The 124531-nt window shown below is 37.8% G+C and overlaps 4 protein-coding genes and 1 long non-coding RNA gene across 9 annotated transcripts; 2 read left to right on the top strand and 3 right to left on the bottom strand.

Annotated features, from left to right (window-relative positions):
* Positions 1 to 6240: 6240 nt before the first annotated feature.
* On the bottom strand, positions 6241 to 29047 carry MAT2B (methionine adenosyltransferase 2 non-catalytic beta subunit). Of its 3 annotated transcripts, XM_045901728.3 has the most exons (8): positions 26302 to 26460; positions 17878 to 18072; positions 15213 to 15327; positions 14868 to 15020; positions 11436 to 11629; positions 10349 to 10462; positions 9811 to 9982; positions 6241 to 6736 (listed from the first exon to the last, which is right to left on the bottom strand). In XM_045901728.3, the coding sequence occupies exons 1-7, from the start codon at positions 26362 to 26364 to the stop codon at positions 9812 to 9814; spliced, it is 1005 nt and encodes a 334-aa protein (XP_045757684.1). In that variant the 5' UTR covers positions 26365 to 26460; the 3' UTR covers positions 6241 to 6736; position 9811. The 3 variants fall into 3 exon arrangements, with proteins under 3 accessions (XP_045757684.1, XP_045757699.1, XP_045757681.1); XM_045901743.3 differs by lacking the exons at positions 6241 to 6736; positions 26302 to 26460 and adding an exon at positions 28745 to 29047 and having other exon boundaries at positions 8888 to 9982; XM_045901725.3 differs by lacking the exon at positions 6241 to 6736 and having other exon boundaries at positions 8888 to 9982; positions 26302 to 26458.
* On the top strand, positions 26611 to 32471 carry LOC123862113 (uncharacterized). The gene is made up of 3 exons (XR_010413227.1): positions 26611 to 27915; positions 28254 to 28382; positions 31071 to 32471. It is a non-coding gene; the product is annotated as an uncharacterized LOC123862113 (long non-coding RNA).
* Positions 32472 to 44219: 11748 nt separating this feature from the next.
* Positions 44220 to 80343, bottom strand: HMMR (hyaluronan mediated motility receptor). 3 transcript variants are annotated; one of them, XM_045901758.3, is made up of 18 exons: positions 80137 to 80343; positions 76957 to 77055; positions 76414 to 76493; positions 73059 to 73106; positions 70819 to 71007; positions 69545 to 69631; positions 69354 to 69454; positions 67646 to 67720; positions 67335 to 67513; positions 66761 to 66909; positions 62600 to 62814; positions 60424 to 60540; positions 53240 to 53386; positions 52803 to 52955; positions 52616 to 52715; positions 51767 to 51943; positions 45788 to 45950; positions 44220 to 45068 (listed from the first exon to the last, which is right to left on the bottom strand). In XM_045901758.3, exons 1-18 carry the CDS (start codon positions 80180 to 80182, stop codon positions 45049 to 45051), a joined length of 2145 nt encoding a protein of 714 aa, XP_045757714.1. In that variant the 5' UTR covers positions 80183 to 80343; the 3' UTR covers positions 44220 to 45048. The 3 variants fall into 3 exon arrangements, with proteins under 3 accessions (XP_045757714.1, XP_064452659.1, XP_064452660.1); XM_064596589.1 differs by having other exon boundaries at positions 73059 to 73103; positions 80137 to 80287; XM_064596590.1 differs by lacking the exon at positions 53240 to 53386.
* A 208-nt stretch (positions 80344 to 80551) lies between these two features.
* NUDCD2 (NudC domain containing 2) lies at positions 80552 to 91565 on the top strand. Its single transcript, XM_045901764.3, has 4 exons — positions 80552 to 81035; positions 83321 to 83369; positions 83596 to 83747; positions 86088 to 91565. Exons 1-4 carry the CDS (start codon positions 80847 to 80849, stop codon positions 86169 to 86171), a joined length of 474 nt encoding a protein of 157 aa, XP_045757720.1. The 5' UTR covers positions 80552 to 80846; the 3' UTR covers positions 86172 to 91565.
* Positions 91566 to 95214: 3649 nt separating this feature from the next.
* On the bottom strand, positions 95215 to 102556 carry CCNG1 (cyclin G1). Its single transcript, XM_045901771.1, has 7 exons — positions 102309 to 102556; positions 100929 to 101192; positions 98882 to 99135; positions 98179 to 98257; positions 98001 to 98099; positions 97368 to 97562; positions 95215 to 96480 (listed from the first exon to the last, which is right to left on the bottom strand). The coding sequence occupies exons 2-6, from the start codon at positions 101190 to 101192 to the stop codon at positions 97371 to 97373; spliced, it is 888 nt and encodes a 295-aa protein (XP_045757727.1). The 5' UTR covers positions 102309 to 102556; the 3' UTR covers positions 95215 to 96480; positions 97368 to 97370.
* Between the last annotated feature and the right edge of the window lie 21975 nt (positions 102557 to 124531).

The raw sequence follows: 124531 nt of genomic DNA on the forward strand, positions 1-124531 counted from the left end.
TGGAGAGGAGGAGTCCAAAAGTTTGACAAAGATTTTCTTTTTTCTTTTTAAAGATTTTATTTATTTATTTATTTGAGAGAGCGAGAATGAGAGAGAGAGAGCACACGAGAGGGGGGAGGGTCAGAGGGAGAAGCAGACTCCCCGCTGAGCAGGGAGCCCGATGTGGGACTCGATCCCGGGACTCCAGGATCATGACCTGAGCCGAAGGCAGTCGCCTAACCAACTGAGCCACCCAGGCGCCCCACGACAGAGATTTTCAACTGCACAGGGGGTCAGGGCCTCCAATACCCACATTGTCCCAGGGTCAACTGTATTATTTCCTATTGCTGCTGTAACATATTACCATCAACTTGGTGTCTTAAACAACAATTTATTATCTTGCAGTTCAGGACATCATTAATCTGAAATGTGTTTCCCTGGACCAAAACCAAGGTGTTGGCAGGGTCTTCCCTCCAGAAGCTCTAGGAGAGAATGTTTCCTTGCTCCTTCTAGCTTGTGAAGGCTGCTGCATTCCTTGGCTTGTGATCTCTTCCTTGCATCACTCCAACCTCTTGCTTCCATTATCACATGTCCTACGTCTCTGCTTACCTGCCTCCCTCTTAAAAGGACCTCTGTGATAATACTGGACTCACTAGGACAATTCAGGATAACTTCATCTTGTGATTCTTAATTTAATTACATATGCAAAGTCTCTTTGTCATATAAAGTAACATTCATAGGTTCTGGAGATTGGCACATGGACATCTTGGGGTCGGGGGCACTACTCAGCCTACCACAATCAAAATATGAGGTACAGTAACCATAAAGTAGAATGGACAAGAAGATGGGGAAGAGATAGCAATGCAACAGTGAAGGATGTAAGTTTAAAGATGGAGGGGCTCAGTGCTAAGCAATATGGATGGAAATAGACCCACAATAAGGCATGCCACCATAAAATTTTACAATACCAAAGACAAAAAGAAGATTCAACAAGCTTCCAGAGAGGGGGAAAGAAACATAACAAAAAACAAAAGATCACAATGGCTCTGAACTTCTCGATACCAGCACTGGAAGCACAAACACAACGGAATGTGGTCTTCAAAAACTGGGGGAAAAATTATTCGCCTGTTAAAATTTTGTACCTAGGCACTCATTTTTATCTCTTACGGATTTTTTCTCAGGAAGCTACTGAAGCTGAGAAAAATGAAATACAGGAAAACAGGAGACCCAACACAGAAAGAATAGGGGAAATTACAGGACAACAGTGAAGGGAGATCAGAAAATACAAAGCAATGAGTCCAGATTGGAGCAATATGACTAAAGAGAGTAAGCTGAGGGCTATTCCCACCAAGATGCTTCTGCAATTGTACCATCTTTTTTTAAAACATGAGAATGCCAGATGAGACTGAGCAAAATGTTATCCATTCCTACTCTGTCCTTCATGCTGTGATGCCTGCAATAGGTGGGTATCCTCATCTTACTCCCCCCAAAAATGTCTGAGAGCCAGAGGTGGGCCATGATAAGCTTAGAAGCAGTCCCCCTTACCACATTCCTACTGGCCACCCAGTCCCTGACTCATAGTATTATTCTATAGTAGGACAAATTTTCCTTTTCCTTACACTTTTATCCACTGAATTCCCAGGAGCTCTGTACATATTCAGGAAAGGTGATGCCAGAGGCATTCTGTTCATCATCTCCTGGGAGCTGTCACTCGGCTGTGGCAATATGACCCTTTTTTTCCTTGTCTAGCTGTATGCTTATTATCCATTTTTCAAAGCGAAATAATATATAGCTAGAGATATATACACAAATTGCAAATAAGCATAAAAATAATCAAGATAGTGACAAATACAAAGGTCAGGATACTACCTCAGAAGGATGGTAAGATGACTACTATTAAAAACAAACAGAAAGTAAGTACTGGCAAAAAGGAAGAGAAATTGGAAATCTTGTGCAGTTGGTGGGAATGTAAAATGATGCAGCCAATATGGAAAACAACATGGCAGCTCCTCAAAAAATTAAAAAATAGGGGCGCCTGGTGGCTCAGTCAGTTAAGCGTCTGCCTTCAGCTCAGGTCATGATCCCAGAGTCCTGGGATTGAGCCCCATGTCGGGCTCCCTGCTCAGTGGGGAGCCTGCTTCTCCCTCTCCCCTCTGCTCATGCTCTCTCGCTCTCTCTCACTCTCTCTCAAATAAAAAAAATCTTTAAAAAAAAAATTGAAAAATAGGATTACCATATGATCCAGCAATTCCACTTCTCAGTATGTACTCAAAAGAACTGAAAGCACAGTCTCAAAGAGATACTTGACAACCATGTTCACTGCAGCATTATTCACAATAGCCAAGAGATGGAAGCATCAATGGATGAACAAAATTTGGCACATACAAGGGAATAATAAAAATATTTTAAAAACTTTAAAAATGAAAAATTCTGACATGTTACAACATGGATGAACGTTGAGGACATTATGCCAAGTGAAATAAGTTGGTCACAAAAAGACAAATACTGCATGGCTCCACTTATATTAAGTACCTAGAATAGTGGTTGCCAAGGGCCAGTGGGCGGGGGGTGGGGGTGGGGAGGATGGAAATAGGAAGGTGTTTAATGGACATAGTTTCAGTTTTACAAGATGGAGAGTTCTGGAAATCTACTGGTGAATATAATTAACACTAATGAACTATACACTTCAGAATTTGGTTAAAATGGCAAATTTTACATTATGGGTATTTTACCACAATTAAAAAATTTTGGTGGGGGTGGCACCTGGGTGGCGCAGTGAGCTAAGTGTCCAACTCTTGGTTTAAGCTCAGGTCATGATCTCAGGGTCGCAAGATCGAATGCCACATCCAGCTCTGCAATTAGCGTCGAGTCTGCTTGAGACGCTCTCCCTCTCCCTCTGCCCCTCCTGCTCACAAACTCTCTCTCAAATAAATAAATCTTTAAAAAAATTTTTTTAAAGTGAGGATAATGGTTGACTCTGGAGGGACAAGTGGCACTATAGCGGTTAATTTTATGATAATTTGGCTACGGCACAGGGAACCAAGATATTTCGTCAAACACTATTCTAGGTGTTTCTGTGAAGGTGTTTTAGATAAGATTCACATTTGAATCAGGGACATTAAGTAAAGCAGATTGCCCTCCATAATGTGTGTGGGCCTCAGTTCAATCAACTGACCGGCAGACTGCCTTCACACTTTATTTGCAACATCAGCTCTTCCTGGTTCTACAGCAGATTGCGTTCGGAACTCAAACTGGAAGACTGGCTCTCCTAGGTCTCTAGTCTGTGAGTCCAACCAGCAAGTTTTCAATTTGCCCGTGTTTACAATCACATGAGCCAATTCCTTATAATAAATTTCTTTCAACATATATACACACCCTATTGGTTCTGTTTCTCTGGAGAACCCTAATACAGGTAGACTAGGGGAAAGGCATACAGTAGTCTCCCTTATCCATGTGGGGTATGTTCCAAGACCTCCCAGTGGGTGCCTGAAACAGCAGTGAGTACTGAACCCTAGGCATACTATTTCTCCTATACATACCTATAATAAAGTTTAATTTATAAATAGGCAATGTAAGAGATTAACAATAGCACAACTATAATAATATACTATAAAATAAGTTATGTGAATGTGCTCTCTCAAAATATCTTATTGTATTGTACTCACCCTTCTTCTTATGACGATATGAGATAAGAAAATGCCTATGTGATGAGAAGTGAGGTAAATGATGTAGGCATTGTGATGTAGCATTAGGCTACTACTGTCCTTCTGACAATACGTCAGAAGCAGAAGGGGGATCGTCTGCTTCCGGACTGCAGTTGACCGCAGGTAACTGAAACCACAGAAAGCGAAACCACGGATAAGGGGAGACTACTGTATAGAGAGCTTCTAAGGTACCCATAATGTTCTATTTCTTAACCTGGGTTGTTGTACATGGTGTTTATCATTGCTCTTTAAACTGTATATACATCTTATGTACTTTTGTTATGTATGACTTATCGCAATTAAAAACATTTTTTTTTTACTTCCAAGATTGAGATGAAACCAATTTTCTCACTAGAGTTCACATCTAGATTTCTTAACCCTTCCAGATTTTAAATAAGTAACCTGGGCCTGCTAAGCTCATCTGTAGCCGGAGACAGTTGTTAACTTGGTTTAGCTGACTTAAGTGGATCATGGTGATGGATCTGCAATGAATCACTAAGAGAACTTAGGAATGTTTGGGGGTTGACATTATTAAAGAGGATTATCCCTCATGCTGCTGAGGGACACATAATCAAACCAGGCAGACAATGGCACTGTTTCCTATGGTGTTACCTCACACAGCATGTATTTTTTCTATCATCCATCCTTTTCCTATAGTTTCAGGGTTAATTCTAATGATAGAAGAACATTTCTGAAGGCCAGAACCCTCATAATTCTTTCAATTCAACTATCCAACAACCTAATAGGTACTAAGCACATAAAGCCTGGGGGTGAGAAAAAAAAATTATTCCCAGCCTTCCAACATGCCTGAGTGTTTGACTTACCCTGGATAACTTCTGGCATCTCACATTAAAACATTTTGAAACCGGGGAGCCTTCCTGCCTCAGTCAAAAGAGCATGTGACTCTTTATCTTGGGGATCATGAGTTCAAGCCCCATGTTGGATATAGACATTACTTACATAAACTTAAAAAAAAACTTTCTGAAACTTCTATAACAAGTTCACATTTCAAAGGCAACTTTTAAGTTCCGTAACAAAGTGGGGAAAAATTGAAATTGTTCAATGTTGTATGTTTGTCAAAAATCAGAATGAAGATGGGGTCCACAGAAAACAAACAATTGCGGGAATGAGCTAAGCAATTTCATGGCCATCTTTTGATGTTAAATCAATTGTTAAAACAAAAACAAAAACAAAAAAGCCCTACAACAATATTTAAAAAAAGGGTGGGGGGAGACCCCCAGCTGACTCAGTTGGTAGAGCATTCAAGTCTTGGTCTGAGGGTTGTTGAGTTCAAGCCCCACGTGGGGTGTAGAGCCTACTTAAAAAAAATAAAAATTTAAAAATAAATTAATTAAATCAATGCAAATACAGGAATTTTAACATCCAATTTCCAGAGATACAATTAGGTACATATAAATTCAAGTATTTTGCCATTTTCGTGGCAAAATACAGAACTTCAGAAGCAAGGCAGTTAGGCTAAAGAGGTTACAAGAATAATTTATCCTCTTTAAAATCTTTTTTTTTTTAAAGATTTTATTTATTTGCCAGAGAGAGAGAGAGCACAAGTAGGGAGAGGGAGAAGCAGGCTCCCCGCTGAGCAAGGAGCCCAATGCAGAACTCAACCCCAGGACCCTGGGATCATGACCTGAACCGAAGGCAGACAGGTATCCCCTCTTTAAAATCTTTTAAGGGCTCCTGGGTGGTGGCTCAGTCAGTTAAGCGTCTGAATCTTGATTTCAGCTGGGGTCATGATCTCAGGGTTGTGGGACTCAGTGCAGTCAACTTACCCCTCTCCCTCTGTTCCTCCCCACTTGCCCCTCTCCCTCCGTCCCTCCCCACTTACCCCTCCTCCTCTGTTCCTCCCCACTTGCACTCTCTAATAAATAAAAATCTTTTGAAATTTATTTCCAAAATATTAAACGTATGCTCACTGTAGCAAAGTCAGAAAATATAAAAAAAAATCACGAAGAAAAAAACCCATTTGTAATCCTGCTTATGGAGGAAAACTCCCATTGTCTTATGTCAGAAAGTGCAGCTAGCCATAGAAGGTTTAAGCACAGGCTCCTCCACACACCTCCCCAAGCCCTTCCCCAAGGCACTTGGTAAGTCCACTGCTACTTTTTGCTAATCATCTCTGCTCTATGCATTTCCACAATAGACCTGTGAAATAGTATTACTCCCACTTAACCCTACAAAGAAACTGAAACTCAAAGGAAAAATAACTTGCCAGAAGCAAGTGGTGGAACCACATCCGAATCCAGATTTGACGGTTTCTTAATCGCTATACGTAATACTGCCCTCAAATCAGAAAATTCTCTCTGGATTAATCTACACAGTTGAATTAAAATCTGCTGCCTTATTTACTAATGATAGGATTTGGCTTGCAAAGAGATAGAATTTAGACTCCAACAGTAATTTCTCCCAAAGGTTTTATTGGACAGTTGAATATTTCCTATTTCCTTCTGAAAGTGGCTGAAATGATTACTACTTTGTATTAAAACCCCAAATAAGCAAATACCTTTAACTACATAAGACAGCGGTTTAAACATATAACAAAAATAGTCGGAGAAATATTTAATATACATTCTATACTTCATACATTCAGGTCTACAGATCAAGCCCTTTCCCATTTTGGTAATGATTTTTTCCTAAATTCATTCTTACACCACAGACTGATACATCCAGGACCTGTGAGATTATAGGTATAATCTGTGGATATACAGTAGAAGAGAAAGTCTCGCAAACTTGAATGTTTTATACATTGGGCTCATTAAAAGCATGCTCTAAAATTCCACACAACCTGAAGTATATCATTAAGAAACTAATAAATAAATTGGGGTTCGTTCACTGATACAATGGAATATATACTGCATGAAAGAATACCTAGTGTCTTCTCTTTGGTGCTCTGCAAGTAGGTATGTGGTAGCTTCTGTGGCTGTTGGTGCAGTACACCGCATGGGCTGGTGGCCTCTACTAGGTACAGTGACTGACACGGTCACTGTCATCAGGGCCATGGCGCAGGGGTCAGGGATGCTCAACTGGTTCATGGAGGTCTGTGATGAGGGTAGCAGGAAAACTCTGATCAGAATGGTTCTTACAGATGACTTGAGCCAATTAGTAAGCATATTAAGAATAAGCTAGATTTCGGGCGCCTGGGTGGCTCAGTTGGTTGGGCGACTGCCTTCGGCTCAGGTCATGATCCTGGAGTCCCGGGATCGAGTCCCGCATCGGGCTCCCTGCTTGGCGGGGAGTCTGCTTCTGCCTCTGACCCTCTCCCCTCTCATGTGCTCGCTCTCTCTCATTCTCTCTGTCTCAAGTAAATAAAAATAAAGAAAATCTTAAGAATAAGCTAGATTTCTCACCGACAGAGAATGGAGCTACACAAAAAAGAATGGAGCAATACTGGCATTGTTAAGTGTCAATGTGAATGTTTCTTTTAAAGAGAGAGGTCAGTAAAGTCAAGATCACGAACGAGAAAACAACACTGAGTAACTGCTGCAGGTTGAAGCTGAAGTAAAATGGTAAGAAATGCCATGAGTAATCCTGGACTGGATAGACTTAATAAAGGACGTTACTGGCACAACTTATGTGAACGGGGTTTATGGATTGGAGATTGTATGAATGTTAATTTCTTGATTCTGATGGTTATTATGGGGTCATGTGGAAGAGCATCCTGATTTTTAGAAATTACACACTGAGGCTTATATAGTAGGTGAGTGATTAGGAATCAGGTCTGCAACCTACTCTTAAATAGCTCACGAAAAAAAACCATATTTTGTGTGTGTATATAAAGAGAAAGAGAAAATGATAGGATAAATGTAGCTAAATGTTGATAACTGGGAAATATGGAAGGGGGAATACAGACATTCTTGTGCTATTATGACAACTTTTCTGTTAAGACTGAAATTTCAGGGGCTCCCAGCTGGCTCAGTTGGTGGAGCATGCAACTCTTGATCTCGGGGTTGTGAGTTCAAGCCCCATGTTGGATGTAGAGATTACTTAAAAATAAAATCTTAAAAAAAAAAAGATAGAAATTTCAAAGTGAATAGCAAAAAAATATATATAGAGAGAGAGAGACATTCATTATAACTAATATAGAATAAATTCTAAGGTATATTAAATTTTTTAAAAGTACAGAAAAATGTATATTATACTATTTGTATAAAGAAGGGATGGTGACATACATGTATGTCCACCCACATATGTAATGAGTGTATTCTTACTATACAGAGTGCCTGCAGAAACATACTAGGATCTGATCTACATTGTTTCTTCCACAGATGGAAAACCAGTAGCTAGAGAAGAATGAGAAAGGTTTTTTACTCTGAAACTTCAATTTTGTACTATGTGCAATGAAGTAACTTAAAAAAAAAAGAAAAAGCTTTAATCCAGTGGTTGCCAAATGGAAATGCCAGGCTGGCTACTTTGGAAGCATCCAGGGAAAATTTAAAACTAGATTAGCAGGTCTCAATTCCAGAAGTTCTATTTCACTGAGTCCAGGTTAGGGGTCAAGGTACCACTAAAATTTCCCTAATTATAAAATATAACATGGTTTGGGAATTGGTGCTTTAAACAAATCATCGAAATTTAGAGATTCTCTCTAAACCTAAAACTGTAAGTAAATTAGGAACTTAAGAAACAAATACTTTTTGGGGCGCCTGGGTGGCTCAGTTGGTTAAGCGACTGCCTTTGGCTCAGGTCGTGATCCTGGAGTCCAGGGATCGAGTCCCACATCAGGCTCCCTGCTCAGCAGGGAGTCTGCTTCTCCTTCTGACCCTCCTCCCTCTCATGCTCTCTGTCTCTCATTCTCTCTCTCGCAAATAAATAAAATCTTAAAAAAAAAAAAAAAAGAAAGAAAGAAACAAATACTTTTTGTCCAATGGAGGATAAAATCATTACCTAGGGAAAGGATACCCCAGAAGTGGTATCAGAAAATCTAAAACCAGGGTTCACACTGACCCCTGAATAGAAGCCAAGTCATACACTTCATTCCACCATGCTGATTCCTTATTAAGGATCAAAAATATCCTTGAGGCTAAGGTCACCTCAATGTTACTCTGAATAGATAATACATTCAAATACTCTGCATTCTTCAGAAGGAACATTCAATGTAAATATGTAGCAAGATTACATAGTTATTTTTAGTTTAAAAACACTCAGTTGGCACGGGTAGATACAGTATCTATAACATTCTAAGTCTCAAGTGGAGTTCACCAGGGTTCATTTTTATTATTTATATCTCGATAGATATTAACTATATATAGGCATCAGATGTTACATAAGAATATAATTTTTAAAAATTAAAGCAACAAAATACCAGTCAGTTTAGATGTTTGGTCCTTACATTTAAAAAGTAAATAAAAGAAAACTAAGCATTACCATGCCAGCAGTACATATTTATTATTATTTTTGAATGGCCAAAAGACTTATAAGGCCCATCATTATTAGTATAACCACAGATATGAAATATCACTTAGTGACATGGAGTGAAAAGGACAGTTTTACACATATTAAAAAAACACATGTACACATACACACATACTCTCTCTGTCAAGTGCTCACCATACACTGCTACAAAAGCAGGAGGCATCAAGCTACAGGAGTTCCAATATACATAACATGTTGAAATATCTCAAGCTTAAAAACTGCACATAAGTTGCAAAAATAAAGTTTCTTTCTTCAAACATTTTGATCAGAGCTCAAGCAATGCAAATAATGAACACCAATGATTTTCATACTACTTAACTCACTTTAAAACATAAAAAAGTCAACAGTTGCAAAAAGTCCTGAAAATGTAGAGGTTATAGGAATGAATAATGCATTTCATCCAAGAAAAAGTCTACAGTAGATCTGTCTCATCCTGGCTCGTAAATATTTAAGAATCATAATTCACTATACTCAAACAAAGTTAAGCCAGAACAAAATGATAAAAAGAAAAATCATTACTTCAAATGAGGCATTATTGCCCTTAGTTTCTTTAGACAATTTCACTAGTGCAAGAGCATCATTTACCTGAAAGATCATGAGTCACAATTAAAGAGCACTCATACAAAACTATTTCCTTTTTTCTTTAAAAAGTGCCACATACTATACTTTTCAATAAAAAAAAAAACCAAACTGCACATACACTAATGAAAGACCGTTTGTCTCCATCTCTTGTCAATGAGGAAAGGCCAGAGTGATTCTTTGATTCCAATTCGAAATGGTGTTCTCTGGCCAATGCCCAAGGTCTCTAATTTGGTGCAGTCAAGCTGAGCATTTCTTGGACGTTGTGCTCCTAAGACAGGACTGTCAGTTATCTTTAAAGAAAAATAAAAGCAAAAAATTTAAAAATAAATGAAAAGCCTATGTTGCAGTTTTATAATCTCTATTTCACTTTGCCGTTCACTGAAAATCTGATTTGATCACTGGAAAAATACACAAATAAATTATCAAGACAGTACTTTTCCTATAAACTTCACCAATACTCATGGGCTTCCTTATAAATGATAATTTAGAGATAAGTAACAATATAAACCACCAACATACAAAGTTCACTTTAATTAGTACCAAAAAATGAAGTTATCCAATATTTTCAAAGCAACAAGAAAGTTTTATCAGTAATACATACTATAGTGACAGATCTGGGCTTTCAACAAGTGAGGTTTTAAACACCATGTACTTACAGGTCTTAAGTGACTGCTTGGAAGGTTGAAGGCATCTGCAATTGCACATGCCATTTCATACTTAGTCATCTGTTCATTGCCAGACCAGTGAAAGGTTCCCTTAATTGATGGATCCTAATAAAGACATAAAAATTCAAAATAGTTTTAACTTTTTGAGTTGAGTGGAGTAATAAACAAAAAAAAGCTAATTTAAAAGTCCAGGAATTAAAATGCATTCCTCCCTTCTGGAATGCTCCCCAAGAGATATCTAAAATCAAATTCCTATAAATATACCCAGCTAAACCTAAGAAGCAATTTCTAGAATTGAGGCTTAAGAATTATTTTTTTTTAATAAAAATATAAGTGGCTCCAAGTTTTTAGTGGGTATCCTAAGAACGAGTACAGATTTTTACGGAAACACAGGCCAATTTAATGAGTATTTTTAATTATACTAATAAAACCAAAATGTAATAGAACCATTTTGCAGTATGAGCTAATCAGGCATGACATCCTTAAATAGTTCCATAGTACATATTTAAAACATAAATTTTTATGTGTTAAAAACTATGGACAACCTATTGTTAACATTCTAAAATAAATCAGTCTCTCATCTTTCTATTAATATTCTAGTTAGTCGCAACCTTTTCAAATGTCTGATATTAACTCCTATTTCAATATCTAAAAAAAAAAAATTACAAATCACTCTTAAAACGGCTGAAATTAAAAATTCCTATGGAGAGTCTTCGTTGGCACTACATAAATCTTAAACAGAATAATTTCTTAAAGACGTTATTCTGTCATCCAAAGAAAAAATACAAGATTTTAGTCATCTTGCAATAGAAGAATGACAGACAGCGTCCACAGTATGTGAGAAAAAAATTCAAACACAAGAGCATAATATTTTTGCTATTCATAAATATAGCCTACTATCTGCAAACTACTTTTGTTTGGTCACCTTGTAGTTTTAAAAAAGCTTTAAACCCTGTATTTATTTATTTATATTATTATAAAGATATATGTTATTACATATAACAATAAAGAAAGCAAAAACACTTTGACTTTCACTTGTGGGGGGAAGTTAGGAACTCTTCCTTCCAAAGATTCTCACCAGCATTCTCTTCTCTGCTAACTGGCGACACACAGTGGCTACATCTTTGACATGTGTGGGGAACCTCTGCTGCCAGTGGTCCATGTTAGCTGACTTGTTACTGAACTGCACTTTATCAAACATCACAGTCACAGCACTTTCTTCAAGCTTTTCAACTTCTCCATACAGAACAGGAATTCTCAAAACAGCAGCTCCTAGGAATTAATAAAAACGGGTAATTTTTTAAAGCTGACTGGTTCTGAAGTCTTGATATGAAATGAAAGTATGTGGATTTAAATAATACTGTCATAGTGGGGCGCCTGGGTGGCTCAGTCGGTTAAGCATCTGCCTGAGGCTCAGGTCATGATCCCAGCATGCTGGGATTGAACCACACCATGTCAGGGTCCCTGCTTAGCAGGGAACCTGCTTCTCCCTCTCCTTCTGCTGCTCCCCATGCCTGTGCTCATGTGTGCGCGCGCTCTCCCTCTCAAATAAATAAAATCTTAAAAAAAAAAAATACTGTTGTAGAAAACTTGCAGTATACCAAAATGACATAGTTCACCTATAATAATGCCAATTTAACAACTATCATACTGAATATTTTTAAAGGTCTCTTGTCATTTGGGGTATTTTTATATATTATTTTCAACAACCATAATAATGAAGAAATTAAACTGATCATGACAACTAAATGCAATGAGAGATCCTTGATTGAATCCTAGATTAAAAAGTAAGATGCAGTGAAGGACATTATTGAGACAAGTGGGAAAATTCCTACATAGATTATATAGTGTAACATCACATTAATGTTAAATTTCCTGAGTGTGCACTGATATGAGGAATTCTTAATCTCAGGAAACAAACTGAGGGTTGCTGGAGTGGTGGGGGGTGGGAGGATGGGGTGGCTGGGTGATAGACACTGGGGAAGGTATGTGCTATGGTGAGCACTGTGAATTGTGTAAGACTGTTGAATCACAGACCTGTACCTCTGAAACAATACATTACATGTTAAAAAAAAAAAAAAGAAGATAGCAGGAAGGGAAAAATGAAGGGGGCAGGAATTGAAGGGGGAGACAAACCATGAGAGACTATGGACTCTGAGAAACAGAGGGTTCTAGAGAGGAGGGGGTGGGGGGATGGGTTAGCCTGGTGATGGGTATTAAAGAGGGCACGTTCTGCATGGAGCACTGGGTATTATATGCAAACAATGAACCATGGAACACTACACCAAAAACTAATGATGTAATGTATGATGATTAACGTAACATAAGAAAAAAATTTCCTGAGTGTGATAACTACACTGTAATTATGTAGAGAACATTCTTGTTAGAAGATAAATTGCATAGGGGCACCTGGGTGGCTCAGTCTGCTGAGTCTCTGACCCTTGGTTTCGGTTCAGTCATGATCTCAGACTGTGTGATCAAGCCCCGCATAGGGCTCTGCTCAGTGCAAGTATGCTTAAGATTCTCTCCCTTTGTTACTCCCCCCACCCCAAAATAAATAAATAAATAAATAAATCTTTATCTTTTTTTTTTTTAAACAACATGGTGAAATATTTTGGGGTGAATTTCAACTAATTCTCAACAAGTTCGGTGAAAAAAAACACACACACAGCACATGACACATTAACAAGTGGTGAATAAAGTTAGGTGAGTGTTTCACCACATAATTCAAGAAACCATTGATTAAGGAATTATGAATTTTCAGATTTTATGTTGGTCCCTACTGAACAGTTACAACAGACTTTGGATAATTAACACTTTAACTGAAAATTAACAACTTTTTAATTAACATATTGGAAAAACATGTATAGATAGGTATTCAAGGATGATTCCTGCAGAATAATCTATAATACCAAAAAAACCCACCAAAAAACAAAAAACACCTGGAATCTAAATGCCTGTAAGTATGGTGTCTATACTAGAGGATGCTTCTTAAAGACTGTATAGTGTAAGGCAGTGCAAGGAATCATTAAATCAAATACTATGCAGCCACTGATAGGAAAAAGATAACCCAGAGATGACTCAATATGCACTGAAATACAAATATGGGGGGGTACCAGGTTATAAAACGAAATCCACCATTTTTACAAATTCAAAAAAAGTGCTTTCCTACCTAACCATATCTGGTGCTTCTCGGAGGCAGCATTATAAAAGAACTTCCACCCTTTACAATTTTGATTTCTTTTTAATTTTTTTCAATAAGGGTATACATTTTATATTAGCACATATACTTATGTGTATGTATACACAAACACAGGGAAAAGAAGAGCCATACAAATAGAAATTTAAAAACCGGGGCACCTAAGTGGCTCAGCCGGTTGTCTGACTCTTGATTTCGGCTCAGGTCATGATCTCAGAGTTGTGAGATCAAGCCCCGCGTTGGGCTCCACAATGGTTATGAGGCCTGCTTGAGATTCTCTCTCTTATTCCATCTGCCCCTCCCCCACAACCTCTCCCTCTCTCATCTTAAAAAAAAAAAAAAAATTCAAAAACCATACAAAAAATAACAAATACCTCAATCTAGAAGAAATGATACGGACCTGTTTTTCCAAAGTATATTACAAATATTTATACTATAAGATTTTTTTCCTTTATACAGTAACATTTTTTTTTTTTAAATGTAAGTTCTACACCCAATATGAGGATTGAACTCACGACCCCAAGATCATCAAGAGTTACGTGGTCTACTGACTGAGCCAGCCAGGTACCCTTATATAATGACATGCATGTATATACTGATACTGGAAAAAGTCTGGAAGGATTCATAAATTCTTAATGATTTCTAAAATTCTTTTTTTTTTTTAAAGATTTTATTTATTTGAGAGAGAGAGAGACAGCGAGAGAGGGAACACAAGCAGGGAGAGGGAGAGAGGGAGAAGCAGGCTTCCCACGGAGCAGGGAACCCCATGCGGGGCTCGATCCCAGGACGCTGGGATCATGACCTGAGCCAAAGGCAGACGCTTAACGACTGAGCCACCCAGGTGCCCTTGATTTCTAAAATTCTTATTTTTCAGGGCGCCTGGGTGGCTCAGTCGTTAAGCGTCTGCCTTTGGCTCAGGTCATGATCCCAGGGTCCTAGGATCGAGCCCCACATCAGGCTCCCTGCTCCGTGGGAAGCCTGTTTTTCCCTCCCCCACTCCCCCTGCTTGTGTTCCCTCTGTCTCTGTGTCTCTCTCTGTCAAATAAATAAAATCTAAAAATAAAAAAATAAAATAAAATTCTTATTTTTCTTTTTTATTAACTATATTCTCTAATTTTTCTCCAATGATTTATGCTCCTTGACTAATTGCTTCAAAATTTTATATATAGTTTTCATATGTAGCGTATCATATATATACCTAGATCTATACATCTCCATATATATATATATCATTTATATATCATACATCATCTCCATATATATATATCAAAACAATCAAAACTATCAGGGGCTAAAGAAATTGTGTCTTACCTAAATTGTTCTCTAGGACAGCCTTTTCTCCTTCTAATTTTGTTTTGCCATACAGATTTAGGGGACTTGGTACGTCTTCCTCTCTATAAGGTGGATTTGTTCCATCAAATACATAATCTGAGCTAATGTAGATTAGAAATGCTCCAATTAAAGCTAAAAAAGACAGACATAAAAGAAAGAAAAGAATCTATTAAATTATTACAGAACATCACTCTGTACTGGCATTTATAATAGCTTATTCATCATATATAAACAAATCTCTTATAAGTGATCTAGAAAACTTTAATCTTTATAAACTCAGCAATTATTTAATATTTTACAAAGATTTTATAAAGTCATCATTACCTGCTTCCTTTGCTAAATTCCGAGAAGCATCCACATTAAGTTGAGAAGCAGCATCTGGCTGATTTTCAACAACATCTGGCCTTCTCTCTGCTGCACAATGTACTATGACATGGGGCTGGAAGTTAAACATTGATGTATTTTTAACGCAAAAGGAGTAAAATAGGGGAGCTACAGCCTTCCAACAGTAACTCAATTCATAAAAAAGGTTTGTTAAATTGACATTCCTTCAACTAAAGAATCGTAATTTTTTTTAGAATCGCTGTAATAGTTTTGTCATGCTTCCCTTTTTCAAGTTTCAAACTTCCTTAAAATAAATGTAGGCCCTGAAAAGGAAAGAGCAATTTAGTAATCCCTAGGCAAAACCAGACAAACTCAGTGTCAACAAGTATTATTTCTCAATCAAAATAAGCTTTATTCTCTAATTTAGATGGGAGAAAAGAGCTAACATTTATGTAATTAATATGACCTAAATACTTAATTAATGTATGTTAAAAGAATACCAGTTTCAAATTAAATTCATAAATTCAAATCTCTTAGACCAATCATTTAAAGAATGTCAACTATCCATAAAAACTATATTCCCAGTTGAGCATTTAGTATGTCGCCTGTACACTAAGCACTGTGCTAGGAGCAAGGATTTCATCATCTACTGGAAAAGAAGAACATGTAAAGAGACTGTTTCAGTATTATGTGACAGACATCAAGATGGAGGAAAGGAGGAACCTGGCTGGCTCAGTCAGTAGAGCATGCGATTCTTGATCTTGGGGTAGTGAGTTCAAGCCTCATGTTGGGCCTAAAGCTTACTTAAAAAAAAAAAAATTAAATTAAAGACAGGAATGCTCAGGATCCTTTGTAAAGAAGGGGCATCTACTTCCCAGAGAAGATGAACCAAGGTGAAGATTTGGTAAAACCACTGACAGGCAGGGCTAATGTACAAACATACCAAACTATCTCCTTCCTTAACAACTACTGAAGAAGCATAATCTTAGAGTTGTTTTAAAACTTGAATGTGCCTCATCTGGAGTGCATCTTAAAACGTCCTGGGCCCCACATAGACTTACTGAATTAAAATCTCTGGGAGTGAGACCTAAAGAACAAGTTCCCCAAGTGATTCTGATGCAGGTGTCCCTTGGACATTATTGAAAAGAACTTTAACTCTCAATTTGATCAGAGGTAGAACAGAACCTAAATTTTTCAGTAACTTTTCTGCACCAATGGTCAACAAGTTATTTAACCTGAGCGTTTGTCATCTCTAAAATGGAAACGATAATATCTACTTTGCAGTGTTGTAAGGTTTACAGATAATATTAAAAAGGCATTTGCATATAAAGTTGTACTTAACAAGAGAACCTCACAAACAAAAGCTTTTTATAAAATTTCCAAGTTTTGTCAACCTATATTTCAACCCAATCTTTTTAAGGACTGCATATACTTTCCCATGCTTACAGGAAAAAAAAAAGTGCACTATAAAGTTGATTGTAGAACATGAGTTTGAATTACAAGAGTCTACTTATATGCTGATTTAAAAAAAATAAATGCAGTACTGTAAATGTATTTTTACAGTAACATTTTCTTCTCCCTAGCTTACTTTATTGTAAGAATACAATATATAAAGTCAAAAAGAGAAAGACATGTATCATATGACCTCACTGATATGAGGAATTCTTAATCGCAGGAAAAAAACTGAGGGTTGCTGGAGTGGGGGGTGGGGTGGGAGGGATGGGGTGACTGGGTGATAGACACTGGGGAGGGTATGTGCTCTGGTAAGCGCTGTGAATTGTGCAAGACTGTTGTATCTCAGATCTGTACCTCTGAAACAAATAATGCAATATATGTTAAGAAAAAAAAAGAAGAAGGTAGCAGGAGGTGAAGAATGAAGCAGGGGAAATCGGAGGGGTAGACGAACCATGAGAGATGATGGACTCTGAAAAACAAACTGAGGGTTCTAGAGGGGAGGAGGGTGGGAGGATGGGTTAGCCTGGTAATGGGTATTGAGGAGGGCACATTCTGCGTGGAGCACTGGGTGTTATGCACAAACAATGAACCATGGAACACTATATCTAAAACTAATGATGTAATGTATGGGGATTAACATAAGAATAAAAAAAAAAAAAGAATACAGTATATAGGAGCAGCTGGGTGGCTCAGTCGTTAAGCATCTGCCTTCGGCGTAGGTCATGATCCCAGGGTCCTGGGATCGAGCCCCGCATCGGGCTCCCTGCTCAGCGGGAAGCCTGCTTCTCCCTCTCCCACTCCCCCTGCTTGTGTTCCCTCTCTCACTGTGTCTCTCTCTGTCAAATAAATAAATAAAATCTTTAAAAAAAACAAAAAAGAATACAGTATATAACACGTACACAAAATATGTGTTTATCAACTATGTATGTTATTGCTAAGGCTTCCAGTCAATAGTAGGCTATCAGCAGTTAAGTTCTGGGGAAGTAAAAAGTTATACATAGACGTTCAAATGTGCAGGGGTTGCACTAAACCCTGCACTGTTCAAGGGTCAACTGTGTACTCTTGCTGCTTTTAATAGGTTAGAGCTTAAGTACAGTAACTCCCTTGAGAGCAAGAACATTTTCTAAATCATCCAGACAATTCTTAATACAGTTTATAGACAATTCTTAATATAGTTTATATATGTGTTAAAATAAACAGACAACCATACCTGAAAATCATGAATGATGTGATGAACCGCTTCAGAATCCAAAAGATTAACCTGTTCAAATTTTGGTCTTGCTCTTCTAAAACCACAGCCAAAGGCATGCCAATTATTCTGCTTAAATTCTTTATACACAGCTCTGCCAAGAAGCCCAGTGGCACCAGTAATCAGAACCCGCCTACTGGGGACGTTAACTTCCTCCTAAAAGGTAAAGTGGGAGAAAAAAGGATTACTTATTTTGAAAATATTCTCTCTACAAAATTAGTCACCATCATTGTTTACTAAGTACTTCGAGTCTAAGTAGTTTGCTTCATGTCCCATATCTATTAGACAATTCTTAAGTTAGAACAAAGATCAAGCTGCACCAATAATTGTATCAGTTAAGAAAAGATTTTATTGGGGTGCCTGGGTGGCTCAGATGGTTAAGCAACTGCCTTCGGCTCAGGTCATGATCCCAGGGTCCTGGGATCGAGCCCCACATCGGGTTCCTTGCTCAGCAGGGAGTCTGCTTCTCCCTCTCCCTCTGCCTGCTGCTCTCCCTGCTTGTGCTCTCTTTCAAATAAATAAAAATAAAATCTTAAAAAAATTAAAAAAAAGAAAAGTTTTTTATTAATCCTATCCATTAAGAAGAACCTAAGAACCTAAGATGATACTATAAGGATATACCTAGTCAAATAGATTTAGATTTCCTATTTTTTTAAATAAATATTTAATTTTAAGTAAACTCTACACCTAACATGGAGCTCGAATTTACAACCCCGAGATCAAGAGTCACATGCTCCACTGACTGAGCTAGCCAGGTGCCTTGATTCCCTGTTAATAATAGAAAATCTTATTTTAATGATCAGTGATCTCCAAATGAATAAAGAGCAATTTTAATTACATTCCCCAGTTTATAAACATGCACAATTAATTTGAAGCTTACTAATTTTTTTTTTAAAGATTTTATTTATTTGACAGAGAGAGAGAGGGAACACAAGCAGGGAGAATGGGAGAGGGAGAAGCAGGCTTCCCGCCGAGGAGGAAGCCCGATGTGGGGCTCAATCCCAGGACCCTGGGATCACGACCTGAGCTGAAGGCAGACGCTTAACGACTGAGCCACCCAGGCGCCCCGAAGCTTACTAATTTTTTGTGCCCCAATTAACCATCTGGCTGTAATCCACCAATAATTTCACAAATTGACAATTTTGGTCTTCAGTTTGTAATCCCAAGTTTTCTTTCAACTCTCATTGATATATCATATTCTGGTAAGTCTGAGTTACAGAATTCTCATTTCACAGGAATTTATGTGGAGGAAAAATAAATGTGGTCCTTATAGTAATAATATTCCAGGTTGACTGGTAAATGTTCCTGAGTTAACTCTAAATTTACCTTAACAGACCAGTTAAAACTAACATGGTGGGGGGGTACCCTACACAGAAGATAAGGGAAAAAAAGAAAAAAGAAACTAAAATATTTTAAACTAATCTGTGTTCTTATATGAAAAAGAAAAAATTCCTTACACAGTGAAATTAAAAGGAACTACTATTTAGGAAAACAAAGTTCTTTCTAAAGCAGTTTAAAAACTTCCCTTCTTCCCAAGATGGGTAACACCAAATTTCCCAAACTCTTGAATAAAATCAACATTTACTATTTTAAAAACCACCAATAAAAAGTTTTATTACGGGACGCCTGGGTGGCTCAGTCGGTTAAGCGTCTGCCTTCGACTCAGGTCATGATCCCAGGGTCCTGGGATCGAGTCCCGCATCGAGTCCTGCTTCTCCCTCTGCCTCTGTCTCTCTCTCTGTCTCTCATGAATAAATAAATAAAATCTTAAAAAAAAAAAAAAGTTTTATTAAGGCCACTTGGCTGGCTGAGTCGGTACAGCCTGCGACTCTTGATCTCAGTCATGATCAAGCCCAAGTTGGGTGTGGAGCCTACTTAAAAAAAAAAAATTTAGGGCGCCTGGGTGGCTCAGTTGGTTAAGCGACTGCCTTCAGCTCAGGTCATGATCCCAGGGTCCTGGGATCGAGTCCCGCATCGGGCTCCCTGCTCTGCAGGGAGCCTGCTTCTCCCTCTCCCACTCCCCCTGCTTGTGTCCCCTCTCTCGCTGTGTCTCTCTCTGTCAAATAAATAAATAAAAAAAATCTTTAAAAAAAAAAAAAAAATTTATTAGGGGCGCCTGGTGGCTCAGTCCTTAAGCGTCTGCCTTTGGCTCAGGTCATGATCCCAGGGTCGTGGGATTGAGCCCCGCATCGGGCTCCCCACTCCTCGGGAAGCCTGTTCTCCCTCTCCCACTCTCCCTGCTTGTGTTCCCTCTCTCGCTGTGTCTCTGTCAAAAAAATAAATAAAATCTTTAAAAAAAATTTTTATTACATTTTTTCAATTTGGGGTCTTTTTATTTCAAGTGCTGTTGTCACCTATTCTGAGCTGTCAAAAATTTTAAACAAGGGCACCTGGGTGGCTCAGTTGGTTAAGCGACTGCCTTCGGCTCAGGTCATGATCCTGGAGTCTCAGGATCGAGTCCCGCATCGGGCTTCCTGCTCAGCAGGGAGTCTGCTTCTCCTTCTGACCCTCCCCCCTCTCATGTGCTCTCTCTTTCTCATTCTCTCTCTCAAATAAATAAATAAAACCTTTAAAAAAAAAAAACTTTAAACAAGCAGGACGTCTGGGTGGCTCAGTTCGTTAAGCATCTGCCTTCAGCTCAGGTCACAATCCCAGGGTCCTGGGATTGAGTCCCACATCAGACTCCCGGCTCAGAGGGGAGTCTGCTTCTCCCTCTCCCTCTGCCTCTTCCCCAGCTCATGCTCTCTCTTGCTCCCTCTCTCTCAAATAAATAAAATCTTAAAAAAAATAAAAAGCTTTCAACAAGCATACAATAACTAAGATCTTTCTTTGTTAGTCATTAGTTCAACGGAATAATTTAACAGTATGCAATTTTTTTTTTTTTAAAGAAGGCCACCACAGGGCACCTGGGTGGCACAGTCAGTTAGACCTCCAGCTCTTGGTTTCAGCTCAGGTCCTGATCTCAGAGTCGTGAGACTGAGCCCAGTGTTGGGTTCCACACACTGGGCTCCACACTCAGCAGGGAGTCCGCTTGATATTCTCTCTCCTGCTCCCTCTGCCCTTCCAGCTTGCATGCACATGCACGCTCATACTCTTTCTCTGAAATTAATAAATCTTAAAAAAAAAAAGCCCCCCAAGTTAGGTATTCTTACCATAGTAAAAATCTGAAATGAAAGGGCTGATAGAAACAGTATAAAAGGGGGCATCTGGGTGGCTCAGTCGGTTAGGCATCCAACTCTTGGTTTCTGATCAGGTCATGATCTCAGGGTGGTGCAATCAAGCCCCAGGTTGGGTTCCCCATGGGGTCAGATTGTCCCTCTCCCTCCCCGATTGCACACATGCTCTCTCACACTTTCTCTCAAATAAAAGCTTAAAAAAACCATATAATGGTTAACTCTTAAAGATATTTTTTCCTTAGTTCAACCAATTCCAAACATTTTAAAAGTTTAAGTAAAAATCGTCTAGGCTCTCTGTTGTAAAACTTGGCTCTAAGCCAACTGATCTATGAAAACAAGGATTTCAGCCAGCAAAATATTTTCTTTGAATTTTGGCAAGAAAACCGCTCTACAAAGACTAATTTGTAAAGAAGATAAAACATGCCAAGCCTAGTAGACACAATCAGAAAACAATTTATACAGGATAAATACCATTAAGATCCCTAGGAAAATTATTATAAAAGAGCTATGATTTGGTTTCTTCTGAGTTTCTTTTTATTACATTAAAGAAGCAAAGGAATAGCAGCTTTTTTTTTTTTTAAAGATCTTATTTATTTATTTGACAGAGAAAGACACAGCGAGAGAGGGAACACAAGCAGGGGGGAGTGGGAGAGGGAGAAGCAGGCTCCCCGCCGAGCAGGGAGCCCGATGCGGGACTCAATCCAGGGACTCCAGGATCATGACCTGAGCCGAAGGCAGTTGCTTAACCAACTGAGCCATCCAGGCGCCCAAGAAGCAAAGGAATATATAACAGTTCTTAGTTGGTGGTTCTTAGGCTTCACTATTTATAAGAAGAGTGACTTTCAGATTCAGTACATCTGGGATAAGTCCTGATAATTTGCATTTCTAACAAGTTTCCAGGAATGTGCTGAAGATGATGATTTGGGAAATGCCCTTTGAGAAGTATAATCTTGAACTCCAGGAAAAATCCAAGGTTTTCCTAAAGAAAAATTTATCTTATTCAAAGAAGCCAAAAAATTGTCATCTACCATTCTAGAAGCAACATCTTTCCTTCCCTCTTCTCCCATTAAAAAAGGAAAAAAGAGGGGCGCCTGGGTGGCTCAGTCGTTAAGCATCTGCCTTCGGCTCAGGTCATCATCCCAGGGTCCTGGGATCGAGTCCCGCATCGGGCTCCCTGCTCCGCAAAAAGCCTGCTTCTCCCTCTCCCGCTCCCCCTGCTTGTGTTCCTGCTCTCACTATCTCTCTCTGTCAAATAAATAAATAAAATCTTAAAAAAAAAAAAAAAAAGGAAAAAAGAAAAGTGAAAGAACAAGTATATGTATTCCACAAAGGTTACTGAACAGTGGATTCAGATCTCTGAGTACTTCACTGATTCTGTGAAGCACACTTTTTCCTCATTTTAACATCCCTGTTAAATGAATTAAATAGAGATGCATCTTATTACTGTGTAATAGTCTGGCATTGTCTTTTGCTTTTTAGTGCATCTTAAAATCAGAGCTCAGGTGATCTTATAATCAAGTACATCTTAGACTTGATGAAATACAGTATTAAATTACAAGGACAGCAAGGGTCTTAGGGAATTTAATCCACTTAACTTTAAAAAAAAGGACGAGGTTGCATGGAAAAAATACAACCTTATGTCCTTATAGCCTGGAGTAATTTTTAAGATCCCTAGAAGAGGAAACAGTCCATGGTACCCAGTGGTCAGATGTCAATGCTTAAGAATTTTCTTTATTAAATGAGCAGAGATCTGAAGTGCAAGCATTTCCTAAAACGGAAATGATACTGCACAATCTTATATTAGAAAACTATCGAGTGTTATGTAAGCCTTATTCATACCTTCTGATCATTAAGAATAGCCTTGTTAGGGTGCCTGGGTGGCTCAGTCGTTAAGCGTCTGCCTTCAGCTCAGGTCATGATCCCAGGGTCCTGGGATCGAGTCCCACATAGGGCTCCCTGCCTGCTCAGCGGGAAGCCTGCTTCTCCCTCTCCCACTCCCCATGCTTGTGTTCCTGCTCTCGCTATCTCTCTCTCTCTGTCAAATAAATAAAATCTTTAAAAAAAAAAAAAAGAATAGCCTTGTTAGACATGCAGGGCAAATACTGTTTCCAAACCGAGGAATCTGAAGCCCAGAGATGTTAAAGGCTTTACCTACAGGAAATGGAAAAGGTTGGGCCCAGAACTTGTTTCTAGCATCTGTGGTCCAGCCAAATACATATTGAGTTTTGTCTTAATCCTTTGACCTTCTATTTGATTTCATGATTAAATTTTAACTATTCTGCCACAAAATGTGGTATTGAGAAGTTACTGAAATCTCTATTGATCAAATTCCTCATTAGTAAAATGAGGTATGTGGACAAGATGACTAAGGCTCTTCCAACTTTACAGTTCTACAATTCTAACATTTTTCATATTATCCTTAACACAGAGGGGACTGAAAAAAAGTGAAAGGAACTTCATTTACTTAATTTTTCCTCTTTTCACTGAGTTCTCTCTAGAGACTGAATGAGCACCTTCTGTCACCACTATAAGAGCCAAGACTTTTGTCATTTGGACTGCAAGTTTATTGGTGGTTAGCAAATAAAATATACCTCACTCTGAAATTAAAAGATGCCAAACAAAAATATCTATTTTTGACTTTCTATATATAAACAAATCCACCTGAAGCTTTTAAAAAGCACATTGTTTTGATTTTTTTATTTTTAAAAGGAAAAATATTCCTCTAAAAAATTACTTTGGACTGTTACTCCATAAAATATTTTAGTCCTGCAAAACTCAGGAATATCCATGCACTTCAAGGAACTCAGAATGAAGAAGCTGTAGTTTTTTTTTTTTTTAAGATTTTATTTATTTATTTATTTGAGAGAGAGAGAGAGAGAAACAGCATGATGAGAGGGGATAGGGTCAGAGGGAGAAGCAGGCTGCCCGCTGAGCCGGGAGCCCAATGCGGGACTCGATTCCAGGACTCCGGGATCATGACCTGAGCCGAAGGCAGTCGCTTAACCAGCTGAGCCACCCAGGCACCCGAAGCTGTAGTTAACCCAAACCACAATAAAGAGTTGAAAATACTGTCTGCCTGAAAAGTCTTTTCTTTCTTTTTTTTTAAGACTTTATTTTTTGACAGAGAGAGTGAGAGAGCACCAGCAGGGGGAAGAGTAGAGGGAGAGGGAGAAGCAGACTCCCCACTGAGCAGGGAGCCCGATGTGGGACTCGATCCCAGGACTCTGGGATCATGACCTGAGCCGAAGGCAGTCGCTTAACCAACTGAGCCACCCAGGCGCCCTGAAAAGTCTACTTTCTTAATTTTTATTATATGTATAGTATCAAGTATCACTTTAAGATACTCTGAACGTATTTGCCTCTAACTATATAAACTCTTAGAAGTACGGAACTACAAGTGACCAGATTTATATACACCAAAAGAATTCTTGAAAAATTAAATACATATAAATAAATGTAGAGGTACCACTTTTATTATGCTACCTAATCAAATGACACTAAACTATAGGTAATGGGATAAATGGCTCTTTCAAAATAGTCAAACACTACTCTGGGACAGTGATTTCTACTTTAGCACACTTGCATTAACTTCTACTCAGAATGTCCTAGAAAAAGAATGAGACATCACTAACATCTAAATAGAGATCTTCTTAAATTTTAATGGTAAACACAATACTTTGCTATTTTTAAAACCTCTTAAATTTGGCAGTTTCCTATTCATTTCTTTAATTGATCCTCAAACAACATTCCCTTGGAGGCAGATCTCTGAGTAGACATTACTGGACTCTAAGAAACTCAAGATCCCGTGACTACCTACGTGACACTGTCACTCTATTTCTACCCTACAAGACAGTCTTAACAGGTACCACTACAGTCGCCTTCTCCAATGTAAGCTGTTAGGCATTCCTCATCTTCACAAGTGAATTTTAATTCTACACATTCTGAGAGAGCAGCAAATATGTGTCAAGATTTAGGTGGGGACCCCTGGCCGGTTCAGTCTGTACAGCAAGCAACCCTTGATCTCAGGGCTATGAGTTTGAGCCCCATGTTGGGTGTAGAAATTATTTTAAAATTAAAAAAAAAAAGATACAGGGTTATCGTTTTTAGTGAAGGAAATCTTTTCATTAGTTTACTGAACTCCTACTGTGAAAAAAGATTAAGCTTTACACACACATATGCATATATATGTAAACAACATGTAACATTATGCATTCAGTACTTTTGGGAGCACATAGGAACAATACAGAAGTTTAAATAGTCCATCTAGCCTAACTTTACCCCCCCAAACCCCAAGGTGATTAGAAATACTAAATACACTATCTCTTGGAAGCATAAAAATTCTGCAATATCAAAAACAGCCATCCCCCATATCTTCTCTTATTTCCATAAGACATACCCGTCTAGGCATTAACATTTTTCTTTTCCCCATTGCTAGATATATTCTGTGGATTGCTGGGAAGCCTGGAATGAAATACAAGAAAGAATGGAGGAGAGGGATGCCTGGGATAGCTCTCCCACAGTAACAATCTTCCTTTATGTAACCTCAATAGTGGTTCAAAGCCTAAGAAAGTGAAAGAGATTGGTATCTGAATCTCGGCTCCAAGCTTACTGAATGAACTTGGGCGAAGGACTCATCCTGTAAACCTCAATTTTCTCATCTGTAAAATGGAGCAAAAACAGTATCTTATAGTTATGACGATTAAATAATGCATGTAAATAATGCATGTAAAGTGGATAACATAGTGCCTTGCACTAAGAGTTCAATAAGTTGTCATCTCCAAATCTGCTTTTAAAAAAAAAAAAAAAAAACTTTCCCCTTCTTTCTCAAATAAGAACTGGTAAAATCGAGGGATCCGAACAAAGAATGAAAAAGAAATTCAGAGAGATAAAACAAAACCGAAAGAGCTCTGAAAAGCCCCTCTTCGTTCCTGGGAAGGGAGACAGAAAACACCAGAATAAAACCAGACCTACTCGTTTCCTGCCGCAGGACTGGAAGAGCAAACACTGACGGGTGTGCACAAAAGTAAACAAACTCGGTGGCGCCGCCCTCTCCTCCCAGGGCTGGAAAGGAGGTGCTGGGGCGACTCAGAGCCGGGGGCTCGGATTCCTGCAGGAGGCGCAGAGTAAATCACTCGAGCCCCCGCGACCTAGCTCGTCCCCCTCTGCATTCCCGGTTGCCTCTACGAGACCCCCGGGCCGACTCCCTCACCTCCACCAGCCGACAGCTCCCGGGAACAAAGTGGATGGAAAGCTCATTCTCCCGCCCCACCATGCCCGCCGTCTCCGCGCCGCCGCCGCAGCGACCGCCACTTCCTCCAGCCCAGGATCGCCACGGGCCGCAGCTCCGTCGCCCTCGGCCCGCCTCCCTAGGTCCGGGCCGGCCCCCGCTGTCCGCTTCCGGCTTCCGCCGCCAAGGCCTCGCCCGTTGATTGGCCACGCTCAGCCGTAGCCCCCAGAAAGGGGGCGGGCGCGTTCAGTACGCTCCCAGCCCACTCGCCAACTCTTAAAGGGATACACAAAACAAAGGCCTTGGCCTTACGCAGAGAATACAAGTTTTGTTTGGGGAGGAGTTGTTTATTTTATGTACTTTTTTCTCTCTTTGTCTTTGTTCTAGACTAGGGAAGGATTGAATTGGATCGCCTAAAGTTTCAGGTCACCAGACTGTGCAGTGCGTAAGAATCAACTGGGCATGTAATACGTAAAGTAGGAGAAAACATTTTAAAGCCAGGGGGTGGGTTTGGGGAAGACGAGGAGGAGGGAGGAGAGTGGACATCTATCTCTGCAGCATTCGGAGTGTTGGTTTTTTTTCCCCCCCCCAGAGATTTAGAAAGACAAAGAATAAAAATACAAGTGTTGGCATCTGAGTCATTAACACCTCAACAACCCATTTGTCTTTCTGGGATGCTAAAAAGTGGTACGTGTGAAATTCTCCAAATAAGTCAAACTATTTTTAACTAGTTAAAAATAAAAGGGGGGGGGGCGCTAGGGGGAGTAATTATCCTGGTGCATCTTCAAAACACTGATTCTCGGACTGTACCCATAAATACAGAACGAGAATCTATGGGTAGTAGAGCCAGGGACTTTACATTTTAGCGGAATGAACAGGAATCCACACCCCATCCAACCCCGTTTGAGAAGCAGTCCCATCAGGAGCTGCCCCGTCGGGCTCCGCGAGCTTGGCCTCCTCAACCACAGCAAATTAAGTAAGAAACCAAGCGGAGAGAGTAATACGACACTCCACCACTTGCATGGCTTCTTAAAAGTAGTGAATCAAACAACAGCCCTGAGTGCTGAGAAAGACCTCGCAAGCAACTGGTTTCCCTCCCAGCTCAAAACTGCAAATCCCCGTCAGTCGGGACGCCTGTGAAATTTACTCAGGAAGAAAGCCGCTCGCCGTGGACCGTGTAGGCTTCGCCAGCATTGCACCCAACAGTCCCGAGTGTTCTTACTAGACACGCCGGATACAAGGCTTAAAAGTCGCCCACAGACATGACCGCTGCTTGGATTTTTCTTAAAAGGCCTTATTTTTATAATCCCTTTTGGTTTATTTCAGAAGTAAAGACTAAGGAGCCTTTTGAAAAAGTTCTTCTTTGTCTGAGCCCTGTGAATTTCCTTTCTACCCAACCCCCCAACAAGAACTCATTTCTTTATTCGAGTAAACAATCTTTCTTTGGAACGGTGGGGGAAGAGATCCTGAAGCCCCTCACTGTCCTATTTTCATTTGTACCCAAAGTGTTACTCTTAATCAGTTTAGCATTATTCAGAGAGTCCTTGAGAGGACTGCCCCAGCATTAAACATTCGTAATCTGCAAACAAAGAAAAGGTGAGTGTGGGTGGGTGGGGAGGAGAGGCAAATTCAAGATCCTCCTAATCCTTCTCTTGAAAAACTGGGATTTTTGTTGTTGTTAATTTCTAGAAGCAACGTGTGATGCAATCTGATCGTTCTGGTAAGAAAAAAAAAATTAAGTGTACAGTGCGAAGATTTAAGGACATGCATATGCAATTACTGTTTTTTCAATCTCCGAGCAGCCTTGTCCAGAGTTAGGAACAAGAGTTTTCTTGCCTACCTTTGAAAATTTGGTTTGATACCTCCCAGGTAAAACCTGAGTACAGTTCTAGAGGTATATGTTCATGTATATTTTTTATTCATTCTCTTTAAAGATGAAAGTTTCTCTGCGAACAAAAATGCCGTCGTTGTACAGACAATATCCAAGTTCCTGTGGTGGCTAAGTCTATAAATTCTAAGGGAGCAGCCTGGAGCTAAAGTTATGTTAGCAGATTCAGTTCATGGTAAGACAAAGAAAGGCTGGAGCACATAACTATAGATAAAAACCTTACTTATATAGAACCTTCACCTACACATCATTGCATTTAGTCTGATAAATGAAACTGCTGTTCTGTTTTGCGTTTTATTTTTGTCAATTAATGAGACTTAGCTGAGATTCAGAACCTGGTTTCTGGGGTCAGTAATTTAAGTTGGTATATTCTTCCATGTCCCAAAGTTACATGTTTTAAAGAAATGAATGACACCCGCTTCTTTTTTCTTTTTCTTTTTTTAACACACCCTTGTGGTTTTTACAAGATATTCACTAGGATGCTTTTTAAAGAAACTAACTCCAGAATGCTTCATTTCTTGAATAGCTAGCTCTTACCTGTTCCATGTCCTCCGGCATTTCAGGCATGATTCCAAAATTATCTCAGGAAAAGAGATTTGGGATGAGTCTCAGCCTCTGCCTCTTCTGCCTGGGTCTTTGTTCTGCCTGAAGAGAGCGCAGGCACGCAAAAACGTGAGCCTCAGCTTCACTCGACCTTTTAAATTAGCATTTTGATTCCAATCCCAGAATCTCATGCAGTTTTCCACATTGCAGTAAACTGGCAGCTGATTCCCCCTGGCACTGTTGAAAATACCCAATGAGAAGTTTCATGTTTAATTGCATGTCAAGTTAGGGTCCATTAGCAAAATCATTAGGAGAACCAATTAAAAATGAAGAAGAAACAAAGAAACAAAAAAACTTCTGTGAAGACTTGTTGCAATTTTCTCTTGCAGAAGAAAAGCAAGAGCTTACAGTTGGAAAGCACACAGATCATGCAATTGATTCGTGTTGTGAAATATTTTATTCAGTTATGCCTTATTGCAACAGAACCTGAAGTTTTTCCAGTGCTTTTCTGCCCAGTGCCTTCTAATTAACTATTTCAAAGGACAGTAAAAGGCACTGGTGGTAACAGCACCCAACAATTAAAATGCAACAGGTCATTTCTTTCTTTTTTTTTTTTTTAAGATTATTCATTTGAGAGAGAGAGAGCATGAGCAGGGAGAGAGGCAGAGGGAGAGGGAGAAGCAGGCTCCCCGCCGAGCCAGGAGCCCAATGTGGGGCTCGATGTGGGGCTTGATCCCAGGACCCCAGGATCATGACCTGAGCCGAAGGCAGACGCTTAACCATCTGAGCCACCCAGGCGCCCCTGCAACACGTCATTTCTATTAACACTATGCTACCTTCGGACTGAGATGATGGTAGGTGGAGTAGCTCTAAGTTTGGCCAAGCATTAAGGATTTCTAGATAAATGATTCACAAACTTGCCTGTAGCACAGAACCTATGAAACAAAATCATTCTGTAGGAGTGAAGTCCAGTAATCTTATTTTTAACAATTTCAAGGACAATGAATATACTCAGTTACATTTTAAACCACTCTTCTGGACTATGGCTTTGTAACAATTTAAGAACAACAACATGCCATTTAGATAGAGCGAAGAAAAAAACACTTAACTCTTCGTATTCTAGACAGTTCAAGCACACAGCGCACAGTAAATTCTAGAGACATGCAGAAGGTCTATAAGTCATGGAGAACTATGCAATTTTAAAAAATTGATACATTTTATCAAAATAAAAAACTTATCAACAGACAATATTAAAAAAATAAATAAGCAAATCACAAACGGGGGGGGGGATCTTTATACATATATCTGAAAAGGACTTCTAGTCAGAATATTTAAAGAACCCCTACTGAAACTGCTTAAAATCATAAAGTTGAGGGGCACCTGGCTGGCTCAGTTGTTGGAGCATGTGACTTGATTTCCGGTGGTGAGTTCAAGCCCCATGTTGGGTATAGAGATTATTTAAATAAATAAATAACTTTTTTAAAAAGTGCATAATGGGTGCCTGGGTGGCTCAGTTGGTGAAGTGACCCACTCTTGGTTTCTGCTCAGGGCCTAATCTCATGGTCTCAGTGCTCAGCAGGGCATATGCTTGAGGTTCTCTCCCTCTCCCTCTGCCCCGCCACCCTCTCTCATGCTCTGTCTCTCTCTCAAATAAATAAATCTTTAAAAAAATTAAAATAAAAAAACTTAAAGCATAAAGTTGAGCAAAAATCAAATGGCTGCACTAATGCTTTCCTGAAACTTGATTTTAAACTGAGTTGAGTATCATTTTTCCTCTCTTCCACAAACCTCCCTCCTCCCTTCTGCAAATCTCCCCTCTTCTGTTCTTAGCCTTTTGTTTCAGGAACCCAGTACCACCCTGAAAACTACTACATAGGCTGGCAGCACATACACAGTTCTTGTTGAAACTGGCTAGATCCTCTTTTTCCCTATGAAGCCTTCAGCCCTTTTTTCTAGGGGGGCTTGCAGTTTTGAAGGCCATAGCCTGCTGCAGCTTCCTTTGCCCGACCAAGCAATAAAGCTATTGTTCCTCTATTCCAAACTCTGTCTTTGTGTTATATTTTGGCTCCAAAGCATAGAGGTCGGTTATCGACAACACAACTCAATAATTTTTAAAAATCATTTTAAAAGTGGATACATTATCAACAGATAACTTCACAAAGACAAAGAATGGCCAATAATTATGTAAAAAGATGCTCAACATCTGGGAAATGCCAATTAAAATCATATTGAAACACTGTCATCAGCCAGACCCCAAGACTTGACCTTTACTGCTCACCTACTCATACCCACCGACCTTTGTCCCACATTTTTCCTTAAGCTCTTCTTTCCAGCTTAACTCAACTGAGGCAAAAGACCTGAGGAGCAGCATAGCATCCACCCGGTGATGGAAACTGAAACTACCCTTCAAGCAATAACAATTGACTGGGCAGAGTTCCCCTGAGTACCACCCAGAGCAGTTTGAGCTCAAACCCTGGCTCACACCTGCACAGATGGACCACGGAGTGACCTGTGGAATGACCGACAGTTACCTTTCCCTCATTATAATACTCTATTATTATATAATATTATATAAAATCTCCACCCAAGGAGGGGGGAACACAAGCCTCATTTACTTAATATATAATGTATGTACAGGCATGTTCCCTTTAGGTGCATGTGTGACCTTACGCCTGCCTCTACGTGCGATGATCAGGCTCCCTCCTAAATATTCATCCTAACCCTAAATAAAAGGAACCCCATTCACCCTTGTTTGGGGACTCACGGCTTTGGAAGTTATTCCCTGTGATCTCCTTATTTGCTGCAAATAAGTTTACTTTGTGCAACAACTCCGCCTGGTGTAGTTCCTATCTGTGACTTACCAAAGAGGGAACTTGTGTTAGTTCAGTTACAATACTATTACATACCTAACAGAATGGCCAAAATTAAAAAGACTGATAACATCATATGCTAACAAGCATTTTTGGCAACTAGATTGCTCATTCATTGCCAGTGGGAGTATAAAATGACACAACCACTGTAGAAAACTGTTGGGCAATTTATTATAAAGTTGAACCCTAAATCAGTAATTCCATTTCTGTATGATTACCCAGGGGAAATGAACGCGTATGTACGTAAAGACTTGCACAAGAATATTCATCGCAGCTTAATTCAAAATAACCTAAAACTGGAAATAAACCAAATATCCATTAATAGATGAATGGATAGACTGATAGATTGTGGTATATTCATAGTATTGGAATATTACTTAGCTATACAAAGAAATGAACTATATGAATGAAACTCAAAATCATTATGCTGAGTTAAGGAAACTAAACACAAAAGAGTATGATTCCATTTATGTGAAATTCTGAAACAATCGAAACTATGGTAAAAGACACTAGCTTGGGGGAGGGGGAAGGATTGACTGTGAAGGCCATAAATGAACTCTCTGAGGTAATGGAAATATTTTATATCTTATTTATTTTTTTAGTTCTATATCTTCATAGGATATGGGTAACAAGGGTATATATGCTTATCAAACTGTAAGACTTAATATTTGGGGGTGGCTGACTGGCTCAGTCGGTACAGCATGCAACTCTTGATCTCAGGGTCATGAGTTCAAGCTCACGTTTGGTGTATAGGTTACTTAAAAAAATAATAAAAATTTAGGTGTGCCTGGGTGGCTCAGTTGGTTAAGCGTCTGCCTTTGGCTCAGGTCCTGATCCCAGGGTCCTGGGATTGAGCCCCACATCAGGCTCCCTGCTCAGCGGGAAGCCTGCTTCTTCCTCTCCTGCTCACCCTGTTTGTGCTCTCTCTCTCTCTCTGTCAAATAAATAAATAAAAATCCTTTTAAAAAAATAAATAAAAATTTAAAAAAAATTTAAAAAATAAGTTGCAATTGAATTTTTTAAAAAAAGAATTAACATCTGTTCATTTCACTGTCTATATTACTACATGTAATTTATAACTCAATTTTAAAATAATAACACAGGGGTGCCTGGGTGGCTCAATCATTAAGCATCTACCTTCATCTCAGGTCATGATCCTTGGGTCCTGGATCCCTGCTCAGCAGGGAGCCTGCTTCTCCCTCTCCTGCTGCTCCCCCTGCTTGTGTTCTCTCACTCTCTGTCAAGTAAATAAATAAAAATCTTTAAAAAAATAAAACAATAACACAGTCATATTTTGGATCATTTGGGTCACAACCTTAGACTCAGTCAATAATTCCCAGGATATAAGTTTGAGGTAGGGTTAACCATTGCGTTGGTACTGTTTGCTAGGATGCAATGGGAAGTTACTCAGATCAGAGGGCTGAAAGCTATTAGCAGAAGGGAGGAGGGGGAGTAGGGCCCAAAGCAGGGAATGTCTTTTGTTTTGCCAGACCAGTACTTCCTGCCAAGGAGACACCTGGCTAGGTATTTTCCTGATAGCCCCTTGCATTAGCCATTCTGAACTAATTTGGAGCTGAGGGCTTACACAGAAGCCCCTTGAGCTGTCCTGAAGTTAGCTCATTATAATGCTAAGATCTCCTCCAATGGGTGGGGTTTTCTGCCATTTTTGAACATAACAATGTATGCTGTAGCATGTTGATGTGCTAGGCATGTGTAATTGAACCAAAGTGCCTAATAGAATATATATATATGTTCCTTAATATACATACAAACTCCCTGCCCCCTAATACAGTGAATAAAAGCTTCCTTTACTAACTGCATGGAGAGAGAGTACTTTGAGAGCTATCCCTGTCTCCTAAAAGTAATGAAAAGTTCTTTGCTTTCAACACTTCCTTGGGTTTTGTTCAATTTAGTGGACCCCAAGAGGTGAACCCCTTGAGTTCAGTTAAAGTATAAATGATGAACTAAATGGACAGTATTTAAAATTTTAAAACTCATTAGGACCTAAGAAATCAAAATCTTTTTCCTTGATAGGGTATGCACACATTTTTCAAGTTTAAGAAATAGATCTCTAAGTTATAATGATACCCCAAGGGCAAGAACAAAGGTTTTTGTTTTTTCTTTTTTACAACCTCCTCTCCCCTCCTCACTCCTATCCATTTTTTTTTTTTTAAGATTTTTATTTATTTTTTGAGAGAGAGAGAGAGACAGCAAGAGAAGGAACACAAGCAGGGGGAGTGGGAGAGGGAGAAGCAGGCTTCCCGCTGAGCAGGGAGACCGATGTGGGACTCGATCCCAGGACCCTGGGATCATGACCTGAGCTGAAGGCAGACGCTTAACGACTGAGCCACCCAGGCGCCCCACTCCTATCCATTTTTAAAATTGCCTTTGATTCCGATTTCTGTGACTCCTATCCTCACATGAATGGCTCTGTCCCAAACTCTCTCTCAAGCTATGATTTCCCATTTCCAGATGCCTAAAAGACATCTTTACCTGTATGTTCCTCTGGTATATCAAACTCACAGGTCCAAGAAACTAAAAGTAAATTTAATATTAATTCATCATCTTGTCCCCCCGAAATTTTTAAGCATGTTGATGTGTTAGGCATGTGTTTGTGAGATACTTTTATACTAATTTGTGAGATACTTTTACTAATTAACTCATAGACTCAAATATACATATGGGAATTTATTAGGGGGTAAAGATAAATTAAAAATGAATCATTAAAAATAATAAACTGGATTCCTACTTCACTTATACTAAAATAAGTTGTCGACAGATTTAAAATGTTAAGATGTGGGGGAAAAGCACTAGGCGAAAATGTGTACAATAATCTTGGGGTGAGATAGCCTTTAATGAGCATATCATGAAATTCAGAAACCAAAAGTGAAAATAACAACCTAGACTATATAGATTTTTGTAAATATCTGCATACCAACAATAGCAATAATAATAGTGATAATTAACCAAGTCAAAAGACAAACTGTGAGAAAATATATATGATGCATGAGAAATCCAGAGCTAATTGCCATGCTATATAAGGAGATTTGAAAATCAATCAGGGAAAAAAACCCCTTAACATTCAGCCTTTTAAAGTGTAGAATTCAATGGTTTTCAGTATATTCAGAGTTGTGCAACCATCACCACTATCCAAGGGACACTGCCAAATTCTTTGAGGTGGCCACTGGAATTGGCAGGTTAGTGGGGGAGGGGTATAGATGTTAAACTGAAGGCTGAGAGAAAGGACTGGAAAATAAGGATGTAGAACTCAGTATTGTAGAAAACTCTTCCAAACACTGTTATTGTGAAGAGGTAAAGGTGTGGAAGGGTGGAGGGTGCTATATAAGATCCAAGGAGGACTGTGAGTTTTGTTTCGCCTTGTTTCTTTTCAGTTTTGGAAGGTCTACTACTAGAGCACATTTGTATGACAGTGGGGATGATCCATTAAACTAATAGGAGGTATTATGAGTTGAACTGTGACCCCCAAAATGACACAATGAAGTCCTAATCCCCAGCACCTCAGAACGTGACCTTGTTTAGAAATAGGGCTGTTGTCCAATTCACATTTACAGACACAGAAATGTAGAATTCTACTGAAAGAAGGGACACTGCAAGTCTCGTGGCCCAGCCTGCCATCAGTGGAGTGGAGAAGGATAACCCTCCCCCTGGAATCACTGTCTTTCAAACAATAATACAATTATTACGAGGAGTAAAAGCAAGAGAATATGAGGACATGTGTATTCAGGTTAGTAAATTTCATAGAGGGAAGATGAGGAAGTCCTGTCTGACTGCTTCAATTTTCAGTTAAGTATGTGGTAATGCCATCAGCTGAGGGTGATGAGGAAGGAGGGATACATGAGTCAGAACTTTGAGGAGAGGACTGAACTAAAATATGTAACTTTTTAGCTAATGTAGGAGAATTTTAAACACTTTTTATTATAAAAATTTTCAAACTTACAGAAAGATTAAAGAGCTTAATGAACATCCTTATACTTTCTACCCAAATTCAACAATTGTTGGTATTTTACTATAATTGCTTTCTCTCTCTATATTTTATATTTTTAAAGATTTATTTATTTATTTTAGAAAGAAGGAGCACACTAGCAGGGAGAGGGGCAGAGGGAGAGGAAGAGAACCTCAAGCAGACTCCCGCTGAGCACGTGGAGCCTGACACGGGGCTTGGGGCTCGATCTCACCACCCAAAGACCATGACCTGAGCTTCAATCCAGAGTTGGCAGCTTAACCGACTGAGCCACCCAGGCACCCCTCTACATATATTTTAAATTAAATTTGTTTTTCTGAAATATTTCAAAATAAGTTGTAGACATCATGACATTTTACTTCTTTTAATGTCATGACATTTTACTTTTAAAAATATCAGCATTCATTTTCTAAGAATAAGGTCATTCTCTCATATGACAGCAATACTATTGTCACACTTAGGAAGATTCACAATTCCATAATATCATCTACATTTAAATTTCTCTAATTGTACCAAGAATATATTTTACAGCTTTTTAAAAAAAAATCAATATGTCATCAAGGTTCCCACATTTTGTTTACTCTTTTCATCTCCTTTGTTAAAGGAGCGGTTTTAAATTCACAGGAGGAGAGCCTGGGTGCCTCAGTCATTAAGCATCTACCTTTGGCTCAGGTCATGGTCCCAGGGTCCTGGGATCGAGCCCCACATCAGTCTCCCTACTCAGCGGGAAGCCTGCTTCTCCCTCTCCCACTCCCCCTGCTTATGTTCCCTCTCTCACTGTGTCTCTCTCTGTCAAATAAATAAAATCTTAAAAAAAAAAATAAATTCACAGCAATATGGATCCTCATATTGCCCTCCTGTCATGCCCCGCCCCTCACACTTGCAAAACCTCCTTAGCAACAACCCCACAAGAGTGATACGTTTGTTACAGTGATGAACTTACATTGACACATTGTAATCAACAAAAGTCCACAGTTTACATTAGTAAACTCTTGGTGTTGTACATTCTGTGGGCTTGGACAAATGTATAATGACATATATCTATCTTTGTAGTGTCATACAGAGCATTTTCACTGTCCTAAAAATCCTCTGTGCTCCGCCTGTTCATCCCTTTCCGTCCCCTGCCAGCTCCTGGCAACCATTGATCTTTTGTCTCCGAGGTTTTGCCTTTTCCAGAATGTCATACAGTTAGAATCACACAGTATACAGCCTTTTCAGATCGACTCTTTTCACTTAGTAATATGCATTTATTTCCCTCATGCATTTTCATGGCTTAATAGCTCATTCTTTTTGGCACTGATTAATATTCCATTGTCTGGATGTACCACAATTTATACATTCACCTACTCAAGGACATATTGGCTGTTTCCAAGTTTTGGCAATTATGAATAAAGCTGCCATAAACATTTGTGTGCAGGTTTTTATGTTAACATTCATATTTTTTCCCCTATCACATTAGCTTTTTGAAGGGACAATACCAGCTCCAGCTCTCTGGAAAAGAGAGCATTCCAAGAAAGAGCAAGTTCTATTAGCATAAGATGAAACTAGATAAGTGCCCATTGGATTTGGTAAGATAAAATTCACTGGAGAAATTGGCAGATTTGCAGAGGACTGGTGACAGAAATCAGACTACAGTGGGTTAAGAATAGAAAGACAAGGGAGAAAGAGCTATACTATGTACCTTTTTCAGAGGTGGCTTTATTTACTTTTTAAGATTTTGTTTATTTGAGAGAGAGAGAGAGAGAGCCCACCAGTGGGGGGAGGGGCTGAGGGGCAGAGGGATAAGATTCCCCACTGAGGAGGGAGTCCCACTTGGGGCTCCATCCCAGGACCCTGAGATCATGACCTGAGCCGAAGTCAGACACTTAACTGACTGAGCCAGGCACCCCTCAGAGGTGGCTTTAAATATCTCTAGCTGGGGCTTGTCAATAAATACTGTTTTTCACAAATTTTACACTTATTTCTCTTCCTTTGGTCATTTCTCTCAATGTAAGTTTTAAAATACAGTGTAGTGAGATAAGATTTTGAAATATTAATCTTTGTATTTTTTAATTTCTTATAGCACCCTCTTAATTTTCTCCTACTTACTTTGCAGCATCTACAGAGCCAGGAGGAGAATTAAGATAGTTCAAATGAAAACACAGAAAACCAGCAAATATTTGCCCTGCTGTTGTTATTCTCTCGAATCTAAAGCTAATGAGGATTATGAAGTGGATGGGGGTGACAGAGGATCAGTCCTTTCTCCCCGATTCAGGAAGAAGAGATACAACATTATCATGACTGAGATGGGAAGAGAGGGTATTAGAGCCACCCTCTCTATAGTAATGGTCTCCAAAAAATCAGTTGACAAAATTTGACTGGTGATTAAGGCTCAGGTGACTCCTAATTTGAAGGAATGTTAGACTTGGGGTCTCAAAGAAAACTTTTGTAAGGAGAGTGAATGTCTCCATATCTTTGGGCTCTGGGTCCTTCTATTTTACTTTGCCACTACTTTTGGGGCCCCCACCCTATTTCCAGGAGATAGTCCCATAGAAGTCATGAATAGCAACAAGAATAGAGGATCTGGAGTGAGGGTTTCCAGGGATGGTGAGGAAGGAGGCAGGGCATCCCAAACTGTGCACAATGCTCTCTTGTCAGTAGTGTGAACATGGACAAGTATTCAAGGTTAAGGGCTAACGTGGATATACAGGGCCTGAGTTGAACTAGACAGGGCCCTCAGTTCCCAAGCCCAGGCTTCCTATCACTTGGGTTTTTACCTGTTAGCCTCAGCATACACAGGCCAGGTCCTGCATGTTCCCTGGAAGCAGCATGCCAAAGACCTCGAAGCAAAAGCTTGAAGCGTAAATAAAAAGTCCAAAGTTCAGCTCTTTCTTTCTAAAGAGACCTCATCCACACCTTCAGTACACACTAGCCTGGCACTCCCTCAGAAATGTAGTCCGTTCATTTCACAGCTGATTTCTGAAAGGTCTGAACTTTCTCCCCTAGATAGCCTCCTCCTTTGGGGAGAACTGGGACTGATGATGATGATGATAATGACGACTTCTGGCAACACTATGGAAAACTAACATCACTGGCCACTCACTCATGTAGTCCTTGATGTAATCCATTGCTGCTCATTTATTATCCTCTGTACCTCCATCCTCATATTATTAAAGCTGTGCTACTTTTTCTTCAGCATAATTAAGTCAGTTTGTAACTTTATGTAAGGGTAAGTGTGACTGTCTTTCTTGCTAGACTGAAAGCTCTGTGAAGATAAGAGCCATCTTCATACATTTTTTTTGCCTCTAGCATAGTAGTTATTTGAGAAATCTTGGTAGTTTTAAACGACTCTCACTGGCAGATCTCACCGATCCATAAGGATCAGAGTTACCATCCATATATACACCGTCCCCAGATGTGTATCTATTGTTCAGAGCCTTCTCCCGAGGACCTATATATGCAAGGCTCGACCTGACATCTCCAATCTCCACTCCACCTCAAACTCAGTATGTCCCAAACTGAATGTGTCTACTTCCCTTGGCAAATGGGCTCTTTCACCCAAGTTCTTTATCTCAGGGAATAGCAAGGTCATTCATCCATTGTTTAAGCCAGAAAGCCTTCAACTCTCCCTTAGGCTATGGGCCATCTTCTCTTTTTCCCTGGATTATTATCTTTTTTTTTTTTCTTCTAAAGCAACTAGACAGTGTCTAACAGACTAGGTACTAGTAAATATTATTGGATAAATGATCTGACTTCTGGTTTATTTCCATAGAATTAATTTTTCACTCAGCAGTCAATGTGACATTCAGAAACATCTGATGCTGATCCATTGCCCTTTAATGGCTCACTATTGTCACAGGTTAAAGATCACATTTTGTATTAATGCAATTTGCTCATTATTATTCACACAATCAGATCTACTTATTCTTGCAGTTCAACTTCTTGCCACTTTTCTCCTGGTGATACTAAATGTTGTTTATTAAATGGGGCAAACTCTCTTACCTTCCCATTTGATAATACATTTCCACTGAATCCTCATCCCTGATCCTCATCTGACTCACTCCTACCCATTTCTTCAGGTCCTAGCTTAGTACTCACCTCCTCACCTGACCTGAAAGGGGTTGGAAACTCCTGCTAGATCACAAAGTACTTTGCAAACCAAGATCTTAGTTAACTACTTAGCTAATCAAGGACCTGCATCGCCTTTTGCTTTCAAACAATTTTGTAGGAGAACTTCTTACCTGGGGGCTCAGTCAGTTAAGTGTCCAACTCTTGATTTCGGCTCATGTCATGATCTCGGGGTCGTGAGATTGAACCCTGAGTGGGCCTCCATGCTCGGTGGGGAGTCTGCTTGAGATTTTCTCCCTCTGCCCCTACCCCTGTGCTCTCTCTCAAATAAAATCTTTAAAAAAAAAAAAGAAAATATTATCTGCAATAGGAGGAAAATTGAGATCACCTCAATTACTTAAGGCCTAGATCAGAAGCCTAGTTTAGGAGCTGAGTATCTGTAAATCTTCATTAGGCCTTAACTATAAACACTTTCCAATATATGGCCTTTCAAGACTAGAAGCTTCTCAGATGCTACTCTGAGGTAGTGTTAGCAAAACGCTGGGAATACATTTTAAAACTGTTCCAAATATCTACTATGGTATTTTATTTAATGAGATAAAGATATTTTTATCATACTTGAAGGATTATAATGCTGGGGCTGGACGGGGTTAGGAGAGGACAAAAAATAAAGTTTGGGAGTCAACCTTCTCAGTCTGAAGCCATCACACACGTGGTACCAAAGATTCCTCCTAACAATCTGTTCCATTTTCTTCATAATCTCAAAAAGGAAGAAATCATTAGCTTCAAATTGTTTATATTTTTAGAAAATGCAATTTTAACAGGGGCATATAAGGATTTTCTTCCATTAATGACCCCCAAATTTTTTGAAACCCTCCTCACAAAACTCAGAATTTTTTAAAAAAGTACAAGAATGCAACCTAATTTCTTTTAAAACAAATATTAACAAAAAGTAATACACACAAAAATAAACAAGTCTTCATAAATAAAGCCATTTTAAACTGGTAATCCAAAGAATAATCTCAACATTAAAACTTTAGTTTGGGAATAAACTATTTGTCTTAAGAGCTTTATTGAGGCATAAGTGACACATAAAAAACTATATATTAAAGATATACAATTTGATGTTTTGACATATATACATATACACACACCCATAAAACCATCACCATAATTAAGGCAGTAAATATATTCATCACAAAAATAATACCTCTTATTCCTAATATTGGTAGTTTTTCCTAATCAGTCTAGAGGTTTATCAATTTTATTGATCTCAATAAACTTTCATTGACTTTTCTCTATTATTTTTCTGTTTTCTAGTTTTTTGATTTCTGCTCTGATCTTTAGTATTCCTTTTCCTCTATTTAGTTTGGGTTTAAGTTGCTCTTCTGTTTCTCATTCCTAAGTTAAAAGCTGAGGGCATTGATTTGAGACCTTTCTTCTTTTGAAATATAGGCACTCAGTGAGATAATTTTGCTCTAAATCTGTTTTAGAAGCATTCCATACGTTTTGATACGTTGTGTCTTCATTTTGATTCTCTTTGAAATAGTTTCTAATTTCCCTTTTGATTTTTTTCATTGACTCATGGCTTATTTAGAAGTGCATTATTTAATCTCCCAACTATCTATGGGTTTTCCAGAGATCTGTTATTTCTAAATTAATTCCATTGTGGAAGAGAATATAGCAGGTATGATTTGAATCCATTTACATTGAGAACTGGTTTTGTGGCCCAGGATATAGTCAATATTGGTAAATTTTGTGTTTACATAAAAAGAATGTATATTCGGGGCGCCTGGGTGGCTCAGTTGGTTGAGCGACTGCTTTCGGCTCAGGTCATGATCCTGGAGTCCCTGGATCGAGTCCCGCATCGGGCTCCCTGCTCTGCAGGGAGTCTGCTTCTCCCTCTGACCCTCCCCCCTCTCATGTGCTCTCTCTCTCTCATTCTCTCTGTCTCAAATAAATAAATAAAATCTTTAAAAAAAAAAAAAAAAAAAAAAAAAAAAAAAAAAAAAAAAAAAAAAAAAAGAATGTATATTCTACTGTTGTTGGGTAGTTTTTAAATAAATGTCAATCTAATCAAGTCGGTTCAGAGTATTGTCCAAATCTTCAATATCCTTTCAGATTTCCTATATATTTGTTCTACCACTTATTGAGAGAGGCTATTTTTTTCCAACACAGGGCTTTGAACTCATGACCCTGAGATCAAGACCGGAGCTGAGATCAAGAGTCAGACACTTAACCAAATGAGCCACCCAGGTGCCCCAGAGGGAGGCTATTGATATCTCTAACTATAATGACAGATTTTTCTATTTCTCCCTGAAAATCTCTCGGTTTTTGATTTATGTATTTTGAAACTATTAGTGGGTGCTTTGTTTAGATTTTGTCCTCCTAATGATCTGACTCATTTATCATTATGACATGAACGTCTTTATATTCCTGGTTATATTCTTTGCTCTGAAATCTGTTTTATTTGTTGTTAATATAGACACTCTAGTTTTTTGTTTTCAATTGGTTTACATTATCCTGACTTTTTTTTTTTTTTTTAATTTGTGGTAAGGCCATTTAACAGATTTACTCTTTTAATAAATTTTGAGTGCAAGATATAGTGTTTTTAACTATAGGCATGGTATTGTAGAGCAGATCTTGAGAACTTACTCATTTTGCATGACTGGATTAAATAGTCTCCATTTCCCCCTCCACTCAACCTCTGGCAGCTGCCATTCTACTCTCTGCTTCAATGATTTTAACAATTTTAGATAACTCATGTAAGTAGAATCACATGTAGTATTTATCTTTCTGTGATTGACTTATTTTACTTAGCTAATATCCTCAGGGTTCACCCAGGTTGTTGCATATGGCAGGATTTCCTTCTTTTTTTAAGGCCAAATAATATTCCACTGTATTTTCTTTATTCATTCATCTGTCATTGGACATTTAAGCTGTTTCCACATCTTGGCTATTGTGAATAATGCTGCAATAAATATGGAAATGCAAGTATCTCTTTGTGATTTTCATTTCAATTCTTTTGGATAAATACTCAGGAGTGGGATTCCTGAATCATCTGGTAAATCTATTTTAAATTTTTTGAGGAACCTCTATACTATTTTCCCTAGTGGCTGCACTATTTTACATTCTCACCAACAATGTACAAGGGTTCCAATTCTTCTATACCCTTGCCAACACTTTTCTCTTTTATTTTGATAATGCCATCCTAACAGGTGTGAAGTGATATATCTGTGTGATTTTGATGTGCAATTCCCTGAGGACTAGTCCCTCTGAGCATCATTTCCTATACCTGTTTGACATTTGTATGTCTTCTTTGGGGAAGTATCTATTCAAATTCTTTGCCCATTTTACATCAGGTTATTATTATTATTATTATTTTTTGCTACTGAGCTGTAGTTCCTTATACTTCTTGGAAACTAACCCCTATGATATATAGTTTGCAATTATTTTCTTGAATTCTTTTCACTCTGTTGTTAGTTTGTTATGCAGAAAAAAAACAAAGTCTCACTCGTCCAGTTTTGCTTTTGTTGACTTTTGGGATCATAACCAAGAAATCATTACCAAGACCAATGTCATGAAGCTTTCCTATTATATTTTCTTCTAGTTGTTTTATAGTTTAAGGTCTTTGAGATGATTTTTTTTTGTACGGTTCACTGTTTTGCATTTAGATATCCAGTTTTCCAAACGCTATTTATTGAAGACACTATCTGATGCTGACTTATATTTTTGGCACTCTCAACTAGTTTCTTGTTTGCTCACAAAGGAATTTGTCTCTGTATTACCGCTGACTTGGTCGGTATGTTTATGGGGTGGGGGAGGAGGGTCCAAGGCTTCTATTCTGCCATCTTGCTGATGTCATGTCTCAGCATGGTATATCTTTTTTTTTTTTTTTTTAAGATTTTATTTATTTATTTGACAGAGAGAGAGACAGCGAGAGCAGGAACACAAGCAGGGGGAGTGGGAGAGGGAGAAGCAGGCTTCCCGCCGAGCAGGGAGCCCGATGTGGGGACTCGATCCCAGGACCCTGGGATCATGACCTGAGCCGAAGGCAGACGCTTAACGACTGAGCCACCCAGGCGCCCTCAGCATGGTATATCTTAAAAGATATATGGGGCACCTGGGTGGCTCGTCGGTTAAGCATCTGCCTTCAGCTCAGGTCATGATCCCAGGGTCCTGGGATCGAGCCCCATGTTGGTCTCCCTGCTCAGCAGGGTGTCTGCTTCTCCCTCTCCCTCTGCCTCTGCTCTCTCTCTTGCTTACTCTCTCAAATAAATAAATAAAATCTTAAAAACAAAACAAAACACTGTATTACTTTTCACCTATTTTTGTCTTTATATCTGAAGTGCATTTTTTTCTAATTTCTACATTTCTTCTGAACTTGTGGCTTATAATAGCATACCAACCTTATAAATCAGTTATTTTAGATGAAGAATCACCACTTTCTAAATAATATACTACCATGTGTGATTCTGGGGACAGGTAGGGAGGGGAGAGCAGAGACAAGAAATACACCTTAAATAGAACCATTAATGTAATTTCATATAATACAAGTTGAATAACGGGGTAAATGATTTAATGTGTGGTTTTATTTCATATTACACAAATATTAATCAAGCAGCCAGCAGTCAGATGTCAAGCACTCTAAGACAAATTCTCTTGAAGATAGTTTCTCAGATTTTTAGTCTATCTAAGACTTGACTGCACAGTTTGTAAAAAAATGCAGATTTTCAGGCTAAACTCCAGATTTTAATTTAGTAGGATTGAGACGGAGTCTAGGAATCTGCAAATTACTGACCAACTCAGTGACCCTGACAGGAGACAAAGAGATCACTATGGAGTTAGGCATACCCTTATTTCTTATTTGAACTGGATAAATGGATGATGGGTACAACAGAATGAACATTATTAGACAATCCAGGTAGAGGCAAGAACAAGCCAAGGTGTTTTAGCCTAGCTTAAGAGTTTCAGATTAGAAAAGGCCTCTGGTATCAAACTAAAAAACCTATAGATTAGAATCTTGAAACTGTCTAAGGTTTCAGAGTAGGGGAATAATAATCTGAAAAATTTTTAAAGGAATGTTGATTGGATGGGATGAGTTGTAAGTTGGAAAGCCAGTGAGAAGGTGTATAATGAGGTGATAAAGGTAAGCATCAAGGAGAAGGTACAGATAACAGAAAATAAAATGTCAGAAGTCATACTGGTAAAAAATATTGAACTTCCCTTCACATACCTAAGAATAGAAAGTTAATATTAAATACATTAAAAATATTCATTACAAACATAATAATAATAGCAACAATAGCAACAATAATAATAAAAATAGGAGGAATGAAATAATCTTTAACAGGTCTTTCAGATGTTTACTTGCATCATTCTTGAAACTCCATAGGAGCTCAACAGCAGTTTGTATTGCCTGGAAGAAATTTAAAAAGAGGTATTAGTCTTCTAAACTAATCCATCAGTCATTATAAACTAAAAACAGGCATTTCCTATCTTCTATAAGGCAGGAGAAGCAATGTCTGCATTCTGTAGCATAATTATATATATATATATATATATATATATATATATATATATATAAATTTTTTTTAAGTTTTATTTATTTAAGTAATCTCTATACCCAATGTGGGGCTCAAACTCATTACCCCGAGATCAAGAGTAGCATGCTCCTCCAACTGAGCCAGACAGGTGTCCCACATAATTATATTTCTTCATTCACTATTTCAATCAATTTTGATTTATTGTCAAAGATAAAAAGATTCATAGTCAAAAAAGAAAACTTTACTTGTCCACAACTACAAATTTGACATTTAGGTTAAACATTTAAAGGTATGAGAAAGGGGACAATTCTGGGGGTAGGGTGGGGTTTGGGTGGGCAGGTAGGAGCAAAAATGTCAGACAAGGCTTCAAGGAAGATGGGACCTGAACTGGGCTTAAAGGTGGGATCTAGACATGTGGAAAATAGAGAGTACGGAAGGAGGAAAAGGCATTTTACACAAAAATCTTAGTATGGATTTTGTATATCAGAAATTGTCAACAAATTCTCACAGTTTGTAAAAATGGATAACTTGCAACATGCTGTGAAACCAAATCCAAAGGAAGATGTCACTTATGCATTTATTCCTTTCTTACCTTCTTTCAACGGCGTTTTGAGAGCAAAATTTTCTTTGCTTTCATGAAGAAAAGCCTTTGAAGGATCAAAGTGTTTGATACCAAGAACTTTATTCAATTCCTCCTGTAGTTTTGTCTCACTTTGTTTTCTTTTAGCAAGCTGAGAGCGGAGTTTTGACACCTCCTATGTAAGAAAAATATAGACAATAAACAAGAATTAAAGTTCATGTTGGTGAACTGTGTTATCCATGTTACTGACAAATTCCAAAGTTGCTCATCTACCAAACCAAAAGGCAAAAATCACTACTAGATACAGGATTTAAGACTACAAATTAAAAATGACTCTGAAGGGCTGTGACAGAGGAGATAATGAGACATTTAAATCTTCTTGCCACTCTACAGTGGCAAACATACAAAGCTGTTGCTGATAAAAGTTCATCTCCAAATGAAATGCAGAGGCCAACCTCTGGCATGACAGCCTCAGAAGCTCCACTAACCTGCTTCCCAGGGAAATTAAAAATTATAAAAAACGCAACCATTTAAAGCCTGTAAAAATGGTCCTAAGGCAAAATGGCCAATGAAGAAATCTCTATTCAAGCAAATCTAGAAAAATACAGTAAAAAAAGTTAAGGGTCTGTGGTATTTGAACCAACCCTGCTCCTTAGTGAGGTAAAAACCCTACACCAGACAGCTGCAGTGAAGAATATGGGGCCCTCTCTTCCTCCAGCACCCACTCGGAGGCTTTTCCTGCCAGAAGCTGGACATCAGCATTTCTCTTCTCACCCCCAGCTACCTGTTGCTGAGGCCATGTCCCAAGTAAATGTGGCTGAGAGGTGAAAGGTCCTTTCTTCCGTAGAACAAAGGGCTCTACCTTAGGAGCTGTGTGCTGAAAATGCTGAGACCCTGATCACCTTTGCCCTGGCTCATAAAGTGATGATTCCATGCCAGGGAGAGAACCTCAGGCTGTTCCCCTTTTCCCTCTCCCCCAAGTCCACCAAGCACTCAGTTCCTAGGCCAGATGTGTCGCTCAGAGAAAAGCTGGTCATCTTCTCCAACTTCAGCTCCAAAATCCTGTCTCAGAGATTTTATCTGGAGGGGAGAAGTGGGCTCTAAAACACATAGCTCCTAATTTCTTGCCAGAGGGGCTGATTTCACTTGGAACAGAACTGAGAGAAGTTCAAGCTGGAAGAACAGTAGAGCTGGTGGTGTAAGGGAACTGGGAGGTGATTCAAAATATAGGCTAAATGGTAGGTTTAAAACTGGTGAATAAGACAGCTGGGAGGAGCCCTTCTGGAGTCAGAACATAATCATTGACCTCAGACACAATTTCAATGGAAGAGCCAGAATTTACTTGGGTTAGTTTGTAGAGCAATTATACTCCAAGGCACTGCTGAAAATAACAGAGCAATAAGCAACTAGTTATCTAGCAACTAGCAGTTTAACAAGTGATCAGGGAAACAGAGGAAGACAGCCTTACCAAAATCAGTGTCATGCCAGGGTGACTGTGGGCATATTCTAAACTGAAGCTCCCTGAGTAGCAACATCAGAGGCACAACACTACTGGGAGTGGAGAGAAGGAAGAGAATTCACTAGCACAATCCAGCCAATTACTAAACAAATGGACAAGAAAATAACAACGGACCTGGAAGGAGAGGGCTATAACCAGAAGTGCTATAATATGTAATCTAAAATATCCACTATCTGACAAAAATGTACAAAGACACAGGAAAGCATAACCTATACATTGGAAAAAAGCAGGGAACAAAAACTGCCTGCAAGAGTAACCAGATATTGGACTTATCCAAAAAAGATTTTAAAGTAGCCATTATAAATATATTCATAGGGTGGCGCCTGGGTGGCTCAGTCGTTAAGTGTCTGCCTTCGGCTCAGGTCATGATCACAGGGTCCTGGGATCGAGCCCCACATCGGACTCCCTGCTCCGCGGGAAGCCTGCTTCTCCCTCTGCTGCTCCCCCTGCCTGTGTTCCGTCTCTCCCTGCCTCTCTCTCTGTCAAATAAATAAATAAAATCTTTTTTTTTTAAAGATTTTATTTATTTATTTGAGAGAGAGAGAATGAGAGACAGAGAGCATGAGAGGGAGGAGGGTCAGAGGGAGAAGCAGACTCCCTGCTGAGCAGGGAGCCCGATGCGGGACTCGATCCTGGGACTCCAGGATCATGACCTGAGCCGAAGGCAGTCGCTTAACCAACTGAGCCACCCAGGCGCCCAATAAATAAAATCTTTAAAAAAAATATATATATATATATTCATAGAACCAAAGGAACCCCCCGCAAAAAAGGTGAGAATACTCAAATTACTAGAATCAGAAATGAAAGAAGGGATATGATGACTGACCTTACCAAAATTATAAGGATTATAAAAAAAGTACTATGAACAGTTATATATCCATAAATCAGATAACATAAATGAAATGGACAAATTCCTAGAAAGACACAAACTACTGAAACTGTCTCAAAAAGAAAGTCAATATGAATAGACTCCTAAGACATGAAAAGATTGAATAGTCATCAAAATCTACCCACAAAGAAAAGCTGAGGTCCGGATGGCTTCCCTACTGAATTCTATTGTACATTCAGTGAAGAATTAAACCAATTATTCATAAACTATTTCAAAAAGTAAAAAAGACAAAATCTTTCCCAACTAATTTTATGAGGTCAGCATTACCTGGATACCAAAACCAGACAAAGAGAGTAAATAAAACCTATAGACCAGTATCTGTTGGGATATGGATGAAAAAAATCCTTAGCAAAAATTAGCAAAGTGAATCCAGCAACTTTATAAAAAGGGAATTATACACCATGACCAAGTGAAATTTATCAGAAATCCAAGGTTAATATCCAATAATCAATTATTTAAAAAATCATATCAATAGAAAGTCATGTGATTATGTTATAGACACAGAGAAGGCATTTAACAAAATTTAACACACTTTCATGATAAAGACCCTAAAAAAACTAGTAATAGAAGGAAATTTTCTCAATTTGATAAAGAGTATCTATGACAGACCCACAGCTAATAGCATACTTAATGGTGAAAGTGTGAATGCTTTCCCCCAAATCAGGACCAAAACAAGGATGTTCACTCATATCACTTCTATTCAACATTGTCTGGAGGTTCTATCCAGGGAACTTAGGCAAGAAAAAGTAATCAAATGCATTGTTAGAAGAGAAGTAAAACTATCTCTATTTACAAATGATCTTCTATATAGAAAATCCTAAGGAAGCCACTAAAAAACTATTACAACAAATAAATGAGTTCAGCAAGATTGGAGAATACTAAACCAGTATACAAAAATCAATTTTATTTCTATACACTTGCAATGAACTACCCAAAAATGAAATTAAGAAAACAACTTCACATACAACAACATTACAAAGGATAAAATACTTAGGAATAAATTTAACAAAAGAAGGGCAAAAGTTACATTTTGAAATGGCCAAAACATTATTGAAAGAAATTAAAGATCTAAGTAATTGGAAAAACATCTCATGTTCTTGGATTAGAAGATGTAACACAGTTAAGGGGCACCTGGGTGGCTCAGGCGTTAAGCGTCTGCCTTCGGCTCAGGTCATGATCCCAGGGTCCTGGGATAGAGCCGCGCATTGGGCTCCCTGCTCGGCGGGAAGCCTGCTTCTCCCTCTCCCACGCCCCCTGCTTGTGTTCCCCCTCTCGCTGTGTCTCTCTCTGTCAAATAAATAAATAAAATCTATATATAAAAAAAAAAAGATAGCAATACCCCAAGCCTATCTACACACTCAGCGTAATTCCCATATGAATTTTATTTTTTTATTTTATTTTATTTTTTAAAGATTTTATTTATTTATTTGACAGAGAGAGACACAGCAAGAGAGGGAACACAAGCAGGGGGAGTGGGAGAGGGAGAAGCAGGCTTCCCGCTGAGCAGGGAGCCTGACGCGGGGCTCAATCCCAGGACCCCGGGATCATGACCTAAGCTGAAGGCAGACACTTAACCGACTGAGCCACCCAGGCGCCCCTCCCTTATGAATTTTATATGAGTTCTTTGTAAAAGTTGAATAGCTGGTTTGGGAATTCATACGGAATTGCAAGGAACCCAGAATAGTCCAAACAAATTTGAAAAAGGAGAAAGTAGGATGATTCATGCTTCATGGTTTTAAAACTTACTACAAATCAACAGTAATCAAGACAGTGTAGAAGTACAAGGATAGATCAGTGGAATACATTTGAGAGTCTAGAAATGAACCATAAATAAACGGTCAACTGATTTTCAACAAGGGTGTCAAGACCACTCACTGGGGAAAGAATAGTCTTTTTAACAAATGGCATGAGAACAACTAGATATCCACATGCTAAAGAATACAGTTGGGCCCTTACTTCACACTGTATATAAAACTCTCAAATGGATCAATGACCTAAATATAAAAGTTAAAACTATAAAACTCTTAGAAGAAAACAGGGATAAATCTTCATGACCTAGGATTTGGCAAAGGACTGTTAAATGTCAAAGAACAAGAAACAAAGGAAAAAATAGATATGTTGGACTTTGTCAAAATTTTGTGCTTCAATGAACATCATTAAGAAAGTAAAATGACAATGTACAGAATGGGAGAAAATATTTTCAAGTAATACATCTGATAAGGAACATAAACATATAAAGAACTCTCATAATTTATTAAAAAAACAAACAAACAGTAATCCAATTAAAAATGGGCAAAGGATATAAATAGACAGTTCTTCCAGGAAAGACATACAAATTGCTGATAAGCACAAGAAAAGATGGTCAACATCATTAGTCATCAGGGAAATGCAAGTCAAAACCACAATTAGGTACCTTTTCACATCCACTAGTATGGTCAGAATGAAGAAATCAGGTAATAAGAAATGTTGGCGAGGATGTGGAAAAACTGGAACTCTCATATATTGCAGGTGGAATATAGAAAGATACAGCTGCTTTGGAAAAGAGTTCCTCAAATGATTAAACGTAAAGTTACCAAGCTACCAAGCAATTTCACTTGTAAGTATAACCCAAGAGAAACCAAAACATATGTCCACACAAAAACTTGTACATGAATGCTTATGGGAGCATTATTCATAATAGCCCAAAGGTGGAAACAAGTCAAATGTCTATCAACTGACAAATGGATAAATAAAATGTGACATATCCACAGAATGAAATATTATTAGGTCATAAAGAGAAATGAAGTACTCATACGTTCTACGACATGGATGAACTTTGAAAACACTGTTAAGCAAAAGAAGCTAGTCACAAGACCACATATTATTCGAGTGCACAAATAGGAAATATCCAGAATAGGGATATTTATAGAAACAGAAAGTAAATTAGTGGTGGGAAGGGTGAATGAGGAGATAGGGAGATGACAGTTAAAAGGTAAGGGGTTTCATTTTGAGGTGATACAAATGTTCTAAAATTGACTATGGAGATGGTTGCATATCTGTGAGTGTACTAAAAACCAGAGTTGAATACTCTAAATGGGTGAATTGTATGGTATGTGAATTATATCTTAATAGAGGTGTTAAAAAAAAACTTAAATGCTTAGCTATCTTTCTCTTAAGTAATCTCTACACCCAATATGGGCTCGAACTCATGACCCTGAGATCAAGAGTCACACGTTCTACCAACTGAGCCAGCCAGGTGCCCCAAATGCTTAAACTATTTTTGAATACAGCTTATCTTTATCATATTTATTTATACCAAGGACTTTGCTATTTTGCAAATAGAAATGGATGTGTAAAGCTTTATGAACTCTTCCAATTACTCTAGTGATTTTCAATATACTAATGAGGTAGTTGGAAAACCTGAGAACATTAATAGCCATCTGGTCAACACTCTAAAATAAACCCATAATTCTCAGATGGATGTTCCTGTATAAACTTAGTTTTTTCCAATACCAAAGTCCTTCCTTAAACTCAAATTTTATAGTTAGAATAACAAATGCCCCACCCTAATACCTTCAGTAGAACTAAGTGTTATTTTACAAACCGATTTGAGTTGGCTATTTTCATCTTTCAGTTTCACAACATGCTTGATTTTTTGCTTTAGATTTTGATGACCCAGTAATTTAGCATACGAATCTCTTAGTTTATTTAGTTGTTCCTGAGCTGCACCATGTTCATTCAACAAAGCCTGTTTCTCTGCTTCAAATGCATCCAGTTGTAGCTGAAAAAGATTTTTTTTATAGACTTAGAAATGTTAAATTTACTTGTCTCATATAAACTACAAAGGAAACTCAAGTACCAAAAAAAAAAAAAAAATGATGGACAAAAACAGATCATGCTGACATATCCTCAGGGCTCTCCATAAATTTCTGTGAGACTCTTTAAAAAAACTTTGGTGTATTTCATTTTTAAGATCACTAAAACAGAGGGAAAGAATCAGGGAAAGAAGGCCAGCTAGCCAGTCTAATCTGTGTATCAGCCGGATCACCATATCATAACCAATACTGTCCTCCCACTTTTTTAAGTGCTGAGATTAGCATTTATCCTTTTTTATTTTAAGATCAGTATATTAATTTGAGAAACACAAAAAGATCATAACAAAATTAAGGATCACAAATTTACATAAATTATCGAAAATTTCTATCAGGAGAGCCTTCTAAGCTATCAAGTCTCTTATTAGAAGGTAATTTTTAGCCTATAAAGACTACACAAAAAAATGTATGCATAATAATTAAAAAAAATTATAAGTCTCCTTTAATAAGGAGTTAAATTGGCACTGTAAATATACAGCAAAATGATCTTTCAGAAAAATCAAGTCACTGGGGTGACTATGACAGGGAAAAAAGGGAATGCCTAAAACAAACACAAGTGAGTATAGACCCAACTGACAAACCTGAAAAGGTTTCGTTTTATTATATAGTTCTTCATAAAGGAGACGCCACTTATTCGTTTCCTCAGTTAACTCTGCCACTATGTTTTCTTTTCCAGCTTTTCTGTAAGGGGAAATGAAATTTAAAAATACAGTGTATTAGAAAAAATTACTGAGTTTATATGGCAGTCAGGTTCTAAACCTAGATTACCTTGCTTCTTCCTCTTCCAGTTGTTTCTTGAACTCTTCACCTTGTTGCTTGAGTTGGTTCTGCAAGTCAGTTATTGTTTTAAGAGAAGAGACTGTGATTTCTTTAATTTCTGCTTCTTTAAGTGCTGACTTGGTCTGCAGATCTAGAAGCATCCTTGAGTTTGAGAGAAAAGAGTCCACTAAACATTTTATAGCCATTTTAGTAACTTTTCCCTCCTTTTTTACTTAAAAAAACAAAAACAAACGAAACAACTCAAGGAACTCTCCAAAAACCGTACTTTTTTAACTGTGTAAACTCTTAATTTGCAATTGAAGATCACCCAAAGCAAGTCATGAAATTACAATTCCTTGCATCATTTAGTAGCTGGCTGTCAACATTAAATTATCTTAATGGTTCTAACGCTACAAGTGTGGGCAGGTTTTAGTTCTCCCACATACCTTACATATTCTTGATTTGAGGTCTCAGTTGCCAATATCTGATAATGAATGTCCTCTGCACTTTTCTTGGCCTCGGCCACTTTTTCCTGAAGTGATGAGTTCTCCAGCTTAAGATCTTCTATCTCACTAGCTGTTAATGCTTTATAACTTATTAAAAGGAAAATAAAAAGTTGAAGGATTTTTCTAACTACTGTATGCATGATAAATATATAGCTCATTAGTTTATATTTTATACGGTTTAAGGTAACACAAACAAAACCTTATAAACCATGCATTTACACAGGTAAGAATTCAGTATTCTGAGGTCAGTACTAATGAACTTATATGGCATATGCTGTCCATTTAAAGAAAAAACAAATCGAGTGCCTACTATGTGTATGAAGTATACCAAACATGAAAATTACTCCAAAACAAATAAATATATGATCCCTGCACCTATTGTCACAAAGTTTATGGTCTTGTGGGGAAGACAGGGAAATGCCTCTCCAGGTCTTCACAAAAAAATGTGAAAATATATGTATAATAAGATTTGTGTTCTGAAGAAAACTAGAGGGGTGCCTGTGTGGCTTAGTTGGTTAAACATCTGCCTTCGGCTCAGGTCAGGATCTGAGTTCTGGGATGGAGCCCTGCAAAGGGCTCCCTGCCCAGCAGGGAGTCTGCTTTGCCCTCTCCTTCACACCTCCCCCACACTTGTGCGCGCCCGCGCACTCTCTCTCTCATAAATAAGTAAATAAATCTTAAAAAAAAAGAAAAGAAAAGAAAAAGAAAACTAAAGAGCAGAAAGCTGACAAATAGGGGAACGTACTGTTTTTGACGATTCAGAAAAGGCCTTTCTGAGGAATTTATAGTTAGGCTGAGATGTGATAGGTAAAGAAAAATTAGCTAGGATTCAGGTGAAAGTGGTTCAGAGGGAAAAGATGCATATGTACTCTGAGGCAGGCAGAACACAGTGCTAAGAGATGAGACTGGAATGTAATGAAGCAGGGATGCAGGAGCAGATGCTAGAAGCACGAGGCCAGTCATCACTGTGGAGTACATCAGCCCAGGTGAGTGGTAAAGGACGGTTAGACAAGGACTTGGCAATGGAAAGATGTGAAATCTCTTTTGAAGGCAGAATTGCAAATTTCATGAAATAGGTTGGACGTTGGGAGAAAGGGAGAGAAAATGATTAAAGATGACTCTCAGGGTTATGGAATGAGAAGCTGGGAAGAGGGAGATGTCACTGACTGAAATAAAAAGGAATGGGGCGCCTGGGTGGCTCAGTTGGTTAAGCGACTGCCTTCGGCTCAGGTCATGATCCTGGAGTCCCGGGATCGAGTGCCGCATCGGGCTCCCTGCTCGGCAGGGAGTCTGCTTCTCCCTCTGACCCTCCCCCATCTCATGTGCTCTCTCTCTCTCTCTCTCTCTGTCATTCTCTCTCTCAAATAAATAAATAAATAAAATCTTAAAAAAAAAAAGAAATAAAAAGGAATGAGGGAAAGGTAGAAAGAGACAAAGAAAATCAAGAGTTGTTTTGGACAGGTTAATGTTACGTGGTAGGGAGATACCTACTTTGAGATGTCAAGTAGGCAGCTGGATATATGGGTATAAAGCTGAAAGAAAAGATCAGGTTTGAAGAAATAAATTTTAATGCTATTAGCATACTGATGGTGAGTGAAGTCATAGAATGGCTAAAAACTTCCCAAGGCACAATTTTTCAAAGTAGCAGGAAAGGAAATCCCTTCACAGGGTTGAAAACAGTACTAAAATATAATTTTTATTTATGCTTGAACATATATAAATAGAAATATATGTACACATATACATTATAGGTACACATATACATTATATGCAGTAGATTATCCATATGGAAAAACAAAAATAAATTTGTTCCCTATATCACTGCACAGAGAAATCTGGATGGAAAAAAGAAACTTAAAAATAAAAGGTAAATACCTTTATGTTCTTGGGATAGAAAGAAGTTCTTAAACTACACGCAACCATGTTCATATAAAAATCTATAAATTCAAACATTAAAATCAGGACGCCAGGGTGGCTCAGTTGGTTAAGTGTCCCAACTCTTGATTATGTTTTGGGTCATGATCTCAGGGTTGTGGGATCGAGCCCCGCATGGGCTCAGTGGGGAGTCTGCTTCTCTCCCTCTCCCTCTGCCTCTCCCCGCCCCACTTGTGTGTACTCTCTTTCTCAAATAAATAAATCTTAAAAAAAATATTAAAATCAAGAATTTCCATTCATCAGAAGAAACCACAAAGAAAATGAAAAGATAAGCCACACTTTGGTAGAAGATATTTACAACCCATATTGCTGATAAAAACTTTACAATCAGGAAAAGATAGTAATTCTATAGAGAAATGAGTAAAAGTCATATATAAGCTTTTTATAGAAAAGGGGAGGTGGATTATCCCTAGGAAAAAGTCATTTTACACTAAGTTCGCTGGTAAAATTTAAGAAATCTAACAAGCTTTGGAGACGAAGTAGATCAATGGCTGCCCGTACAACACTAGTGAAAGTGTAGATTCTCCCTGCCACTTTGTAAAGCAATTTGGCATTAAATTTTAAAGTTGAACATTCACATTTGTAGGACTTCAGAGTAATTCTTATACATGTATACTAGGAGACTACAAGAATATTCCTAAGAATACTATTAATAATAGCAAAAGGTTCTACGAAACTTTTAAAGAGTTACTATCTATTCTTCTCAAACTATTCCAAAAAACATAAGAGGAAGGAAAACTTGCAAATTCATTCTGTGAGGCCAGTATCACCCGAGTACCAAAACCAGATAAAGACACCACACAAAAAAGAAAACTACAGACCATTATCTCTCATAAATATAGGTGCAAAAATCCTCAACAAAATATTAGCAAACTGAATCCAACAATACATTAAAAAAAAATCAAACACCACGATCAAGTGGGATTTATTCCTGGGATGCAAGGGTGGTTCCACAGTCACAAAACAATCAACATCACATCAGTAAGAGAAAGGATGAAAACCATATGATCATTTCAATTGGAGCAGAAAAATCATTTGACAAAGTACAACATCCATTCATGATAAAAACCCTCTGCAAAGTAGGTCTAGAGGGAACATACCTCAACATAATAAAGGCCTGATATGAAAAACCTACAGCCAACATCATACACAATAGTGAAAAATGGAAAGCTTTTCCCCTAAGGTCAGGAACAAGACAAGGATGTCCACTCCACCACTTTTATTCAACATAGTACTGGAAATCCTAGCCACAGCAGTTAGACAACAAAAAGAAATAAAAGGTATACAAATTGGTAAGGAAGTGAAACTCTATTTAGAAATGACTTGACATTATGTGTAGAAAACCCTAAAGACTCCACCAAAAAACTACTAGAACTGATAAATGAATTCAGTAAAGTAACAGGATACAAAACCAATGTACAGAAATGTGTTGTATTCCTATACACTAATAATGAAGCAGCAGAAAGAGAAATTAATAAAATACCATTTATAATTGTGCCAAAAACATTATCTGGGAATAAACTTAGCCAAAGAAGTCAAAGGCCTATACTCTGAAAACTATAAAACATTGATAGAAAAAATTCAAGACAACACAAAGAAATGGGAAGACATTCTATGCTCATAAGTTGAAAGAACAAATATTGTTAAAATGTCTATACTGCCCAAAGCAATCTACAGATGTAATGCCATGCTTATCGAAATACCAATAGCACTTTTCACAGAAGTAGAACAAACAATCCCAAAATGTGTATGGAACCACAAAGACCTTGAATAGCCAAAACAATCTTGAAAAAGAAAAACAAAACTTGAGGTACCACAATTTCAGATTTCAAGTTATATTACAAAGCGGTAGTAATTAAAACAGCATGGTGCAGGCATAAAAACAGACACATAGATCAATAAAACAACAGAAAATCGGGAAATAAACCCACAATTATACGGTCAATTAATCTTGGACATAGGAGGAAGGAATATACAATGGGAGAAAGACAATTTCTTCAACAAATGGTGTTGGGAAAACTGGAGAGCTACATGCAAAAGAATGAAAGCGGACCACTTTCTTTCACTATACACAAAAATAGACTCAAAATGCATTAAAAACCTTGATGTGAGACCTGAAACCATAAAAATCCTTGAAGAGAGCATAGGCATTAATCTGACACTGGTTGTAGTAATATTTTTCTAGATATTCTCCTGAGGCAAGGGAAATAAAAGCAAAAATAGACTATGCGGACTACATCAGAATACAAGGTTTTGGCACAGTGAAGGAAACAATCAACAAAACTAAAAGGTGGGAGAAGGTATTTGCAAATGACATCAGATGATGGGTAGTATCTAAAATATATAAAGAACAGATACAACTCAATGTCTAAAAAACATATAGTCCAATTTAAAAATGAGCAGAAGACATGAACAGACATTTCTCCAAAGAGATCCAGATGGCCAACAGACACATGAAAAGATGCTCAATATCACTCATCATCAGGGAAACACAAATCAAAACTACAAAAAGATGTCACCTCATACTTATCAGAATGGCTAAAATCAAAAACACAAGAAATAACAAGTGTTTATGAGGATGTTGAGAAAAAGGCACCCTCTTGCACTACTGGTGGGAACGCAAACTGGTGCAGCCACCGTGGAAAACGGTATGGAGGTTCCCCAAAAAATTAAAAATAGAACTACCCTATGACCCAGTAATCACACTACTGGGTATTTTCCCCCTAAATATAAAAGCACTAATTCAAAGGGATACATGCACCCCTAGGTTTATAGCAGTATTATCAACAATAGCCAAACTATGAAAGCAGCCCAAGTGTCCACTGATAGATGAATGGATACAGAAGATGTGGTAGATATATACAATGGAATATTATTCAGCCATAAAAAAAGAAATGAAATCTTGCTATTTGCAAAAGCATGGATAGAGCCAGAGAATACAATGCTAAGTACACTAAGTCAGAAAAAGAAAAATACCGTATGATTTCACTCATGTGGAATTTAAGAAACAAACAAGCAAAAATAAATAAATAAATAAAAAAGAGAGACAGAGAGAGAGATAAACCAAGAAATAGACTCTTAACCACAGAGAATAAACTGATCGTTACCAGAGGGGAGGTGGGTGGGGTGGTGGGGGGGATAGGGGATGGGGATTAAAGAGTATACTTATCATGATGAAAAAAAAAATAAATAAATAAATAAAAAACAAAAGAAATGAAAAGCCACCCAAAAGCCCAAAGTGAGAATGGGTAAATTGTGGTAATATTAATAAAATCAAATATTCTACAGCAATTACTATGAACAAACTATAACCTCAGTCAACAATGTGATTCAATTCTTGAAACATACGTAATGCAGAATATAAAGACAAGTCTCAGGAAATGTCATACAGCATAATGACATTTTTTGGCAAGGTTCAGGAAAAAGGTAAAATTACATAATATATTTGTATGGCTACACATGCTATAAAATTATACACAGGAAAAAAGTGAGGAAATTATTAATGTAGGCTTTAAATGGTGTTATCTATTGGTGGAAAGCAGGCAGATGGGACAGTAGAGGAACTCCTATATAATACCAAGTTGTTGAAATCTTTTGGCTTACTGGTTTGGTTGTCTTACTGGCTCATGCATGTTGATTTTATCTTTATGTTTTATAATTTATGTGTTGTATACCTTTTGTATTTATTAAATATATTAAAATAGATATAAGACAAAGAGACCTCATCCCCAAATGCTCTAAATATAATAAAAATGTTTATATCAATATGCTCTTGGTGTGAGATGCACACAGATTTCTTTAATTATCCCCTGCAATTTGTAGTTCCCCCAAAATAAGTAAGCTCTTTTTTCAAAGGGAAAATAATAAGTAGATGGAATAGGAAGTGAGGAAATGGATACAGTAATTATAGAGAAGCTTCTATCAAGACAAGCTACAAAGATGAGTAGAATTTTGGATGAGGGAGGGTGTTGGGATTGAGAGGTGTTCTGGATAGCTGCAGAAGGAAGTGGGGGGGTCAAAGGAGTTAATAAAATTTATATATTTTAAAGATTTTATTTATTTGAGAGAGAGAGAGAGCATGCATGAGTGGGTGGGGTGGGGGAGGGGAGGAAGGGACAGAAAAGGAAGGAGAGGAAGAGAGAAAGAATCCCAAGCAGACTCCACCTTGAGCGTGGAGCCTGAAGCGGGGTTTGATCTCATGACCCTGAGATCATGACGTGAGCTGAAACCAAGAGTCAGATGCTTAACTGACTGAGCCACTCAGACACCCCTAAAATTTAAGTATTTTGTATTCATATTTTTAAGATTTATTTATTTATTTGAGAGAGTATGCCAGCAGGGGTAGGGGCAGAGGGAGAGAGAGAGAGACAGCAAGAGAAGCAGACTTCCTGCTGAATGCAGGGCTTGATCTCATGACTCTGAGATCATGACCTGAGCCGAAATCAAGAGTTAGACACTTAAATGACTGAGCCACCCAAGTGCCCCTAAAATTTATGTATTCTATTATTTATTTATTTAAAGATTTTATTTATTTATTTATTTGACAGAGAGAGAGACACAGCGAGAGAGGGAACACAAGCAGGGGGAGTGGGAGAGGGAGAAGCAGGCTCCCCGCAGAGCAGGGAGCCTGATGCGGGACTCAAGCCCAGGACCCTGGGATCATGACCTGAGCTGAAGGCAGTCGCTTAACCAACTGAGCCACCCAGGCGCCCAAAATTTATGTATTTTAAAGATAAATGCATTAACATGTTTTAATATTGATTGAAACAAATCCACCTGAAAGGTTGAAAAGGACAAATGGAATAATGTCATTGAAGGCTAAAAGACTGGAACACTTCTCCTGTAACAGGTGGGAATATAGGATGACCAAAATGCAGGTGTGTTTACAGGTTTGGTAACGAGGAGATAAAAGCTTTAGAGTTCTTCATGAGGAAAAAGATGGTGTCAGGAGAGTAAGACAGAAGTGCCAAAGGTTTGGGAGCACATGAAATTTGAAGGGGATGGCAGTAAAGGAAATTTGTATACATAGTAAGATTACCAGGGAACCCTAAATGCCTATTTATGGTTGGTCATTATGGAAGTTAGAGTAATACCAACCACTCTATTTGTGTGATTATTTTTTCAGACTTCACTAAACACTCCTCCCCACTCATATTATATTTCAGAGTGCAGGCTCCCAGTAAAAATACCTTTCAAATTGAGCAGTAACATCTCCAAGGTTTTGCACTGTACTATCATACTTCTCCTGTAAAAGCAGGGTGGCCTGACTGTGAGCAGCATTAGTTTTTTCCAGTTCAGCTTCTTTCCTAAGGAACAATTAAAAGATAAAACACTAATTACAAATCATTATTCTAAGAAAGGGATTAGTATTTACCTTTTGACACTGTGGATCATGTGTCCAATGTCTGCATCTTTGTGTACGCTACTAGATAGCTTAGATTTAACTTTATGATCTGCTTCTAATAGCATGTTTCTTTATGCACTAACTTCTCTTCTGGCTTCATCTTATCTTTCCTGCCCTTATTTTACTATTTTTTATCCTAATTTACTCATTTTAAAATTTTTCTTTCAATATTATATGTACTTACGTAGGTAAAACTTTTTTTTTGGAAGAAGATAGGGTAAAAAGACTTTAAAACAATCTTAACTGCAGCAAACAAAACTAAAGAATGTGAAAAATTAGCAGTTAAAAAGCACTCGGATTGAATAAAGTCTCTGCATTTAAACATTTAAGAAACACTAAGTGTCTTTACACTTGGTATTTCTTTGAAAAAAGAGTTTATAGGACTATGTAGACTTATTTTATTTCAGTAATCCACATAATAAATTGTTACTATTCAAAGATTCAATAACTTATTTGGTACATTATTATTCACCTATAGGCTAAGTCAGACAGAGAAAATAAACAACTCATCAAATTCCTTCTATAATGAGTATGGGATTTAAAAAATCTACATGCCAACAGCTGAAAGCAATCACATATAGTAAAGGATTTATGACAAAAATATTCTCTTCCCTGCCCCATAAAAAAATCACTTTCAATTTTCTTAGTTTTTCTCTTATGCCTAAAATTTCCAGGCTGGATGGAACCTTAGAGATCATGTCATTAAAACCCCTTTATTTTGTATCTAATAAAATAGAAAATTAAAGAAATTAGAATTGTCTTGCTTAGAATCACAGAGCTGGTTAGAAGACCCAGCAATAAAATCCTTATCTCCTGAACTCTGTACCCAATTCCTTGAGTTAGAATAAATGATTGTCTCAACCTTCTTTCCTCCCTGAAACTGACATCATCTACTCAGTTTCTTAAAGTGCTCTTCCCTGAGACTGGCTCCAGTATAGAACAATTCCCCCTAATAACACTTTGGTAATGCTCCCCTCCAAAGCAGGCATAAAACCTTTGTGTCCTTTTTATCACTGATCACCACAAGAAAATAGAAAAAGGATTTTAGTAAAAATATCCAAAAGGAGACAGATACATAGTTGTGAGATACATTACAATTCTGTAGACTCATGTATAGTTCTTGGTTCTTTGTTAGAAATATTTTTAGTAAGGAAATCCCAAGGATTCAAATAACATAATTATTTTTAGTTACAACTTGAACTCAAGAATCAACCTGGATATTTTAAATAAATATAGTGGAGAAGGATGCATAATGTAATAAAAATAATATGGAATTAGAATTAAAAAAAAGTCCAAGGGGCACCTGGCTGGCTCAGTCAGTGGAGTATGTGACTCTCAAACTTGAGGTTGTGAGTTCAAGCCCCACAGTGGGCGTGGAGCCTACTTTAAAAGAAGAAAAAAGAAAAGTTTGAGATCTCTTAAATTTCTTATTTTTGAATATTTCCCAGGTTTGGTTATTTTTTTCTCATTTTGCCTTTTTGATTGCTACTTCTGATTACTTGTGCTCCCTCAGAAAAGGTAATTAAAGGTACGACTTATGCTATGTAATCTAATGTACACATGGGCAAAAAAATGGAAATGTTTCTTAATAAAGGGTGGGATTCTCACCTTTTTTTTTTCTTCTTCTAAATCTGTTACTGCTATAATGCTGACATCCAATAATTTTAGATAACATATGAGCAGTAAGGGAACCCCAAATTTTGGTCATTTGTTTATTAACATCCTTTTAAACTTCTGGCCTTAAGAAAAAGAAAGAAGCTATGCTTCTAACTTTGGCTGTCATACTTATTTGCATACACATTCTATGCGTATATTTTACCTCTCTATTCCTCACTTGTAAAATAATTCCAACCTCACTTACTCACATGATTGACCTGAGAATCCTGAGAGAATGTACTGGAAAATACCTTTTAACATCTGAAGTCATATTAAACACGAGGTCTAATATTATTAATACAAACCCTCTCAGCTTCTCTTCTAGGAGTTTTAGTTCTTCAGCTCGAGATTTTGTTTCCTCTTCCAACTGCCTAACTAGCCTTTCAGCTTGTTCCTCCTTTTGCTGTAATTTATCTAGCTCATCCAGTACTTGCTTTAATTCTTCCTCAAAGAGATTCCTCTCTTTCATCATTTCCTCTTGAAAAGAACATAGCTTCTGTTGAAGACTGGAGGACAATTCCTACATCCAAACAGAAAACCACTGAAATAGTATGAAATGGCATCATGAGGCTTTTACTTAAGCACAAAAAAGAAGTACAGGTAATAAAGTATGAATACTAAATTCATGAGCTTCAAAGAAACTTGAAAAATATAGATATCCACCTGCATGTTGTCATGGATTATATCCTGCACCGTGTTAACACTGTGCTAAATGTTATTTCAGTCTTTTTTCTATGCATTGCACACCCACAACACATTCCTTGTAAAACTAAAATTATAATTTACAACTGACTTTCAGCATATATTTTTCTCAGATGATACTATATAAAAAGTATACTATGGGGTGCCTGGGTGGCTCAGTCATTAAGCATCTGCCCTTGGCTCAGGTCATAGTCCCAGGGTCCTGGGATCAAGCCCCACATCGGGCTCCCTGCTCGGCGGGAAGCCTGCTTCTCCATCTCCCACTCCCCCTGCTTGTGTTCCCTCTCTCGCTGTGTCTCTATCTGTCAAATAAATAAATCAAGTCTTAAAAAAAAGTATACTATGATTTTGATAGTATATAAATGTATTTTAAAGTTATATAATATACAAATAAATCACCACTGTGAAAAAATTCTAACATTAAAATAAAGTGAAGAAGACACAAATGGAGAGATAGTCTGTCCTCATGGATTGGAAAAATTAATATTGTTAAAATATCCATACAACCATAGCAATCTATAGATTCTATGCAATCCCTATCAAAATGGGAATTTTCATAGAAATAGAAAAATGCTAAAATTCGTATGGAAACACAAAAGACCCTGAATAACCAAAGTGATCTTGACAAAGAAGAACAAAGTTGGAGGCCTCATGCTTCCTGATTTCAAACTATCTTACAAATCTATAGCACTCAAAACAGTACTGGCATAAAAAGAGACATGTCGAGGGGTGCCTGGGTAGCTCAGTTGGTTAAGCATCTGCCTTCAGCTCAGGTCATGATCCCAGGTTACTGGGATGAAGCCCCACGTAGGGCTCTCTGCTCAGCAGGGAGCCTGCTTCTTCCTCTCCCTCCGCCTGCCTCTCTCTCTCTCTCTTTGTCAAATAAATAAAATCTTTAAAAAAAAATGGACAATCGATCAATAGAATAGAATAGAGCCCAGAAACAAACCCACACATTTAGTCAATTAATTTATGATAAAAGAGCTAAAAATATACAATGCGGAAAGAATAGTTTCTTCAATGAATGGTATTGGGAAACTGGAAAACCACAAGCAAAAGAAGGAAGGTGGACCTACTATCTTATACCATAAACAAAAATTAACTCAAAATAGATTAAAGACTTGAATGTAAGACCTGAAACCATAAAACTCATAGACGAAAACAGAGTAAGCAACTTGACATTGATCTTGGTGATGATCTTTTGGATAGTACACCAAAAGCGAAGGCAACAAAAGCAAAAATAAACAAGTGGGACTGTATCAAACTAAAAAGCTTCTGTACAGGAAAGGAAACCACCAGAAATTGAAAATGTAACCTACTAAATGGGAGAAAATATTTGCAAATAATTATCTGATAAGGGGTCAATATCCAAAATATATAAAGAACACTTACAGTTCAAAAGCAAAAAAACCCCAAACAATCTGATTAAAAACTGGGCAGCAGATGTGAATAGACATTTCTCCAAAGACATACAGATAGCCAACAGGTACATGAAAAGATGCTCAACATCACTCATCATCAGGGAAATGCAAATCAAAACCACAATGAGATTCACCTCACATCTGTCAGAATGGTTATTATCAAAAGGAAAATAAACAGGGGTGCCTGGCTGGCTCAGTTGGTAGAGAATGTGACTCTTGATCTTGGGGTCATGAGCTCAAACCCCATGTTGGGCATAGAGATTCCAAAAAAAAAAAAAAAGGACAAGAAATAGCAAGTGTTGGCAAGGATGTGGAGAAAAGGGAACCACTGTGAACTGTTGGTGGGAGTATCAATTGGTATAGCCACTATGGAAAACAGTATGAATGTTTCTCAGAAAATTAAATATAGAACTGCCATACAATCTAGCAATTCCACTTCTAAGTATCTGAAGAAAATGAAAATACGAACTTGAAAATATATATGCACCCAATGTACATATCTGCATTATTCACAATAGCTAAGATACGGAAAAAACTTAAATATGTACTGATGGATGAATGGATAAAGAAAATGTGGTATATACACAACTGAATATTATTTAGCCATAAAAAAGAAGGAAATCTTGCTATATGTGATGCTATGGATGGACTTTGAGGATATTGTAATAAATAAGTCAAAGAAAAATACTATATGATCTTATATGTGGAATCTAAAAACAAATAAAAAACCCAGCTACAGAGAACAGATTGGTGGTTGCCAGAGGTGGGCGTGGACAAAATGGGTGAAGTCAAAAGGTATAAACTTCCAGTTATAAAATACTTCAGTTATGGGGATGTAATGTACAGTGGGGTGACTATAGTTAACAATACTGTATTGCATATTTGAAAGTTGCTAAGAGAATAGATCTTAAATGTTCTCCTCAGAAGGAAAAAAATTCTTTAGCTTATCTATGGTGATAGATGCTAACTAGACTTATTGTGGTGATAATTTTGCAATACACACAGGTATTGTGTTGAATACCGGAAACTTATATACTGTTGTATGTCAATTTATACCTCAACCGAAAACAAAAAGAAAAACCTGGTATAGATGTGCCCAGAGCACTTAATGAATGAAAACAGGGCCCTTTGCCTTTAAAAAGAATGTTCACTGTAAATAAGCATTCTCTCCATCTTTACACTCCTAACAATGCATTTAGGAGACACATCTCTTAGATACTAAGATACAAAAAAACATTTGGAGGTCTGCCAACAATAAATGCAGTTGCGGGACTGGATGGCAAAAAAAATAACAAAAAACAAAAAGAACCCAAGTAAAGTGAAAATTGCCTCTGATTATACCCCACCCCAATCTTAGTTTTCTCACTATAGAGATAACCACTAGTTTGGTATATATGCCTTCTGGTCTTTTTCTATACACTTATGTACTTAAAACACACACACACACACACACACATACATAAATAATATAAGCTACATATGTAAAGGTCATTTAAAAAAATCCTAAAAATAGTTTTTGAGATCTTTAAGTCAGTATATATAAATCTACTTAATTCCTTCAGTGTTGCAGGTTGCCCAACAATATAGTATTTCCTATCTGTGCATTTGAGTACCTATTTGCTCCACTCTCATTAACATGTTATATATTATCAAATGTTTTAATTTGTACTAATCTTGTAAGGGAAAAACAATTATCTCAATTTCTTTATTACTAAGGTAGAGCATCTTTTGATCTTTATAGATTATCTGAATTTCTACTTCTGAGAATGATGAATGATGAATTTTTTTTTAGTGAACTGTTTTTCTCACCAATATGTACATTATTCTTTATGTAATCCAGATTTTTAAAAACTGTCACTTTTGTTTCACATGCATTTAGACACTATTTTATAACATAACTGTAAATGCCCAAGTAGTAATCTAACACAAGAATGTGCAAGAAAAAAATATATATTTTTAAGATTTTATTTTTATTTTAAGATTTTATTTTTAACTAATCTCTATACCCAACGTAGGGCTGGAACTCACAACCCTGAGATCAAGAGTCATATGCTCTACCGACTAAGCCAACCAGGCATCCTACAAGAAAATATTTTTAAACAGTTTTCTTATTTTGGTTCATCAGTTGCTTATAATTTTTTCACATTATCAATCACCCTGTCATGAACATCTCTGCAGATAAATCTGTAGCATAGACAGGACTATTTACGCAGGATAAGATGCTAAAAATAGAATTGTCAGAGTGAAGGACATATACAATTGAAAGGTTTTCTGATATACATGGAAATGAATGACATACAATAAGCACAAGTTGTTTTCTTTTTTTATATTGTAGTAAACTACCTTCTCTTGTTGCAGAAGTGAATCAGTCTGTAATTCTTTTTGTTGTAGCTTTTCATGTTCCTGTTTTTCAAGAGTAAGTTTCTCCTTTAAGTTTTGCATTTCAGAATTTAGAGTTTCATCCTGTACTCTATCCCTGTTGACAAGATCTTCTATAAAAGTGAAAAATGCTGAAATTAGATACTAACTTTGAGAAACTGGATTTCCATATTTTTTGTTATTAGCATGTTACACAGATCAAGTATTTCGAAAGAAATAAAGCCAAAACATAACTCTGAGGTTCGTATCATTTTATATATATAATATAGTATATATTCTATTGTACATAATAAAACCTCGAACCGTGGTTCTGTATCTTCTCATTTTAAATGGCCACCCAATGGGGAAGTCAAGAACTGCACCACTATATATATTTCAATGAAGACAAGCAATATATTGAAATAAACAGAGAACAAACATTATAAAAGATAAAAATTCCCATATAGAGAACAGGATTTTTATGTTGTTTACATAATTATTAAAAAATGTTTTCATATAGCAGTACTTTCCTTAAATATTGTACATATTATCTAAATACCTTTTTCTTTTTCGAGCAGCTGACACTTAGCATTCAGGTCTTCTACTTGTTTAGAAAGTAAAACAACATTTTCCTCAAGAGACTGCTTAAGGCTTACAACTTCATGATTCTTTTCTTTCAAATTTTCTTCTAACTGGGCAATATCTAGCTTGTATTTTTCCACTTGATCTGATGCACAACTGCATTAAAACAAATTATTTTGAAGAGCACATAATTTAGGCACAGAGAAAATTAAATGAAAAAGAATGAAATGATGTATTCATCACTATTCAACAAAATAAGGTCCAATTAGAAACTACTATTCATATTACCTAATTTCTTCGATGTATTCTAAGAGTTTTTCTGTTTCGGATTTTTCATCAATCTTTTCCTTCTCTATCGAAACACTGAAAAAAATGGCATATATGAATATGTACAATAGTCACACATAATGCTTAATCTGTACCAAATAATGCCGTATCAGATAGGCTGTCTCTAGAGTCCAAATTCTTCTTTTTTTTAGTGTGTGTGTGTGTTTTGAAGATTTTATTTTTAAATAATCTCTACACCCAATGTGGGGCTCAAACTTACAACCTTGAGATCAAGAGTCGCATGCTCTACCGTAGCATCCAAATTCTTAACCATCATTTTATGTGACCTCTCAAATTGACAATTTAAAATATACAAATAGGAAACTGAAGTTTTGTTTTTTTTTTAAGTTTTCCAAATAAATTCTGATAAAAGGGTTATGATGATAAGAATTATCACCTATAAAATCCTGAGTGTTAGAAATGATCTTTCTTGTAGCTTTCCTGGCTTCCCTACCCACCGCACATACAAAATAGCATTTTGTTGCTATAAAGCTTTGTTTTAGGTTGCCTTTCTTCTAATTACTCATGTGTTTACCTCCTCCAAATAATTCAAACAATGAGCAAAAAACTTAAATAGACGCCTTATAAAAGGATTTATATGAATGGTCAGTGAGCACAGAAAGAGAAGCTTGACCCTTATACTAACAAAATGACAAATGAGACACTACTTCCTACCTACTAGAAGGGCCAAAATCAAATAGACTGACAATATCAAACCTTGGAGAGGAAGTGGAACAACTGGAACTATCATACGCTGCTAAGTGCAACTGTAAAATGCGACAACCACTTTTGAGTTTTTAACACATTATACATATACTACACTACCCTATGATCCAGGAATTCTAATCCTAGATGTTAATTCAAGAGAAATAAAAACTTATGTCCAGAAAAAGACATGCAGAGCAGTCTTATTCACAACAGTCAGAAACTGAAAACCCAAATGATGATCAACAGAGAAATAGTAAACAAATGGAGCTAAATTCAAGTAGTGGAATACTACTCAGAAATAGAGGAACAAATTATAATACAACAGCTTAGATGAATCTCAAAACATTATGTTAAACAAAAGAAGACATACATGCACATACTGTGATAACCATCCCCCCAAAAGGCTGAACTAATTATGATGATGGAAGTTAGAAAGTGGCTTCAGGGGTTGGGGGACATCACAATGGGGAAGGGCAGGGGAGCAGGAAGGGGCAGGAAGGAATTTTCTGGAAGGATGGCAATGTTCTCTATCTTGTTTGGGTGGTGATTACAGAGGTGATTACAATTGTCAAAAGTTATCAAACTGAATACTTACGCTCAGTATATTTTTTTGTAGGTAAGTTACAGCTCAGTAATAAAAAGAAGGCTAGGATTTGCATTAATCACAGCTTCCTATACCAATATTCCTCTATTTTGGTCTACCATCTCCATAAGATGGTGCTACTACAAAGATTATGAAGCCTTTCCTCATCATTTATACAGAAGATGGACAAAATTAAAACAGTCATACATCTTTTCAGCATAAAATGTTTGGGAATCATCAGGGCTCCATTGAAGAAGAGAAATAGGGCAAGCAGGGATCAATGACATAAGCGAAGGAAGGTTCAGTCTCAGTAGACAAGAGCAAGGTGAGAGGTAAATCAAGAATTAGTTACACTTAATTTCTTTTTTAGTCACTCACAGTTTCCCCTCAAGTTGTGCTATTTTCCCCTGAGACTCCTCAAGATTCTTCTGAGTGACCTGCAGCTTCACCTCCATGCCATCTTGTTTAGCCATCATACTCTACACAACAGAAATATCTGTTTTAGGGAATGAGAGATTGTTCAGACCGCCAGATCCAGACACAGCAAACTCACCAAAGATATCACTCACCCTCATCTTTGTTTCTCTTTTGTTTCTAAGTTTCATTAACTCGAGGCTTAGAATTCTCATAGTCTTCTGGTTACTATCTTCAGAAAACTAAGTACAAGAAACATAAAAAATTTAGAAATATTTTCTACTAGGTCCTACATAAAAAATCACAGAAATATTGATTATTCTTTTACTGGAACTATTATTTACTTACATTATACTCTGGTAGAGAAAATAGGCTTTGACCACACCAGAATTACTGATTTTATGCTATTACTATTCTTGTTCCTCTTCTTGATTAATATGACTTTCTGGTTTATTTATTTAATTTTTGGGGAAGGTTTTATTTTTAAGTAATCTCCACCCAATGTGGGGCTTGAACTCACAACCCCGAGATCTGGAGTTGCATGCTCTACAGATTGAGCCAGCCAGGTGCCCTTTTCTGGTTTATTTTTCAGAGCAGCTTGGGTGGTCACCTACCTCTGCATGCTGAAGAGTCCACTGCAAGCCTCTATAACAAGCTTCTTGGGGAGGATTCTGTCAAGTGTGCTTGCTTAGCAAAATGCATCTGAATTGCCTGATCTCTTTGGAAATATGTAGGCTACAGGGTCCATCCCAGGGCTACCAAATCAGAATCTCCCTCAGTGGGACCCAGGAATCTGCTCCCTGCCCCAAGCTTGATTCTTATGCACCCTCGCTCCCTTTGTAATCAAAGAGCTCAGCACATTACAGGCCCTGAATAAGTGACTGTTATCGAACTGAACAGTGATTTACAGCCTCCTCCTACTTCAGACAAAAGCAGATGACCATGTTATGTCCTTTAAGATCTATTAGTATATTAATATTAATAAACAAAATTTATCTATTAAACATATTTAGTCCACAAATTTATTCATTTACCACTTCATTTCCAAAATGATTTGAGATGGAAGCCTGCTGTTATGCTATTATTTATTTCAGAGAAAGATCTTTAAAGTGACCTCTCTAGGTGTAAATTTTGCAGGTTTTATTAGTGGCCTTATTTATTGGGGGTAACTCTGAAGAAGGGTGACAAAATATCAGACATTAAAACAAAAGCAACTTGTTTGTTTATCCCCTCTTATACCATAATAAAAAAGGTACCATAATAAAAAAGATAATAATTCTTTTTGGAAGCAGCTTAACATTTAAGGTACATTTGGTGAAGGGGAAAGACTAAACTAGAGCCTAAAATTCCCAAACAACTATATAGGAAAAAAAAAAACAACATGTTTTTAATTTATTCAATTGTAAGTATTATTATCAGGTTCAAATACCTTTGATTTTAGTAGCTCATTAGTCCTGGTTAACTCAATAAGCTGTTTTTCTAGTGAAGCATTACTTGCAGAGAGAGATGTTTTCTCCCTGACTGTAGCATTTAGCTTGGCCTCCATTTTCTCCAACTCAGCTTCCAGATCCTGGATCTGCTTGTCCTGAGCACCACGTTCCTGCAGAAGAACACGAATCTGGACAGAAACAAGGTGATAAATGAATGAATCACCAATACAGTGCCAATGAAACTATATGCTATTGATAATGAAACATTAAAGTTCTAGAAAAACCTCTGTGACATGATGCTCTTAGATATTCCGATTTTACTAGCTGTTTCAACAGTCATATTTATGATAGGTCTTAAAAATCTGTTAGAGGATTGTCAGATCTTCTGATTTCACTACATAGGCCAGAAATCTGAATTTGTTTTGCATGAAATTCTACTTTTACATGTTGATAATTAATTCAAATTAAACAAACTACAAATACTGTGGGGTTTAAATAAAATAGAGCTGTATTTGTCTAAAATCTCTATTCCAAAAGATTAAGAAATTGACACAAATTACCAGTTCTAATCTTGGCACTGCCACTCACTCACCAGCTATCTCTCTGAGACTCAGCTGTCACATCTCTAAGTATCAACCCCTATATTGTAGGCATGTGTCCTCAATAAAATGATGGCCAATATAACTAAATACTAAAAGAATCAGAGCAACCAGGGCAGAGATGTGCAAAGTTAACTTGACATATTCTTGGTCCTAAGCCAACATTTAACTATAATCAATGAAATTTGTAATATGTCAAAAGAATATATGCACTAAACAGAGTTGGTGAGCAATGGAAACATACAAAAAAAAGACTGCCAGAAAAGCAAAGCTGGCAGTGACTATCTTACCCCTGCTTAGGGAAGTAAGTGGGGTTTTTTTTAAGATTTTATTTTATATATAGAGAGCGAGAGAGCGGGGGGAAGGGCAGAAAGAGAGAATCCCAAGCAGACTCCACACCGAGCGCAGAGCCCAACCTGGGGCTCAATCCCATGACCCCTAGATCACGACCTGAGCCAAAATCAAGAGTCGGATGCTCCCCTGTAAGTGGGTTCTTCAGGTCACCTCTGCTCGGTAGAGACTTCTGCCATGGTAGAAATGTACTGTCTAGTACGGGAACCACTCACTGCAGTGCCTACTGCACATTTAAAAATGTGACTAGTGTGATAAAAAAATTGAGTTCTTATTTTACTTAATTTAAGAAGTCTCAAGTGGTGAGTGGCTACCATTGGACAGGACAGTTCCAGGTTCACCCTCCAGCTCCATTTTATCCTTGAATAAGACATATATATACCTACAGTGCTGAGGATGTGTCAGGTTAGCACAACTTTTTCATAGTTCAACTAACCTGCTAGGATTTCATGCTCATTAAGAAATTCTGTAGCTAGTCACTGTCTTAACATATAGATTAGCATACAGGAAGAGTGTGCGCTGAGTAAATATAAATATCTGACCCATGCATAATTGTGATAAATCAATGCAGTAATTTTTAGTTATCAATTTTTCATTGAAGTGGGTTATCTTGAATCTGTCCCTTCGTATGCTAACAAACTTGATTTTTTTTTTTTAAGATTTTATTTATTTATTTGACAGAGAGAGGAACAGCGAGAGAGGGAACACAAGCAGAGGGAGTGGGAGAGGGAGAAGCAGGCTTCCCACGGAGCAGGGAGCCCGATGCGGGGCTCGATCCCAGGACCCTGGGATCATGATCTGAGCTGAAGGCAGACGCTTAACGACTGAGCCACCCAGGCGCCCCAACAAACTTGACGTTGCCAGCATACCACATGGACAACCAGGCCCTGAAACATGGTATCTAAGGAAGCTAAGGAACAACAGTTAACTGGCAGGCACTGGTCCTGATGGTAGGCCTTGCCCATCTGCTACAGAACTCGCCAAACTGCACAACAGAATCCCTGTCTCTTAACTCTAAGTAACTCTTTCCATTTTATTTTATTATTTTTAAAGATTTTATTTATTTATTTGTCAGAGAGAGAGATAGTGCACAAGCAGGGGGAGCAGCAGGCAGGGGGAGAAGCAGGCGCCCCGCCGAGCAAGGAGCCCAATGCAGGATTCGATCCCAGGACCCTGGGATCATGACATGAGCGGAATGCAGATGATTATCCAACTGAACCACCAGGCATCCCAACTCTTTCCATTTTATAGCACATTTGTTTTTCAATTAAGTTGAAAGCATTGCTTACCTCTTTTTCTAATATCTTCAAATCTTTATCATTCTTTTGAGATTCCTTCTATTTAAAAGTCAAAGAAGAGATAAGCAAATTTAAGTGCCACAAATATCACAGATTGGATTTTCAGTTATAAAAAAAAGATTAAACACTTTAATTTCTCTTTCTTTTTTTTTTTAAGTAAACTCTACCCCCCAGTGTGCAGCTTGAACTCACAAGCCCAAGATCAAGATTCACAGGCTCTACTGACTGGATCGGCCAGGCACCCCTTTCTTTTTTTTCCTTAAAGATAATTGGCTTCATTAAACAATTCATGAATCAGGCAGCATCCTATCTAGCAAGTAGAGGGGAGCTCCTCATCAAACAGTTAATTTCTATTTTAAACATTTCACTGAGCATATTAAACATTTTGTAGGAGACTTGTCTGGTAAAAGAAGGAAAAGGTTCTTTAAATCTTAAAATATTTCAGGTTTAAGTTTTCACCCTAATAGATTATTAGGATTTTCCTAATAAGTCCAGGGAAAAGAACAGGTGGAGCTTCATGAATAAAGCTGCTGAATGCCTTCTTTCTAATGTAAACATCAATACATTTTGAATATTTAATTATGCTATCCCAGAAAGAAAAGAATCTTACAAAGAGTAATAAACTTAAACCTTGATACCCAAAGAGGAAAAAAAAACTACACATGCAAAGACATAAAAATTAAAATGGGGTAAGCTGATACTTTTTTTTTTTTTAAGATTTTATTTATTCATTTCAGAGAGAGAGTGCACAAGAGGGGGGAAGTCAGAGGGAGAAGCAGACTCTCGCTGAGCCAGATGTTGGGGTGGATCCCGGAACCTAGATCTGAGCTGAAGGCAGATGTTTAACCAACTGAGCCACCCAGGTGTCCCGTGTAAACTGGTTCTAATCTACTTTTGCCTTTATTCTAAATAAGACATATAATTTTTGTTCGATGTATTTTTATATCCAACAGCTTTTCTGACACAATGGCCCTAAACAAAATATCTATCTTTTCCATCTAAAATGGAAGAAAATGGATAAACATATTGAACACAACCTGCTTTATGTGCTTCTAAGTTGGGGGGGGGCTTTATCAGTTTCATATTTATTAATTTTCCATATGATGGCATTTTCTATCAAGGAAGGTCTATTAATTAGGGGTTTTACACAAGCCTGTATGTAAGTTTTCTAAGAGTTCTGTAATTAATTCAAAATCTCAGAACTGTTTCTTCAAGAAATTCAAATTAAGAAATTTAAAGCAACTTTTTAAAAATTATTTTATTTTTTTAAATTTTAATTCCAGTATAGTTAATATACAGTGTAATATTAGTGTCAGGTGTACAATATAGTGATTCAACACTTCCATACATCACCAGGTGTTCAAGACAAGAGCACTCCTTAATCCCCATCACCTATTTCACCCATCCTCCTATCCTCCTCCTCTCTGGTAACCATAAGTTTGTTCTTTAGAGTTAAGAGACCATTTCTTGGTTTGTCTCTCTTTTTTTCCCCCTTTACTCGTTTGTTTTTTAAATTCCACATATGAGTGAAATCATATGGTATTTATCCTTCTCTAACTGTCTTATTTCACTTAGCATTATTCTCTCTAGGTCCATCCATGTTATTGCAAACAGCAGGATTTCATTCCTTTTTATGGCTGAAGAATATCCCATTGTATATATGTTTAAATCAATGTGTAAGAAAAGACTGTCTATGTCACTGCTGCCCAATAATAATTCATTACAAACCACATACATACTTCTTTTTTTTTAAAGACTTTATTTATTTGAGAGAGACAGAGAAAGCAAGCGAGAGAGCATGAGAAGGGGAGGGGTGGAGGGAGAGGGAGAGGGAGAAGCAGATTCCCCACTGGCTAGGGAGCCCAACGTGGGGCTCGATTCCAGGACCCCGAGATCATGACCTGAGCTGAAGGCAGACGCTTAATGACTGAGCCACCCAGGCGCCCCCCACATATGTATTTTCAAATTTTTTAGTAGTCATATATATGTTTTAAAGTTTATTTATTTGTTTAAGCAATCTCTATGCCTGATGTGGGGCTTAAACTCATGACCCCAAGATCAAGAGTCGCATGCTCTTCTGACTGAGCCAGCAAGGCACCCCTCTAGTAGTCATATTTAAAAAGTAGAATTTTAATAATATATTTTATTTTACCCTAAATGTAAAAAGCATTATTTCAATATGTCATTATATTATAATGTATAAAATTATCAGTGAGATATTTTATGTGTTTTGTACTAGGTCTTCAAACTTTGCTGTGTATTTTACACTTATGGCACATCTCACTCAGATGTTAGATTTTTATAAGAAATAGCTATCTATGGGGCGCCTGGGTGGCTCAGTTGTTTAAGCATCCGATTCATGATCTCAGCTAGGTCTTGATCTCAGGGTTGTGAGTTCAAGCCCCGCAGTGGGCTCCACACTGTAACTCTGGGTGTAGAGCCTCCTTACAAAAAAAAAAAAGAGAGAGAGCTATATTTAGATTTCATAAAATGTACACATCAAGAAGTAGATTCACATACCCAATATGTTCCAAAAAACATTTGCGTTTTCCAACAACAGAATCAAGTATCAGTTTTTAAATATATATTAAAATTAAATAATAATAAAAATTTAGCTCTTCACCTTCAAGTGCTCAATAGCCACATGTGCTAATCACTTCCATATTGGATAATGAAGCCCTACATTATAAAACAAGAGACTTAGGTAATTGCTGAACAAATGAACAAGTCTAAGCTTACCCCACAGCCTTGGTTTCCTAACTCTCAATCTCTTCCATATTAACAAATCTCTTTTTGCAATTTCTTGAGAAACTACAACTTGCTTTATGAACTAATGGAAACACTAATAACACTTAGGCTGTTGCACAAGCCATAACATGAAGTTAAGAATTTAATCTCCCACCATTCTTTGATAGTTTTTGAGCAGCACATCTCTTTTAGGCCTTAGAATGTTTTTTGTTTTTTTCCTTTTTCTTCACCAATACTTACCCTTCTGCACAAACAAACAAAACCAAAACAACTCAAATGATATTAACTACCAAATCAAAGCATTGCATACTTTTTAAAGGCTTACAAGGTGTTAGACAATTTAGATTGAGAAATGACTGAGAAGTGGAGACTATTTTGTAATTCTGAACTATGGGCACGTTTAAACAATATATTTAGTAATGACACAGGCAGAAATATAAATCTTGGTAGAGTCCTAATGATAATATTTTTTATTAATTTATAGGTTTACTTATAACCTTACTTTATACACTTAATCCATTCTAATCAAATAAAATACTTTTCAGAAATGTTTTCACGATTTAGGTGATAAACCAGCTAGAATATCAGAGTTCCTCACCTTTAATCCCAAAGTCTTAACTTTTCTTGCTGAAGCAGGCAGGGTAGTATCTCTGTCAACATTAAGATTTTGTTGAGATTCTACAATAAAATAAATTGTACAGATCTTGGTTGGTGCTTACATGTTGAAACACAGACAAAATCCATTTCCAAATTTCTTATTGTAATTATTAGTGAAGTAATATAAAGTTCATTTCTTGATTGTACATGTCCAAATAATTAGTTGCACAACAGTATTTTCACATCCAACACTTTTCTGATTTTCTTGATATTCCCTGACAGAAGGTTAAGGTAATTACCAAAAGGGAAACTATATATTTACATGAGTATCTTGCTTAATTTTTCTGGTTATACAATAGTGAAATGATTAAAGCATTATTCTGTAGTTGACTCATTTGTAAATTCATCAAATAAGAAAATTTAAATATAACTGTAGTTTCACCTTTTTAGAAATAGTATAGAATCTTCTAATTTAAATGCTGTTAGTCATAACTTTAAAACTTATGAAATCACATAACCATTATTTTATTTTGGAATCCATTACCTTTTTGTTTTTTAAATCTTTGTGATTTCTGAAAGGATACTGGTCCTTTCAGTACTTCTGACGTTTTAACATCATAAGCACCTGGAGACGGCGCACAACCTAAAGGAAACATAGCACATTAATGTCTCATCTAATGTAATTTATGATCTTAAGTTAAAAACATGTCATAATAAAGTAATACAAATGCAAAATACCATTAATAAATTGTTTATTTTTTTCAAATGTAAAAATAGCATCCATTTGATAGTACAAAAACAGGCCTCTCTATGGAAAACACCATTATCTTCCCCAAATGCTCTTAATTTCAATGAGTCAAAGAAACAGGCAACTGAACAAAACAGCGAAGACTGTCTTGAGATAAACATCATTAAAAAAAGCAACATGGCTTTGTATTAAGGATTGAATATAAGAAAAAAATATTTGGAATCAACTCTACTCAAAGAGAGTCACTGAGGTAACTACCATCAGATTCTAGAAATGAAGCAACTAAAAGTCTAGCCCTCAAGGTTTAGTATGGAATAAAAATTTATAGTGATAATTCATCTCTGGCTAATACTGACATATCAGGAAATTTATAAAGTCATGTTATACATACTACAAACTGTACTAGACAATATATATTTTTTAAATTTTATTTATTTGACAGAGAGAGAGAGAGAACGCACAAGCAGGGGAAGCAGCAGGCAGAGGGGGAAGAAGCAGGCTCCAGGCTGAGCAGGGACCCTGACAAGGGGCTTGACCCCAGGACCCTGGGATCATGACCTGAGCAGAAGGCAGCCACTTAACTGACTGAGCCACCCAGGCACCCCTGTACTAGACAATATTTCTATGATCCAGAAATTTATACAGTATAACCTCACTTAACTAGAGTCTCAAACTGACGGCACTTCAGAGTGTTTATGCATAGTCGACTTGAGATCTCATTCTCAGGACAATCATTAGCATAAGGGGAGCCTGGCTGGCTCAGTTGGTACAGCCTGTGACTCTCGATCTCAGGGTATGAGTTCAAGCCCCACACTGGGCGTAAAGCCTACTTAAACAAAAGGGTAAAAATATCATTAGCATAAAGCTTTAACCGACTGAGAATCAGTAGATTCATACTATTCTCTGAAAAGCTATTTACTTCAGCATAGAGTTTCATGCAAATAAAGAGGAACTTCAAGGAGTTTGACCATTTCAAGGCAACTCCGGCTATCCCTTAAGTGTTTTTTAAATGGAATGATAGATAAGAACTTGTTGGTACATCTTGACTAGCATTAAAAAAAGTGAAACACAATAGAAAATATCAGTGTGACTCAAATGTAGCAAAGTTAAGCACTGTTTTGTGAGACTTTTTGTTTCAGTGATAGCTGTAGAAATATAAAAAAACGTATCCTGGATAGAGAGATACACAATTTATTTCTCATTCTGGGACACAATTTAAAAGTATTAAAGTCACTCCTTTCATCAATTCTAAGAGGTTATAAAAACATCAAGGAGGGAATGAAGTTTCCATTCCTCTACCTGGAATAATGATAACAAAAATAATGACACAAAAATTCCAATCCTGGGAGCTTTTTGACCTAAATATGGTCAATAAGGAATTGAGATAGTGGATTTCTAATCAGAAGAGAGTTTCAAATTGAAATACAGAATTCAGTGGGGTATCTAAGATAAAGGCAGACTTAGCAAAAAACATTAATCTTGGCTAGCTCAAATCTCTCACTTTACAAACTGTTTATAACCTGGGGTGAATAGGAGGCTGGCGAGGTTTCCCTAAAATCAGCTTAACAATGGCACGTCTTAGAGCACCTATTCTACTCATTTGGGATAGGGGCTGAGGCAGGCAGTGGGGAACATTTTATGTTTCAAAGCAAATGAGAGACTTTCACCATTACTGTTAGCTATGTCTTTTGGGGGAAGAGAGGATGAGGGTATGCAGAGCCTATGGTTATTGTGTGCTCTCTCCTTTTATTTATTTATTTTTATTTATTTATTTGTTAGTTAAGCTCTAGGCCCAATTTATTTATTTATTTATTTATTTATTTAGTTAGTTAGTTAGTTAGTTAGTTAGTTAAGCTCTAGGCCCAACATGGGGCTTGAACTCACAATCCGGAGATCAAGACTCACATGTTCTACCTACTGAGCCAGCCAGGCGCCCAGCTCTCTTCTTTTAGGAATGCTTCTGTGGAAAAGCATGAGAAGTGCCAGTCTAGACTTGTCAGAGCAGCCAGAAAATAAAATGATGTTGAAATCTTATATTCTGGTTCATCATTAGGTTTACACTCTCCCAAAATGGGATATGGGCCAGCAAATGATGGGATGGTGGACAGTGATAAAGCAGCATCATCAAAGTTGAGAACAATTAAAACCATACTTAACAAAAACTTCCTTAAAGACTAAAGAATCAAATTTGGTTGTTAGATTTAGGATTTTGATTGAAGAACTAGGTTGAAATCCAGCCTGTATACCTACTAGACCTTTGTGAAACTGTAGTATACGTTATTTTCATGCTCCAGGTCTTTTCCTTTACTGCCTTTACCAATCATCCTTCTTTTTTTTTTTTTTTAAGATTTTATTTATTTATTTGAGAGAGAGAGAATGAGAGAGAGAGAACACATGAGAGGGGGGAGGGTCAGAGGCAGAAGCAGGCTCCCTGCCGAGCAGGGAGCCCGATGCGGGACTCGATCCCGGGACTCCAGGATCATGACCTGAGCCGAAGGCAGTCGCTTAACCAACTGAGCCACCCAGGCGCCCCGCAATCATCCTTCTTTTATTCCTGAATGGAATATCCAAAAGAAAACCACAAGTTCATACGAAAAGCCACAGGTCAATTTTTTTTTTTTTTTTTATCAGTGAGGCCTTCCGCACTCGACCATCAAAGAGCTACTAACAGTTTCCTTATTCTGATTCCCTTCTCTCTGCTTTAGTTTCTCCACAGTACTGTTTATTGGCTGCATTCTCCACTTGAATGTAAACTCCACGAGGCAGGGGCTTTGCTTCATTCACTGCTGTATCCTTATCACTCTGAATAGCACTAGGAATGTAGCAAATGTTTAGTATAGATTTTAGAAAAACCAATCAATTGAATGAGACCCATCGCAGCCCTAAAATTGCCTATTAGCCTCCTATGAAACGAACCAAAAGGGGCAAAGTGCGTGACAACATATCCCGACCCCCAGCTCCTTTCCCCGTACGCACCGGAAGGGTCATTGAATCGTTTCAGAGGCGCCTTAGGAAAAGACATGTTGACGACCAGCTCCACAAACTGAAGGTCACTAGCTCTCCTCCCAACTTCCTGCCGCTTATTACAGCCTACTCACTGGAAATTCAAACCTCCCGGCTTATTCCCCGCCCACCTCTAACGTCAGCAGATTTGAAACCAAAATCCTGGGCACACCAATCCAGGACGGGAACATCTAAAGAGCATGCGCACCTAACCTCGACGCGTCCAATTAGGGCTTCTTTGCGTTTAGGTTACCAGCCAATAGGAAACTGTTATTGCCTCCTTCCTCCTCCACTCCCACCCCGTGTCCAATCATTCCTGGCGTTACTCAATTGTAACTTACATACTAGCAACATTTGCGCAAGCGCATTTCATAACAGCAGTTTGGAAAGTCCGCTTTTGGCGTCATATAGGTGGCTGTGCAGTGAGTTCTAGTTTCACTGTTTCCAACCTCCGACCCTTCCTTGGGTGTAAACTTCCCCGGATTTCAGTTCTTTCAGACTGGGTACTGCCAGGGCCCTAAATGGCCATTGAAAAGGAAAAAGGAACAGGCTGAGACATCAGCCTACGTCCCTGCGCATGTGCAGTGACCTGAGCGGAGAGTCCCGGGCGTGGCCTGAGCGTGGAGATTTCGCGCGTGCGCTGGTCTCGCTCCGTGCGGCTGCAGCTGGGAGGCTACTGGAGTATGTCGGCCCCGTTTGAGGAGCGCAGTGGGGTGGTTCCGTGCGGGACGCCGTGGGGCCAGTGGTACCAGACCTTGGAGGAGGTGTTCATTGAAGTTCAGGTGCCGCCTGGCACTCGCGCCCAGGATATCCAGTGCGGCCTGCAGAGCCGGCATGTGGCGCTGGCCGTGGGTGGCCGCGAGATCCTCAAGGTAGCGGCAGGTCTGGGCTTGTGCTCAGCTTCTTCCCGGCCTCTAAGTCCCAGAATCCCAAGGCTCATGGTTTCCGTGAAGAGACTGTTGGGAGGCCGAATGGCTCCTTTGGCCGAAAGAGCGCTATCATTGGCCTGGTCTGGTCGGAGCGCCCCACTCTCACGGCTAGTCCTGAGTTGACGTAGAGATTTGAGGAGTCCGGTTTTCTGGCTTTATTTCTAAACCAAATGAAGCTAATGCTTTTGTTCCTCTGCCGGTCTTCAGTTAGATATTTAAAGGAACAAATATTTATTGTGCATATATTTCTTCCAGGCACTGATGAGGTGTTGAGAGGTCAATGGGGAACAAGACAGAAGTTTCCTGCACTCAGATGGGTTATGTTCTTGCAGGGAGGCATAATAAAGCTAAACTAATAAATGTTCAGGCAGTTATAGAACAGTAAAGAAGAAAATAAAGGATAAGGATATCGGGATGAGGATTCAGAGATGATGTCAGGTGATTTATTTTTTCATCAAACAGAAAAATTCTGCATGTTTGTGGAGTGGTTAAGCAGGTAGTCGAGAGTTGTTTGAAGAAAATAATACCCCTTTTATTCTCATCATGTCCGTTGGATCTGGGAGCCGCTTTTTCCTTGATAAGCTTTATAGTTAAATTCAGTTACTTTGAAGTTAGATTTCTTTCCCAGATTAGATGCTCAAGATGTTTGATGACAGTGTAATGAAGTGGTGAAGGGAGATTCCTTATTGTAGGATACCTGACTATGCCATTTTTATAATTTTGTAACCTTGGGCAAGAGATTATTCAGTGTCTCTATGCCTTCACCCACAAAGTATGGTAATTGTAGTAACTTTCTGATAGGATTGTTTTGAGCCTAACATGGTACCCAGGGGAATTAAGAGCTTGGAATTGTGTCTAGTATGTAACGAGGGTACACTACATGTTAGCTATTATTTATATGGAAATGTTCTAAGTGCCTCAGAGAAAAGAAAGATTCATGTGAAAGACATTGATTTACATCAGCTTGGATCTTACTGAGTTTTCTGGATAGTTGTATAATTCATAGTTTCCTGAACAGTGGTTTAAGATTACAATTCATATTTCCTTTAGTAATTCCAATGACTTTGGGAATTTAACAGTAACTTTAACTTTAGGATTTTAGGTATGCATTTAGACCCGTAGAGTTTTTTCTCACTATTATTGACATACTGAAAAAATGTTTTCTCTTTTTACGTGACCTTTTAATTTCATTTCCTAAAACTTAAATTTGACAAGTAGCAACAAATCAAAATGGATTTGAGCAGGTGCATTCTCTTTTAAACTTATGTTTGCTGATTTCTTTCTTAAAAGAACAGTTTCTGAAAAATCAGTCACAGCTAATCTGTATCAGAACTATATAGTACGTGCTTTACAATTTTTTTGATGCTACATTGCCCAACAAAGAGATTGAACCTTTTTTTTTTTAATTTAAAGATTTTATTGATTTATTTGACAGAAAGTGAGAGAGGGAACACAAGCAGGGGGAGTGGGAGAGAGAGAAGCAGGCTTCCCGCGGACCAGGGAGCCCGATGCAGGGCTCGATCCCAGGACCCTGAGATCATGACATGAGCCAAAGGCAGACGCTTAACGACTGTGCCACCCAGGTGCCCCTGAACCAGTTTTTTAAAGTTTATTTTAAGAGATAATCATTTTTTAATTTCAGCAGGAAAGCTCTTCTTGTAGTTCATTTCAACTGGTAAAGATAAAGCATTTCAGATATTAATTTCACATTTGGCTCAGTGATCAGTAATATTTATTCATCTTCTAAAATATGGAGCCCTGATCTTTCTTTAGAGAGCCCTGTGTTCTTTGTCATAATAAATATTTCAAGCAATGTAAACTAGGTTCCATTTCACTTTCTAGGAGGAAAGATAGGGTTGAGCACCTACCAATATGTTGAAATGGTATAGGGGCGCCTGGGTGGCTCAGTCATTAAGTGTCTGCCTTCGGCTCAGGTCATGATCCCAGGGTCCTGGGATCGAGCCCCGCATCGGGCTCCCTGCTCGGTGGGAAGCCTGCTTCTCCCTCTCCCACTCCCCCTGCTTGTGTTCCCTCTCTCGCTGTGTCTCTCTCTGTCAAATAAAATCTTAAAAAAAAAAAAAAAAGGGTATAAAATTTTATCTCCTTACTATAACCAAACTAGACAATTACATGTGGATTAGATAGGAAATTAGGAAAGTCTTAAATCATGAAAGCATTATAAAAATTAATGAAATATGATTTTAGTACCTTATATGTTTATTTTTCAGGGCAAGCTCTTTGATTCTACAATAGCTGATGAGGGAACATGGACTTTGGGTAAGGGTAATCTATAATTCTTGGAATCTTTTTTTAAAAATTATTTTTGTCTTGGAACTTAGTATGTTTCCCTCTGTTGTATTAGGTCCTTTGTCTTTGCAGCTTTGGAAGAGAATAGTGATAGAAATGCGTTGAAAATAATTGTATGTCAAGATTACCTAATGATTTTTGAAAATATAAAATTTAATGATGAACTCTAATATATTTGTGATTTTTGTTTGTTTAGAGGACAGAAAAATGGTCCGTATTGTTCTTACAAAGACAAAGAGAGATGCGGCAAATTGTTGGACTTCTCTTCTAGAATCTGAATATGCAGCTGATCCTTGGGTGCAAGACCAAATGCAGAGAAAACTTACATTAGAGAGATTCCAGAAAGAAGTAAGTCAGATGAATGTATGAATATGTATTGTTAAACATCTTAAAATCATAGAATGATTATTATTTGAAATTAAAACTTAAATGTGGTTACAAAAAATTACAAAAGTTCTTTAGAGGATTTTTTTTTTTTAAGTTAAATCATTAGAAAAATGACTGGTCTTTCTTTGTGTGGGTTTTATTTTTTCAAATTTTCTGTAGAGGAATTTATTTGTACTGTCATGTTTTCTAAGTTTAAATTTGTTTACACCAATAATGCATAGATGAACTCATAAAAATTCAATCAATATAGACTTACACGGTGTAAAAAGGTGGAAAGTTCCTTTCATCGACATCTCTCCATTCTGTGCATCTGTCTCATTCTTATCTCATTGATGTATTGGTTTGCTACTTTGTTTTTAACATAAATTCAGGATCACACTATGTGTATTGTTCATGTTGTTTTTTTCATTTAATAATACATCTTGGATCTCTTCCTACCAGTACGTATAGATAAAACTTGTTCCTTTTAACTACTTCAGAGGGTTTTCTAGTTTGAATATATCAACATTATTTCTTTAGCTATTCCCTTTTGATAAGATTTGGATTTTTTGATTTGTGTCTATTTCAAACAAAATTTGTGCTTTCATCTCTGTAAAACTATTCCAATGTTCTGTTAATTTATCTAGGAGAAGAATTACTAGATCAAAGCACTGTTAAAGTTTTGATGGATAATTTCTTTCTATATGGTGATGGTTTCCAAATATGTGTCTCTAGTTTAGACTTTTTCCCCAATTTTGGAGTCACATTTCCAATTCAGTATCTTCACTTGACAGTCTGACAGATATATCAGACTCAACATATTCAACATGAACTCCCTAACTTCTTCCCACACGTGTTCTACCTCTAGTCTTCTCATCTTGGTTGATGGAAACTACTTGATCAGACCAAAGAACAAAAATGGGATATCATCCTCCACTCCTGTCTCTCTCTCACACACCCTGTCCAATTTGTTAGGAAACCTTACTGGTACTACCTTCCAAATATATTCAGAATTTGTCCACTTCTCACCACCAACTCTACTACCACTTTGATCTGGACCATCTGTATTGTCTTGCCTAGATTACTCCAATAACCTTCTAATTGTTCTCTTTTACCCTTGCCAAGCTACAGTGTTCTCAAAATAGCATAGTAGTCCTTTTAAAATGCAGGTCAGAACACATCGCTTCTCTTCTCAGAACTCTTTCATTCTATCCGATCTGGTCCTCAGTTATCTCCCTGACTTCTTCTCCTACTAATCTCCCCTTCAGTCATTCTGCTCTAGCCATACTTTTTGTTATTTTTGAACATTCCACGCCATTCCTTTTCTGTCCTTTTGACTACAGGGTTCTTCTCCCAAAGCTTGGCTAACTTCTTCACTGTTTTCAAGTCATTGCTCAATAAAGTATACTTTATCTTTGGTCATCCTATTTAAATACTATAATCTTCTCATTTCCCTTACTCTGCCTTGCTTTTCTTTCTTCTTTCTTTCTTTTTTTTCTGTAGCACTTGCACCAACTTTTAACACTGGATCAGGGGCTCACAAACTATGGCCCACAGAGGAAATCTGGCCCGCTGCCTGTTTTTGAAGTAAAGTTATATTGGAATACACCTATGCTCGTTCATTTGTATGTTGTCTTTCTTATACCATCTCCAGACTTAAGGAGTTACGAGACTATATGGCCTTCAAAGACTGAAATATCTAACTACTTGGCTCTTTACAGAAAACTTTGCCAACCTCTACATTAGATAACTTGCAGTTTATTATTTGTGTCCTCCTCTAAGAATGTCAGCTCCACCAGTGCAGGGATCTTTGTTTTGTTCACTTTTGAATTCCACGTGCCTCTAGTAGTGTCTTCCAAACAGTAGGAACTCAGTAAATGTTTGTTGAATAAATGAAATGCCCTCCAAAAAGACTAAAGCATGAGATAGTACTTCCTAGGATTGTTATGAGGATTGAATATGTTGATAAAGTTGAATATGCTCTTAGAACCCTGCCTGGCATGTAGTAAACTCTCAAACGATGATAGTTATTAAAACCTGTTTTCACACTCATACTGAAGTATATGTTTGCCCATACACTTGTCAACTTGTAATATACATATCGATCTTCTAAATATTGTAGATCTGAAAATTGAGATATACCTCCTAGTTTTAAGTTCTGTTTTGGTGATTACATCTTTTGACATGTTTATTGGCCATTTGGATTTCCTGTTGTGTCACTTGCTAGTTTATATCTTTACGATTTCCCTTTGAGTTATATTTTGAGTTATATCTTATATTTTTCCTTGTAAGATTTATCATAATTTTTTTCATGTCTTTTAGAATCCTGGTTTTGACTTCAGTGGAGCAGAAATCTCAGGAAACTACACTAAAGGTGGACCAGACTTCTCAAATCTTGAGAAATAACTACTACTTTTTTTTTTTTTTGCTACATTCTGTGGATCCCAGCAGATGTTGCCAACTTAAAGGAACAGATTATGTGGTGGAAGGAAAATGTGGATACCTGCAGTTAACAAATTGCAAAATATATTTAACTGTGGTTCTAAAAATTGCATTCAAATATCATTTACATAGGAAACATCTTATATACTGTGGAAACTATTCTACTGATATAGAGTAACTTTTTTTTGGACTTGTTTTTTTGCTCAGCATGAAGTTTTATATGCTGCATTTTACTAATTTCAGATTTAACCTGTATTTTTAATACAAAAAACATTAGGGTATAGATCATGTGAAATGACCGGTGCCTTCAGGGACAATTAAATTTTTCTTTCAATAAGTGTAATGCAGGAATAATGTTCAATAAACTTTTCTAAATAGGAATCGTGTACCCCTTTCTGTAAGTATGCCAGTACACACAAGGAATTATATTACTGAAAAAAGTTTTGAGAGAGGAAAAAGTCCACAAATACATTATACTGAGTAAGTTCATTTTAAGAGTTAATGAAAATTTCTGAAGTAATATATTATTCCTTGGGAGATGACTTTGTCAAGAAATTGAAAAATAGAGACTTAACAATAGGAATGGATTAATACAAAACAAGCAGTGACGTGAATGTGATCATTGGGTGAGTCCTTTGTCAGTGACAAAAAGCAAATAATGGTTAATGTTTATAAGTCAGGGACATAATTTTGCTCTTCAGTGATCTAGACATATAAGGAAGGATTATCTTAAAATTTTATTTCATTCTTTTTATGTCCTTTGGAATTTTCAAATATCTCTCTACATTTTTTAAAAATTTAATCTTTACACCCAGTGTGGGACTTGAACCCGCAACTCTGACATCAAGAGTTGCACACCCCACCAACTGAGCCAGCCAGGTGCCCCTAAAAATTATTTTTAACAATCCCAAATGTATAGCAAAGTTACATGTAAAGTACAAAGAACTGTTTTCTTCCTGAACTGTTTGTAAGTTTATGATATGACGCTGCATCATCTGTAAGTACCTTAGTGTGTATTTCCTTCAAAGGACATGCTCTTATATCACTACAATACAACCATATGATCAGGAAATTAGCATTGATACGTTATGACCATCTAATCCTCAGATCTTTATTGCATTCAAGTTTAACTGATTGTCCCAATAATGTTCTGTATAGCAAAAGGATCCAGTCACAATCATGCCTTCCCTTTAGATTAAATGTCCGGTGTCTGGTCTACTTCAGTCTGGAACAAGTCTTCATTTTTTCTTGACTTTTACAACCTTGGCACTTTTGAATATTACAGGCTAATTTTGTACAACAGCCCTCATTGTGAGTTTTGTCTGATACTTCTTCATGATTAGATTCAGGTTATACATCTTTGGCAGGGATGTTACAGAAGTGATGCTGTGTTCTTTTTATTTTTTTTTTTAAAGATTTTATTTGACAGAGAGACAGCTAGAGAGGGAACATAAGCAGGGGGAGTGGGAGAGGGAGAAGCAGGCTCCCCGCTGAGCAGGGAGCCCGATGCCGGGCTCGATCCCAGGACTCTGGGATCACGACCTGAGCAGAAGGCAGACACTTAACGACTGAGCCACCCAGGTGCCCCGTGATGCTGTGTTCTTATTGCATCCTATCGTGAGTTTGTAATTTTGATTTGTCCTTTTTCTGTTGGTGTTTACTTATATCACTGAATAAGTGGTGTCTGTCAGTCTTCTCCACAGTAAAGCTATTCTTTGTAGGTTTATAATTATTTTGTGGGATGGTAGCTTCAGCGTACTACTCTGTTTCTCATCAAACTTCCAACTTATTTATATCTTTATTGATTCATGATTTTCTATTTTATTCAGTGGGTTAAAATCTATTACTTGTATTACTCTGATGCTTACAATTTTTCTTGATTTGGCTAGGGGAAAACCCTTTTAGGTGGCTTCCATGTCCTGTTGACCTGTCCCATCATTATTTGAGTAAGTTCTTATTTTCTGGCACAAGTTGATACTAGGCTTATGCTTTCCCTGCCCTAGGTCAAGAATAAGCCACGTTTTTAAGGTCTCCTGCTTCTCTTAGATGGAAAATGGTATTTAGAAACCAAGATTTGGGGGCGCCTGGAGAAGCCTGCTTCTCCCTCTCCCACTCCCCCTGCTTGTATTCCCTCTCTCGCTGTGTCTCTCTCTGTCAAATAAATCAATAAAATCTTAAAAAAAAAAAAAAAGAAACCAAGATTTGTGTGCTAGTGAGCAATTGCTATTGGGTGTGTATAGTGCTTATATGTACAGCTGTGTTTATTTCTATATATTGAAAACCATGAGTTTACACTTAAACTTTCATGTCTAATCCCATGGGGTTCAATTTTCTTTTCTCCCTTTCTATATTTATAACAACAGTGAAAAGTCTGATTTCTATTATCCTCAATATATTTGATTGCCTATTCTAGGTCATCTCACATGATTGCCTTCCTTACTCTGCTCAGGCTCCAACACCCTGCGGCAAACAGGGATATCCTCACCTGCTTGGACCTGAACACACCCCGTTGTGGGCCACTGAATCCCTGCCATACTCTTTGGCAAAGAGGCTATCTTGTTCACTTTAACCAATAACTTCAGGAATAAATTGTTGGGGAAGAGCCTTTTTTAATTGGCTTCTCGACTTTCAAAGAAACTCATATTTTGAATAAGCACAGTAAAGTTAACTCTTCTGTTCATAGTTTTGTGAATTTTTAGCATGTAGATTCTGTTCATAGTTTTGTGACTTTTAACATGTAGAGGTATCTGTAAGCACCTTCAAAATCAGGAGATTGAACAGTTAAGTTTTTTTTTTTTTTTTTTTAAGTGAACTCTCTACCCCACATTGGGCTCAAACTCATGACCCTGAGATCAAGCATTGCATGCTCTTACCAGCTGAGCCAGCCAGGCGCCCCAAGAGATTTAATAGTTTAATCACTACAAAAACTTAAAATACTCTCTCTTTGTAGTCATAGCCTCAAACCCTGGAAACCACTGATTAAGACTGTCTTTATAGTTTTGTCTTTTCAAGAATGTTCATCAGTGGAATCATATGTAATCTTTTTTTCTTAAAGGTTTATTTATCCACTCTGGAGAGAGAGAGGGCGGGGAGGCAGGGCGGAGGGGCAGAGGGAGAGAATCCCTAAGCGGACTCCCCGTCAAGCACGGAGCCCGCTGTGGGGCTCAATCCCTTGACCCATGGGACGCTACCTGAGCGGAAACCAAGAGTCAGATGCCCAACCGACTGAGCCACCCAGGCACCCTATAATGTTTTTTATTTATTTTTATTTTTATTTTTTTTAAAAGATTTTATTATTTATTTGACAGAGACACAGCGAGAGAGGGAACACAAGCAGGGGGTGTGGGAGAGGGAGAAGCAGGCTCCACGCAGAGCAGGGAGCCCGATGTGGGACTCGATCCCAGGACCCTGGGATCATGACCTGAGCCGAAGGCAGTCGCTTAACCGACTGAGCCACCCAGGCGCCCTATAATGTTTTTTAAAAAACAGATTTATTGAGATGTAATTCACATACCATACATTTTACCAATTTAAAATATATAATTCAGTGATTTTTAGTATAGTCATCTATTAAACCATCACCATAGTCAGTTTTCATTTTCATCACCTCAAGAAACCCCGTACCTTTTAGCTTTCAACTCCCTCTCCCTCTACCCCCAACCAAGTGACCACTAATTTGTTTTCTATCATAAATTTCTCTCTTCTGGACATTTCATATACATTGAATCATAATGTGGTCTTTTGTTACTGGCTGCTTTCACTTAGCACATGTTTTAGTGGTTCATTCATGTTCTAGTATGTCACTATTTCAGTCTTTCTGTATGACTGGATAATATTCCATTGTATATTTGCCACACATTAATCCATTTGTCATTTGATGGACATTTGGGAGGTTTCTGCCTTTTGGCTATTATGAATAATGCTGCTATAAACATTCAAGTAGGGGCACCTGGGTGACTCAGTTGGTTAAGCATCTGCCTTCGGCTCAGGTCATGATCTTGAAGTCCCTGGATGGAGCCCCAAGTTGATCTCTGCTCAGCGGGGAGCCTGCTTCTCCATCTCTCTCCCTGCCCCTGCCCCCCGTGCACCTGTGTGCGTGCTCTGTCTCTCAAATAAATAAATAAAATCTTTAAAAAAAATAAACATTCAAGTACAAGGTTTTTTTTTTTTTTAAGATTTATTTATTTGACAGAGAGACACAGTGAGAGAGGGAACACAAGCAGGGGGAGTGGGAGAGGGAGAAGCAGGCTTCCTGCTGAGCAGGGAGCCCGATGTGGGGCTCTATCCCAGGACCTTGGGATCATGACCTGAGCCGAAGGCAGGTGCTTAACGACTGAGCCACCCAGGCGCCCCTCAAGTACAAGTTTTTATGTGTATGTATATTTTTATTTCTTACCTAGGAATAGAATTTCGAGTTATATGGAAACTATGTCTAATCATTTGAGGAATTTCTAGATTGTTTTCCAAAGTGGCTATACCATTTTACATTCCCACCATTAGTGTATGAAGTTTCTAATACCTCCACATCTTTGCCAACACTTGTTACATGATTTTTAAAATTTTAGCCATTCTAGTGGATATGAAGTGGTATCACACTGTGGTTTTGTGTTTCCCTGATGACTAATTATGTTGAGCATCTTTCCTTGTGCTTATTGACCATTTATGTATCTTCCTCGGAGAAATGTTTATTCAAATCCTTTGCCCATTTTTTATTGGGTTATCTATTACTGAGTTGTAAGAGTTCTTTATATATTCTGTACACAAGTCTCATATATATTAGTTGCATATATTTTCTTCTATTGTGTAGGTTTTTTTCATTTTCTTTTTTTTAAAAGATTTTATTTATTTTTTAGAGAGTGAGCGAGAGAGAAACAGCATGAAAGGGGAGAGGGTCAGAGGGAGAAGCAGGCTCTCCGCCGAGCTGGGAGCCCGATGTGGGACTCGATCCCAGGACCCTGGGATCATGACCTGAGCCAAAGGCAGACGCTTAACCATCTGAGCCACCCTGGCACCCTTTTTCATTTTCTTGATGGTGTCTTTTAAAACATGAATGTTTTAAATTTTGATGTATTCTAGTTCATCATGCTTTTGGTGGACCATGCTTTTGGTATCATATCTAAGAACTCTGTGTAACCCCAGGTTATGAGGATTTTTTCCAATGTTTTCTTCCAAAAGTTTTACTATTGTATGTTTTACATTTAGATCTATGACCTATTTTAAGTAATTTTTTGTGTAAGCTGTGTAATATAGGTGGAACTTCATTTTTTTGCATGTGGATATCTACTTGTTTCAAAATAATTTGTTGAAAAGACTGTCCATTCTTCATTAAATTGCTTTTGCATTTTTGTCAAAAATCAATTGCTGTTTATATGGGTATGTTTTTGATCTTTCTGTTCTATTTCATTGATCCATGTGTCTGTCCCTTCACAAATACCACAATGCCTTGATAACTGTAGCTTTATGGTAAGTCTTAAAATTGGGCAGCATGATTTCTTCAACTTAATTCTTCTTCAAAATTGTTTTAGCTGTTTAACTTTGTCTTTCTGTGTAAAGCTTAGAATCAGCTATATTCAGTCTGTATCACAAAAAGTCCTGCTAGGATTTTCGCTGGAATAGTGTAAATCTTCCAGTCCTTGAACATGGGGCATCTCTCCATTTAGTATCTCTTTGATTTTAGTCATGAGCATTTTGTGATTTTCAGCTTATAGAATATTTACATCTTTTCTTAGATTTATTCCTAAGTGTTCATTTTCTGGAGCTGTCGTAAATGATATATTTTTTGAAATTTGTTTCCAGTTGTACATAGCTAGTAACAGAAATGTTTGATTTTTGTTTGTTGACCTTGTATCCTGTGACCTTCCTAAACTTGCTTATTCTAGGAGTTTTTTGTTATGAATTCCTGGGATTTTCTTCAGAAACCACAAACGGGGTTTTATTTAGTCTATACTACTCCATAGATCTTTATTTTTTTCTTGCTTCATTGCACTTGCTAGAAAGCTAGAAGTGGTGGGGGTGGCTGTCCTTGTCTTGTCTGGTTTTCAAATTTTGATTTGATTGATTCTCAAATTTTGAACCTGCTTATATTTTCACACATGCCAGACTTGGTCATGGCATGTTACTGCCGTTTACGTTTTTGGATTTGTTTGTTGAAGATTTTCGTGTCTGTTCATTTGAGCTATTGGTCTCATCATTGAGATTTTGTGTTATCTTTATCTTGGTTTGGTACCAGGGTAATGCTAGCCTTTTAAAATGAATTGGAAAGTGATTCTTCTACTTTCTAGAAGAGATGTGTAGAATTTGTGTTGTTTTCTTTCAGCATTTTATGGGATTTGCCAGTAAGATTTTAAACAACAAATCCAGTTTTTAAAAACAACTTACTCAGGTTATCTAGTTTATTTTGTTTTAGTTTGGTTTATTTTGTTAAGTTCTGGTAGTTCTTTTCTTTCAAGGGATGGATTCATTTAACTTGATGTGCATAGTTGTATGTATTGTTTCTTCAGTGTCCTTTTAACATAGTGTTATCTCTTTCAGTCCTGATACTGGTAATTTCTTTTTTTGTCATTCTTGCTGGAGATTCATCAATTTTATTGCTTTTTTCAAAGAATTAATTTTTTATTTTGTTGATTTTCCTTATTTTCAGTTTCACTGATTTTTAAACCCCCTTTTTTTAATGACCTTTTCCCATCTGCTTGCTTTGTGGGTTTATTCTGCTCTTTTTCTAGTTTCTTTTTGTGGAAGCTTTGAGACTTTTTTTCTTAATAAAAGCCAATTAATGTGAATTACTCTAAGCACTGGTTTAGCTACATTTCCTATATTTTGATATTTTCATTCAGTTCAAATTATTTTGCTCTTTAGAATTTCCCTTAGGGAAAAAAAAAAAAGAATTTCCCTTAGAGCCCTAAATTATTCAGAACTCTGTTATTTCCAAGTGTTTGTAGATTTCCCTGTTACCTGGTATTTCTAGTTTATGATCAGAGAACATACTTTATAATTTTAGTTCTTTTAAATTTCTTCAGGGTTTTTTGTGACCCAGGATATAGTCTGTCTTGGTGAATATTCCCTGTGTATTTTAAAAGAATGCTTATTCTGTTGTTTTAGGATGAAATTTTTTGTCAAGTAGATCCACTTGGTTATTGGTATTACTCAATTTTTCTATGTTCTTGCTGATTTCTTAGTAGTTCTGTAGATGACTGAGAAGAGTGTTTAAATCTCCAACTGTAGTTGAAACTTTGTCCATTTTTCTTTCCAATGCGCTTCTTGTATTTGAAGTTCTGATGTTAGGTGCCTACAAATTTAGGATTGTCCAGTCTTCTTGGTAAATTGATTCTTTTATCATTATTTAATGATCCCTTTTTAATCCTGATCATTTTACTTGCTCCAAAATCTACTTTGTCAAATTAATGTAAAACATCGACTTTTATTTTTCTTTGGGATTTTATTTTATTTTTTTACAGATTCTCTACCCCCATTGTGGGACTCAAACGACCCTGAGATCATGAATTGCATGTTCTACTAGCTGAGCCAGCCAGGTGCCCCCCCCAAATTGGCTTATCTTAATCCATCTTATTTGACTTATGTTTACTGGTTTTGGTTTATGAAAATTTACAGGTTAAACTTAGTAAGCAATAATACATTTTATAAAAATTAATCTACTATTACAAAATAGGGAAAATAAATTCCAAGGTGTTATTCTTCTTTTATGATCATGATGGCAACCCTGAAATTAATGTGGCCAGAATACAGTTTTGTTTGGAAATTATTCAATTTCATCAGTCCATTTAATTTTCTATTTGGGAGGTAATGTGCAGAGTGGCTAAGAACAAAGCCTTTGCCTGAATTTGAATTCTAACTCCAATTACCAGGTATGTGACCTTGGGCTAATCAGTCACCTTCTGTGTGACTCCAGTTCATTTGTAAATTTGGATATTCTGATTCCATTTGGAGGATTAGATGAGAGGATTCATATAAAACACGACAGTAGTGCCTGACAGTAAAAAATCATTATTGCTAATCACAAATGTTAGATGAGAAATGTGTTATTTTTTTAAGTAAGCTCTATGCCCAACATGGGGCTTGAACTTAAGACCCCCAAGATCAAGAGTTGCATGCTCTTTGGACTGAGCCAGCTAGGCACCCCAGAAATGTGTTTTGTTGTTGTTTTCTTTTTAAGATTTATTTATTTGAGAAAGAGAGAGAGGGCATGAGCAGGAGGGGCAGAGGGAGGCGGGAGAGAGCAGACTCCATGCTGAGCCCAGAGCCAGATGCAGGGCTTGATCCCACAACCCTGAGATCATGAGCTGGGCCAAAACCAAGAGTCGGATGCTCAACTGACTGTCCACCCAGGCACCCGTCTCTTGTTTTAGATAGTATGCCTCATAAGTAGAAATACGTAAGGTTCAGGTGCCCTTTTTAAAAATTACACTGAAAGGAGGGATTATTAAATATATCTAATCTTAGTCAAGTGCAAAAGGAATTTTCCTTTTAAGTTTTTGTTTCAATAACTCTGCAGTGTTCACTTTGCCTTCTTAGTTTAATTAAACATGAACACTTCAAAATCCTATGTTTCAGTTCCAATTACCAATCTCAGCAGACTAACACAATATGTTAGCAGACTAACATAATTACCTGTCATTAACAACCACCTTGCTGGGATGCCTTTTAAGGTAAGGCAGTTTGCACAGAACTTCAGTTGGGCAGAATATAAGGGTGAATTTGTATTGAGAATATCCATAGTAGTGATGAATCTAAATGACAAGTTACCAATACTACCTCACCAACTTTTTAATGCACATTAAACATATTTGTCCTAATCTTGTGTCTTCTGAAAAGCCATTAGAAAGTAAAGCATCAATTAGGCAATAGCTATACTATTAACAGAGATTTTGTTTCTGCTATCGTGCATCTTCCCGCTAAATTTAAATATACTGAGTGGAGATAGCTTTTTATTGTGGTTCTGGTATCACAGTTAAATCAGAACAGAAACAAAGAGAACTACCCAGCAAAGGAATGCATTTCAATAACTTTATTGAAAGATAATATCCCTTAGTACCAAAACATAATGGTAGTTGGTTAGACTACCTCTGCCAACTCAGAATTAACACTGATGTAGTCAAATTATTGAAATATATCAGCCTTTTGGGAAAACTGAAGTTATCCATAGAACACAGTTCACAAAAGTATAAGATATATTGTGGTTCTTTGGTTTATTTTCCAGTGCACATTTACTGATAACATGATGTCAAAATTGGGTACAGCCATTATGGATGGACTCAGGCTACTTGCTGCACTGAGTAACTGTTTACAACATTTCTAATGCCGTAGATCTCCTTATAGTCACTGACTTAATAGAAGATCTCGAATACTACCTTAACAACTTTATAATTATGAAGATGCCTACTTACTTTTTTAGACTTTCTTTTGGCACAGGAGGGGCAATTAGTGAAAGTACATTCTCTTCCTTTAAGAATTCTAAATTAGAAGCAATAGCAGTTTTTATAAAAACTGCTTAGTAAAAACAGCCCTTAGTAAAAACTTCTGGAGTGTTAAATCAGCAAGTTTTTGGAGCGAAGTTATTTTGAATTAATACAATAAAAACAAATTTTCTTGATGGGATTAGATGGAGGCAGTAGATACTGTGTAAATTTCATCATGGATATAAACATCACCGGCTTTTTAGAAAAAATATTAAAGATAACTTAATATGCCAAAATGACTAGGCGTGTAGTTTTCCTTTTATAAAATGCCTTCAAATTTAAGTGTAATTCCCAAGTATCAATAAAGTCCAATCTCTGGATTATCTATTACTTGCACTATAGATACCAAGAAACCATTTTCACTGCCTAATAGTGACCCTTCTTGTTATGCCTTAAAAGTGCATTTGTGAAATATTGGTTTTGATGTATACCTCCTAATTTAGAATTTAATTAGGTTACCACTTTTAAGAAGACCTAAATACAATATACTGACCCAATATAGAAGGTTGGGTCAATGTTAGAGACAAAGATTCACAGTTTACCTTCCCAGGCTTGTTATTAACATTTCACATTTATGCTCTTAGCTTTGATTCGTATGCCTCACAGATGAATTCAAATTTAATTGAATTCCACTACAGCTTGTTAATTAGGTAGTTTTCCCAAATCTGAGAACATCAATGCTAATCTAGTTGTGATGTTCTGAGGCTTCACAGCTTAAATCCATTATAACATTATGGAATCCATAGCTCCGGATTGTGGAGAAAGGCTTCAGAGAAGAGCTTTTTGTTGCTGTAACAATCCTATTTAAACAAACAAAAAAATCAAGTTATTAGAATTCTGCCAAACATAGATATTATCAGCTGTTAAAAATGAACTGTTTAATCAAAGATTTATAATCATGTCACATGTAGATTTGTTAACATTTAGTTTTGAGTAGGAAAAAGTTAAATCACCACTCCGTTAAATTCAGATGGCAAGAATGTATATCCTATATTAGTAATGAGATTTGTTTTTTTATGCATATAACTACTTTCCAGTGTTCCAACTGCTATAGCAATGGTATACAAGCTTATAAGCTAACAGTCTCAAACTAGATAATTTACCGTTCAAACTTTTGGTTCTGTTGTCCTGCTCAGGCTTGTGTTAACTTTAAAGTCTACATATAGCAAAATGGTGTGAAAAATAGTGTCTTAGTGTTTCTTTTAAAATTTAGGTTATTAAGGAGGATATGATTTTTTTTTTTTTAAAGATTTTTTATTTATTCATTTGTCAGAGAGAGAGAGCACAGCAGAGGGAGAAGCAGGCTCCCTGCTGAGCATGGAGCCCGATGCGGGACTCGATCCCAGGACCCTGGGATCATGACCTGAGCCGAAGGCAGACGCCCAACCGACTGAGCCACCCAGGTGTCCTGGAGGATATGATTTTCTAAGCTGATAATTTAATGAAATGGCTAATGTACATACCAAAGATTAGATAATTCCTTACTCTTAGGGTATTGTATTTTGAAGGTAGTAAATGCCCTCAGAATATTAACTGACTAGATCAGTGAAGTCATTTTCCCCATTGCTATTCTAACTCTATCTTGTTTATTTTGAAAATAATTCAATTTTAATTCTTGAATTATAGAATAAAACTATAGCATTAGAAAATTTTCTTCATATGGAGAGTAACTATGAACCACATTTACCAATTAAGGGACCATTTCAGGAATTGTTGGAAGGTGGGTTATTCTGTAGTAACTATGCTTCAATTGCCGTGCAGTACGTCCAGAAACAATCCATTTCAACTTCTGAACATTTGGTTTGGAACACTTGTTTGATGAATATTCAGTTAAACACTTGGATACAAGTTCTTGCCAGAAGGTCAAATCTCTGCCATTTATCTGTACATAAAGTAAAAAAAAAATATTAGTCAATAAAAATAAAAGTCCTACATGGGGGGCCTGGGTGGCTCAGGTGGTTAAAGATCTGACTCTTGATTTCAGCTCAGGTCATGATCTCACGGTCATGGAATCGGGCCCCGTGTCAGGCTCCACGCTCAGTGGGGAGTCGGCTGGAGATTCTCTCTCTCTCCTCTCACTCCTCCCCACCCCTCATCCCTGCTCGCTCTCTCTAAAATCAAAAGTCCTATAGTATTTAACCACAGCAATAATTGCAATCTTACTAACATGTGTCTTTCCTTGTTAAATAAATTTGAGGATAAGTAAGCTACTCAAGTTTCAAACAGACACATGACAACTCATTTTACTTCAGGAGATAGTACAAGTGGTTTAGTTTCTTTTACAGCTGTTAACACCATTTAGGCTATGACCTTGACATACCTTGCAATGTGTCTGAAGACATTCTATTCCTTCTGTTAACTCTACACACTTCTGTGCTTGGATCTCCAGTGCAATGATAGATAATGCCAACACAGAAGGCTAAAAGAGATAAATTTTAAAGTAAGTGTTGAATAGAAAATAGGTATATAAATAGGTTTAATCTTTATAAAATATTTACCTTTGCTTTAGAAAATATGATCCTGCAGTGGCATGCCTTAAGTTGAGCTTCGAGTCTTTCAAAATTAAGGCTATTCCTCCTTTAAATAGAAAATGAAAATGAGATTAATTTTATGTAGATAATTTTACATGTAGTCAAAAGACATGTTTAGAACAACAAAGAAGTCATTTTAAAATGAAGTTTATGCACACTTATCACAGAAAATAAATTATTTGAAGAATTCCCCTTCTTTCAGGGGCATTAACTTCTTAAAGATACCATATATGAATTTTAAATAATTTGCTCCCCCCCACCTCTGCCAAAAAAGTATCATATCACAACCATCAAGTTATTTTTCTTCTCATTTTAATCTAATTCTGCAGCTACTGAAATTCTTTTTCCATAAATCTGTTAGATGCTTACTTAACTAGGTTCTATGAGTTAAGTAGTCTGTAAAGTGGAAAATGTAATAAAAAAATGTTGAAATGTCCTTTAATCCCAAGAATTAGCCTTCACAGACTTCAAAAAGCTGTTGACAACTTAAAGTCTCACTTCTGCTGGACAGTGAAGTGAAATCCAAGAAGCTGCAGCTGTCATTTTACTTTTTTTTTTTCCTCATTTTACTTATTTTGATTGGAATTATCCCAAGATACTGATTTTATGCAACATCCAGAATACCATTCTGATTTCCAAATCTCCTCTGGTCAAAACAAAGATTACATACCTTTCAATTGGTAAGTTTTCTTGAATGAGTGAATAGTAGAGTTGCAGAAACTGAAAGGCAGTAGTAGCTTTGACTTTCCAACACACCTTCTCCAGTACAATCTTTTCCATTCTCATCAAGTCTGAAACCGTAAATCTATACTGGCTTATTCGGATCAAGTCAGTTGCCAACGGGACATTCCTTTCCTCTTCTATTGATTTAACAGCCAAATAGAAGCAGCTCAGCCCAACACACCCCAGGTGCTTGGGCTGTACCTAAAAAAGACAATAAGCCCATGTTTTAGCTTATTTCAATTAAAAAAACATAAAGGATAATCAGATCCATCATTATGAAAATTTATCTTTGAGGTATTATTTCTCAACTGTGCAGGAGTTAACGAGATCTAATCATACCTTAACTGCAGCCTGTCGACGCTATGTACCCACTTGCAACCAATTTTGGAGAAACTGGACTAAGTTTCAGTATAATGTTTGACTTCAGTCCATAAATTCTTTTTTTTTTTTCTTCCTAAATCATTATAGAACTGTAAGCACTAAGTTCTAGTTGGACCAAATAAATTAACTGGTCAAAGGCTTATAGAAGGACTAAAACTGCTTATGGAAGGTACACAAAATTTATTTCTAGGATGTTGTGTTTTTCCAGGCTGTTTTCTTTGTAGTTAACACATAAAATCGTTTTTAAATACTTTAGCACACACTGTTTTACTCTGCCTGTAAAGCTCTATCCATTACCGTTCTCTTATTTATTTATCATTGCCTGAATGTCTACAATGTGACAGGGTCAAACTTCTATCCATCCTAAGTTCCAAGTTAAATGAAACTTTAAGAAGCTTTTACCAGTGTTTGTACCCTCCTTTTCTTGGAACCCCTTCAGCAACATACTTGGTTTAATTATCTTTCTTATTATGCCTTGCATTGTTTGATAGTTATTGGTACAAATATTATCTTCATGTAAGATTGTAATATCCTTAAGGGACAGATTTTATTTATTTATTTAGCAGAGAGAGACAGAGCGAGAGAGGGAACACAAGCAGGGGGAGTGGGAGAAGGAGAAGCAGGCTTCCCACGGAGCTGAGAGCCCGATGCGGGGCTCGATCCCAGGACCCTGGGATCATGACCTGAGCCTAAGGCAGACACTTAACGACTGAGCCACCCAGGCGCCCCAAGAGACAGATGTATATTATTAATCTGTGCAACATTTATAGATTCAAAGGTAGTGCTTGCACAAGGTGCCTAAAGAATAGTTTAATCTGTCGAGCAAGTTTCTTGAACCATCCAATTCAACAAATATGGAGTTTCTTCTGTATATGACGTGTTGTGTTAGGTACTGAGGACTAAAAGATGAGTTCCATTCCAGTTGTCACATCATCTCATCCATGAATGACCACTGGCACAGAGAAGGCCGATGTATTTAACAGTTAAGCAAGCTCTGAAAGCTACATGGATGTCCTGCTTATCCAGTATAGGGAAATAATTATATAAATGCTTCTCCTTCAGAAGATACTCTCTTCTCAACTGTATGCCAACTGATGTTAAAAATGGCAAGCATAAGCAAGATCTGAATAGGTCTAAGGCCACAACAATTAGAACCTTATATATGACTGGAGATTAAGAAATATACTTTACCGACCAAGTGGTTCACAGCATCCAAAAAAAGAAAAAAAAAAAAAAAAACCCACCAAAAAACAAACCTCTAATTCTTAACCACAATCTAGCATTCTACCTCTAACACACTTCTTTCAATTTAAAAACAACACCCAACTCTCATACTGGGAGAGTCTGCAATTATTTGCTATTAGTCTATTTTTCAATGTCAGAAGTTAAATTTAACGATGCATTATTCTTGATTATACGGAAGCATTCATCATATCGTTCTGTGTACAGAACGTATACAGAACGTACACAGAACTATCACAATGTTTTGGCTACTTGAAGAAAATAAAAAAGGTCAAGTTTATGAATGCCATCCCAAAGCTAGAGCAATTCCATCTCCAAAACACAATAAGCAAAACTAAGAAATACTCAGTGTAATGTAGCTTTAAACATACCTTCATTTTGGACAGGAATCTGTCCAGTAAATTCACAGCAAGAGAAAATGTCTCCGTGTCGAAGCCAAAGAACTGAGTTAGACTAAGAAGATCTTTTACTTCAAAGTCCCTTAGCCTTGCAGTCATTCTGAGGCCATTATCGTGTGCAGATTCAATTAGTCTCAAGCCGCAGACCTTTGGCTGACATCTCGACTCCTGTTCCAACAGGGCATTCAGCTGGTGTAGCAGTTTCTGAGAGTCAGTTGTTGTCAGTACCTCTATCATCTATATATAGAACAAGGCCCAGAAAGGAGTGTAAGAAAAGCCCTTCCTGCCTTGTATCATGCCAAGTGCTTTATAACACGTCTCCCCTCCCCGATGCCGCTAGTGAATCTAAGTCGTTGCAAAGTGCCATCTGTTACAATCCCCCCCACCTCCCATCCCACCAGTTGGTCACATCCTAAACTGTGAGTTCCTAGAGGGCAGGAGCCATACCTTAAAAAAAAAGGCAAGTCTTCAAGAAATACTTGTTCAAGTCATTCATTGTCAAGAGATAACAATATCAATGCTGTAAGATGGGTGCCAAAACTTTGAAATCAGATGGTAGTATGTAATTCTGCCATATATTAACAGTATAAACTGTTAATGTTAGTTAATTTTACTTCATCCCTATTTCATCATCTGTAAAGTGGGTATGAGGTTACTACCTACCTCAGAGGCTTGTGTGGAAAAATGAGATCACCTAGGTATAGTGCTTAGCACATAGGTACCTAAGAAACGTTGGGCAATAATAATGAATTTATTTCTACCTCTGTAAAACGAGGTAACAATATTTCTCTCTCTGAATGGCTGTTAAAATTAAATTAACATGATTCTCGTAGAGTTTTGCACAATGCTCGACGCACGGCGCTCAATAATTGTTAACTTTTATTGGTGTCAGGAAAGGAAACTTAAAGGGTGCTACAGGAACACGTAGTGAGGGCGGGAGACTAATTTAAGTTGCAAAATGAACCTGGGAGTTTCATTAATTTTAAGAATTAAAATTCCACAGCTTCTATGTCCCGGCCACAAGCTAAGCCCCAGATACAAGGATACCTCCCAAGTGAAAGACAGGTAGGCAGGGGATCTTTAAAGTTGCGCAAATGAGGAACCTCTAACTTTATGGGTCCAGCTCTTTTTGCCCTGGGCTGGTCCCTGGGAGCTGGCCGACCTGACAGTAACACTCTCAGGAGGTCGGATCTGGCCCCGCCCCTCCAAGCTCGGACTAGCCTGGACTTGTTGCTTACGGCAACGGGAGAGTTAATCGAGGAAAAGAGCGCGGGCCGGACCCATCCCTCACCTCACGCCCCCAACCCTGCTCCCTAGCCGCACCACGAAGTCAACCCCGAAGCCCCAGCTCACCTTGATCGCGACTGCGGCTCTTCAGCGGTAACCACCCTCCCCGGGCCTGCTCTCACCTCTCTCCACGATCTCAGATCCGACAGGCCCACGAGGCGAGGGGACTCGCGGGTAAGAGGGGAGAGGCCCGGGGAGGGGGAGCCGTCCTGGGTGGAGGTCTCTGCAGCGCCGCCCTGACGACACTGCCCACCACAGGATCAGCTCGGAGCCGAAGGGGCCGCGCCGGAGCGACTGAGTCATATATTGGAGGGCGGGGCTTTCCCCTGGTGGGAAGGGAAGGGGGGGATTTTAGCCTCTGATTGGTGTAGTTCTTTTGATGGATGGCCCCAGCGGTCCAAAGAGGGCTGGTCTGGGAGGGAGGAAGTCCAGCCAATTAGCACACACTTCCCATTATCCCGGAGACAAAGTCTCCGCCCCTTGAGGCCACGCCCCCTACCCCTAAGCGTCTCTCATTGGAGAATTTCCTAAAGTGTCTTCAATGAGGAGGAGATCGAACTAGATGCTGCGCGCACCCTGTCCTGGCTGAGGTCTCTTCTGGCAGCCGGATTGGCCAGAATGTCATTCCAGAATGTACTGGGAGTTTTTGTTCCCTGCGGTTTAGTAGAGTTAGTTGTTCGGCCTCTCTTTATAAAAATACAGTGGCTGGTTACAAAACACAAAGTAAAGCCTTAATTTTTCATCACACAGGGAGAGGTGATGAATTTTTCTATGTGGCGGTGTATTAAATTCCATAGGTTTCTCCTTGTGAGCTTTGGAAATCAATTGATTCTTGCTTTATTTTACTTTTGGTATAATATACCAAGAATGGAGCTGGGCTAGGTAAATTCTTGGTCTTTACCAATTTTCTGAATTTTATTTTTGAGCAAATTGAAAGAGAAAGTTGGTAGTTTTTTAATGGCTTAAAATGGAAGGTGTGTGGTTGACTCTTAAGAGGAAAGTACATGGGAAAATATTTGTAGGAACTATGAATCTAAGTCCACAGACTCATGTGTGAAGTGAGCCCATGCCATGTTGGTGGGAAAATAATTAGCCTGAAGCCTTCTTGGACTCCCTCCCTCTGAGGACTGGTGAGCAGAGTCAGTTATCAGTTCTCATGAACTGTACTTGGATGTCTCTGTTATCATGACCTCTTCCTGGTTAGTGCCTCTCTGAGCTATGAAAAGTGAAAATCTGAAAGATTTGCTGGTATCTCTACTCTTTTCTCTGAGGTGTATTTTCTTTAGGCAATGTCACAGAACCAAACCCCGAAATGGGGGCAGAGTTGTGGAGAGGAAAGGGGAGGGAAAACTGGGAGAAAAGTTAATACCTCAAAATAATACCTCAGCTACAAAATCAGGTTAGCTGACAAAATTCAGCTTTTCAAATGGGGAAGGGGCCTTGGTCCTCCTTGTAAACAAACTAACATAGTGAGTATAAATGGACAATTTAAAACATTTAAAAAGTACTCACTACAATAATGTGTGAGTTTATAAATGTACATGTTTCTCTTTTGGCTTTTAGTTACAGAATTAGGAATATAAATGTATATATTCCTACATATGTATGTATGTATATATATATATATATATATATATATATATATATATATACACTCATTTACTAATATCTTTCGAACACATAATATGTGTCATGGAGAACAAAATATATTGGTCCCTGTCCTGGTAAAACGTGTAATCTTATGAACACTATAAACGCTTAGACTTTGGAATAAAACTTATTTTCAAATCATAGGTTACTAACTAGCTATGTGACTTTTAGCAAGTTATTAAATCACATTGGTTTCCATTCTGGGCAAGTCAAAGTACCCTATTCATAGGGTTATTGAGAGAAATAAAGCAAAGTACATGAAGAGGTAGGCACTATGCCCAGAACACAGTAAATACTTGCTAAATGGTAGCCTTTATCATTAAATTACTAACATATCTTTTGAAATGTCTTGCTTAAACATACATTCGATTGGGTTTTCTCAATTGTCAGATTTAGTCTTCTCAGCCTAGAATCAGAGTATTAGAATTGTTTAGTTAAAACTAATAAAATTATCTAAATTGCATGTATTGATTTCTACGTCTTTTATACTTGAAATTTTCACACGAGGCTTTAGGTAGTATATTAGTGTTTATGTGATAAAAATGTTTCTCTCACATTAGGATCTTGTTATTATTTTTTAAAATCTGAAATTCCCTACATGAAAGTAATTGTTTCAATAGCTCTAAAGAAACATTGATTAAATATAAATCAAGTCAAATGGACATTCCTTACCTCTTCTTCCCCTCACCCCCACTGTTATTTTTATTCCATAATATTAGAATAGAGACTATCATTTAAATAACTGAAAAGACCTAATTAGAAAAATGTGCAAATGTAAGACTCAACGATGAAAGAAAGAAAATGAGCTATTCATTGGCTATGAAATTATTTGTAAAGATGTGTAGATTTAGTAATGAGTTTCAGGAATATTTCAAATGACTGGCTTCTCAGGTATTTTCAAGGCTCAATGATATCTGCAGCTGCCATCTTCATACTTTCTTCTCTGTCAACAGTTAAGTGCAGGAAGAACCAAAGCTCAGAATAACGGCCTTGAAGCTGGGCAAGAATCCCAGGCAGTCACAGGAAGACTTAATCATATTCTCTACATTGTAGACTGTAGAAGTGCCTTTGAGCAACAAAAATTATAACAAGCAGGTATAACGGTGGTCCTGTGTCAAATGCTGCCATGACTCACAGGGAAATTCCTAACTGGTTCTGTCTCTATCCTGGAGATTGGAGGAGGTTTTGCACCTCACCCTCTGTTTATGCTCCCTGACAAATGCCCAGAACTTTTGTATGTTGATTTTTCCAATTGTGATGAGGGACTAAGAATCGAGGATCAAAAGGATTTCAGCGGAGTAGCTTCCACTCTGCTTTCTGATCCTTCCTGGAACTAGTTATTACAACCCCTTCCACCTCTCCAACGGTTCGCTAGAACATCCACTCAGTCTCATTCATATGAAGAGAGCTTGCTTGGCAGTGGCTTTTTTGACTCTTTATTAGCCCCTGGGGTACCAGAGAAATTGTGTATAGTCTGGGTGGTGGGGGGGAGGCAGGGAGAAGGATACGTAGAAAATAGATTAGTAATGTCAGGTATATCTTACCATTCAGAGATTCTAACTACCTTAGATAAGGTAACCCCTTCCAACTAATTGAAGTTTCACTACATTCAATGCAAAACTATACTTTGTCACATAACCACTGCCACATAAAGGCACTGGGAGACATCAGGGGAAGATCTGCTAGCATTTAGTCCAATCGACATAGACTCTTTTGAGTGCGGAGCTCAAAGCCAAGATCAGCCAATAATAAAAAGAGTTTGTATTTGTTACATACTTCCCACATGGCAGGCAGGGTGTGTGCTGAACTTAAACCCACACGATCTTACTTAGTTCTCTAAGAACTCTGATGTTATTGTCATATATTATTCAGAATTGAGGGATATTCTATATATTTCCTGTTGGTAGCTACCATTTACTGTTAACTAAATATAATTTAAACATAATTTGAATTTGGATTATACTGCATTTAAAAAAAGTTTTTATTTTGGAACATTTCAAACTCCTTACCCAGCTTCAGTAGCTATCAACATTTTGACAATGTTGCCTATTTACTTTGTCTGACCATTCAACAAATATTTATTGAGGACATCGGAAGTGCCAGACTAAAAATATTTTGTATTTTGTAGTCCCAGATTAAAAATATTATAACTTTGGGCCACAGGATGTGTTGGTTATTATTTTCTGTGATGATAGGGGTTGGAAGGATAAGCTGGGTCATTATCATCCAGGTGCATGTCTTTAGTCTAAAGGCCACACTGGGGGGGAGGGGGGGTTCTCTGTGGTCTGCTGCTTTGGTAGGAGAGGGTGGGAATGGGGTTGGATAACAGTTCCCACCCTTATTCAGGTTTCTCCCTAGGCTGCTACACTTTCGTCCCAAAAGCACATGCGCACACATGTACACCTTTACACAAAAGGTTTTGTCAGAGTTGAGATTTGGAAAATGAAGTATTATTGCATTTTCTAATCTTGCTTTTTTTTCTGTTGCACTGCACTAGAATAAGGTTATGTCATAGGTCAGAACTTTTGTTCTCTACGTTAGCCTTAAATTGGTCAAGGCCTTCCTTGCTTTATGTCACCATGTTCCTTGTTTCTTTATCCCCTTCACTCTAACTCCTGATCTGAGTTTTGAAAGATTTAGCCAACTGAAGAGGCTGGTGCAAAGGACATTCCAGACAAAAGTAACAGTATGTGGAAAGGCACAGAGGAAAGAGAGAGTGAATTGATTTCTGTAAATGGAATATAGATTACTCTGGCTAATGTGTGGAGGGTGTTGTGGGGGGTGGTGTCTAACTGAGATGGGGAGAGAGGCAGTTGTTCATCCTAAAGGGCCATGTACACCATGTATACTATGCTTGGGATTTTGGACTTTATTCTACAGGTTTTAGGAAACCAACCATGGAATTTAAAGGATTGCCACAATTGGATTGTAATTTAGAATGACTACTGGGCATCGGCATGAAGACTGTGAAGAGGGGGCCAACAGTGGAGTTGGGAAGAGTAGTTGAGAGACCACTGCCTTAACCTGGGACAGAAGTGATGAGATTGAACCGAGGGAGTAAGAGTGGGAATGGAAAGAAGGAGATGGATTCAAGGGACCTTTTGGGGTACAGTGGATGGATTGTAGAGACTGATGAGATTTGACTGGTTAGGGGATCAGGAAGAAGGAAGAGTCAGTAATGATGTTCAGATTTCTGGTTTAAGCAGTAGGTTGAATGGAGATTCTGTTTATATGCTCTGATCATGGAATACAGGAAAAATACCAGGTTTGTGGGGGAAGTCTTTGAGCTAGTGATGCCTGAGGGACTTCCAAGTGATGATGTCCAAAAAGCACCCAGAGAAACTTTAGGTGCTGCAGATCGCTTTGGGACTCATCAGAATAAAGGGGGATGATTTGAGTTGTGGAAATAAATCAGTTAGAGACAAGAAATACAGAAGGATGTGTTATAGGAATCAAAAGAAAGTTTTTTTAGGACAGAGGGAGCACCAGTACTTGATGCTGTAAAGAGGATAAAATGATGTATGAACAAGAAAGAGAGAAAATGAAATCAATGGATATATAAAGCACTCTTGCAGGGAGCTTGATTGTGAGGAGTGGAGGCAATGGTCACAGGGTGCATATGATATTGAGAGAGATATTTTGCTTTTCAAAGATGAGCTAGATCTGCACATGTTTAAATAATGACAGGAAAGAGCCAGTAGTGAAAAAGAAGCATCTGACTACTGGAACAATCTAAAACCTCCTATGACACTAGTCAATTTACATTTGGTCAGCTGTATTGTTATAGAAGCTTCTAGTCAAATACTCACAGATTACAATGGAAGCAAACAACACAAAGGAGCAGAGATTCTATGTACTTAGCATACTTGAAATTCTCTAACTAGATGTGAAGAAACATCACTAAATGCTTTATGCATGTTTATGTTTTCTATAGCTATTTTATGTTCATAATTTCCACTTTGAAATTATTTACAGGACTCTCTTCTTGATTTAAAATATTTTGGATTGTCAAGTTTAGGACCTTTATATCAGTGTTGAAGTAAGAGTAATAAATAAAAACATGCATTTTATGTGCCCATGTGTAGTTAAAATATGATAGAACAAGGCTTCAATTTGCTTATGCCTTCTAAAATATCTGGCTTTTTGTTGGAAGCCACCCATGCATAGATCTAACTCAAATAGAATAACAACTTCAGACATACTATGGGTGTTTCTATTTTTAATGGAAATATGCATATATTTACATCATGTAACCATAAATACAGTGTATCTGAGCATGAAAATACTTGGATGTGGTAAATAATACTGCCAAGTAACATTGATACAAATCTTTCTATAAGACATTTCCTGCCAAGGCACCTGGGTGGCTCAGTCGGTTGAGCATCCGACTCTTGATTTTGGCTTAGGTCATTGATCTCAGGGTTGTGAGATTGAGCCCTGTGTCAGGCTCTGCGCTCCATGCAGAGTCTGCTTGAGATTTTCTCTTTCCCTCTGCCCCTCCCCTCCTCTCTAAAATAAATGAGTAACTCTTAAAAAAAAAAAAAAAAAGACATTTCCTGACAATCCTTGCCTTGTAGAAGAACTTCCAATAATTAAAAACTGTTGTTTGAGACACCAATGGTCAGACTACAGTCTGGGTCTCAGTTTCCCTCCTTACTAGTTCACAGCCTTGTACTTTTTTAACAGCATATCAAAAATTGTGAGGATTAATTGAACAAATACATGCAAAGAGAACATGTAAGAATTCGGTAAGAGTTGATATCATTATCTATCAATATAAGTAATCTTCTGGGAGATAAATTATAACCCATAGCACTGCTGACATCAGTGACTAAGTATATTTAAACTGAGCAATGTTATCAAGACTTTGCCCTTCATTACTTACAATAATAAATTAGTCTTCCAATTGTTTTAACCTTGAACTAGGAATTTATCTCCTAATATGCCAGATAAAAGAGCTCAAAAACTGGGAGGAGTTGGCTTAATAGAAATCGAATAAACATAAACCAATATTTTAGGTTTTTCTTTAGACTTCCTTCTGTTAAACATTTTCCTTAAGTGAACATTCCCTTAATATGAAAGTGTCTGATGATTCCAATCAAGAGGTAACGGCAGGGGCACCTGGGTGGCTCAGTGGGTTAAGCGTTTGCCTTCGGCTCAGGTCATGATCCCAGGGTCCTGGGATCGAGCCCCGCGTCGGGCTCCCTGCTCAGCGGGGAACCTGCTTCTCCCTCTCCTCCCTTCTCGTTCTCTCTCTCGTTATTTCTCTCTCTTTCTCAAATAAATAAATAAATAATCTTAAAAAAAAAGAGGTAATGGCATCCTCTGTTTTTAGTATACTTCATTGTTGACAAAGGAATTCTGCATGTATTTTCTAATCCAAACTTCCTAGAATCCTTGCCAGATTTTCAGGACAAAAATTGTTTTGGTTTTCTAGGTTGCCATAATAAAATATCACAGACTGAGTAGCTTAAATGACAGAAACTTATTTTCTCATATTCTGGAGGCTGAAATCCAAGATGAAGGTGTTATCAGGTTTGGACTCTCCTAAGCCCTCTCCTTGGTCTACAGATGGCCACCTTCTTGCTATGTCCTCTCATGGACTTTTCTGTGTGCTCCCATCTTGCTGGTTTCTCTTCTTCTTCTTCTTCTTTCTTCTTTCTTCTTTTTTTTCTTCTTCTTCTTCTTTTCTTCTTCTTCTTTTAATTAAATAGGCCCCACACCCAATGTGTGGCTTGAACTCACAACACTGAGATCAAGAGTCACATGCTCTACCATCTGAGCCAGATAGGCACACCTCTTCCTTTTCTTACAATGACAACAGTCGTATTGAGTTTAGGGGCCATATCCTTAGGACCTCATTTAACTTTCTCTCTTTAAAGGCCCTATTTCTAAATATAGTGACAGTGGGATTAGGGCTTCAACATATGAATTTTAAGGGGGACACAGTTTAGTTCAGAATAGGTTGTGATCCATATTTTCTTGGAGAGGGCAGTGAGGTCAGAGATTTTTCAGGGTCACCTGGCTTGTGGTTAACTTTTCATTCTTCTATTTCTCCCATCGCACATCTTACATTCCCTGCTGAATTACATCTCCAGAAATGCTTTCTTTCCTTTCCTTTTTTTTTTTTTTTAAGTAGGCTCCATGCTGGGCATGAGCTCCACATGGGGCTTGAACTCATGACCCTGAGATCAAGACCTGAGCTGAGATCAAGAGTTGGATGCTTAACTGACTGAGCCACCCAGGTGACCCTCCAGAAATGCTTTCTTGATGGAGGTACTTATGAAATGATTTGAAGTTCATGGACAAAAGAATGATGTTTTATCCACACCTGAAATCCAAGTTCAGAATTTCATTGTTCAATTATACTTTGGTCTGTTCAACTGAACTCACTGTCTTAGACATCACTATTTTTTTTTAAAGATTTTATTTATTTATTTGAGAGAGAGAGAGCACATGAGAGGGGGGGAGGGTCAGAGGGAGAAGCAGACTCCCTGCTGAGCAGGGAGCCCGATGTGGGACTCAGTCCTGGGACTCCAGGATCATGACCTGAGCCAAAGGCAGTTGCTTAACTAACTGAGCCACCCAGGCACCCAGACATCACTATTTTTAATTTTTAGATGGTCATTTCACAATAGCTCTTGGGTTAGCTTGAGAAATTAAGGGCTAACTTATTGTAATACTCTCTCACAAACCCTTTAACAAAAAGTGCTTAAAAAAGGGTAAGAACCTATTAGGAAATTGCTAGCAATGGATGTGATCTTAAGAACCCCTTTTGGGCTATGAATTAATTATTGCTGTTTCAGATTTTCATTTTTTTTTAAACAGTGGAATTAATAGGGACATCTTATGAGTATCAAAACAAATGACATATCCACTGTGGAACAAAGTCTGTCCTCTGCACAGTTCCGGAGACTGGGGAATCCAAGATTAAGGTGCTGGACAGATTTGGTTCCTGGTGAGAGCCCTTTTTCTGTGTGCATATAGCCACCTTTTGGCTCTATCTTCACATAGCAGGGGGAAAGGGGGTCCCATGGGTTGGGAGGATGGAAAGGAGAGCTCTCTAATCCCATCAAGTGGGCTCCACCCTCATCCAAATCTAATTCTCTCTCACAGACCCCCCCCTCCCTGCAACCTCCAAATCCCATCACATTGGGGCTTAGGGCTTCAACATATGAATTTGGGGAGCATGCTCACTCCATAATGGGGCTGTTTCTACTTTTCGGTTGTTATGAATAATGCTACATTCATGCACATGTTGTTGTGTGGATATATATTTTTATTTCTGTGGGGTATTTACTTAGCAGTGGAATTGATAAGTCATATGGCAGCTCTATATTTAACATTTTGAGCAATTGCCAAACTGTTGGGGCGCCTGGGTGGCTCAGTTGGTTGAGCGACTGCCTTCGGCTCAGGTCATGATCCTGGAGTCCCAGGATCGAGTCCCACATCGGGCTCCCTGCTCGGCAGGGAGTCTGCTTCTCCCTCTGACCCTCCCCCTCTCATGCTCTCTCTCTCTCTTTCTCGCTCTCAAATAAATAAATAAAATCTTAAAAAAAAAAAAATTGCCAAACTGTTTTCCAGAGTAGCTGCACCATGTACCTTCCCACCAACAATGTTATGAGGGTTCCAATTGCTCCACATCTTGTCAGCACTTGTAATTATCTGTTGTTTTGATGATTGCCATCCTAGTGGCTACGATGTGTTATCTCATGGTTTTGTTTTGCATTTGCATAATGACTAATAACGTCTAGCATCTTTTCATGTGCTTATTGGTCATTTTAATATTTTATTTGGAAAATCCTTTGCCCATTTTTTTATTGCAGAAAATATTTATTAGGTAAAATTTACCATTGTAACCAATTTTAAGTGTATAGTTCAGTGGCATCAAGTATATTCACATTGTTGTGCAACCATCGCCACCATCCATCTCCAGAACTTTTTCATCTTCCCAAACTGAAACTCTACTCATTAAACAATAAGTCCCCTTTGATCCCCAACTCCTGGCAACTACTGTTTTACTTTTTGTCTATGAATTTGACTATTCTAGGCATTTCATATAAATGTAATCATAGAGGGGCGCCTGGCTGGTTCAGTCGGTTGTGTCTGCCTTTGGCTCAGGTCGTGATCCCAGGGTCCTGGGATTGAGCCCCATATTGGGGTCCCTGCTCTGTGGGGAAGCCTGCTTCTCCCTCTCTTTCTGCCTGCCCCTCCCCCTGCTTGTGCTGTCTCTCTCTCTGTCAAATGAATAAATAAAATCTTTAGAAAAATGTAATCATGCAGTATTTGTCTTCTTTGTGACTGGCTTATTTCACTTAGCATTGATGTCCTCAAGGTTCACCCATGTTGTAGCATGTGTCAGAATTTCTTTACTTTTTAAGGATGAATAAACTGTATGTACGTACTCTATTTTGCTTACCCATTTATCAATCAAAGGACACTTGGGTTGTTTCCATATTTTGGCTATTGTGAATAAGGCTGTCATGAACATTGGTATACAAATGTCTCTTTGAGAACCTGCTTTCAAATATTTTGGGTATATTAAAGTGGGATTGCTGGATCATATTATAATTCTATTTTTAATTTTTTGAGGAACTGCCATACTGTTTTCTATAGTGGTTGCACCATTTTACATTCCCACCAACATTGCACAATGGCTCTAATTTCTATACATCCTTGGCAACACTGGCTATTTTCTTTTTCTTTCTCTCTTTCTCTCTCTTTCTTTCTTTCTTTCTTTTTTTTTTGATAATAGCCAACCCAATGGGCGTGAAATAGTTATTTCTGTTGTTTTAATTTGCATTTCTCTAATGATTAGTGATGCTAGGCATCTTTTTATGTTATTTTTTATTCTTCTTTTTTAGTTCAACTGATGTTTATTAGGTGTCTTCTGAGACCTAGGTCTGGACACACAGAAACAAAATACATAATCTGAGATCTCAAGAAGCTCTTCTTAGCAGAGTGTAGTCTGGTGCTTAAACCTCTTTGGATTTAGGCTAGCTCTAGATGTGCAATGTTGGAAACATTATTAACTTGTCTGAGCACCCATTCTCTCTTCTGCCTAAAAGAAATAACACCCATTCTTTTCAGAATGTTGTGTTCTGAATGGAGATGTGTCTTTTCACATTCTGTGTATGTTCTTTGGAAAAAATATCTATTCAAATCCTATGCCCATTTTTTAAGCAGGTTGTTGTTGAGTTGTAGGTATTCTTTATATATTTTGGATATTAACCCCTTATCATATATATGGCTGACAAACATTTTCTCCCATTCCATAGGTTGCATTTTCACTCTGTTCATAGTGTCCTTTGATGCATAAAAGTTTTTCATTTTGATGTAATCCAATTTTCTATTTTTTTTTCTTTTGTTGCCTATGCTTTTGGTGTCATATCCAAGAAATCATTGCCAAATCCAATGTTATGAAGTTTTTCCCCTGTGTTTTCTTTTAAGAGTTTTAAAGTTTAGCTTCCCAACATAAGCAGAAAAAGTTTTGCTTTAGATACATTATCTCTCTTCTTCCTTTTTCTTTTCATGTTGTAATCTCTCATGGTCCTTATATGTACCACAAAGTGGTACAAATTAACTTGTACCAATATTAATGTGTTATTCCTGTTGGTTGTGTATGGCTACATTAAACAACAACAACAACAACAACAACAACAACTACCTCAAAGCCAAGTGACTTAAAACTGTGATGCCATTTACATACTACAAATCCATACTCAGAGTAGACTAGAGTAGCTTGAAGACTGGTAGCTGGAATTCTCCAAAGGGTCACTCACTCACTCACTCACTCACCTGTGTGGCCTTAATGCTGTCTGGAACTTCAGCTTTGGCTCTGGCCAGAATACTTGCATGTGACCTTTCCATGTGGCTGCTGGGCTTTCTTATAGCATGGTGGCTGGGTTCCAAGGGTAAGCATGTAGACAGACAGAGAAAGAGAGATAGGGAAAGTGAGCAGGCAGAAGCCATCTGGTCCATATGAACTAGTTTCAGAAGTCATGCCGCGTTCCTTCTGTTGTTCTCTGTTGGCCAAGTAGCCTAGTCCAGTTCAGGGGCAGGGAAAATAGGCTCCACTTCCTGATAGACAGCTGCAAGGTTCTGGAAGAGCATTGAAGACCAAAAAATATTGCTGTGGCTATTTTTGGAAATATAATCCTCATACCTACCAACAGTAATATACAAATTTTGAAAAGGCAATATCAAAGTCTAAAGAAATAATTGCCAAAGTGGGCGTTTTGGGCAATAAAACACAATGCCAGCAGACAGTCAGCCAGCCCTTTCAGTAACACCAGGCAACCACACATTCTACAATGCACGGGCCAGTTCTAAAAGGGAACAATGAGCAAATTTTCCAAGGATTAAGTGAGTCAAGCTGTCCATGAAAAGTCTTGCAAAGTAGAATTTATTTTTGAAAACTCACTAATCCCAGGATTTAAGGGAATGTCCTAATAAGTTTCCTTATCGTTGCTGCTTAAACTTGTATTGAAATATTGTCATCCAGAATGGTCAGGATGTTATCAGTTTGGATTCTTTTTTTAAACTCTGAAACCACCTAAGTATAAAATTAGTAAAGATTAGACCGTTTGAAAGATGAATGCTGAAAAGAGTATTATGTCAAGGAAAGTCAGAAAAGGACATGGATTTGAAGGTCATCTAGCATTCTATGGAAAAAGAGTGATTTTGATGCAGTTAGTGCTGAGAATATCAGCAGTGCCTTATTCATGCTGTTTTTGAACTAAAAGTCTAAGTGATTTACATTTGGTAACTAGGTCTTGTGATTTCCATGGTTAGTATGTGCCTGTTGAGAAAGTTACTCATAACTGGGAGAAAAAGAGCTACCCCCAAATTGTATTGTTTGTCACTTTGCCAATCACAGAGTTTTACGAATAGACACATTTGATATTTTTTACAAACTCTAGTCTAATTATTGGTACCAAATGCTGACAGTCACTGGAACAGGGCACTAAGTGAATACTGGGTTGTGACAGTTCATTATTCTGATTGGAGAAGAAGTCTGTTGCTTTGTTCTTTTAGTAGCGGGCTGTTACAGTGAGATGTTGTCTCCCTGTTTACTCCCACAACTTTTAGGTTAAAGGTTAAGTAAACCCTAGTACTATCGGTTAACCAGAATGTTTGACTAACTCTCCTTTGTCATTCTCCCGGACAACAGAGCCTTTATTTTATATGTAAGCTCAAGACTATTGTGGTAGGTACTGGGAGTTCTTGTTACATAAATGTTGACACAACTTGCCCCACAGTTACAATAGTAGACATAAGATGAACATACTAATGAACCAAACACTTATGAAATTAGTCTGATCTCAGAGATTCTTTCCTTCATTAGCACTTGTGTCTAGCCCACCCATCAGGTCAATGTCTTTGTCAGGCAGAATCTGTAATGTAACTAGGACACAAATGGATTACAAAATGAAGTTGCAAACCTTGTAAAAAGGATGATGACAGGATAGATAATTCAGAAGGGAATGATTTGAATATCAAAGGATAAGGAGAGGCCCTTGGGAAAATTGATGAAGCTCTAGAATATTTTGCAAAAATCTGAAAATTGAATATGAAGGAAATAGTGACTTATAACTCTAATCAACTTTATCAAAAGAATCATACCAAAACAAAAACAAACTCAACCCTTAATCCATTTTTTGTTTGTTGTAATAGGACATATTTGTAATTATAAACTAACTTTTAAATATAACATAAAGTTATTTTATAACCTTTGGTTTCTCTTCTCATTATAAATGTCCCTATAAATTTTTTTCTCATTATTTAATATGAACTGATAGCCCCCTTTTCAATAGATTTAATTTTCCTGTTATTAATTATCCTCAGATAATGAGGACATCCTAAATCAATACTTTTCCTCTTGGTAGTTTTCTGAAACCTGGGCATTAACACATTAATTCTCTCTCTAAGACTAGAACCCTGTAGGCACCTCCTAATCCCAAATACTGGGTTGACATCCCCCTCTCAAATATTTTAGAGTTACAGCAGATTCCTAGAACGCTAGGGTCTACCATGACTAGCAGGTCACTGTTGGGTGGTACTGCACTCTGCAGTCCTCTGTGCTCTGGGGTTTTCCTTGACTTGCATGTTTAATCTCACCTAAACATAGTTTCCTCTGTCTGAAATATCTTCCCCCTCTTTTATCCACTCTTCTCAATCATTACAGCCCTTGAAGATAGTTTCCAAACACAGCTTCTTCAATGAAGAACTCCCCAGTTCCCAAAGAAAAACATTTTTTTGTAAGTTTTTACATTATTTGTCCTATACATTTGACAGTTAACCCCTTTTGTCTTCTTTTTTTTTTTTTTTTTTTATTTGCGAGAGAGAGAATGAGAGACAGAGAGCACGAAAGGGAGGAGCGTCAGAGGGAGAAGCAGACTCCCCACTGAGCAGGGAGCCCCATGCGGGACTTGATCCCGGAACTCCAGGATCATGACCTGAGCCGAAGGCAGTCGCTTAACTGACTGAGCCACCCAGGCGCCCCCCCTTTTGTCTTCTTACCACTAATAGGAACAGCTAATTCCATATCTACTGCTATGACTCAAATCCCCTATCCCCTACTTCTCATCCCTTACTTACGTTCATTAGAGACGAAGCACTTAACATTGTAGTTGCTACTTCTTGTATTTACCTTCTTATTTCTAAATGGACTCATGCATCTGAGGGTGATTTTACCCCCCAGGGGACAAATGTCTGGAGACATGTTTGATTGTCACCACTAGGGAAGAGCTATGTCTTTGAGTGGTAGAGTCCAGGGATGCTGCCAAACATCCTATAATGCACAGGACAGGCCCTACAACAAAGAATCATATGGTCTAAAATGTCAATTATACCAAGGTAATTCAGCATAATGACCTCTGCTGTTAGTGATAAGACAAATGTGGAGATACCCACAAATCTTATTCAAAAAGTATTATTTATAGAGCTTTTTATTGGGCATTCATTTTCTTGACCAAGGGATCCTCTAATATTCTGTTTGCAGAATTAAAAAAAAGTTTAGGGGTGCCTGGGTGGCTCAGTCCATTAAATGTCTGACTCTTAATTTCAGCTCAGGTCATGATCTCAGAGTCATTTCTCTCTCTCAGGTCAGAGTCTCTCTCTCCCTCTCCCTCCATCCCCCACCCCACCCTTGCTCTCTTTCTTTTTCTAAAAAAAAAAAAATAAAAAGAATGAATCTAGAGATTCATTTTTTTCTTTTTCTGGCATAGGGTGTGTGATGTGCAAGTAAAGACAGATAACCAGAGAGCACACACACATCAGATCTGAGATAGCAGTGTTCATTGGAGAAAATTCATAGAGACAGAAGTAGCAGGCAAGTGGGTACATTTTGTCCATTCATTCTAGTGTAGTACAGAGATCTAGCAAAGTCAGACATCAGACTGCATGAGAGAGACTTCCAGGTGAATGATTAGGAAAGCACTTGGCCCTCTCCTAGAGTGGTAAGACGCCAAGGTACATGAACATTATGATGTGATATAATCTTGAATCTTGGTTGCAACCCTAGTGCCCAGGTAGAAAATGGCAAAATCTCAGAAGGAATGGCTATCTGTGTGCCCAGGAAGCTGAATTCTGGGGCAACTTAGCTAGGCAAAGTCCCTTGTACCCCATTGACAAGACAACAGCGGAACTGCCCACTTCAAGGGACCCTGAAAAGCAGACAGTGAAGATACTGGCAGCAATCACAATGGAGATTAGATGGACTTCTGTTGATTTTTCAGGGGCTGATAAGCTCCCCAGATTCCCACGTAACTCTGGAGAAGGAAATAATGACAGAATTGGGTTAAAGGGAAGTAAATGTGAAATTTCTTACACACTTGAATTGGTGAATTAAGTGTCACATGTACTATGTATGTTTGAAATGTTGTCCCTGTCTCTCACCATTGCCTGACATAAATTAATATGAAACTAGGATGTTTTCAAGGCTTGTTGGACTAAAATAAACTTGATCTTTTTCACTCCAAAGATGATGCAGACTATTGCTATGAAAACTTTAGTGTGTTGGCCCCTTGATATTTAGAACTAGGGGGGGGAACATTATAGTGATAAAGAAGTAGAAATAAGTTTAAACAGCACAATTGGAAAAGGGGTAAGAGCAAGTTGAATCTAGATGATGTAGACTAGTATGGGGCAGGCAAAGACTAATGGAGTACATGCTCTCTCCTGATGGTCTCTGCTCTCTCCAGCGACCAGGTTATAGTGCAAAACCAAACTCTGCATACTGAGTAGAACAAAGCAGAAAGATGAGTTTATTGCAATAGTTTTGACCTGCAAGCCAGGAAGCTCAAGGCTACAGAGCAGGGAGTTCCAGGTTGCTCACAAAGAAAGGGATTTTTATAGGGTAAACACAAAAGCTATTTGACTTTTTTTATCTGATTGGTTGCCTAATGGCCTTCTTATTTGGATCAGGGTACCTGAGTCAAAAGCAACAAGGAAGTCCAGAGATGGTGTGAGCAGACTTGGTGTTTGAGGACTGTTTGACATCCTCTGCTGATCTCTGAGGAGAGTTGTAAATTCCTGTTAGGCGAGGTTACGTTTTGTTCTTTATGCACCTATGTTGACGATCTCCATTTTTTACCCTGACACAAGTGACTCCATTTTTTAAATTAATTAATTAATTAATTAATTAATTATTTTATTATGTTGTGTTAATCACCATACATTACATCATTAGTTTTTGATGTAGTGTTCCATGATTCACTGTTTGCATATGACACCAGTGCACCATGCAGTATGTGCCCTCTTTAATACCCATCACTAGGCTAACACATCCACCCACCCCACTCCCCTCTGGAACCCTCAGTTTGTTTCTCAGAGTCCACAGTCTCTCATGGTTCATCTCCCCCTCTGATTTCCCCTTCATTCTTCCCTTCGTGACATCTTCTTTTTTTTTTTTTTAACATATAATGTATTGTTTCAGAGATACAAGTCTGTGATTCATCAGTCTTACACAATTCACAGCGCTCACCATAGCATATACCCTCCCCAATGTCTATCACCCAGCCACCCCATCCCTCCCACCCCCCACCCCTCCAGCAACCCTCAGTTTGTTTCCTGAGATTAAGAATTCCTCATATCAGTGAGGTCATATGATACATGTCTCTCTCTGATTGACTTATTTCGCTTAGCATAATACCCTCCAGTTCTATCCACGTCATTGCAAATGGCAAGATTTCATTCCTTTTTTTTTTTTTTTAAAGATTTTATTTACTTATTTGACAGAGAGATACCGAGAGCAGGAACACAAGCAGGGGGAGTAGGAAAGGGAGAAGCGGGCTTCCAGCCTAGCAGGGAGCCCAATGTAGGACTCAATCCCAGGACCCTGGGATCATGACCTGAGCCGAAGGCAGATGCTTAATGACTGAGCCACCAAGGCGCCCGATTTCATTCCTTTTGATGGCTGCAAAATATTCCATTGTTTATATATATATACCACATCTTCTTTAGCCATTCACCTGTCGATGGACATCTTGGCTCTTTCCATAGTTTGGCTATTGTGGACATTACTGCCATAAACATCGAGGTGCATGTACCCCTTTGGATCCCTACATTTCTATCTTTGGGGTAAATACCCAGTAGTGCAATTTCTGGGTCATACAATAGCTCTATTTTCAACTTTTTGAGGAACCTCCATACTGTTTTCCAGAGTGGCTGCACCAGCTTGCATTCCCACCAACAGTGGAGGAGGGTTCCCCTTTCTCCGCATCCCCGCCAACATCTGTCATTTCCTGACTTGTTCATTTTAGCCATTCTGACTGGTGTGAGGTGGTATCTCATTGAGGTTTTGATTTGGATTTCCCTGATGTCGAGTGATGTTGAACACTTTTTCATGTGTCTGTTGGCCATTTGGATGTCTTCTTTGGAAAAATGTCAGTTCATGTCTTCTGCCCATTTCTTGATTGGATCATTTGTTCTTTGGGTGTTGAGTTTGATAAATTCTTTATAGATTTGGGATACTAGCCCTTTATCTGATATGTCATTTGCAAATATCTTCTCCCATTCTGTTGGTTGTCTTTTGGTTTTGTTGACTGTTTCTTTTGCTGTGCAAAAGCTTTTTATCTTGATGAAGTCCTAATAGTTCATCTTTGCCTTTGCTTCCTTTGCCTTTGGCGATGTTTCTAGGAAGAAGTTGCTGCAGCTGAGGTCAAAGAGGTTGCTGCCTGTGTTCTCCTTTAGGATTTTGATGGATTCCTGTCTCACATTGAGGTCTTTCATTCATTTTGAGTCTATTTTTGTGTGTGGTGTAAGGAAATGGTCCAATTTCATTCCTCTGCATGTGGCTGTCCAATTTTCCCAACACCAATTATTGAGGAGACTGTCTTTTTTCCATGGACATTCTTTCCTGCTTTGTCGAAGATTAGTTGACCATAGAGTTGAGGGTCCATTTCTGGGCTCTTTGTTCTGTTCCATTGATCTATATGTCTGTTTTTGTGCCAGTACCACACTGTCTTGATGATGACAGCTTTGTAATAGAGCTTGAAGTCCAGAATTGTGATGCCACCAGCTTTGCTTTTCTTTTTCAACATTCCTCTCGCTATTCGGGGTCTTTTCTGGTTCCATACAAATTTTAGGATTATTTGTTCCATTTCTTTGAAAAAAGTGGATGGTATTTTGATAGGGATTGCACTGAATGTGTAGATTGCTCTAGGTAGCATTGACATTTTCACAATATTCTTCCAATCCGTGAGCATGGAACGTTTTTCCATTTCTTTGTGTCTTCCTCAATTTCTTTCATGAGTATTTTATAGTTTTCTGAGTACAGATCATTTGCCTCTTTGGTTAGATTTATTCCTAGGTATCTTATGGTTTTGGGTGCAATTGTAAATGGGATCGACTCCTTGATTTCTCTTTTCTGTCTTGTTGTTGGTGTATAGGAATGCCACTGATTTCTGTGCACTGATTTTATATCCTGCCATTTTACTAAATTCCTGTATGAGTTCTAGCAGCTTTGGGGTGGAGTCTTTTGGGTTTTCCACATAAAGTATCATATCATCTGCAAAGAGTGAGAGTTTCACTTCTTCTTTGTTGATTTGGATGTCTTGTATTTCTTTCTGTAGTCTGATTGCTGTGGCTAGGACTTCCAATACTATGTTGAATAGCAGTGGTGATAGTGGACATCCCTGCCGTGTTCCTGACCTTAAGGGGAAAGCTCTCAGTTTTTCCCCATTGAGAATGATATTTGGTGTGGGTTTTTCATAGATGGCTTTTATGATACTGAGGTGTGTGCCCTCTATCTCTACACTTTGAAGAGTTTTAATCAAGAAACGATGCTGTACTTTGTCAAATGCTGTTTCTGCATCTATTGAGAGTATCATATAGTTCTTGTTCTTTCTTTTATTAATGTATTGTATCACATTGATTTGCGGATGTTGAACCGACCTTGCAGTCCAGGAATAAATTCCACTTGGTCATGGTGAATAATCCTTTTAATGTACTGTTGGATCCTATTGGCTAGTATTTTGGTGAGAATTTTTGCATCCATGTTCATCAAGGATATTGGTCTGTAATTCTTTTTGATGGGGTCTTTGTCTGGTTTTGGGATCAAGGTAATGGTGGCCTCATAAAACGAGTTTGGAAGTTTTCCTTCCATTTCTATTTTTTGGAACAGTTTCGGAAGAATAGGTATTAATTTTTCTTTAAATGTTTGGTACAATTCCCCTGGGAAGCCATCTGGCCCTGGGCTCTTGTTTGTTGGGAGATTTTTGATTACTCCTTCAATTTCCTTAGTGGTTATAGGTCTGTTCAGGTTTTCTATTTCTTCCTGGTTCAGTTTTGGTAGTTTATACATCTCTAGGAATGCATCCATTTCTTCCAGATTATCTAATTTGCTGGCATAGAGTTGCTCATAATATGTTCTTATAACTATTTGTATTTCTTTGGTGTTGGTTGTGATCTCTCCTCTTTCGTTCATGATTTTATTTATTTGGGTCCTTTCTCTTTTCTTTTTGATAAGTTTGGCCAGGGGTTTATCAATCTTATTAATTCTTTCAAAGAACCAGCTCCTAGTTTTGTTGATCTGTTCTACTGTTATTTTGGTTTCTATTTCATTGATTTCTGCTCTGATCTTTATTATTTCTCTTCTCCTGCTGGGTTTAGGCTTTATTTACTGTTCTTTTTCTAGCTCCTTTAGGTGTAGGGTTAGGTTGTGTACTTGAGACCTTTCTTGTTTCTTCAGAAAGGCTTGTATTGCTATATACTTTCCTCTTAGGACCACCTTTGCTATATCCCAAAGATTCTGAACAGTTGTGACTTCATTTTCATTTGTTTCCATGAATTTTTTTAATTCTTCTTTAATTTCCTGGTTGACCCATTCATTTTTCTTTTTTTAAAGATTTTATTTATTTATTTGAGAAAGAGAGAATGAGAGACAGAGCACGAGCGGGAAGAGGGCAGAGGGAGAAGCAGACCCCCTGCTGAGCAGGGAGCCCAATGTGGGACTCAATCCCAGGACTCCAGGATCATGACCTGAGCTGAAGGCAGTCGCTTAACCAACTGAGCCACCCAGGCGCCCTGACCCATTCATTCTTTAGTAGGATGCACTTTAGCCTCCATGTATTTGAGTTCTTTCTGATTTTCCTCTTGTGATTGAGTTCTAGTTTCAAAGCATTTGGTCTGAAAATATGCAGGGAATGATCCCAATCTTTTGGTACCGGTTGAGACCTGATTTGTGGCCTAGGATGTGATCTATTCTGGAGAATGTTCCATGGGCACTAGAGAAGAATGTGTATTCTGTTGCTTTGGGATCGAATGTTCTGAATAGATCTGTGAAGTCTATTTGGTCCAGTGTATCATTTAAAGTCTTTATTTCTTTGTTGATTTTTTGCTTAGATGATCTGTCCATTTCAGTGAGGGGGGTGTTAAAGTCCCCCACTATTATGGTATTGTTGTTGATGTGTTTCTTTGCTTTTGTTATTAATTGGCTTATATAATTGGCTGCTCCCATGTTAGGGGCATAGATATTTACAATTGTTAGATCTTCTTGTTGGATAGACCCTTTAAGTAGGGTATAGTGTCCTTCCTTATGTCTTATTCTAGTCTTTGGTTTAAAATCTAATTTTTCTGATATAAGGATTGCCACCCTAGCTTTCATTTGGTGTCCATTAGCATGGTAAATCGTTTTCCACCCCCTCACTTTCAATCTGGGGGTGTCTTTGGTTCTAAAATGAGTCTCTTGAGCATATTGTCTTGTCTTGAGCATATTGATGGGTCTTTTTTTTTTTTTTTTTTATCCAATCTGATACCCTGTGTCTTTTGATTGGGGCATTTAGCCCATTTACATTCAGGAAAACTATTGAAAGGTATGAATTTAGTGCCATTGTATTGCATGTAAGGTAACTGTTACTGTATATTGTCTCAGTTCCTTTCCGGTCTATGTTACTTTTAGGCTCTCTCTTTGCTTAGAGGACCCCTTTCAATATTTCTTGTAGGGCTGGTTTTGTGTTTGCAAATTTCTTTAGTTTTTGTTTGTCCTGGAAGCTTTTTATCTCTCCTTCTATTTTCAATGACAGCCTAGCTGGATATAGTATTCTTGGCTGCATATTTTTCTCATTTAGTGCTCTGAATATATCCTGCTAGTCCTTTCTGGCCTGCCAGGTCTCTGTGAATAGGTCTGTTGCCAATCTAATGTTTCTACCATTGTAGGTTACATATCTCTTGCCCCGAGCTGCTTTCAGGATTTTCTCTTTGTCTCTGAGACTTGTAAGTTTTACTATTAGATGTCGGGTTGTTGACTTATTTGTGTTCATTTTGCGGGGGGTTCTCTGAGCCTCCTGGATTTTGATGCCTGTTTCCTTCCCCAAATTAGGGAAGTTCTCAGTATAATTTGCTCCAATATACTTTCTGCCCTCTCTCTCTTTCTTCTTCTGGCATCTCAATTATTCTAATATTGTTTTGTCTTATAGTATCACTTATCTCTCGAATTCTACCCTCATGATCCAGTAGTTGTTTATTTCTCTTTTTCTCAGCTTCTTTATTTTCCATCATTTGGTCTTCTATATCACTATTTCTCTCTTTTGCCTCATTTACCTTAGCAGTTAGAGCCTCCATTTTTGATTGCACCTCATTAATAGCCTTTTTGATTTTGACTTGGTTAGATTTTAGTTCTTTTATTTCTCCAGAGAGGGTTTCTCTAATATCTTACATGGTTTTTTCAAGGCCAGCTAGTATCTTTAAAATCGTCATCCTGAACTCTAGTTCTGACATCTTACTAATGTCTGTATTGATTAGGTCCCTGGCAGTTGGTACTGCCTCTTGTTTTTGTTTTTGTTTTTTTTTTTTTGAGGTGATTTTTTTCCATCTTGTCTTTTTTGTTAGAGGAGAATAGATGAATGAGAGAACAAAATGCTAACAGGGTAACATGTCCCCAGAAAAATATACACTAAACAAATCAGAAGAGACCTGAAACCAGGGGAAAAGAAAGGGAAAGAAAGAAAAAAGAAAAAGAAAGAGAAAAAGATAAAAGCAAACAAAAAAATATAAAAAACAGAATATGATCAAATATGATCAGGCTGGTGCTTAGATCAGTGCCACACACTAGATTTTGGGTGTATTTTGGTCTGTTAGAAGAAAGTGCCTCCCAAAATTTTAAAGAATGAAAAACTTATATATGTACAAAAATAAGG

This window comes from Mirounga angustirostris, unplaced genomic scaffold, assembly GCF_029215605.1.
Source record: "Mirounga angustirostris isolate CCGP_5_RB_7025 unplaced genomic scaffold, mMirAng1.0.hap1 SCAF_7, whole genome shotgun sequence".
Taxonomy (NCBI): Eukaryota; Metazoa; Chordata; class Mammalia; order Carnivora; family Phocidae; genus Mirounga; species Mirounga angustirostris.

What these genes read in the sequence shown, in the direction of transcription:
- HMMR (XM_045901758.3), bottom strand. Translation starts at nt 80,182, where the DNA reads ATGTCTTTTCCTAAGGCGCCTCTGAAACGATTCAATGACCCTTCCG. An exon ending in GAATACATCGAAGAAATTAG is followed by an intron (nt 67,514 to 67,645) that starts GTAATATGAATA and finishes GTTTTAATGCAG; the next exon opens with TTGTGCATCAGATCAAGTGG. An exon ending in AAAATAGCCAACTCAAATCG is followed by an intron (nt 45,951 to 51,766) that starts GTTTGTAAAATA and finishes TTTCTTACATAG; the next exon opens with GAGGTGTCAAAACTCCGCTC.
- NUDCD2 (XM_045901764.3), top strand. Translation starts at nt 80,847, where the DNA reads ATGTCGGCCCCGTTTGAGGAGCGCAGTGGGGTGGTTCCGTGCGGGACG. An exon ending in GTGGCCGCGAGATCCTCAAG is followed by an intron (nt 81,036 to 83,320) that starts GTAGCGGCAGGT and finishes TTTATTTTTCAG; the next exon opens with GGCAAGCTCTTTGATTCTAC. An exon ending in TAGAGAGATTCCAGAAAGAA is followed by an intron (nt 83,748 to 86,087) that starts GTAAGTCAGATG and finishes CATGTCTTTTAG; the next exon opens with AATCCTGGTTTTGACTTCAG.
- CCNG1 (XM_045901771.1), bottom strand. Translation starts at nt 101,192, where the DNA reads ATGATAGAGGTACTGACAACAACTGACTCTCAGAAACTGCTACACCAG. An exon ending in GATTCCTGTCCAAAATGAAG is followed by an intron (nt 99,136 to 100,928) that starts GTATGTTTAAAG and finishes TGTCTTTTTTAG; the next exon opens with GTACAGCCCAAGCACCTGGG. An exon ending in GTCTTCAGACACATTGCAAG is followed by an intron (nt 97,563 to 98,000) that starts GTATGTCAAGGT and finishes CTTTATGTACAG; the next exon opens with ATAAATGGCAGAGATTTGAC.
- MAT2B (XM_045901728.3), bottom strand. Translation starts at nt 26,364, where the DNA reads ATGGTGGGGCGGGAGAATGAGCTTTCCATCCACTTTGTTCCCGGGAGC. An exon ending in GAATTTAGCAAAGGAAGCAG is followed by an intron (nt 15,021 to 15,212) that starts GTAATGATGACT and finishes TGTCTTTTTTAG; the next exon opens with CTTTAATTGGAGCATTTCTA. An exon ending in CAAGCAGTCACTTAAGACCT is followed by an intron (nt 9,983 to 10,348) that starts GTAAGTACATGG and finishes TTTTCTTTAAAG; the next exon opens with ATAACTGACAGTCCTGTCTT.